The sequence below is a fragment of the Eretmochelys imbricata genome, chromosome 24 (assembly GCF_965152235.1).
Source record: "Eretmochelys imbricata isolate rEreImb1 chromosome 24, rEreImb1.hap1, whole genome shotgun sequence".
Taxonomy (NCBI): domain Eukaryota; kingdom Metazoa; phylum Chordata; order Testudines; family Cheloniidae; genus Eretmochelys; species Eretmochelys imbricata.
In genome coordinates, this window is record NC_135595.1 from 21,289,499 (window position 1) to 21,421,539 (window position 132,041).

Sequence of the window (132,041 nt, forward strand, 5' to 3'; positions counted from 1 at the left end):
ACAGTATGTGGCCCAGGTCAAGATGGGGGCTCTTAACCAAGAGAGCCTGAATTGCAGGCCTCCAGACTGGAGCGCTGGGAGAAGACCTGATCCCAGTGTGACCCCCAGGGGTTTTGGGGTGGCAAAAGGGCACAGGCCGCATAAACCTTCCCACATGCGGCATGCGAGTGCTATCGACCACCTCCGAGCTAAGGGAGGGCGTAAAACTGGAAGGGCCTGGTGTAACACCCACCAAAGAATGGGAGATGCTGGGGCATTCATGGGAACGTTGGTGGGTTTGAACTTCCCCAGGTCACTGGCTAAAGTGACCCTGCTCAGTTCGGTCTCGAAGGGGGAAGAGATGTGATGAAGCGGGATTGCTCTTAATGTTTCCTCTGAATAGTGTGGGGGGTGCCTCAGTTTCCCCTATGCAGTTCTTAAGTATCTAGGTGGTGGGATAAGGGTGTATGGTCGTTGCAGAGCCCTAGAGGGCAGGTGTGTGCAGGGGTCTGAACACAGAGAATGGCCGACACCCTGTTTCTGAGGGCCTGGGCCCTTCCCCCCTGCAAGGTGAGAGCCAAAGGACTGGAGAACAAAGGAATCAGGTGACCTCCTGGCTCTGGAAAGGGACAAAGCCCAGAGGAGGAGGAGCAGGAGAGAATTTCAGTTTGGGGCTGGCTGGGGACATGGAGTGAAGTGCAGACGTGGTTGTTTGGCTCACTGCCCCCCAAAATGGACCCAGCTGAGGGATCCTGTTCTCTGCACCTACAAGCTCTGTGTTAGACCATGTTCCTGTCGTCTAATAAACCTTCTGTGTTACTGGCTGGCTGAGAGCCACGTCTGACTGCGGAGTTGGGGTGCAGGACCCTCTGTCTTCCCCAGAAGCCCGTCTGGGCGGACTCGCTGTGGGAAGCGCACGGAGGGGCAGAGGATGCTGAATGCTCCGAGGTCAGACCCAGGAAGGTGGAAGCCGTGTGAGCTTTTTGCCCTGCAGACAGTCTGCTCACAGAAAGGAGACTTCTCCAGTGTCCTGACTGGCTTCATAGGGAGCAGTTCCAGAGCAACGCCCAGGGACTCCATGACACCTGCCCCCTTTAAGGAGGAGGGAGGCCGGGGCCAGCCATCCCTTTAAGGAGCAGCTGTTCAAGGGAGCAGCTGCCCAGCTGGGGAATGGTGCCAGGTGTCAGTTAGGAGCTACCCTGGAAAATGTGAAAACCGTGCTTTAGGCCCCGCCTAGGGGATGAGCGCAGGCAGATAGCTGGGGAGGGACCCCAGCTGCATCATACGGAGCCCCATGGAGGAGGGCTGCAGTGCCCTGAACTGTAGGGTGGGGGTGCGAGTCCAAGGATGAGGCAGGAGGTTGGTAGGAAAATCTCTCCAGCGAGGTTGGGGGCTGTTTTGGGGCTGGCTGAGCTCCCTGGAGCAGAGGGACCCAGGAGCTGGAAACCAGGGTGAAGTAGCAGCCCAAGAGGGTTGGGGCCTGACAGGCCGTGCTGGGCTGTACTGAGACAGAACAAATCCACCCCCAAGAAGGGGGGATGTTGTCCAAGTGCTTCTGGCTGTCAGCGAGTTAGCGGGACAATCAGGAGGGAACTGACTGCAGGAGCCCTGCAGGGTCACCTTGTGCCACAAGGGGGCACGCCTAGGACAGTGCTGCCACCCCCCCACGGAGATGGGGGCCTGTGTTGTGCTGATCATTGCACAGACCCCCCCTGAGTTTGGGTCCCCCCTTGTGCTGGGGGTGGCACCGGCCCCCTGAGATGGGGGTCCCCGGGGTGCTCGGTGCTGCACAGACCCCAGCCGAGATCAGGTCCCTGTCGCCCAGGGGCTGCAGACGCACAGGGAGATGAGATGGGCCCTGCCTTGAAGGGCTCACAGTCTAAAAGCCAAAGGCAGGATCGCTCTCCAGCTGGGAGCAGAGGCCCGGAGAGCAGCAGGGACTGGCCTACGGGCACCCAGGGAGTCACCAGCAGAGCTGGGAATCGAACCCAGAGGTCCAGGGTGCCAGCTTGGGGCCTGACCCATCAGGGCAGCCTTTCTGCTGAGGAGGTACAAAGCCCTGGCCCTGCCTCAGATCCAGCCCCAGGTGGGGCCTTTTCCCCAGGCGGCGCTGACTCTGATCTGGCCTCAGGGCAGGACTGTTGGCTGGTTCAGGGGTGTGGGGAAGGGACGTGGGGCTTTTCTCTATCACCACCCTTTTCCCTAACAGCGGAGCAGGAATCGGGGATTGGGCAAGTTACCCTGAGACAGCTGCTGACTCAGCGGGCACCTGATCAAGGGGCAGGTGGGGGTCTGGGATATTGGGATGTCGGTCTCCCAAGAAAGGTAACCAATTGCATTCAGTGGGATGTGCAAGGAGAAGCCACGCTTCTCAAGTCTCTGCTAGGGTGGGCATCACTCCCCTGACCCCAGGACTCCTGGGTTCTTTCCCTGGCTCTGGGAGGGGAGTGGGTATGGTGGGGGTGTTCGGGAGCCAGGACTCCTAGGCTCTATCCCCAGCTCTGGGAGGGACAGGGGGGTCTAGTGGTTAGAGTGGGAGGGGTCTGGGAGCCAGGGCTCCTGGGTTCTTTCCTTTAGCCTGATAGAGCCCCTTCCTGCTCAGGCCAGGTGTGGGGTGCTGGGGCCTTGAGGAACCAGCCCCCCCTCTATAAACCCATCACCGCTGATCATTATCCCAGCCGTCGGGGGGCTCCTGGCCCTGCCGGACTTGCGGGGTCCACAGGGGGTGCAGGCAGGACATGGCTGCACCCCAGACCCTGTGGGGGTCCGTTCTCGGCCCCTGCCGGGGGTCTGGGGTGCGGACACCCTGCTGTGCCCTGGACTGCGACTCCGCCACGGCGGGCTTGGGTCCAGGTCTGACTGCGGAGGGGGCTTTAGGGGCCGGGAGGCGCCTGACCCCCGAGGTGCCCCCGCTTGGGGATCCTCACCTGAGGGCTGGGGGGAGGGTCCGTGCCCGGGGGGGCTGAGGCGCTGAGTGCCGGGCTGGGGCAGGGGGGACTGAGCCCCGGTTGCTAAGGGCTGGGGGCGCGCGCGGGCAGGAGCCCCCCGAGTCCGCAGGCTGGGTGGGGGGAGCCGGCCCGGGGGCGGGGTGCCGGGCGGGGCGGGGCGGGGCTAGCGCTGGGGCCGGGCCGGGCCGGGCGCATGACTGGGCTGGGCTGGGCTCTGGCAGGCGGGCGCCGAGGAGACCGGGGCAGCGGTGCGGGGCAGGACGGACACAGCGGCGCCGGCCGGACAGAGGGACGCGGCCGGACACCGAGCCGGGGTCGAGCCCAGCGGGGCCCCCTGCGTCCCATGGGCGCGCCCCGCAGCCTCGTCTTCTGGTGCCTGCTGAGCGGTAAGGGAGGCATCCCCCCGATCCCTCCTGCGCCCCCCCATCCCGCGTCCCCCCTCCCCAGACCCCTTCTGCGCCCTCCGATCCCTCCAGACCCCCGATCCTCCCCTGCGCCCCATCCCCCTCCAGACCTCCCCAGTCCCCCCTGCGCCCCCCATCCTGTGTCCCCCCTCCCCATACCCCTCCAGACCCCCCGATCCCCCCATAGCCCCCCGATCCCTCCAGACCCCCGATCTCCCCTGCGCCCCATCCCCCTCCAGACCTCCCCAATCCCCCCTGCGCCCCCAGTTCCCCTGGTCCCTCCTGCGTCCCCCCTCCCGATCCCTCCTAACCCCTTGCATCCCCATCCTGCCTTCGCCCCCCTCACTCGCCCCCGATGCGCCCCCATCTCCAGGCTGTGCCATGCCCCCCCAATTCTGCCACCTCCCCCCTGTCCCGCGCCCCCCTCGGTCTTGCCCCCACCCCCGAACTCCGGCCCTTGGCATCTGCCCTCTCCCTGGCTAAACTTTCTCTGTTCCCAAGATGGCGAGGTTCAGGGAACCTGTTTCTCTGGCTGGGCGCCGGGAGGCGGGGGCGTAGCCTTCGGACTCTGCTCAACTGAAGGGGGGGGGGGTCAGTGCCTATTGTCCCCCCTCTGCCCGAAGGAATGTGGGGAATTTCAGCCCGCGGGGGGAACCTCTTTTACCCCGGCGGCTCCCCACACTGGAGCGAGCGGGTGGGGTCCTGGCCCCCCATTGTCCCGGCGTGGGGCTGTTGGGACATCCCTTGGGAGCTGTGAAAAGGGCTCGCAGCCCCGGGGCAGGACAGCGGCTGATGGCGCAGGGGGCCGGCTCTGCCTTGCGTCCGTAGCGTGGGTCCTGTGGGAACAGCTGTGTGAAGTCACCGGATCCCAGGAGAGCCTGGGGCGTTGGCGCAGGAGAAAGGTATCGCAGAAACTGTGGATCTAGGGGGAAAGTGAACTCCTACTCGGAGGTCTCTGAAACCGAGACTGGGAGCGACTCCGCTAAACTCACTCTGCTTTCAACTCCGTGTAAACACTAGGCTAACTAGGCTAGCGGAAGGCCCCTAAACCTGACGCCAGCCCCTCCCCCATGCTCCAGCTGGTGCTGGGACACCTGGGTTCTGTTGTTCTGCCCCCTGTGACACAGGCCTTGTCCATACTAGAAGGTTTCGCCTCTGTCGCTAACATGGCACCAGGATCGGCGATTCCTTGGCCCAGTCCTGCTCTGGGTGGGCCCCACGTTCTGGGTAGAGCTTGGTCCCTGTCCCGCTGAGCAATGGGACCCTGCAGTCCAGCTGGCTAGGACCCCAGAACCAGTGCCCCACCCCTCTGGAGCCTGCAGCGCGTATGGGAGTTCAGTTATACCTGGTATCACCACTTCCTGTTGTGCGAAGCAAAGTGAGCTCTGTGGGTGGCACCTTTATCCTGGTCTCACTGTCCTTGGTAGGCCTCACCCCCGTGTAACGATTCAGACTGGAAATAAGGTGAACCTGTTCATCTGGGGCGGGCAGAGAAGGAAACTAACCCTTGGCTGGAGCAATTCACAAAGAGGTATGGCAGGTTTTTAAATCAAGGTGGCAATTCTTAAATCTAGATGGGTTAAAAAATGCCTGGACTCCAATAGGAATGATTGTGGGGCAGGTCTCTGACCTGTGTCATCCAGGAGGTCAGGCCAGATGATCCCAAGGGCCCTTCTGGCCTTGGGATCTATCTTACTACTGGCTTCTAGCGGAGACCAGGTGTGCGCGTGCGTGTGTGTGTTTGCGTACACCACAGACATCTGCCAGCACAGCCGTGCCGCTCAGGGATGTGAAGGGGTCACTGTCCTGGGTGTGATTGTACGCGGGGGTTTAGTCCGGGCTGCCGCTAGCTCAGGGCAAGCTATGCTGGTGTGTGCGGCAGTCACACCCAGTTGCTGTGTCGATGCACCCCACGCCCGGGTCTTGGTTCCCAACCTGCAACATGAGGAGGTGCTCTTGCCCCTAGCTCACAGGAGTGGGGGGTCGATGTTGTGGGAAGCTCTGCTAAGACAGCAAAGGAGGCCATATAATGGCCGAGCACAGCCCTGTCCTTATTTCCTATGGGCTGCTCTGCCATTTTAGCTACAAACAAATCTTGCCTCTGAAGTCTTTTTTCCTTAGTCTAATCAGCCCCCCGGCTTTTCAAGGGAAACGGGAACTCCTGGGAAAACTTCATTTTCCTTGTGGGTTTTTGACAAAATGGATTGAAAATTTTCATGTTTTGGATTTTTCTGGGTTGACCTGGAGGGAAAACAGCAAAACAACCCACCCCAAAACCATACACCCCAGGAAACTGGAATTTTAGCTTGGTTGGAAAATGCTTTAGAACATAAGAACTGCTATAGTAGGTCAGATCAAAGGTCCATCCCATCCAGTATCCTGTCTTCAGACAGTGGCCAGTGCCAGGTGCCCCAGAGGGAATGAACAGAACAGGGAATCATCAAGTGATCCATCCCCTGTTGTCCATTCCTAGCTGCTGACAAACTGAGGCTAGGGACACCATCCTTGCCCATCCTGGCTTTGTGGAATGAAAACTCCTGACTGTTCTCCAGCACCTCCAGTTCCAGCATCTGTGCATTGGTCTGACCCCGCTTGGCTGCTCTGAGCATCCCAGCTATTCTTGTGGGACACATGCAGTGCAGCCGGTCCTGGCGTCAGTGTGACCTCTGCTCCCTCACTGCTGATGGAAATGACTTCAATCGTTGAAAGGGAGGGGAAGCCAAATTTAATGGACTCTGGGGCTGAAATGTGTGATGTCCCCATCACATGCACTGCCCCTGTGTATACAGGGGATGTTAAAATGGACCCTACACGCACGCGGCTCCTTTCTGCTGCACCTGCATGCGCTTGGCTTCAGCCCAGTGTGACTATTGCCCTGAGGCGGGTATAGCAGAGAGAGGGCCCCCAGCTGGCTGCCTGTCTCCCTGCTCTGGTGGCAGGCTGCTGGGTTGGGGGCCTGTACGGGCCCTGTCTAGGGACATGAGGCATACCCTCTGTGCGGGGCGGTTCTGCAGGAGGGTGGGGGCCTTTCGCGGTACACCCAGGTGCTCTAGATGTAAAATATCCTGCTGAGAAAGGCAGAGTGCGTGCAGTGTGCTTAGGGAACATTCTGCGGGCACAGGTCCTACTGGCAACTTGCAGTCACTGTGTGTACAGCTATGCTGTAGGGATACAGGTTGTGTCAGGAGGAGGGTGTGTAGGAATGTAGGGTGTGTATTGGGCACCGGGTGTGCCAGGGGGCACCCTGTGCTTAGGGAGTGCAGGTCTGCCTGCTTCAGGGGGGCCAAGTGCGCTCTAGCCCACAGGTTCCCAAACTGCTTTTGCTGCACTCTCCTTTGGAGTCTGGTGTCCCATGAAGGCCCCATCCCGTTGGGGAGGGAAACACGGCCCTTGTGTGGAGGGGAGAGCTGGAAAAGGAGGCCAGCCAGGTGGGATGGGGGGGTGCAAGAAAGAGTTCCCCCCACCCCTCCGCACCCACCAGGCAGCAGCTGCTCCAATGGCTCAGAGGGCTGGGCCCCACTGCCAGTCTGGGCTTTTGACCTGCTGGGCCTGGTTGCAGCACGGCACGGGTTTGGCACCATGATGGGGGCAGCTGGGCCAAACCTGAGCCACGCTGAGCCCTGTGTGCCAGCTTGTCATTGGGTGCCTCGGTCATTGAGAACCCCAGCAGCCCCACTCCCCTCCCCTGTCCACTCCCCTTGAGCCCAGCACACCCTGGCTGAGCCAGACACACAGAAAGGCAGGCTCAGGGCCCAGCCTGGAAGCATTAACCCCTTCCTCTCCTGCTGGCCACGTGGCCCTGGGAAACCCCCGGATGCTCCGATTCATCCTGCTCCATGAATCACACCCGTCCACCACCTCTGTTCTGGGTGCGTGCGTCTGTCTGTCTGTGTGCACTGGGGCAAACACTAGAGCTCATCCCAAAAGTAGCTATTTTCCTTGGGAAAGGCTTTGGGGGAGGGTTAAAGAGAATGGGGCTTTTTGAAAATCAGGGTTTTTTTAATCTATTTTCACCAAAAGTCGAGAGGAATGGTCAAACCCAGACATCGCACTGGGCAGCTTCTGGGTTTCGACAAAGTTGGGTTTGCAAAAATCCCATTTCAATGGGAGAAAACTTGCAGCTGGCCCTAGAGCTGTAGGAATGGCATGGCGACACCCCCGCCCCCAGTGCAGACTGGGTCAGAGTCCCCATCAGGCCCAGGTCCCGGTTTCCCCCAGCGCTGCACTTTTGCCTCCTCCTGCCTTGGTGATGGGGCAAACGTCTGTGGCATGTTCAGGCTGTACAGCAGCTCACCCCCATTTTGAGCTGGAGTGAATCCCGGGGTCCTGTCCACTGGTGGGATTTGAGCCTGAAGCATCCAGGAGCTTGCAAAGATCAGTGGACTTGGCTGGCCTCCCTGCGCCTCTGTGAGGTTGGGAACTGCCCCAATCCACAGATGGGGAAACAGAGGCACAGGGAGATTCAGTGACGTGTACAAGGAGCTGAGACTAGAACCCAGGCGTCCTGAGCCCCAGGTTAGCACCTCGCCCACGGGCCCAGCCTGTCCTTGGGCAGAGCCGGTGAGCCTGGCGTCATTTGTATTGTGACGGCACCTGTCCACCCCCATCATGCCGGGAGCTGCAGGGGTCCCGGGGGATGGTCCCTACCCAAAGAGCTCAGTCTGAATAGCCAGAGGGGATCGCCCTCCCCTCGCTACCGCTGGGATCGGAGGCCCAGGAAAAGGCAGCTGCTGGCTGGTGACAGAGCTGGTATTTCATGGCCCAGACTGTACCAATAGTTAGAAGCCAGACACCAAAGAGACCACTGTTGCCAGGGACGGTGCTGGAGGTTGGGGAGGCTGGGGGGCCATGACAGAGACGTTGCCTGCACTGACCCCTTTGCACTGGTGCCCTGCTACATTGGGACAAGCAGCCAATGCAAAGCCCATTGACTTTGTTTGCACTGGCCGAAGGGAGTGAGAGAGGCTGCAGGGAGCAGCTGCATCCCAGTACTGTCTGTCCCTGGGTACAACCCACTCCGTACTCCCCACTGTGCTGTGCTGTGCCCACCCCTGCCTCTGCACCCCCCTCCCACTCCCGCCTCTCTGTTCCAGCCCTAATCCCAGCTCCGCCCTGCCTTTGTCTCCAATGCGCCAACATTCCTGAGATACCCTGGCCAGGGGACGGCATGGCCACCTCCTGCATTAGTGGGGAATCGGGGCTGGGAGCCCGGACTCCTAGGTTCTCTCAATGGGTTGGTGTTTAGAGCAGGGGCTGTGTTGTAGCCCTGTTTGCTGTGTCTGGCAGTGGCAGCCATACGGGCCCTGATGTGGGGGAAGGGAGGAGGAACGGGCTTCTCAGTAATGAACTGAAGAGATGAGCTGTGAAGCGCTGTCTCTGCTCGTAGAGATCTCCTTGAACTGGGTGTCCCCCCGGGCCCTGCGGGACAGGGAGCGTAATCCTGGCAGACGTGCAACCCCCACCCTGTGCCGCAGCTGTGATGCTGCCTTCCTGGAAGTGACTCTTGGGCTGAGATGGGGGCTCATTGCAGCGGCACGGCAAGGGATGTGGCGGCATAATGTGAGGAGAGACTGCTCTGTCCTCTGCAGCTACAGTGCTGAGCCAGGACTCCCGGATTCTAACCCAAGCTCAGGGGGAGTGCGGTCTTGTGGTTAGAGCAGGGGGGCTGGGAGCCAGGACTCCTGGGTTCTGTCCCCGGCTCTGGCATTGTAAGATTAGCCAAGTGTCCTTCCTGCTTGTCCCTCGGTTTCCTGTCTGTAAAACGGAGATACCCGCCCTCCCCTTGTCGTTGGGCACCTGCCTCTCTGAAGTGCAGAGTTGCGTCTCATTGATCCTCCAGTGCTGGCCTTGGGGTGGCAGGGCTGTGACTGGCTTCCCAGGGAAGGGACTCAGGGAGCAGGGACAGGTCTGCCAGGTGGGGGATGTAGTCGTGGGGAGATTGCAGGGAGCCCCCCCTTCGGTTACTCTCTCAGGGGCTCCTGTGTCCCCCTGCTGACCTGCAGGCAGCTGTGCCTTCCCCCAGCCTATCACCTGCCCCCGCCCCGCACCCTCTGGCCTGCCTTCCAGGGGTTAGTTCTCTCCCCCACCCTGTCCGCAGTCTGGCACCAGGCAGATAGGGGAGTGGATGTCTGCTGCCAGGCCCCGTTCCACTGAAACCGCTTTGTCTGCCTGCTGTGACTACATCAAACAGCACTGCCCCGCCCTCACCATGCAGGGCAGCTTCCTGGTGGGTGACCTACTTCTCCCCTCCCCCATCATTTGCATGTGTTTAAAAAACGAGGGAGAATCTAAATTACCCCCGCCCCAGGGGCTGCTTGCTGCATCTTGTGGGTTATATTTATTAAGCCATATTGATTGGCCTGGCACACACACCCCATCGTCCCCTTCCCGGATTCCCCAGGGCTGCAGACTCTTCTCCTGCCAGTTGTGCTCCGGATTGGATGGCCTTTATGGTTCAGACCCTGGGTTCAGCTGGGTTCTCTCCCAGCTCTGGGAGGGGAGTGGGGTCCAGTTAGGGAGAGCAGATAGCGTGAAAAATTGGGACGGGGTGGTGGGTAATAGGTGCCTATATAAGACAAAGCCCAGAATATCGGGACATCTGATCACCCTAGGTCTAGTGGTTAGGGGTGGGGGAGTTGGGAGCCAGGACTCCTGGGTTCTCTCCCAGCTCTGGGAGGGGAGTGGGGACTCGTGGTTTAGAGTTGGGAGCCAAAACTCCTGGGTTCTCTCCCAGCTTTGGGCCACTGGGTGGCCATGGGCAAGTCACAGTCCTCAGGTGTATAAACAGGGGAGCTGTGAGGAGGAGCAGGGAGGTGATTTTACCTCTGTCTTGGTGAGACGGATCCTGGAATCCTGCGTCCCGTTCTGGGGGCGCCTGTGGAAAAGCTGAAGAGGGGGCAGAGACGAGCCCCAGAAACGATCTAAGGCTGGAGAAAAAGGTCTGATGGGGAGAGATGGACGCAGCGCAATCTGGTTGAGAGCTAACTTGGTTATGGGGTTTGAGCGCCATCCCGGGGAGAAATCCTGCGAGCTGCAGCCGCGGAGCTAGCAAAGGAAGGCAGAGGAGCCAGGGGCTGGCAGCTGCCGCCAGACAAATCCCAGCTGCGACAGGAGGCACCAGTCTGACATTGAGGTGGTCACTAGGGGAACAAACTCCCGAGGGCCGTGGCTCCATCTCGGACCCAGAGTGGGGGCCTTTCTGGAAGGGGCTTTTGCCAAATGCGGGTGATTGGGCTCAGTGCAGGGTCACTGGGTGAAACTTGCTGGCCTGCGATGTCCCCTCTGGGGATGGGGAATGGCCCCTCTGGCCTTAACATCTAGAAAAATGACCGTTGCTGTCTCGCATGGTTTCCTCACCTGTTGGATGTAAAGAATCTGGCTTACGCTGGTGGCTTGTATCCTGGAAAGGTTTCGAGGATCATCTGGGCATGAACTGGCAGCCATGCCATAGCTAAGGGGGAGTGAATGGGTCCCTGGGGTGTCTGGGCAGGAGAATAGCAAGCCAGAGCAGGGTGGAGGTGTTATCTCTGTGTACAAGATGGGTGAGGCCATCACTGGACACTGCGTCCGGTTCTGGTGCTGTAAACAAAGTGGGAAGGGCTCGGAGAAGAGAAGATTGATTCGGGGGCTGGGAAAGCGGCCTTTGCCCGTGCCCCTCCCTGCATTCAGCGTCTCCAGGGGAAGGTTAAGAAGTGGTCGGTCATAATCAGTGTGGGTTGCTTTGATCCGCTGCCTCTCCCTTCCCCAGACAGCAAACATGCACCAGGATCAGATGGCTCCTCAGGCCCTGATCGGAGCCTGGGCAGAGTGGCCTTGTTAAAGAGCTGGGATGAGACGTGTCACACCTGGGTTCTCTTCCCAGCGCTGCCAGACTCGCTGGATGACCTTGGGAGAGTCACTGCAGCCCTCGGTTCCCATCGGTAATGCAGGATAATGATCCTGCCTTGGTCTGTTGAGACTGGACGTTCTGGGAGTCTCTTCCCATGTCTGCAGCACCCAGTATGATGGGGACTTCTGATCTCGGTCTCGGGGGGCAGGAGTCCTGATTTCTGTTGGGGCCTCTAGCAATCAGAATCGTAGGACTGGAAGGGACCTCAAGAAGGTCCTCTAGTCCAGTCCCCTGCATTAAAGGCAGGATGAGGTATTCTCTAGATCATCCCTGAGAGGTGTCTGTCTAACCTGATCTTAAAAATCTCCAATGATGGAGATCCCACAACCGCCCTGGGCAATTTATTCCAGTGCTTAACCATTCTGACACTTAGGAATTTTTTCCTAATATCCAACCTAAACCTCCCTTGCTTCAATTTAAGCCCATTGCTTCTTGTCCTAGCCTCAGAGGTTATGAAGAATATTTTTTCTCCCTCCTCCTTGTAACAACCTCTTATGTACTTGAAAACTGTTACCGTGTCCCCTCTGAGTCGTCTCGTCTCTTCAGACTAAACAAATCCAATTTTTTCAGTCTTCCCTCATAGGTCATGTTTTCCAGACCTTTAATCATTTTTGTTGCTCTTCTCTGGACTTTCTCCAATTTGTCCAGATCTTTCCTGAAATGTGGCGCCCAGAACTGGACACAATGCTCCAGTTGAGGCCTAATCAGTAGAGCGGAAGAATTACTTCTTGTCTTGTTTACAACACTCCTGCTAAGACATCTCAGAATGATGTTTGCTTTTTATGCAACAGTTACACAATTTACTCATATTTAGCTTGTGATCCACTATGACCCCCAGATCCCTTTCTGCAATACTCCTTCCTGGGCAGTCATTTCCCATTTAGTGTGTGTGCAACTAGTTGTTCCTTCCTAAATGGAGTACTTTACATTTGTCCTTATTTAATTTTAACCTATTTACTTCAGACCATTTCTCCGGTTTGTCCATATCATTTTGAATTTTAATCCTATCCTCGAAAGCACTTGCAACCCTTCCCAGTTTGATATCGTCAGCAAATGTTATAAGTGTACTCGCTATGCCATTATCTAAATGATTGAGGAAGACATTGAACAGAACTGGACCCAGGGCCGATCCCTGAGGATAACAGGCATTAAATCTGTATTCGTTAAGGATTAGTGTGTCCTTTGTATAGCCATGGCTACGAGGGGCATGCAGACCAGGCTAAATGTGCAGACCAGTCTAAATGTTGTCTGAGCACAGTTGAGGCCGGGGAATGTGCTCAGCTCCCCCAGAGCCCTTTGGGGTGACTCCTTGCCCCCATCCCGGATCAGAAATCACTCCCTTGATATGGTTGGTGGCCAGGGAACTGGAACCTGCCTCCTGCCAGCCCATGGATGCTGCAAGTCTCGTGTTTGGTTCCCTGCATCGCAGCAGAGCTGGGAATGTGAAAGGCTCCTGTGTCTGGGCCCCTCTCGCTGCTGTTTCCTGTGCGGGCTGCTCACCCTTTGCAGTAGTGCCGAGAGGCTGTATTTGGGGGGGAGAAACGCATGATGAGACAGTCCCTGCCCCGCAGTCCTGAGGGCCTCAGTGCACGTTAGTGTCATCCCTGTGTTAACGCTCAGCTGCAAAGGGTGAATTGCCCGGTGTCGTTCCCTGGCCTGGGTTATTCATAGATTGTCCAAGCCAAAAGGGACTGTTGTGAATATCTTGTCTGACCTGCTGTGTGACGCCAGCCAAGAGGGCAAACTAGGTTAACCGTGGGCCCCCATCCATTCTTGTAGCTAGAGCTATTGGAACGGTGCTCCTCCCAAAGCTGGGATAGAACCCAGGAGTCCTGGCTTCCAACCACACCTGCTCTAACCCACTAAACCCCATTCCCCTCCCAGAGTCAGGGATAGAACCCAGGAGTCCTGGCTCCGAGCCCCTAACCATGGCCGGAGCGTCTCCTCCCCCATCTATGCATGGGGGTGTCTTGTCATCCTCTCTTCCCAATGTGTGTTTCCATCTGGCTGCTGTCCCACCCCGTGCCCCTGCCTCACACTGGAGCACCCAGCACTTCAGGGCCTTGTCTCCTCCCCCCGGCCAAGACGGGCACCTGGCACCTGAACTGCCCAGTGGGAAGGTTCCTTTTACATGTAACTTGCTTCTTACTGCTGCTGGAGCCTGTAGATCGCCCCGCCCCACCCCGTGGTGCGACGCGGAGCCAGCATTGTCCACAGAGCTGACTGAAGCAGCATGGGGGGTGGTGGGGGGCCGCTAGACCCCTCCCTGGCTCACCCGCAGTGGTGGGAATCTTATCTGGGTGCGTGAAGCTGGTGCGGGAATCGTGGTGGCTGCCAGGCTGGTCCAGCTGGAGACGCTTGTGCATTTGCAGCCCCGCTGCTGCTGTCTGGTCCTGTTGACTCAGCTGGAGGCAGGGAGAGGGAGAGTCAGACACAATCCTGGTCCCCCTTCTCTGTTTGCTGCCCCCTCCCAAAATGTTCCTGATGAGGAACAGGTGCCTCTTAGCACCACAGCTTGGGGGTGTGGTCCAGGCTGGCAATACCAGCTGCTTGTGTTTACCTTGTACCTGCTGTGCTGAGATGTGGCTGCTTCTGGGGTGGGGTGGCGCACGGGGGCTATTTTTACAGGGCTCTCTTACCTGGCTCTGAGATGCACCTCTGGGCTGTGGGGCCCATTTAACAGCAACACAACAGTGCTAGTTAGCAATGTAGATTTGAGAAGGGAAAAGAGGGGGATTTGGGTTAGAGACTGTAATTATAAAGCCAGGAAAAAGGGGATAACCAAGCCCCCTACTAAGTCCAGGTTGATCTCAGCTCAGTCGGGGTCTCTGGGAGCTTCCCCGAGCAGTGGAGGATATAATGCAGCTCTGCAATTACCCTCTGCCTCCTCCTTTTCGGTTTCAGGTTTTTGTTTTTCCCCTCATGTAAAACTGAATTTTTAATGCTCCCGCCTCACGCTCGATCTGGTTTCTTATTAAATTAGGGGCCGCTTCATTCACGCTCTTAGAATTAGACTGACTGTGGCGCACAGCTCGAGAGGGCTCTGTCGCTTCCCATTACGGGTAGGGGGTCTGCGTGCCTGGCTCGCTGGGATAATGGTCCTCGCTGCGGGACGAATCCTAAGAGAGGGCTCTGAAAGCCGGAGCGGAGAGGGGTTTGGGGATGGGTGCATTTGCCAGGCTAGTCCCTCAGCAGCTATGGCTATTTTTAAAAAGTGAAACAGTCTGTGTGTCTGTCCCATTGGTGGTCTGTCCTTTGTGTGTCTCGGCCCTGTGGCCGTCTGTCCTTTGTGTGTGTCTTTCTCTCTCGCAAAGATCCCTTAGCTGGCTGGGAACAAAAAAACCCTTTTCTTCTGCAGCAAAATCATCAGGCAAAAAATCTGCCTGGAGCCTTTTCCTCTCTCGTTTATCAAACTGATCTAAGTGGAGTGCAGGGATGGTGCAATTAGGGTTTGTTTGTTACACAGGGCTGAGGGGCCCCACTCCCCCCTCATGCCGGGTGCTGCACAGACCTCGCCCTCCCAGCCAAAATGCAGTGGAGGGGCTGGGCGTGATTGGGGGCGGGGGGCAGTCCTGTTGGGTGCTGTATAGGCTCCCACTAGCCGAGATCAAAACGAGTCCCCCCACATTGTGCCGGATGCTCTGCAGCTGCCCCCAGCCATATCAGGGGCTCCCCCATTGTGCTGGGTGCTGGCCCGCAGGCTGAGATTGCAAGGGCCCCCCCAGTCAGGCATGGTGCTGTGCAGACACAGAGCTGGGCGCAATCCTTGGCCCAAAATGTTAGCCGTCTAAGTGGCCAAAGGCAGGATCATCTCCCCACGTTACAGCTGGGGAGTTTGGTTCTGGGCGACGCAGGAACTGGCCCTGGTCACACAGGGAGCCAGCAGCAGGGCTGGGAAGTGAACCCAGGTGTCCTGAGTCACAGTTTACAACCCGGGTTTTCTTTGGAGGGGCTGAAGAGGGGAAATTGCAGCTCAAAAGGTTCTGGTTCGGCAGAGCTAGCGGAGGAGGGAGCCACAAGGGAAAGTAGTGTATCCCACAGCCAGCCTGAGACAGGGGCCCTGGGAGAAGAGTGGGGTCTAGTGGTTAGAGCCGGGGGGTGGGTGGCTGGGAGCCAGGACTCCTGGGTTCTATCTCAGCTCTGGGAGGGGAGTGAGGCCTATTGGACTGGGAGGGTGACTGGGAGCAGGACTCCTGGGTTCAGAGGGACCTAGACAAATTGGAGGATTGGGCCAAAAGAAATCTGATGAGGTTCAACAAGGACAAGTGCAGAGTCCTGCACTTAGGACGGAAGAATCCAATGCACCGCTACAGACTAGGAACCAAATGCCTCGGCAGCAGTTCTGCAGAAAAGGACCTAGGGGTTACAGTGGACGAGAAGCTGGATATGAGTCAACAGTGTGCCCTTGTTGCCAAGAAGGCCAATGGCATTTTGGGATGTATAAGTAGGGGCATTGCCAGCAGATCGAGGGACGTGATCGTTCCCCTCTATTCGACGTTGGTGAGGCCTCATCTGGAGGACTGTGTCCAGTTTTGGGCCCCACACTACAAGAAGGATGTGGAAAAATTGGAAAGAGTCCAGCGGAGGGAAACAAAAATGATTAGGGGACTGGAACACATGACTTATGAGGAGAGGCTGAGGGAACTGGGGATGTTTAGTCTGCAGAAGAGAAGAATATGGGGGGATTTGATAGCTGCTTTCAACTACCTGAAAGGGGGTTCCAAAGAGGATGGCTCTAGACTGTTCTCAGTGGTAGCAGATGACAGAACAAGGAGTAATGGTCTCAAGTTGCAGTGGGGGAGGTTTAGGTTGGATATTAGGAAAAGCTTTTTCACTAGGAGGGTGGTGAAACACTGGAATGCATTACCTAGGGAGGTGGTGGAATCTCCTTCCCTAGAAGGTTTTTAAGGTCAGGCATGACAAAGCCCTGGCTGGGATGATTTAGTCGGGAATCGGTCCTGCTTTGAGCAGGGGGTTGGACTAGATGACCTCCTGAGGTCACTTCTAACCCTGATATTCTATGATTCTATGTTCTATCCAGGCTGTAGTGTGCTGAGCCAGGCCAGCCACAGTGATTAAAGTATGACCAATTCTCTCCCCGTCCCTGTTCAGTGCGTGGAAGCCTCCCCAGCTCCAATCCCTCTGTCCTTTACTCTCTGCTGACCCAGGCATGTTGCTTTCCCTTTTCTGCATTGTCTGGGTGTATCTCTGGGTGTGTGTGCAGGAAACAGTGTCCCATGTCCTCCCAGCCAGACAGGAAGGCAGCTGTGGCAGGGACAGTAGGTTACTGTCTGTGAAGCAGAGGAGGTGGCATCTTACCCAGCAGCCTGGAAATGCGGGGAGAACTGGGCTGCATTGCTCTGAGCCGTCTGCTATCCTCATCTCTGTAGCAGGGGACATGCGGCCTTTGTGTGCGTGGGCTGGATTTGCATCCATGTCCCCCAAATCTCTGCCCAGATACCACGCTTTGTGTGCCCCCAGCCTGGATGGACACAGGCTCGCAGCTCTGCTGGAGGAGGAGAATGGGCCAGTTCTTAAGGGGGCTGGACTGGGAGCCAGGACTCCTGGGTTCTATCCCAGCTCTGGGAGTGGAGCAGTGTCTAGTGGTTAGAGCAGGGGGCTGGGAGCCAGGACTCCTATGTTCCGTTGGTAGCTTTGCTGCCAACTCACTATGTGATGGTGGTGAGTCATTTACCAGCTGTGTCTGGTGAGTAACAGGTGTTTTCTGAGATACGAAGCATTTATTAGCGACAGTGTTTGGTTCCTCCCCCTGGGGCCAACGGGGAGCTGCTGCCATTGACGGCACCAGGCCTGGGACTGGCGCAGGGCTGTAGTACAAGATATTGGCCAGTTCCTGTGGAGCTGTGGGCCAGGTTGGGGTGGTGGCCGTGATCTCTCAGATGCAGGCCCAGCTATGGGATAGGTGGGGCTGTGTGTATGAGAGTCATACTAAGGGGGAATCCCCATCTGGGAGCAGCAGCCAGGGGGTTGGCTGGCTCAGAGTGGGGTGGGGAATGGGATTCAGGGCCTTTCCCGGGGTGGGGGACTGGCTGGCTCAGGGAGTGAGGCACGGGGCTGTTCTTATCCGTGGGGTATTCTAACTCTTGCAGTGGTCTGGGATGGGGTGTGTGTGAGGGAGGTGGTGGCTGGCAGGCCCTGTACCGCTGTCTGCATTTGGAACAGGGTTCAGGACTGGTGTGAGGAGATAAGCTGCAGCTTTGGGGCAAATCCAAACCACCAGGACACCCACAGAGGTGCACGTCTTCAGCTGAAGGGAGGTGGCTGTGAGTGGTCCTGGGCCCCGGGGCACTGGTACTGCTGCAGCTGGGGGCCTTTGGGGCTAATCTTTGTCGGGGCCCTCTGACCTCAGACCCAAGGCTCTTACCTGCTTAACTGGAAGCAGGCAGCTCCCGATTTGCAGCGCGTGTCCCCCTGGCTGGGGGTTCATGAAATCGGGTCAATGTCTTGGGCACGGGAGGGTGAAGCCGAATCAATGGAAGTGGCTCAGATAGCGAAGTCCGAGCCGGACCGGCTTCAGCAGCCTGAAAATGCACTGTGCCTTCAGCCTGCATCCCTGTATGTGTAAACACGCCGTCTGTATGGATACAGCCACGCAGGTAAGGGGGGAGCAGGGATGTCCGCATGGAGATGGGGTGTGGAGATGCACACTGGGGGCGGGGCTGGGGAGATCCAGCGCTCTGCCTGACTTGTGCTGCTGTTGTCATGACTCTTGTGCTGTCTGATGTTTCCTCATAAAGACCCAGCTCCCAGGATCATGTGATTTATTTGAGACTTGCCGCTTTTGTTTGGAAAAAGTCCATTCTGGCTCTCCTGGCTGGCAGGGTGGGGTGTCAGGAGACAAGAAAACAGCTCAAAAAGCAGAAGGCAAAACCAGCCAAATCGGGGCGGGGGGAGGAAGAGTTTAAGAAACAAAAACAATGGGTCTTATGTGGCCCTGAGTCATGAAAATTTCAGATTAGTGACTGTACAGGGAGAGGTGGAAGCCTTTGTGTGAGAGAGTTGGATGGGCGTGTATCTGTGCATGCCGGTCTGGGGCTGTGGATAGAACGAGTCAGTCTGTCTGTGCTGGAATACAATGGCACATTGGACAGACAGATGGCCGGGGGAGGCTCCCAGACTCTGCATGGTTCTCCTTGGGAGAGCAGCGCTGTCTCCGGTTAGCGGGATGAACAAATCGGGTGCAAGGGGGCCTGTTAAATGGAGTGCGTTTGATCAGCACCTGTAGCAGCATTCAGCTGGCTGGGCTAGAAACCTTCCCATGTCCCACGGCTGGCAGCCTCTGCCCAATTCTCCCTCGCTCTGGATTGGGGCGCGGGAGGGTGATAGCGCTTTAAACTGCACGCTTGCTCTTTTACGAATTCATGGCAGCACGGTGGAAGAGATCTTCATTTGGTGCATCCCTGACGGGATGGGGCGTGGGGCTATTTATACAGGGACCCCTTGCCCAATGTTGGGGCTCCCAGCTCTTCCTTTGGGGAGACAATTCTCCAGCCTGATCCATCTCTCTGTTGTGATATTTTTCCATGGTATGCAGCCTAGCTTTTCCCTTTTCTGAACCGGCCCCAGTTGTCCCTTGGCCTTGTCTATATGCAGAGCTGCACCTCTTTAAGGTCTGGGTTTAAAGGGATTCAGGTAACTGGTGTAAATGGCTCTGTGGACACACTGGGTTGGCTGGAGGTGGGCTTAGGTCTAAGCATGCAGTTGGACCAGTTACAAAGCTGCCGCATTCAGTTCTATCGGAGCAATTCCCTGTGCAGCCCTTGCCCAGGCATTGTTACTTGGGCAAACGACCCAGGAACAGGCGCATTCGTACAGGGCTCTGCGTGCCCCAAACCCATAGAGTTAAACCCGTGGGCAGAGAAGAGCTGCAGAAATGATCCGAGGGCTGGAGAAAATGCCTTGGAGCGAGACTGAGCGTGCTCGGTCTGGCTAGTGTCTCACAAGGGTCACGAGGTGCAGGGGTCGGGGGGTCGAAGTGGTTTCCATCACATGCAAAGTTTACAGTTTGGTTCAGTGGCTCTTGGCACGCCCCTCTACACGCTGCTCCAACGCCCCTGAGGAGGTGACTGTCCCAGGCGCTGAAAGGCTCTCTGAACCGAGCGGAGAAGCAGAACAGGAGCCAGTGATGGGACAGTAAAGCCAGACATGGTACAACTGGAAACAAGGCACCAGTTCTGAGTGGATTGGGAGGGACTCCCATGGGAAGTGGTGGGCTCTCGCTGAGAGGCGGGTTTGTGCAGGGGGACTGCGTCGAATTCCCTGGCCTGTGCTATACAGCAGGTCAGACTGCAAGCACAAACAGTCCCTTCTGACCTGAATCGCCCTGGATCTGTGGGTACAAGGGTCCCGGGCAGGCAGGAAAAGCAGGTCCATAGGTGGAGAGACCATTAGATCATCTAGTCAGACCCCCAGAATAACACCTGCAACTTAAATGGCTCCTATCGGAATTATCCCCCCAAACCCATCTGTAACGCTCTGGGGTTCAGGCTCCCAGCCTTCCACATTTCCTTGTCAGAGGGGCATCCCTAGTGAGGAGCTGGCCATCTCTGGGCTGCAGGGGCTTGGAGCTCAGTGTGGGATACTCATGGGGGTGTGTCTCTCTTGTTCTCCCCCTACAATCACTAACCAGCTCAGTCTCTCTCTAGGCTGTGAATCAGGACATTTGGATCTGTCTTGGATCTCTCCTGGCTCTGGGAAGGACGTGGGGTCTAGTGGTTAGAGCTGGAGGGCTGGGTTCTCTTCCTGGCTCTGTGAGGGGAGTGGGTTTAGTGGTCAGAGCAGAGGGGCGGGGAACCAGGACTCCTGGGTTCTGTTCTGGCTCTGAGAGGGGAGTGGCGTTTAGTGGTCAGAACAGGGGGGCTGGGAGCCAGGAGTCCTCGTTTCTAGCTCTGGGAGGCGAGTGGGGTCCAGCGGGTCAAAGCAGGAGGGTCTGGGAGAGCAGACTCCTGGGTTCCGTCCCAACTCTGTGAGTGGCATTGGGTCTAGTGGCTGTCCCTGTCCCACTAACTGGCTCTGTCTCTTCCCCCCACAGTGGTGCTGACCCAGCGGGTGAAGGTCCGGAATGAGGTCACGGGCTATGTGGGCGACGAGGCCACGCTGCAATGCCTCTTCCCCACAACCAGCTCCGACGTCAAGGTCAGCCAGGTTACCTGGATGAAGGAGATGGGGGGCAAGAAGCAGAACGTGGCTGTCTACCTCCCGGACCACAAGCCCAACTTCCCCTTGGACAACAGCGGCAGAATCCGGTTTCTGAACGTCTCCCTGCAGGACGCCACGCTGATCATCCAGCCCCTGCGCATGGGCGACGAGGGCACCTACATCTGCGAATTCGCCACCTACCCTCATGGCAACGAGGATGGGGTCACCACACTCAGCATCCTGGGTGAGGGGGTGCCCCAGGCAGGGAACTGGTTGGGGGGGAATGTCACATGGGGCCTTCCCTTCTAGGGTGTGCCAATCCCACCCAAGGGCATGGGACTGGCTGGGGTGGGGGTTGGGGAATGAGATACAGGCCTTCCCTTCTGGGGGGGTGTGGGGCTGATGGTTTGGCCTGCAGGTCCCATCTTCTTAGGGAATGGTCTGTGGGATGCCCCTGGGATCAGATGCAGCCTGCGCCACTCCCAGGGCAGGGGAAGTGGTGAAATCGGTGCCTCGGGGTTCCTCGTTCCTGTGTCTGACATGGGCAGAACTGCCTGTGCTAATTGCTTTAATTAACGACGGGGAAAGCATAGTTAGGCACGGCTACCAGGCCGCCCTGGGAGAAGATCTCGTTGGGCAGCTGCTGGGAACGGGACTTTCAGCGACAGGATCTTGGCAAGATGAATCCGGGGAGCTGGGACTCGGGACTCCTGGGTCAGCTCCCATGGAGCTTGGCGCGACGGCGCCCCCGATCTTGGCTGGAGGAGCCTGGGGAACGCCACTGGCTAACCCTGCCCTCTGGTCCCCCCAGCCAGGCCCACCAACACGGCGGAGTCGCGGAAGGTGGTGGCGGGTAACGCCATGATCCCGGTGGCCGTCTGCACCTCAGCCAATGGCAAACCCCCTGCCCGCATCACCTGGATCGCCACCCTTCCCGGCAATTTCAATGCCTCCGAGGTGGCCAACGGAGACGGCACCGTCACTGTCACCAGCCAGTTCAACATGGTGCCCACGGCGGTGGCAGACCAGGAGCAAATCACCTGCGTCATCAGCCAGAGGACACTGACGGAGCCGGAGAACATCCCTGTCACGCTGTCCGTGCTGTGTGAGTGCGGGGCCCGGGGCTCCTGGGTCCCATCCGCGGCTCTGGGGGGGAGTGGGGCCTAGAGCAGAGGGCCTGGGAGCCAGGACTCCTGGGTTCTTTCCTGTCCCTGGTGGGGGAGTGGGGTCTAGTGGGTTAGAAGGTGGGGAGGGGCTGGGGGCCAGGACTCCTGGGTTCTCTGTCTCTGGGACAAGGATAGCTTGGGCCCCAAAGGCAGGCGGTAGGGTCTGACTGGCCCCTCTGCTTTCTCCACAGACCCCCCGCAAGTCACCATCGAGGGCTATGATGACAACTGGTATGTGAGCCGGAATGAGGCCGTGCTGAGATGTGTGGCCAAAGGGAACCCCAAACCCACCCATTACTCCTGGAGCACGTGAGTCCCTGCACAGGCCCATGGGGGAGGAGATGCTGCTGTTAGGCCCCCCCTCCCCACCCCCAAAACACACTGGCTGACTCCTAGATTGGGATCTAGTGGGTTAGAGCTGGGGGGCTGGGAGCCAGGACTCCTGGGTTGTATCCCTGGCTCTGGGAGGCAAGTGGGGCCTAGTGGGTTAGAGCAGGGGGGGCTGGGAGGCAGTGTTCCCTCTCATTTTTCCCACCCATGTGCACATGCACAAAACAAAATTCATGTGGTGGGAGTGGGGCCGAGGGGTTTGGAGTGTGGGAGGGGACTCTGTGGTTGGGCCAGGGATGAGGGTTCAGGGCTGGGGCTCCGGCTGGGAGTGCAGGCTCTGGGATGGGGCTGGGGATGAGGGGTTTGGGGTGCAGGCTGCCCTGGGGTTACGGCAGGGAGAGAGGGTCCTTGGCTCTGGGAGGGGAATGAGGTCTAGAGGGTTAAAGCTGCGGGGCTGGGAGCCAGGACTCCTGGGTTCTGTGCCCCTCATGGGAGAAGGGGTGTTCCAGGGGACAAAGGGATTACATTTACAGGAGGGGTGGCAGGTCCTGGCTCATGGTGCTGCTCCCATGGGGAGGAGGAAATGAAAACATAAACTAGCTCCCAAACCTGTTTTTCTAGGTTGTGAAGGGCCTCAGGTCCTGTTCTGCTGGTTAGCAGGGCCCCAAACTCCCCAGAGCCAGGCTAGTGAGGGGCCCCGGGCACTCTCTGTAGGCGGGCTCCTCACCTCAGGGTGGCCTGTCCCTGTGGGAGACTCGGTTGGCTGGGAGGGGGCTGTCTCATTCTGTCCCCGCTTCTGCAAGGCCCGGGAGGCTGATGGTCTGAACCAGTTCATCTTTCCCACCCGGGAGGAACAGCTGCACCCCCCCACCCCCAGACCCTGCTAGGAGCAGGGCAGCCAGCTGTTGGTCACTTGGCAGCCGGGCTGAAAGGAGAGCCCTGTGCCGGGGAGGACTGCGGCTGGGGGATGGGGGTCAGTGTGCTTTGGGCAGTGTGGCAGCCATGCTTACTTTGAGCATCGGAGGGGTTACCTGGGGGGCCCCACCCAGCCCCTGGCACAGAGCTCGGAACCGTTGTCCCAGTGGCTGCCCACCGCTGCCTAGTCTCCCTCTGCCCCCCACTCCCCATAGTGTGTCAGCAGCAAGTGTGTTGGGGGTTGTTCCTGCTTTAAATGCACACCTGAAGGAGTCAAATGGCTGGGTGGGGCCTGGGAGCCAGGAGTCCTGGGTTCTATCCCAGCTCTGGGAGGGACATGGAGTCTAGTATGTAGATCATGGGATGGGGCTGGGAGCCAGGTCAAACCCCAGGTCTGAGAAGGGCGTGAGGGGGGTATGCTGGGAGTCAGGTCCCCCTGCCCTGGTCTCTAACCAGCCTCTCCCCTCCCTTCCCCCAGCCCCAGCGGGCCGCTGCCCCCCACGGTGCAGGTACAGGGCGACCGGCTGCTGGTGCAGTCAGTGGACGTGGCGGTGAACACGACCTTCATCTGCCAGGTCACTAATAGCGTGGGGACGACACGGGTCGAGCAGATCATCCTGGTGCGAGGTGAGTGCGCGGGGGTCCTTCCCTGGTGGCTGAGAATGGGGGGTGTCCCCTCCCCCACCAGGGGGACGGGTGTGTGATCTGGGTCCAGGGTCTGTTCAAAGGGCTGGAGGAGCGCAGGGTGGGGGTGGGAGGCTCATCCAGGGCTGGGGGTGTCTGTGTGCTGGGGGGGGCTCCCAGGGGAAGGTGGCGCGATCTCATGCGGGGATATTGGAAGTTCCAGGGGGTGGGGCTCCCAGGAGTGGGGGAGGGGTATCTGTGTCATCCCCTGGGAGGCGAAGGGGCCTCTCCTGGGGCGAGAGAGGGTCCCTGCAAATGTTGGCGCCTACCCCTTCCCCCCCCAAGGCCGCTTCATCGCCTCTCCCCAAGGCATTGCTCTGGAGCCTGTGCCCTCTGAGTGAGGGACGGGGGGCAGAGGCCCTGCCTAGCTGGTGGAAGCTGGTCCGGGAATGTGTTACATCTCATTGCCTTTTCTGGAGGTGTGGTGGGCTCTCCCACACCCCTGCTGGAAGCTGCAGGCTCTTCCCCCCACTCCCCCACCTCCCCAGGGGTCCTGCAGCCCGGGAGCTGGGGTAATCTCCCGCAGCTTCAGCTTTTCCTAGTCAATCGGGGCTGGTCTGGTCTCAGGACTCCTGGGTTCTCTCCCTGGTTCTTAGGGGTAGGAGGGGGGGTCTGGTGAGTTAAGGAGGGGGCTGGGCTGGGCTGGCATCAGGACTCCCTCTGTTACTGCTCTGGTGGTGACTGGGCAGCATTGCGGGGATGGGGATGCCTGTGACTGTCATGTGCCAATAATTCTCTGCTCTCAGGATCTGCACACAGGTGCGAGGCTCCTGCAGCAGCCAGGCTTTGTAGGCCTTGCAGCATGTGTGAACATTAATATGGGGGTCAGGGTGGGGGGGGTCAGTTAACACCCAAGTGCATTGTGGGAGGGCAGGGCAAACCAGGTGCGTTGTGGGGGAGTGTGTGGGGCATATACCAATAACCAGGTGCATTGTGGGGCAGGCGATGTGCCGTTAGCCGGATGCACGGGGGGGCAGGTGGCTTGGTGTGTGCCAACTGCCGGGTGCATTGTGGAGAGGGGGACAGGGGCTTGGTGTGTGCGACTAGCCCGGTGCATTATGGGGGTGAGGCATGTGTCCACAGCCAGGTGCATTGTGCGGCAGGGGGCTTGGTGTGTGCCAACAGCCCGGTGGGGTGGGGGTGGGGCATGTGCCAACAGCCAGATGTGTTGAGGGGGATGGGCATGCGGGGCCCAGGTGCATTGGAGGGGTAGGGCAGGGGGTGAGGCATGTGCCAACAGCTGGGTGCCTTGTTGGAATGGGCGTGCAGGGGCCCAGGTGCATTGTGGGCCCAGGCGGGGTGTGAGTTTTGGGGGTACTGGGCAGAGCGGGGAAGGGAGGGGAGACCCCGTCTCGGCCCCAGGAGGACCCGGCTCTGCATGGAAGCGTGCGTCAGATGACCAAGGGGTCGCCACGACCCCGGCCCTCCCCCCACGGCTCCATCCCCTGAAGCTTGGAGAGTGACCCCCTGCCCCGTCTTTTCTCTACTCCAGAGCACCCCACGAGGCTGCAGAGCAGCGCCGGAGCCGTGGCTGGGGGCCTCGTCGGGGGCATCCTGGCCCTCGCCCTGCTGGGGGCTCTGGTATTCTTCCTGCTCCGCCGGCGCCGTGCCCGCCCCCCTGTCAAGGGTGCCTATGACCCCACCACCCGCGTCTACGGCAATGGGGCGCCCCACAACTTCACCTACCGCCCCGACTCGGAGCTGGACCGGCCCCTCAAGGCCGCACCAGGCGAGGGGGCCCCCGGAGAGCGGCCCGGCCCCTATGGCTACCCTGGCCAGCGGCACGAGGAAGAGGAGGAGGAGGAGGAGGAGCGGCTTGACGAGGTGGGGCCCATGTTGCGGCTCAGCGCCCACCCCGGGCACAGCGCTCCGAGCGGCTACGAGGACGACGACATGGAGTCGCAGCACGACGGGTCCATCATCTCCAAGACGGCTGTCTACGTGTGACTGCCCTGCCCTGCAGGGAAGCCGAGACAATGGGGGGTGAAGCCCTCGCGGGAGAGGACAAGAGACTCTGGGGAGCAGAGACGGATTAACTCAGGGGGCTGCGGAAACTCCTGGGGGTCAAGGATGCTGGACTCCTCACTCGTGATCCCGCCAGCCCCAGGCAGGAGGCGGGTCTCGGCTGCCTGGCCAGGTGGGGGGAGATGCACCCTTGTGTTGGGGGAGAGGCTCTATTGACATCCATGTGGTGGGATGGGGATGCTCTGCTCTGGGTGAACACATGGGGCTGGGGACCCCCAAGTGCTGGGAAGCGGGGCAGGATGGGGAGATGAGCCCCCCCTCCCAAAAGGAAGGTTCGTGCTGATGCCTCTTTTTTTGTACACTAGAGTAGTTCCCGAGCCAGGCGTCAGCCTCGGAGGTCGGGGGACGGGACAGGGGACGATGGGGGACGGGACGGAGGCTGTGCTGGGGTCCCCCAGCCTGGCTGAAAATGGGGGAACACAGATCCCCCTCCCTCTTTAAAAGATGGCCCACGCAGCTCCCTCGATTCAAGATGTGATTTGTCTGATTCTGCCCCACCTGGAATGAGAGCGGGAGAGTCTGTGTGACCCCATCTCAGTTTGGGGGGCTTCCCCGAGGTGCACCCTATGTCTATGACCTGCCCAGCTTTGGGGGCGGATGGCCCCGGGGCGCCCAGTATACTTCTGCCCTAGGGAGCAGTGTTTCTCCCTTGTCTCCTAGTGTCTGTGTGTGACACTCTGTTTACGCCCCCCCCCCCCCGCCCACGCACTGTTCTCAGCCCCCCCCAACCCCCCCATGCTGTGTCTTACGGGCCAGCTCCTCCGCCCCCTCAGTGTAAATATCCTGGGGCCCCGAGCTCCGTAGAGAGGTTATTTTCATAGTGTGTTGGTTGCTATGGCACCGGAACAGTCTGTCTCCATTTTGTGTGTAATAAAGTCTCCTTGGACCCCAGGCCCAGCCCCATCTCTTCTCATTGCTGGGGGGAAAGAGGGGCTGAAAAGAGTATTGCTGGGGGGAGCATGAAGGGCTGCGCAGGTGGCGGGAGGAAGAGTCTGCATTATTGGGAGGGCAGGGACATGTGCATGAAGGCAGGTGTGTTTGGGAGGGCAGCTGTGTACGGGGTCAAGGAGCGCGTGCTGGGGGGGGCATAGTGCCAAGGAGGGCGTGCTGGTGGGAGGGGGGTGCTGTGCCAAGGTGGGTCATGTGGCGCCAAGGCGGGTGTGCTTGGGGGGGTGTGTGGTGTCAAGATGGGTGTCCTGGGGGGGTAGGGCACATGATGCCGAGGTGGGTGTGCTGGGGGGGCGTGCACGGCGCTAAGGAGGACATGCTGGAGAAGGTGCATGGTGCCTGGGGGGGGCATGCTGCACCAAGGCGGGCATGCTGGCGGGGGCGCGGAGCACCAAGGATTGCATGCTTGGGGGGATGCGCAGCGCTAAGGAGGGTGTGCTGGGGGCACGTACGCCCTCCCCCCACTCACCTCCTGTATTACTGCAGGGTGTGCGTGGGAGGGAGCTGGCCGGGGGCACACTGCAAATGCATTGTTAGCAGGGTGAGGGGCGTCTATGGGGCATTGCACTGGAGGGGTATAGAAGGGGGTGTGTGCGGGGACAGTGAATCGCCAACTATCTAGAGATGGGCAGAAACGACTTCTGTGGGCAGGAAAAAACCGAAACTTTCCAACCGAAACGGCTGGTGCTTTTCGTTGTGTGGTCACAGAAATTTCCATTTTAATCATCAGAAAACTAAAAATCCCCGGGGGGGGGGCGTGGGAACATCAGACCCGCCGGCTCATGTGCAGTGTCTGGGGCGACAGAAAGCATCAGTTGGACCTGCTCCCCAAACCCAGCCTGCTCTGGGGTGGGTCCAGGTTTGAGTTGGAAAACGTCCATTTTATTAGTAGCTGCCCAGATTGGTGGCAGGCTCGGGGGGTCGCCCGGCTCTGTCGGCACCGCAGGTTCTGCCGTTTGTCTCGTGCCCCATTGCGCCTTCCTAGATTCCAGGTTGGGCGGGAGCCCATCTGACGGGGGAAGGGTCAGCCTGGAGGGCTGGGGGCCCATTGCCCCTGGCTGGGGACTGGGGAGGCCTGTGAGTGTCGCTGCAGGTGTCTGCGGTTTCGGGCCCGTGTCACCACAAGCAGCATCCGCTCAGGTGTGAAATGTGGTGTATGGTTCGTGCACAGGCCACGCTGAGAGGAGCTGGGGCCAGATGTCAGGGGTGGGGGAGCTGGGAAACCAGTAAGGGGGCCCCAGACTGACTTGCTCTCTGGGGTTCTGTATTGGGGCTCCTCCCCCCACTCCTCCCTGCGAGGGTCCCTCCCTGATTCTCTGCTGCTCCTCTCCCCAGAATTCCCCCCCCTTTCCCCTGTGCCACCCACCTCCCCCACTGCTGGGATCCCCCTAATTCTCTGCCAGTGCCGCCTGCCCAGGTTGGAGGCGCTGGGGAGACCCGGGCTCTGTGATCTGTTGTGGGACTTGTCTCCCCATGGCTTTGCAGGCCTGGGGCAGCCCCCTCCAGCCCCCATGCCCCTTGGGAGCTTGTGGTGTCAGTTCAGCAGTCCTGCGGTTGGTTTTTGGCCGACCTGGCCCTGACCCGGCAGCTCCCAGCTTTGAAGTGCTCGCAGCTGTTCCACGCTTGCTGGGACTGGGCAGTAGCTCTGGGAAGGCCTGGGACCCACCCCCGAGCCCGGCTGCCATCTCCCCAGCCCAGGGTTGGATCCACTGCCTTTTAGCTGAGGCTTGGCATCTAGGAGTTGCCAGGTGAGGGCCCATCTAGCCCAGCATCCTGTCTCCCATCCAGTGCTGTGTGTCAGAGGGGAGGTGAGAGAGCCCTGCAAGGTGGTGATTGGCCACTCCCCCCACCCCTCAGGCAGGTCTCATCCTGACCCTCCTAGAGATCGGTGTCATACCCGCACTGGGGTGCACGACTTGCCAGCAGTTGCTGGTGTTCTCTCCCTGGGTGACTCCCCATGTCCGGTAGCACTGGGTTCCAGTGGCTCACTTGCCTTGTGGGGGAGTCGCTTCCTCTCATCCGTTGGGAATCTGCTGCCTGATGATCTTGCTGAGCGTCCCCTTGGCTAAGCGAGGGGTTGGGGGGTGCCCAGACAGGGACCCCATCCCCAGCAGGAGCCTCAGTCTTGCTGAATCATGGCAGGGGGTTGGGGCACCCATTTCTTGCCCTGCTGCAGCCCCAAGTATAGCATGGGGCGGGGGTCTGAGGGCAGCTTTTGTAGGCCACTAAAGACCAATTAACTGAATCCCTCCCAACTGCCCAGCACAGGGAGGGGGGGGCCTGCTCTGGCCAAGGATACCTGGGTGAGCCCCCCCACACGTGCACGTGCCCTCCCTGGGCTGTTTAGGGACCACTGTGGAGCAGCCAGAGCTCTCAACAGCTGGAGCCAGGGCTGGCGCGGGGCAGGCAGCAGGGATGTTGGTGCTGGGGGAGATGATGCCATTGCCCCCCCCAGGCACCACAGACACGGCAGGATCTGCCGCATGGGAGACCCCTGTGCTGGGGGGCTGGATACACGGTGACCCCTCGCGTGTTGTCGTCCGCCCCCCGGAGCCTGTTCCACATGGGGTTTGACGTTGCCAAGGGCTGGGAGCTGAAGCAGCAGTTCTGGGGCTATTCCCCTTTTACACAAGTGCAGCTCCCCCATGCCCCCCCATCCTCCCCGCAGGGGACTGGCCCTGGCTTCCTTTGCAGCCGCTGAGCTGAGGATGAAGCTGCCTGAGTTAAAAATAGCATCTGCCTCTCTCCCAGCCCTGGGCTGGGCTCTAGGTTTGGGGGGATGGGCTGGTCACACCCTGGGGGGTGGGTGCAGGCTGGGTGAGGGCATGCCAGGCAGGGTGCAGGGATGGGGTGTATGCCAGGTAGGGGACTTCTGTGAGGGATGAGGTCATGCCAACAGGAGGGATGCTTGCTAGGCAGGGGGTCTCTGTGGGGCTGGTGGGGTGCACGTTAGGCAGGGAGTCTTGGGTTAGTGGGGTGCATGCTAGGCAGAGGGTCTCTGTGGGGTTGGTGGGGTGCATGGTAGGCAGGGGGTCTCTGTGGGGTTGGTGGGGTGCATGATAGGCAGGGGGTCTCTGTGGGGCTGGGGGTGCATGGTAGGCAGGGGGTCTCTGTGGGGTTGGTGGGGTGCATGGTACGCAGGGGGTCTCTGGGGTTGGGGGTTCATGGTAGGCAGCGGTTGCTGTAGGGCAGACGGGATGCCAGTTGGATGCCGGGACTGTGCTCAGCTCTGTTCCTGCGGCTCTCTGCAGCGCAAGGAGAATCCCTTGGGGTGAAGGCAGAAGTGAAAGGGCAAGTCCTCAAGCACCGGTGTGTGACGCCATCCCCCAAACTCTCCCACCCCCATCTGTGCCCGTTCCTGGAAGTCCTGTGATTTCCTCTCTGCAGCTCGCCTGAGCTGTGGGCATAGTTCTAAGTGGCTGTGTGGTGTATAAATAGCCCGTGTTTATTCCTGGCAGGGAAGTGGGGCTGCAGGGAGAAGCAGGGATTTTCCCAGGGCTCGATGGCAAGGGGTTGCTGGGAGGATGCCTGGAGGTTAGAGACACGTGTAGCCCGTCTGTGTTTGTGCAGCGCCTGGCGCGGGGGGCTCCTGCTCTGTGACCTCTCTCTAGTGTCTGTCTGAGCCTGTAGGGGTCACACTCCATGTCGTGTAACTTTTCTCCCAAAAAGCCGCAGGCTAGAACTTCCCTTCTGTAAAATGCACAAGCCGAGCCCCTCCCATCCCATCAGCCTGTGACTCCGGGAGCTGGGGGGTTATGGGACTTCCCCCCGCCTCGGCCCATCTCGCCGAGGGGCTGTGGAGTTAGCAGGGAGCTGTTGGATTCTGCAGCCGCCTGTAGCAATTGCTCAGCTGCTGAAGGATCAGCAGATGGTTCAATAATGTGTGGACCCTTTGGGATCCACCTCTAGCAAACCGCTGGGGGGCTGACCAGGAGCGAGTTCCTGTCGAGCTTCGAGGCTCTTCCCCAGTGTCTGTGAATGCTGAGTCACACGGAACAGGGTTGTTTTTCTGTTTATGCAAAGGGAGAAACACCAAGCCAAAGCCCTGCGTCCTATTTCAGTTTCATCCAAACATTTCTAGGGGAAACACCATTTCCCCCCCTCGCACCCGGGCTGTTTCCTGCCAAGAGAGGGGACGGTGGGAGGGTTTTTCACCTGTGGTGTCAGCCAGGGATCTCAATGCACTTTGCTATACTGCGCCCCCCTGCAGGGGCTGTCACCATACAGAGCGCAAGCCCCCAGCTCTCTAGCTCGGAGACTTGCCACTGCAGGGGCTTTGCCCCATGGGCCCACCCTATGGGACTTACCCTCCTAGGCACATGAAGGCTGGGGAGAGCAGGGGATGGAACTCAGGGTTCCTGAGTCCTAGGCAAGGGCCTAACCATTGGACCATCCTGCCTTCCCTTTGGGAGGGGGTCACTAGCCTGGCATCCTATCACCCTCCCTGCCCAGCGCCTGTGGTCTCTGGTAATGTGCCTCTCAGGGAAGTGTCACCTGAGCCCCCAGTCTCAGGGCCTGCAAGCTGTGGGACTCAGGTTCTCAAAGTTGGGGGTCTCAGTTGGGGGAGTTTTGGGGCCCCACAGCCCAGGAGGGGGCTGGGGGTTCACAGCTGGGGTTCTCAGCTGGGAGGGGTCTCTGGGCCCCCGAGCCTGGGAGATAGGAATGGGGGGTTCACAGCTGGGGGGTCTTGGGGCCCCAGAGCCCAGGGGGGAGCTGGGGGACCAGGGGTTCACAGTTGGGGGGTGTCTGCTGGAGTTCACAGCTGGGTGTCTCAGGGCCCCAGAACCTGAGGGGAGCTGGGGAGCTGGAGGACTAGGGGTTCACAGCTGTGGGAGTCTCAGAGCCAAGGAGGGAGATGGGGAGTGGAGGGATGTGGGGGGGTTTCACAGCTGGGGAATCTCAGGGCCCCACAGCCTGGGAAGGAGCTGGGGAGGCCAAGGGTCTGGGCTGTGGGGTCCCAGGCCCATGGCACCTTTGGGGGCAGGAGGTGAGAGGCGGATGAGAGCTGGGCACACCCGAAGGCTGAACGTGAAACTGGAGCCCATGAGGGGGACACACACTGATGCTTGGGGGGAAGAGCCAGTGCTTGTCTGCAGGCAGGACGGGGGTGGTGCGAGAAGGGGGGCCGTGGGGGGATGGGAGCTATGCGGGGACTGCAAGCTCGGGGGATGGGGGGCTGGCTGCAGGCGCAGTGGAGGAGTCGGACTTTGTTCCCACGGGCCAGGCAGCGTGATAAGATAAGGGGACTGCTGCATTCCCAGCCTGGAGATGGGAGGAGGTGATGGGGGGGCCCTGTGTGAGTGTTTCATTGCTTTGGTATTTCATCTCCTGCACACAGTGAAACTTGGCTCTGATTTCCCCCCACATCAGTGGCGGGGGAGGGGGAACCCTGAGACAGCCCCTCCCTCTGTGAGAGCTGATGGGTTTTGGATCCCATGAGTCACCTGCTGCCATCCCAGCACAGGCCCCAAAGGCTGTACTGCTGCCTTCCCCCCAGTGTCTCAGCAGACACCTGGCTGTACCCTCAGCAGTGGGGGGCTAGTGGTTACAGCCGAGGAGGGGGCTGCGAGCCAGGACCTCCTGGGTTCTATCCTGGCTCTGGGAGGGGAGAGGTGCTAAGTGCTGAGTATCTGGCCTGTGAAAAACAAGGCTCCCTTTTCAGGAGTGTTGAGGTGGGTGCCCAAAATCACCAGGCACTTTTGGAAATCTCGGCCACTATCTGTAACATGAAAAGGAGGACTTGTGGCACCTCAGAGACTAACAAATTTATTTGAGCATAAGCTTTGCGTGCATCCGATGAAGGGAGCTGTAGCTCACGAAAGCTTATGCTCAAATAATTTTGTGAGTCTCTAAGGTGCCACAAGTCCTCCTTTTCTTTTTGCGGATACAGATTAACGCGGCTGCTACTCTGAAACCTGTCTGTAACATGTGGAGAGTGTTGTTCTTACTGACGTGTGTTGCGGGAGGCTCGAGAGGCTCAAGTGTGGGGGCCTCACGTGGTGCCAGGCACTGCACAGACCCCAGCTGAGACGGGGGCTCCCGGTCTAAGTAGGGAAGACAGCCAGAGCTCGAGCTCTTATTCCCGTTTCCCAGCTGAGAACTGGCTCCAGAGAGAGGTGGGGACTGGCCCAAGGTTAGCCGGGGAGTCAGCGACAGCTGGGAACAGCACCCAGGAGTCCTGAGTCCCAGCCCTGTTGCTTACGCTCTACCTCTCCTCCCCGGGATAGGAGGAGACTCCACTGACGCAAACCAGCAGACTTACAGTTACAAGTGCATGTTAAACCCTCTGCTTTGGGCCATGGGCCAGCTCTCACCTGGTGAGAATTAGGAGGGGCTTTCCCCATGGCCAGGGACCCCCCCATAACTGCATGGTTTCCGGGGCAGCCTGTCTCGCTAAGGGAGCCTGATGCCAGGTTGCTGGATGGGGAGAGGCCAGGCCCAGACCAGCCTGTCCCTGCTGGTGCTGAGATCTCTGGCTCCATGGGGGTTTCTGCAACACGGCAACTTGAAAGCCCCCAGCCCCCACCCCCAAGCTAAAATGAAACGGCCTGGCAGCATTCCCAGTTGCTTGTGCATAATACATGGGGCTGTGTGTAATTCTGGGTTCTCCCCGGAGAGCAGGGGGAAGGGGAGTTTGCAGACTGGATGCACTGGCTGGCAGAGAAGGGACAGCGAGCTCCTCACACACCTGCAAGTACAGTGTGGCTTTCTGGGGAGGTGACACTCACATCTATAGGGCAGGACCAATGGTCCATCTCGAGAACCGGGAGGTGGGAGCTTTTCTGCACCCCCACAAGCCTTGTGCTCAGGAACAGAACCCAGGAGTCGTGGCTCCTGGCCAATGTTCCCTCTAATTTTTGACAGGCAGTGTGCGCAAAAAATTTCTTCTGTGCAAATTTTTGTGCGCGCAGTGTTTCACCATGTGCATGGGGTTCAGGATCTGTGGGTGCGCACACATGCACAGAGCTTAGAGGGAACAGTGCTCCCAGCCCCCCTCCCCCTGCTCTAACCCACTAGACCCCACTCCCTTCTCAGAGCTGGTAATGGGACCCAGGAGTTCTGCACCCCCCCGCTCCCCAGAGCCATGGGTAGAACCCTGTTTCCCAGCCTGCTCACTCTCATGCAATGAACCCTCCCCTTCCCCCCGCAGCCACACTCAGTGTAGCATGGGGGTGGAGGGAGCCAGGCTGGCTGGGGTCAGCTCCTTGGGTGGGGTCCCAGCTGGTCCAGGACCTGGTGCTGGGCCCACAAACTTGCTGCCCCCTGGATAGCTCAGCCTGGCAGCGCCACCTGGTGGGCTCCTGAGGGCTGGGCCAGAGAGAGCAGCTGGGACCCCAGGGGGTCTGGGGGGTGCCTGGCCAATCCCAATAGGGCACAAGGGGAACGGGTCAGGGGTTAGGGCTGGGGGATGGATTAGAGTGAGGGGTAAAGGTTAGATTTCAGTGGAGGGACGGGGGGCCTGGAGGGTGGGTGAGGCTGGGGCGGGGGCAGGTCTGTGATGCTGGGGCTATGGAGGGGATGCAAGATCCTGAGGAAGGTTCCTCTGTGCCCACGGGACGTCCTGGGGGGCCACAGAGAGGCCAGGGGGTGACAGCCCTTCCCCTGTGGCATTGCCCCTCATCCATTCATGCCCCCCTTCCTCTCTTTCCTAGCTCAGCCTAACATGGATGGCGCGGGCAGCACAGGGGGCATCATCGGTGGCATCATTGCTGCCATCGTGGCCGTGGCCGTGGTGGCCACTGGGGTCCTGATCTTCCGCCAGCAGCAGAAGAATCGCACAGAGCAGGACAACGATGAGTGAGCGACTCGGAGAAAAGCGCGGTGCCCGGGGCGCAGGGGTCGGGGAACAGTGCGGTGCCTGGGGCGCAGGGATCGGGGAACAGTGCGGTGCCTGGGGGTGCAGGGGTCGGGGAACAGTGTAGTGCCTGGGGGTGCAGGGGTCGGGGTTTGGAGAATAGCGCGGTGCCCAGGGGCGCAGGGATCGGGGAACAGTGCGGTGCCTGGGGGTGCAGGGGTCGGGGAACAGTGCGGTGCTTGGGGGTGCAGGGGTCGGGGTTTGGAGAATAGCACGGTGTCCAGGGGCGCAGGGATCGGGGAACAGTGCGGTGCCCAGGGGCGCAGGGGTCGGGGAACAGTGCGGTGCCTGGGGGTGCAGGGATCGGGGAACAGTGCGGTGCCTGGGGGTGCAGGGGTCAGGGTTTGGAGAAAAGCGCGGTGCCCAGGGGTGCAGGGATCGGGGAACAGTGCGGTGCCTGGGGGTGCAGGGGTCGGGGTTTGGAGAATAGCGCGGTGCCCAGGGGCGCAGGGATCGGGGAACAGTGCGGTGCCTGGGGGTGCAGGGGTCGGGGTTTGGAGAATAGCACGGTGCCCAGGGGTGCAGGGATCGGGGAACAGTGCGGTGCCTGGGGGTGCAGGGGTCGGGGTTTGGAGAATAGCGCGGTGCCCAGGGGCGCAGGGATCGGGGAACAGTGCGGTGCCTGGGGGTGCAGGGGTCGGGGAACAGTGCGGTGCCTGGGGGTGCAGGGGTCGGGGTTTGGAGAAAAGCGCGGTGCCCAGGGGCGCAGGGATCGGGGAACAGTGCGGTTCCTGGGGGTGCAGGGGTCGGGGTTTGGAGAATAGCACGGTGCCCAGGGGCGCAGGGATCGGGGAAAAATGCGGTGCCTGGGGGTGCAGGGGTCGGGGTTTGGAGAATAGCATGGTGCCCAGGGGCACAGGGATCGGGGAACAGTGCGGTGCCTGGGGGTGCAGGGGTCGGGGAACAGTGCGGTGCCTGGGGGTCCAGGGGTCAGGGAACAGTGCGGTGCCTGGGGGTGCAGGGGTCAGGGTTTGGAAAAAAGCGCGGTGCCCAGGGGCGCAGGGATCGGGGAACAGTGCGGTGCCTGGGGGTGCAGGGGTCGGGGTTTGGAGAATAGCACGGTGCCCAGGGGCGCAGGGATCGGGGAACAGTGCGGTGCCTGGGGGTGCAGGGCTCGGGGTTTGGAGAATAGCGCGGTGCCCAGGGGCGCAGGGATCGGGGAACAGTGTGGTGCCTGGGGGTACAGGGGTCGGGGTTTGGAGAAAAGTGCGGTGCCCAGGGGCGCAGAGATCGGGGAACAGTGCGGTGCCTGGGGGCACAGGGGTCAGGGTTCAAGGAACAGGGCAGTGTCTGGGGGCACAAGGGTTGGGAAACAGGGCAGTGTCTGGGGGTGCAGGGCTCGGGGTTTGGAGAATAGCACGGTGCCCAGGGGCGCAGGGATCGGGGAACAATGCGGTGCCTGGGGGTGCAGGGGTCGGGGTTTGGAGAATAGCATGGTGCCCAGGGGCGCAGGGATCGGGGAACAGTGCGGTGCCTGGGGGTGCAGGGGTCGGGGTTTGGAGAATAGCACGGTGCCCAGGGGCGCAGGGATCGGGGAACAGTGCGGTGCCTGGGGGTGCAGGGCTCGGGGTTTGGAGAATAGCGCGGTGCCCAGGGGCGCAGGGATCGGGGAACAGTGTGGTGCCTGGGGGTACAGGGGTCGGGGTTTGGAGAAAAGTGCGGTGCCCCGGGGCGCAGAGATCGGGGAACAGTGCGGTGCCTGGGGGCACAGGGGTCAGGGTTCAAGGAACAGGGCAGTGTCTGGGGGCACAAGGGTTGGGAAACAGGGCAGTGTCTGGGGGTGCAGGGGTTGGGATTCAGGGAACAGGGTGGAGCCTGGGGGTGGAGGGGTCATAGTTTGGGGAACAGGGCAGTGTCTGCGGGCACAGGATTCAGGAAACAGGGCAGTGTCTGGGGGCGCAGGGGTTGAGGTTCGTGGAACAGGGCAGTGTCTGGGAGTTCAGAGGTTGGGGTTCGGGGAACAGGGTGGAGCTTGGGGGCGCAGGGGTCGGGGTTTGTGGAACAGGGTGGAGCCAGGCAGTGTCTGGGGGCGGAGGGGTCAGGGTTCGTGGAACAGGGCAGTGCCTGGGGGCGCAGAGGTTGGGAAAAAAGGTGGTTTCTGGGGGCACAGGGGTTGAGGTTTGGGGAACAGGGCGGTGTCTGGGGGCACAGGGGTCAGGGTTTGGGAAAAAGGGTGGAGCTGGGGGCGCAGAGGTCGGGGTTCGGAGAACAGGGCGGTGCCTGGGGGCTCATGGTTCGGGGAACAGGGAAACAGGGCGGTGCGTGGGGGTGCAGGATTTGGGGAAGAGGGTGGTGTCTGGGGCGCAGGGGTCAAGGTTCAGGGAACAGGGCAGTACCAGGGGGCACAGAGGTTGGGGTTTGTGGAACAGGGCACTGTATGGGTCGTAGGCATCGGGATGTGGGGGTTCAGGGAACAGAGTATAGTCTGGGGGCACAGGGTTTGGGGAATAGGGCAATGTGGGGACCCATGGGTCAGTGTTCGGGGAACAGGGCAGGGTCTGGGGTGCAAGGGGTTGGGGTTCAGGGAACAGGGCGGTGTCTGGATGCGCATGGGTCAGCATTCGGGGAACACGGCAGTGTCTGGGGGGGAACAGGGCAGAGTCTGGGAGTTCAGGGGTCAGGTTTGGAGAACAGGGCGGTGTCTGGGCGTACAGGGGTTAGGTTTTCGGAAATGGTGGTTCCTGGGGGTCCAGGGGTAGGGGTTTGGGGAACAGGGCAGTGTCTGGGGGTAGAGGGGTTGGCATTCATGGAATAGGACAGTGTTTGGGGGTGCAGAGGTCAGGGAACAGGGCAGTACCTGGAGCGCAGGGGTCAGGGTTTGGGGGGTCAGGGAACAGGGCGGTATCTGGGAGCACAGGGGTCAGGGTTTGGGGAACAGAGCGGTGTCTGGGTGTGCAGGGGTCGGGGTTTGGGCAGGAAGATCAGGGGAGGGGGCTCGGAGAGCATCCAAGAATCAGAGCTTGGGGGATGAAATCTGGGGGTCAGAGGTATGGAGGCGGTTTGGGGGTTCTGAGGGGTGAAGGAGGAGGAAATGAGGAAGGGGAGGGGGTCAGTGTGGGGGAAGGGTGATGAGGGTCTGGAAGACGATTTGGGATTTGGGGTCAGGGACATGCTTTCTCCTCCTTGCCCCCACCCACAATAACCTCTCTGCCTTCAACTTCCCTGCCCCCTAGCCTGGATGGGCCCCCAGCATACAAGCCGCCCCCTCCCCAGAAGAAGATTGAGGACCCTGAGCTGGTAGGTGCCACATCTCTACTATCTCCAGGGGGCAGGGGGGGTGTATCTAGCGGGGAGCAAGGAGCCAGGACTCCTGGGTTCTCTCCCTGGCTCAGATGAGCAGCTCAGCACATTGCTGGCTCTGGCCGGGGCATAGAATCATAGAATATCAGGGTTGGAAGGGACCTCAGGAGGTCATCTAGTCCAACCCCCTGCTCAAAGCAGGACCAATCCCCAATTAAATCATCCCAGCCAGGGCTTTGTCAAGCCTGACCTTAAAAACTTCTAAGGAAGGAGATTCTACCATCTCCCTAGGTAACACATTCCAGTGTTTCACCACCCTCCTAGTGAAAAAGTTTTTCCTAATATCCAACCTAAACCTCCCCCACTGCAACTTGAGACCATTACTCCTTGTCCTGTCCTCTTCCACCACTGAGAATAGTCTAGAACCATCCTCTCTGGAACCCTCTTTCAGGTAGTTGAAAGCAGCTATCAAATCCCCCCTCATTCTTCTCTTCTGCAGACTAAACATCCCCAGTTCCCTCAGTCTCTCCTCACAAGTCATGTGTTCCAGTCCCCTAATCATTTTTGTTGCCCTTCGCTGGACTCTCTCCAATTTTTCCACATCCTTCTTGTAGTGTGGGGCTCAAAACTGGACACAGTCCTCCAGAAGAGGCCTCACCAATGTCGAATAGAGGGGGACGATCACGTCCCTCGATCTGCTCGCTATGCCCCTACTTATACATCCCAAAATGCCATTGGCCTTCTTGGCAACAAGGGCACGCTGCTGACTCATATCCAGCTTCTCGTCCACTGTCACCCCTAGGTCCTTTTCCGCAGAACTGCTGCTGAGCCATTCGGTCCCTAGTCTGTAGCGGTGCATGGGATTCTTCCGTCCTAAGTGCAGGACCCTGCACTTATCCTTGTTGAACCTCATCAGATTTCTTTCAGCCCAATCCTCCAATTTGTCTAGGTCCCTCTGTATCCTATCCCTGCCCTCCAGCGTATCTACCACTCCTCCCAGTTTAGTATCATTCGCAAATTTGCTGAGGGTGCAATCCACACCATCCTCCAGATCATATATGAAGATATTGAACAAAACCGGCCCCAGGACCGACCCCTGGGGCACTCCACTTGACACCAGCTGCCAACTAGACATGGAGCCATTGATCACTACCCATTGAGCCCGACAATCTAGCCAACTTTCTACCCACCTTATAGTGCATTTATCCAGCCCATACTTCTTTAACTTGCTGACATGAATACTGTGGGAGACCGTGTCAAAACTTTGCTAAAGTCAAGAAACAATACATCCACTGCTTTCCCTTCATCCACAGAACCAGTAATCTCATCATAGAAGGTGATTAGATTAGTCAGGCATGACCTTCCCTTGGTGAATCCATGCTGACTGTTCCTGATCACTTTCCTCTCATGTAAGTGCTTCAGGATTGATTCTTTGAGGACCTGCTCCATGATTTTTCCAGGGACTGAGGTGAGGCTTACTGGCCTGTAGTTCCCAGGATCCTCCTTCTTCCCTTTTTTAAAGATTGGCACTACATTAGCCTTTTTCCAGTCATCCGGGACTTCCCCCGTTCGCCACGAGTTTTCAAAGATAATGGCCAATGGCTCTGCAATCACAGCCGCCAATTCCTTTAGCACTCTCGGATGCAACTCGTCCGGCCCCATGGACTTGTGCACGTCCAGCTTTTCTAAATAGTCCCTAACCACCTCTTTCTCCACAGAGGGCTGGCCATCTACTCCCCATGTTGTGATGCCCAGCGCAGCAGTCTGGGAGCTGACCTTGTTCGTGAAGACAAAGGCAAAAAAAGCATTGAGTACATTAGCTTTTTCCACATCCTCTGTCACTAGGTTGCCTCCCTCATTCATTAAGGGGCCCACACTTTCCTTGGCTTTCTTCTTGTTGCCAACATACCTGAAGAAACTCTTCTTGTTACTCTTGACATCTCTCGCTAGCTGCAGCTCCAGGTGCGATTTGGCCCTCCTGATTTCATTCCTACATGCCCGAGCAATATTTTTATACTCTTCCCTGGTCATATGTCCAACCTTCCACTTCTTGTAAGCTTCTTTTTTATGTTTAAGATCCGCTAGGATTTCACCGTTAAGCCAAGCTGGTCGCCTGCCATATTTACTATTCTTTCGACACATCGGGATGGTTTGTCCCTGTAACCTCAACAGGGATTCCTTGAAATACAGCCAGCTCTCCTGGACTCCTTTCCCCTTCATGTTAGTCCCCCAGGGGATCCTACCCATCCGTTCCTTGAGGGAGTCGAAGTCTGCTTTCCTGAAGTCCAGGGTCCGTATCCTGCTGCTTACCTTTCTTCCCTGTGTCAGGATCCTGAACTCAACCAACTCATGGTCACTGCCTCCCAGATTCCCATCCACTTTTGCTTCCCCCATTAATTCTTCCCGGTTTGTGAGCAGCAGGTCAAGAAAAGCTCCCCCCCGCAGTTGGCTCCTCTAGCACTTGCACCAGGAAATTGTCCCCTACGCTTTCCAAAAACTTCCTGGATTGTCTATGCACCGCTGTATTGCTCTCCCAGCAGATATCAGGAAAATTAAAGTCACCCATGAGAACCAGGCCATGCGATCTAGTAGCTTCTGCGAGCTGCCAGAAGAAAGCCTCATCCACCTCATCCCCCTGGTCCGGTGGTCTATAGCAGACTCCCACCACTACATCACTCTTGTTGCTCACACTTCTAAACTTAATCCAGAGACACTCAGGTTTTTCTGCAGTTTCGTACCGGAGCTCTGAGCAGTCATACTGCTCCCTTACATACAGTGCGACTCCCCCACTTTTCTGCCCTGCCTGTCCTTCCTGAACAGTTTATATCCATCCATGACAGTACTCCAGTCATGTGAGTTATCCCACCAAGTCTCTGTGATTCCAATCACATCATAATTCCTTGACATCACCAGGACCTCCAGTTCTCCCTGCTTGTTTCCAAGGCTTTGTGCATTTGTGTACAGGCACTTGAGATAACCTGCTGATCGCCCCTCATTCTCAGTATGAGGCAGGAGCCCTCCCCTCACAGACATTCCTGCCTGTGCTTCCTCCCGGTATCCCGCTTTCCCACTTACCTCAGGGCTTTGGTCTCCTTCCCCAGTGAACCTAGTTTAAAGCCCTCCTCACTAGGTTAGCCAGCCTGCTCGCAAAGATGCTCTTCCCTCTCTTCGTAAGGTGGAGCCCGTCTCTGCCCAGCAACCCTCCTTCATGGAACACCATCTCATGGTCAAAGACAGAGGCAAAAAAAGCATTGAGTACATTAGCTTTTTTCACATCCTCTGTCACTAGGTTGTCTCCCTCATTCAGTAAGAGGCCCACATTTTCCTTGACTTTCTTCTTGTTGCCAACATACCTGAAGACACCCATCTGGTTACTCTTAACATCTCTTGCTAGCTGCAACTCTAGGTGTGATTTGGCCTTCCTGATTTCACTCCTGCAAGCCCGAGCAACATTTTTATACTCTTCCCTGGTCATTTGTCCAATCTTCCACTTCTTGTGAGCTTCTTTTTTGTGTTTAAGATCAGCAAGGATTTCACTGGTTTCAGAGTAACAGCCGTGTTAGTCTATATTCGCAAAAAGAAAAGGAGTACTTGTGGCACCTTAGAAACTAACCAATTTATTTGAGCATAAGCTTTCGTGAGCTACAGTTCACTTCATCGGATGCATACTGTGGAAAGTGTAGAAGATCTTTTATATACACACAAAGCATTGAAAAAATACCTCCTCCCACCCCACTCTCCTGCTGCTAATAGCTTATCTAAAGTGATCACTCTCCTTACAATGTGTATGATAATCAAGTTGGGCCATTTCCAGCACAAATCCAGGTTTTCTCACCCCCCCGCCCCCCCCCCCCCCACACACAAACCCACTCTCCTGCTGGTAAGAGCTTATCTAAAGTGACCACTCTCCTTACAATGTGTATGATAATCAAGTTGGGCCATTTCCAGCACAAATCCAGGTTTTCTCACCCCCCCCCCCCCCCCCCACACACACACAAACCACTCTCCTGCTGGTAAGAGCTTATCTAAAGTGACCACTCTCCTTACAATGTGTATGATAATCAAGGTGGGCCATTTCACTGTTAAGCCAAGCTGGTCGTCTGTCATATTTACTATTCTTTCTAGCACATCGGGATGGTTTGTTCCTGTAACCTCAATAAGGATTCTTTAAAATACAGCCAGCTCTCCTGGACTCCTTTCCCCTCCTGTTATTCTCCCAGGGGATCCTACCCATCAGTTCCGGAGGGAGTCAAAGTCTGCTTTTCTGAAGTCCAGGGTCCATATTCTGCTGCTCTCCTTTCTTCACTTTGTCAGGATCCTGAACTCGACCATCTCATGGTCACTGCTTCCCAGGTTCCCATCCACTTTAGTTTCCCCTACTAATTCTTCCCGGTTTGTGAGCAGCAGGTCAAGAAGAGCTCTGCCCCTAGTTGGTTCCTCCGGCACTTGCACCAGGAAATTATCCCCTACACTTTCCAAAAACTTCCTGGATTGTCTGTGCACCACTGTATTGCTCTCCCAGCAGATATCAGGGGTGATTGAAGTCTCCCATGAGAACCAGGGCCTGCGATCTAGTAACTTCCGTGAGTTGCCAGAAGAAAGCCTCGTCCACCTCATCCCCCTGGTCCGGTGGTCTATAGCAGACTCCCACCACGACATCACCCTTGTTGCTCACACTTCTAAACTTAATCCAGAGACTCTCAGGTTTTTCTGCAGTTTCATACCGGAGCTCTGAGCAGTCATACTGCTTCCTTACATACAGTGCAACTCCCCACCTTTTCTGCCCTGCCTGTCCTTCCTGAACAGTTTATATCCATCCATGACAGTACTCCAGTCATGTGAGTTATCCCACCAAGTCCCTGTTATTCCAATCACATCATAATTCCTTGACTGTGCCAGGACTTCCAGTTCTCCCTGCTTGTTTCCCAGGCTTCTTGCATTTGTGTAAAGGCACTTGAGATAACTCGCTGATCGTCCCTCTTTCTCAGTATGAGGCAGGAGCCCTGCCCTCTCGCGTGCTCCTGCTCGTGCTTCCTCCCGGTATCCCACTTCCCCACTTACCTCAGGGCTTTCGTCTCCTTCCCCCGGTGAACCTAGTTTAAAGCCCTCCTCACTAGGTTAGCCAGCCTGCTTGCAAAGATCCTCTTCCCTTTCATGTGCTGGTTCGTTCCAGGTCTCTAATCCCCCCGAGGTTGAGGTTGAGAATATCCCACTGAAAGCTGCCTACTTCGAGCCCAGCATTGCAGTGGATCCCACAGAGCCGGTAATTACTGGGGGGGAGGGCGGGGATGCAAGGGGGCAGGGTCTTGGGCAGGGGGATCAGGTGCCCAATCCTCTCAACTAGGATTATCCCTGATAAGAACATCCAGGACGGATCAGAAACTCCTCTGGGAACCTCTGCCCCAGGTCTAACCAAAACACCCCTCTCCCCTTTGAGAGCTGAGGACATAACCCAGGAGTCCTGGCTCCCAGCCCCCACTGCTCTAACCCACCAGACCCCACTCCCTCCCAGCGCTGGGGATAGAACTCAGGAGTCCTGACTCCTAGACACCCCCCACCGCTGCTCTGACCACAAGACTCCACTCTCCTCCAAGAGTCAGGGATAGAATCCCAGAGTCCTAGCTCCCAGGCTCTCTACTTTAACCCACTAGACCCCACTCCTGTCCCACAGCTAGGCATAGAACCCAGGAGTCCTGGCTCCCAGCCCTCACTGCTCTAACCCACTAGTCCATCTGTCTTTCTGTGAGCACAGAGGATCCCCTAGGGGTCGGTGACCTTGCTGCCACCCCATCTGTCCATCCATCTCCTTGCAGGACCTACCACGGTACCACGAGCTGCCTACATTGGAGGACAAGGAGCCAGCAACGATGGGGCCCAGCCTGGAGGACGAATACCTGGACCAGATCAACCCAATCTATGACGCCCTGTCCTTCGCCTCAGGGGAGGGTGTCCCCGAGCAGGGCTTCATTATGTCCCGGGCCTTATACGTCTGACAGCTTGGCACAGATGGACTCGTGTCTCCCTGGATAGACAGACAGCTGCCTTCCCCACTCCCTGCAGCTCCCCCGGCCCTGTACATGAGACCCCAACCGAGGTGCTCCCTGGGGTTTTGGGGAGTTCTCTGGCCTGTTATATGGGACATCAGGCTAGATGATCCCAATGGGCCCTTCTGGCCTTGAAATCTATTAGTCCCCACCCCCACCACTCCCTGGGATCCCCCAGCTCAGACAGACACATGGCTCCCTTCCCCACCCCCACAGCTCCCTGGGATCCCCAGTCTCGGACAGACACATGACTCTCCGGACTCTCCACCCCCCACTGCTCCCTGAGCCCTGTATGTCTGAGATTACCCCCCACCCAGACGGACACAGGGGGCCCCCCTTGACTTTCTAGGCAGACACCTGGCTCTGCCCACGGCTCCCTGGACTGACACTGGTGCCTGGCTCACAACCCCAACTGGGCTCCTGTCCTGTCTGCTCCCAGTGGGGTCAGTGAGGCTGCAGCCCTCAGCAGGTCTGGGGGGGTCTGGCTTGAGGGGGGGGAGCAGGGTGTTGGGGCCTGGAGGCCTCAGTGCTAGAAGTCTGGATTTGCCAAAGGTCAGAACTCATCCTCCCCCTCTCCATGCCAGGGGAACAGTCTCTCCTTGCCTTCTGTCGGAGTCATGACGGGGCGGGAGGCAGCATCTTCCCCTGGCCCGGCAGGAGGGTGACTTTAGTTACTGTAGGAGCAGCTCCCTGCTGCTGCGCTAGTGGGTGGGGTTGTGTGAGTGGGGATGGGTGAGAGGCTGGGGGAATAGGGAGTGCTCCCTTTCTTGCTGTGGGGCTGGTTCCTTGTCCACACACCGGTGGGTCAGCCCATTCACTACTACAAGGAGCTGCCCTATTGCAAGGAGCAAGTGTGGGAGGGTGCAACCCCAGCCTGGATTCTCTACTTGCATTTCATCATCTGCTCAGACAGGATCCCTGCCTCAGCGACTCCCCAGCCCAGCTGGGTCAGGGGCCCTGCCATCAATCCCTCCTCCCTCCTGCTTCTGGGCCCTGCCCTGGTCCCCGCTGTACAACCACCTTCCATGGGGTATCTGAGAATGTGAAGGGTTTTTTTGTGTTACTAACTTGATTGGTCTCTAAATAAATCCACCGCTGCTGCTGCTTCTTTCTCCCTCCCCACCGGTGTCAAATTAAAGATGGGGGGTTAGCAACTTCTCTTTGTGCCTTTGCAGACATCCTGAGTGAACAGGGTGATTAGTGCCTTCGGAACCACTACTGAGCGACTGGGTCTGGGACTTTAGCTGCTGCCCTGGTGCCTTTGGACCTGCCACTGAGCGACTGGGTCTGGGTCTGGGGCTTTAGCTGCTGCCCTGGTGCCTTTGGACCCGCTCCTGAGCGACTGGGTCTGGGGCTTTAGCTGCTGGCCCTGGTGCCTTCGGAACCACTACTGAGCGTCTGGGTCTGGGTCAGGGGCTTTAGCTGCTGCCCTGGTGCCTTCGGAACCACTACTGAGTGACTGGGTCTGGGTCTGGGTCAGGGGCTTTAGCTGCTGCCCTGGTGCCTTCGGAACCACTACTGAGTGACTGGGTCTGGGTCTGGGTCTGGGGCTTTAGCTGCTGCCCTGGTGCCTTCGGAACCACTACTGAGTGACTGGGTCTGGGTCTGGGTCAGGGGCTTTAGCTGCTGCCCTGGTGCCTTCGGAACCACTACTGAGTGACTGGGTCTGGGTTGGGGATTTGTTTTTGTATTTTCTGTTTCTTAAAATAAATGTTTCTAAACCAGAGCTGGTGGCATGTCTCCCTCTGGGGATGGGAACAGCTGCAAGAGCTGCTGCCTTGGGAGTGGGGGAGGGCAGTGGGGAGGGCCTTGAAACTGCCATCCGTGGCGGGGGAGGGTGGGGGGGCTGGGGCAGCTGGGGGGGCGGGGGCAAGGCTCAGGCCAGCACCCCCCTGGAGCACCCGCCAGGAATATCCTGTGCCGGGGCTGGGCGCTGCCACGCACTGGGGGGGGGCTGGGCACTGACATTTTTGGGGGGGGCAAGAAACTGACATCCGGGGGGTCTGAGCGCTGCCATGCGCTGGGGGTGGGGCTGGGCACTGACATTTTCGGGAGGGGGGGCAAGAAACTGACATCCGGGGGGGTCTGGCGCTGCCATGCGCTAGGGGGTGGGGCTGGGCACTGACATTTTTGGGGGGGGCAAGAAACTGACGTCGGGGGGGGGGGACTGGGCGCTGCCATGCGCTGGGGGTGGGGCTGGGCACTGACATTTTTGGGGGGGGCCAAGAAACTGACATCCGCTGAGGGGGAGCCTGGACACCGCCAGCCTCTGGTGCGGTCACTGGGATCCAGGCCCCGGCAGGTTCCCTCGCTCCCGCCCCGCATACCTGGGGGGGCGGGGCTAGAAACCCCACCCTCGGGGGGCGGGGTTGGTATCTGGCTCCGCCTCCAAAATGGCGACGCCACAGCACGCGCGCTCCCGCAGACTCTATGGCTGCCGCGGTGCATGCCGGGACCATGCCACAGCTCTGACCTTGCGGCCGCACCGTGCAACCAAACTTGCTGCCCTCGGGCCCCGCCCCTGGGAGGGCGGCCAATCAGGAGCAGCTCCTGGCCTGGCCTCGCCTTCGGCCAACGGAAGGCGGCATGGGAAAGGGGCGAGGCACGGTGACACAGTGACCAATAGATGTGGTATTGCGGAGAGGGGCGGGTCATACTCAGTCTGTCCAATAGCGATGGCTCATAGGGGCGGGGTCCGTGGAGACTCTACCCAATGACGATCCGCCATACGCCGGAACAGGCGGGACATGGAAGGGCAACAGCCCATGAGGTCTGTCAGTGGGGTAGATTCCAGGAACCCCGGAAGTAGGCGGAGCTTTCTCTACCCTTAGCCAATGGATATACGCGATAGAGGCGGAAGGGGCGGAGTCGAGGTCGGCGCTGGCCAATGGCGGCGTGGAGGGGGCGGAGCTGAGACTGCGGTGCAGGCGGGTTCGGGTGTCTCCCGGCTCCGGCTGCCGCTGCTGCTGCCGCCGCCGCTCGTGAGTCTGGGGCCAGGCGGGACTGGCGGGTATCGGGACAGGCGGGCGCTGGAGGGGCGGTGGCGCGATAGGTGGCACCCGGGAAGGTACCGGAGGGGGATCGGGGCGGGGGGGGTCGGTGGGGGTGTGTGTGGGGGGATCGGGGCGGGGGGGTCGGTGGGGGTGTGTGTGGGGGGATCGGGGCGGGGGTGTCGGTGGGGGTGTGGAGGGGATCGGGGCGGGGCGGGGGGGTCGGTGGGGGTGTGTGTGGGGGATCGGGGCCGGGGGGCGGGGTGTGGGGGGGGGGATCGGGGCGGGGGGGTCGGTGGGGGTGTGTGTGGGGATCGGGGCGGGGGGGCCGGGGTGTGTGTGTGGGGGGGATCGGGGCGGGGGTGTGTGTGTGTGGGGGGATCGGGGCGGGGGGGGTCGGTGGGGGTGTGTGGGGGGGATCGGGGGTGTGTGTGGGGGGGGATCGGGGCGCTCGATGGGGGTGTGGGGGGGGGTCGGGCGGGGGGCTCGATGGGGGTGTGGGGGGGGGTCGGGCGGGGGGCTCGATGGGTGTTTGTGTGGGGGGGCGGTATCAGGGGCATGGGGACGGGTGGGATTGAGGGGTGCTGGGCTGGTGGGGTCACTGTTGAGGCAGGTGGACCCTGGCAGTGGCAGGTGTCTGGGGGGGCAGGTAGCTCTTGGAGTACACGAGGGGGTATCAGAAGGGATGGGTTGTTAGTGGGGTAGATACACCCATCCAGGGAATTGGGTGTTGTAATAGTCAGACCCCACTGGGGGTAGGGTGCATTAAGTGAGCTGTGGGGAGCAGTGTCAAGAGGGGCATTGTGGCAGATGTACTTGGAGCTTGGCGGTATTGCAGGCAGGTGGATCCTGTTGTGGGGGGGGTTACTGAGGTTGTCAGACTCAGGAGGGAGTATTGGAGGGTGGGGGTCACTGGAGGACGGGGGGACAGATGGACCTGGGGATATTTGGGGTCTGTTGGAGACCAGTATCAGGGCAGCCTGTGGGAGGTATCAGTGTGGGGTGCATATCCTGGATAGATGGGGTGGTATGGATTGTGGGATATTCAAGGCATGGGGGGTATATTGGAAGGTATCTGGAGCTGCCCACCCCTTCTCAACACTGCTATCTGTTCTGCTCTCCACAGCCCCCCACCATGGGTAACGTCCTGGCTGCCAGCTCCCCCACACCCTCCCCCACCATGCCGAGTCCTGGCTCTGGGCTGGTGTCAGTGCCGCCTGGCTTCACCATGCCCCCGTCGGTGGGCTGGGCCCCCCTGCGCAGGAGCGGCTGGAGGAGAAGGGGGATCGGCTGCCCAATCCTGGCACCTTTGAGGAATGTCACCGCAAGTGCAAAGGTGAAAGCCTAGCACCCACTGTCCATACACCCCCCCACACCCACCTCAGTCCTGGCACCTTCAAAGAATGTCACCCCAGTGCAGAGGTTGGGAGCACAGCATGGGGGAACCTCAGTACACAGCCAGGTGAACAGGTCCCTGGGGGAGCGGGGTACCAGGCTGGACAGCCCAGGGGTCTGATTGGGGGAATGGAGTTACCAACAGGCTGGAGGGGCCCATGGGGTGAACGCATGCTGGGCTGGATGGGCTCAGTGCTGACTGTTGCTGTCTCTTCCCAGAATTGTTCCCTATCCAGATTGAGGTGTGAAACTGACAGTAAATAAAGGTCTTAGCAACCATTTCCAGGTAAGGGCTATGCCCTCTGGTGAGGCAGGGTTCAGGGTGGAGTGGGGTGAGGCTGTAGCCCAGGGGAATGTGGGGGCTGAGCAGGCTGGGCAGAGACATGCCTGCTGGGGGGTGGGGGGGCGTGTGTGCAGATTGAGGGCAGCTGGCTTCAGCAGTGTTACTGAGCATTTTCTACAAGCCAAGCAGTAAATGTGGTGGGGGCACGTGACCCTGAACCTCCTGATCCCATGTGTTGCGTATGGGCTGGGTGAGGCTGTGGGTTGGTGCTTTCTGTCTGAAATACTTATCTGACGCCCATCACCACTGTATCTGACTCTCTGCAGTCTAATGCATTAATCCCTATGCTTCCTGGGACGCAGGCAAGGTGACTGTCCACATGTGAGATGGGAGCCAAGGCCCAGAGAGATGCAGTCACTTTAGGGACCGGGACCTGGACCTGGGTCTCCCATGCCAGTGCCCCTGGGCTGCCCTTCCCCTCTTGCTGCAGGCATAGAACCATGTGGCTAGAAGGGACTGCAAGGGTCGTCTCATGTAGGGGTTCTCAACTTTTCTGTTTTCTGAGGCCCCCCCAACAGGCTATAAAAATTCCATGGCCCGTCTATGCCACAACTGGTTTTCTGCATATAAAAGTCAGGGCCAGTGTTGGGGGTAACAAGCAGTGCAGTTGTCCTGGGTCCCAAGCCACAGGGGGCCCCGTGCAGCCAAATTGCTCAGGCTTTGGCTTCAGCCCTGGGCCTCAACAAGTCTAATGCCGGCTCTGCTTGGGGGACACCCTGAAACCTGCTCGCGGCTCCCCAGTGGGCCCCAGACCCCTGGTTGAGAACACTAGTCTAGTGCAACCCCTGCCAAGATGCAGGATTTGGTGGGCCCTGCTTACTCTGCTTGCTCTCCCCAGGTGAATCACAGTGTTGCCCTCAGCACTGTTGGCGACTCCAATTACCACTTCGGGGTCACCTACGTGGGCACCAAACAGCTCAGCCCCACAGAGGTGAGTGCGGGGGGATGGACTTAGCCAGCTGGCAGCCAGCGCTGAGGAGTCACCTCTGATGGTGGGAGAGGGGCAGTGTGTGTTTGCGGGGAGAGTTGTTAATCTGGACATTGGGGTTGGAGCTGTCAATTCAGAAAGTGGGGAAGTTTGCGATGAGGCAGGCTTCTCTGGGTGGGGGTGTGGCAGAGGGATGCTGTTGCCCTGATATGGGGGAGGGGATGTTACTCGGCTGGATTTCAACCCTCATGCCCCTTTCAGGCCTTCCCGGTGCTGGTGGGCGACATGGACAACAGCGGCAGCCTCAACGCCCAGATCATCCACCAGCTCTCGACCCGGCTGCGCTCTAAGGTGGCCTTCCAGGTATGCCGTGCACTGCGGGTTCTTTTCTCAGCTCTCCCCTTCACGTGTGTTTGTGTGTGTGTGTGTCAGAGCATCTGTGTGTTCCCCCACCCCACCCTGTGGGTCCTTATCTCAGCCTGCTCCTTCGTGGGGTGCGCGTGTGTCAGAGCATCAATGTATTCTTTTCTCCCACCCCCTTCCCCCGCAGGTCTTTCTCTTAGTCCTCTCCTTTGCAGGGGGCAGGGTGGTGGGGGTGTCAGCATCTGTGTATGTTGCCCGCAAGTCCTTCTCTCAACCCATCCCTTTGCGGGGGGGATCAGAGCTTCTGTGTATACCCCTTTCAGAGTCCCTGCTGGGGAGGGGAGTGCAGTGTTCCTGCTCCTTCACAGTTTAAGGTAGTGGTGTTACCTGGTAAAAGGTAGCAGGGATGCCGGAGCGGATTTAGAGTTAGTGGGGCCTTGTGCACAGCTTCATTTTCAGGGGCCCCACCTTGGGACCCAGCCAAGAAAAAGAACATTCTCTCTTATCTCTCCCCCCCTCCCATTTTTCATTCTTTTTTTATTCATCCTTTTCCTATATTATAACTAACATGAAGTAAATGAAACTAGTGAGGTATCTTGGTTGGGGTTGGGGTGCAGGAGGGATCATGGGGATTGGGCTCTGGGAGGGAGTTTGGGTGCTGAGTGCAGGCTTTGGGCAGGGGGTTGGGATGCGGAAGGGGTCAGGGGGGCGGTGTGGCTCCCAAACCGACTAGCACTCCCCTCTGGCAGCGGCTTCTAGGCAGGGGGGTCAGGGGGTCTCTGTGCACCACTGCCCGCAGGTGCCGCCCCCGCAGCTCCCATTGGCCATAGTTCCTAGTCAATGGGAGCTGCGGAGTCAGCGCTTGGGGCAGGGGCAATGCGCAGAGACGCCCACACACACAGACCCCAGGACCACAGGGATATGCCGGCCGCTTCCAGGAGCGGCGCGGCGTGGAGGGAGGGAGGCAGGCAGCGCTGTGCTGCTGCTGGCAAGTCTCTGCGCCCCTTGGGGGGAGGAGGGCAGTGGGTCTCTGTGCGCTGCCTGGGGCGGGGGCAGGGCGCAGAGCCACCTCCCCCTGCCAGGGACACGCAGAGATGTGCCAGATGCTTCTGGGAGCGGCATGGGGCCACCGGCCACAGAATGCAGGCAGCCTGCCTGAGCCCTGCTGCGCTGCCAGCCAGGACTCAGGGGCAGGTTGTCAGATGAGATTTTCCTGCATTTTGGGGGCCCCAAGCCACCGCACTGTTTGTTTCATGGTAAATCTGCCTCTGGGGGATGTTTGCCTCCTGGAGGTCGCCCCAGTCTTGCCATGTCCCCACACTCTCATTCCAGACGCAGCAGTCCAAGTTCGTGAACTGGCAGGTGGATGGAGAGTATCGGGGGGAGGATTTCACGGCGGCTGTGACGCTGGGAAACCCCGACATCCTGGTGGGCTCAGGTGAAAGCCCCATTCCCACCTCTGAAGCTCCTGCCCTGAAAATTCCACCCTGTCTCTGAAGTCCCCCACCAGCTTGACCCTAGCCTCCCCTTCTCCATTCCCAGCCCCTGCCACCTCCACTTCCGCAACCTGGCCCCTGCCTGCCATCACCACTAGTCTGAACCCTGCTCCTCGTAACCCCCTGGGCCCAGCCCCAGCTGACCAGTCTCTTTTCACAGGGATCCTGGTAGCCCATTACCTGCAGAGCATCACACCCTGCCTGGCGCTGGGCGGCGAGCTGGTCTATCACCGCCGGCCAGGAGAGGAGGGCACAGTCATGTCTCTGGCTGGGAAATATACAGGTACTCGGGGGACTGGGGCAGGACACAGACAGCAGCCAGGACTTCTGGGTTATATGCCTAGCTGCAGCAGGGGAGTGGGGTTTAATGGGTTAGAGCAGGGGAGCTAGGAGTTGAGACTCCTGGGTTCTCTTCCCTAGCTTAGGGCTTTGGTGAGGGCCCTACTCGGACACTCACCCACTCTTCCTTCTCCTGACAGCACCTAACTGGATTGGGACCTTGACGGTGGGGCAAGCCGGGGCCCATGCAACCTACTACCATAAAGCCAATGACCAGGTATGTGGCGCTCAGAGGCCTACATTCCCTTCAGGCTCCCCCTCTGACATGAGGGCAGGGGCTTTGGCTCCCAGACTGGGAGCAAGGTGTAGGGGCAGGTGAAGTGAGTGGCGACCTATGTATAGGAGGTGTGCTGGGGTGCACAGCTGAGAGCCTGGAGAGGCAAAGGAGTGGGCGGTGTCCTGCCCCAGGAACAGATATGCTGGTCCCAATTGCCTGCAAACCTGGAGGCTGCCATCCCATTGGGGAAGGCTGGGGGCTGGGTTTGGGTGGTGGGGACTGGGATTACGTTGTGAGTGGGTGGTCGGGGATAGCGTTCGGGGAGGGTGGGATCACATTGGCAGGGGTGGAAGCCGGGGGGCTGGGGTCCTACCGGGCGATTGGCAGCTCTGCTCACCAGACTGACCCCGCTCCCCTCAGCTGCAGGTGGGCGTGGAGTTTGAGGCCAGCACACGCATGCAGGACACTAGCGTCTCCTTTGGCTACCAGCTTGACTTGCCCAAGGCCAACCTGCTCTTCAAAGGTACAGCAGCCCCAGGCCGCCCTTCCCCTCTGTGCCCCGCGCCCCAGCCCCTCCCAGTGCCACTAACCCTGCTGTCTGCTGCAGGCTCTGTGGACAGTAATTGGATCGTGGGCGCGGCGTTGGAGAAGAAGCTGCTGCCGCTGCCCCTGACGCTGGCCATGGGGGCCTTCCTGAATCACCGCAAGAACAAGTTCCAGTGTGGCTTCGGCCTCACCATTGGCTAGAGCCCTCTCCCCCCTCTTCCACCAGCCCTCCCCCACCCACAATTCCAGTGTCCCCCGCCCAGACTGCCATGCGGTTTGAGCTGCCCGGGACCCTTTGCCCCGCCCATCCACGCTGGTGCTGCCCAGTTAAGCCCTGGAGTGCAGGGCTCCAGCCCCTTCACTGCCCCGAGCAGGCTGCTCCCCAGAGGGCCACTGCAGGTGCCATGGGGTAGGTCCTGACAGAGCCCAGGGGTCTGATCCCCAGAGCGAGCCCCTTAGCATGGCGGCTCTCGCACTGTCACATTTGGGTTCCAGTCACCTCGTCTGCCCCTCAGGACAGGTCACTGGGGGCTGCTCAGCCCCAGACACAAGGTTCGACACTCTGTCCCCAGGGGCTGCTGGAAAATGGAGAGCTGGCTGGTGCAGGGTCAGTGGCTGCTGGGCCCCTCAGGAGGTGTCTGGCCTGCCCCCTGCCTCTCCTGGCCGCTATATCCTAGCAGCCCCTGAGGGGGGGTGGAGGTGTGACCCTCCCTGCTTCCGGGAGGGGACCTAGTGTCCCCTCTATTCCCATGGCTTGGATTTGGGGCTGGGGGCTGTCCTGGGGTAGCAGGTAGGGAGCATGAGTGGAAACCCAGTGACAGGATAACCCCCCACCAAGGGTGTAAAATGCCCTCTTCAGCCTGATGCCCTGTGCTGACATTCTTCCTCACCAGGGGGCACTGTGACATCAGGAACTGTCCTACTTCTGGCACAGTGGGAGAAGGACTGGCTCCGTCCTAGGGGTGGGGTCGCTTGGCCTGATGCACTGAGGGGGGATCGGGGCTTGGTGGATCCCCTCAGGAATGGATTGTCCCAGCTGGTGGGGGTGCACTGACCCTGCAACTGTCTGCCAGGAGGGGCTGGATCCCTCACCAAACCCCCCACATCTCTGTGCAGCTGTGGGGAGATTCTCTCTCTCTCTCTCTCTCTTTCTGCACCAATTACACCCCCTCCCTTCGTGCCCTTGGATCGCTGGGGTACCAGTGGCTTTGCAGCCTCATACCTCACACCCGAGAGAGCTGTGGGGCAGACTCTACCCCTAGGGTGATGGGGCCACAACCTCTCTGGCTGCTGCACCCTAGCTCCCCTGTTCAGGCCTCCCCGGCCCTTCCCCTCCCAGCCTACACTGATCCAAAGAGCCACAAGGGACCTATTGAGCGCTCTCTGCACCCACTACGGATTGGGGGTCTGTCTGTGCGCACACACACAGCCCCGCCCCAGCAGGAGGAGCAGCAGTTTGGGGGGCCCTGCCTGCATCCCATCCCCACCCAGCAGCACTGTGAGGAAGACCAGCGCTTTGAGGGAGGGGTCCTGTCAGCCCCCGAGCAGCACCTGGAGGAGCAGTGGATGGGGGGGGAGAATCCCCAGCAGCCCCCCCCCCCCCCAGCAGCACCAGGAGGAGCAGCGGTTGGGGGGTCCCCCCAGCAGCACTAGGAGGAGCAGCGGATTGGGGGATCCCCAGCAACCCCCTCCCCTCCCAGCAGCACCTGGAGGAGCAACGGTTTGGGGGGTCCCAGCAGCCCCTGGAGGAGCGGTGGATTGGGGGTTCCTCCGCCCCGCCGTTAGAGACTCTGTGTGTAAATCATGTTTATAAGTTATGGGAACTGAAGGATCTTTTACAGAGACCCTCAAAACACCTCCCCTCCCCCCATGATGTTGGAAATGTCCTGTCTGAATAAACCCCCCAGCACTGGGCACCGTCCTCGGCTGCTTCTGTCTCACGAAGGGGGCGGTGAAGCACCGCTGGAGACCTCTCCCTCCCGTGGGGGTGGGGTTACTGAGTATGAGCCCCCGAAACGCCTTGAGAAATGGGTCTGAGGGGGAGCAGAGAGTGGATCTGTCAATGAGTAGAGCTGAGGGGGAGGTGGGGGTGGGACAGGGGGTGATAAAGAGAGCCTGGGTTGGGGGGAGCCTAGTCAGGGAGTGTGAAGGGGGAGGGTGGGGGAGGAGGGGAGATTGAGATCTGAGGGGGTGGTAGTTGGAGAGGAAGCTCAAGGGGTGGGGACCAGCTCCAGTGTCCTTTTTGGAGGCCCGAAGGCTGGCATTTCTGGCCCCAGTGCCCCACGGCAGGGATCCTTGTGGAAACCTGTCTGGGAGCACACATACCCTGGCATCAATGGGACTGATACTGGCCACCATGTCCAATTCTGGTGCTCATGCTGTCCATAGGGTGGGGCTGAAGCAGTGAGGGGTTGGAGAAGAGCCCCCCCCCCCCCCCCCCCGAACAAGCTGAGAGCTAGGCCAGCGGCCCCCAGCGAGGGGCTGTGGAGAAGGCTGGGCTAGAATTGAGGCGAGGCCAGGGGTTTGGCCAGCAGAGGGCTGTCCAGGCTCGCTGGCAGGGCGAGGGCCTGGAGCTGGGAGAGAAAGGCTAGAGCAATTCACCCTTGCACAGATTCACCGGGGTTGGGGGATTCTCCTGAATCCAGATGGGAGCAGCATGTGAGTGTGAGCCCCGTGGGGTTGGCCAGGTGCTGGCGTTGCTGGGCGGGAAGCACCCTGCCTGGATTATGCAGGGGTTCTCGTGCTGGCAGGTCAATGCGCCTGTTTGGACTGGCTGTGTGGCAATAGGGCTGGTGCACAGGAATGGGACCGTGCACCCCAGTGGTGGGGCTGGGAGGTGTTCTTGGCAGGGCGAGCTATTCACCTGTTGCTAGTGAGCAAAAAGCACTGACCCTTGGCTCCGTTGGGGCAGGTAAGAGCCATCCTCCAGCAAGGGTCACGTGCTGCCATTTGGGATTGAGCCCTGGGTTTGTATCAGTCATGTCTGTTCCGAGGCCAGGCTGCTCGATAGCACGGGGCTTTCTCACCATCTCCTGGGGCTAGCACAGTTCTGCATTGACCAGACATTGTCCCTGAGAGGGGAAGGGAAGGAGCCTGATGGGTTGGATGGGTGGTGTAGACAATCAGATAGTGCTAGGAATGGAGGGGTGCAGAGGATAAGGTGGAGTCTGGTGATGGGGGATTGAACCACATGGAGACCAGGGCCCCTGCAGCCTTGGGTCCCTGCACAATGGGCTCAGGAGCAGGATTTTATTACAAGGAATTTTTTAAAATTTATTTAATCAAACCCCTTTTCCTGGCATGAGGTGTTCAGACTCCCCCACCCAGCTGTTGGAGCGAATGATAGGGGTGCTGCAGTCGTCCTACCACAGGAATGGTACCACCTTAGCGCAGGGATTAGGGACAGGTTGCTGCAGGCAGCAGAGATTCACCCTCTTCTCCCTCCAGAATTGTGCAAGGAGTGATGCTCCTGGAGCCGTGTAGAGACGCCATCAGAATGGTGAGGAAGGCTGTGCTGCTGCCTTGAACTTCCAGGACCCCGGTTTCCAGGCCCCCTCTCCCAAGTCCTGGCACGTCCTGCCAGTAGCTCTCGGCAGCCGGGTAAGTGGCAGCACAAGGGCAGGGATTTGGTGTACAGTCATTCCCAAGACCTGCCCTGGTGCTCCGATTGCATCTACCCCTACTGGCTTCCAACTCCCCTTCCTGTCACAAGGTGAGACTGTGGCCTGTCCCCACCCCAGAATTGGGAGCAGAGGGGCATGGAGGCGGAGGCATGGTGTGTGAGCGGATGGCCCTGACCAATGTCAGGCCTGATTGGTGGTCACCCCAAGAGCCCTTCCACACACTCTCCTGCAAATGCCAGTGTCTGACCACTCACCAGCTTTGGAAGGGCCCCTGCTGTCAGGGAGCAGTCAGGCTCGGGGTACAGAGCAGCCTGGGAGCTACACAGCCTGCCGGGCCCTGCAGCGACGACAAGTCGCTCAAGGCAGGACTTCCGCAGCAGGACTAGGTTGAATGGGCGTTATGACTTTTTACTGGGCTGTCCCACAGGGCCTGAGGTCTGGCCAGACTTTTCAAAGGGCTCTCTCAGCACGTTGGGTGCTGCACACCTAAAATCCGGCCTTTTGCATAGCAAAATGTGGGAATTCCCAGCTGTCGCGGCCAGAAAGGACTGGCTAACCCAGGCTGCAGAACTCCCACCCTGTAGGTTTCAGAGTAGCAGCCGTGTTAGTCTGTATCCGCAAAAAGAAAAGGAGTACTTGTGGCACCTTAGAGACTAACAAATTTGAGCATGACCTTTCGTGAGCTTCAGCTCACTTCATCAGATGCATGCCATGGAAAATACAGTGGAGAGATTTATATACACAGAGAACATGAAACAATGGGTGTTACCATACACGCTGTAACAAAAGAAAAGGAGTACTTGTGGCACCTTAGAGACTAACTAAGGTGCCACAAGTACTCCTTTTCTTTTTGCAAATACAGACTAACATGGCTGTTACTCTGAAAGCTATAACAAAAGTGATCCGGTAAGGTGAGCTAGTACCAGCAGGAGAGCTGGGGGGTGTGTGTGTGGGGGGGAACCTTTTGTAGTGATAATCAAGATGGGCCATTTCCAGCCATTGACAAGAACATGTGAGGAATGGGGTGGGGCGGAATAAACATGGGGAAATACTTTTACTTTGTGTAATGACCCATCCACTCCTGTCTTTATTCAAGCCTAAGTTAATTTTATCCAGTTTGCAAATTAATTCCAATTCAGCAGTCTCTCCATGGAGTCTGGTTTTGAAGTTTTGTTGTTGAAGAATTGCCACTTCTAGGTCTGTAATCGAGTGACCAAAGAGATTGAAGTGTTCTCCAAATGGTTTTTGAATGTTATAATTCTTGACCTCTGATTTGTGTCCATTTATTCTTTTACGTAGAGACTGTCCGGTTTGACCAGTGTACATCGCAGAGGGGCATTGCTGGCACATATCATATTGGTAGATGTGCAGGTGAACGACCCTCTGATAGTGTGGCTGATGTGATTAGGCCCTACCATCATAGGTTAGGCCCTACCATCATAAGGCCTAATCACATCAGCCACACTATCAGAGGGTCGTTCACCTGCACATCTACCAATATGATATGTGCCAGCAATGCCCCTCTGCGATGTACACTGGTCAAACTGGACAGTCTCTACGTAAAAGAATAAATGGACACAAATCAGACGTCAAGAATTATAACATTCAAAAACCAGTTGGAGAACACTTCAATCTCTTTGGTCACTCGATTACAGACCTAGAAGTGGCAATTCTTCAACAACAAAACTTCAAAACCAGACTCCAACGAGAGACTGCTGAATTGGAATTAATTTTATCCAGTTTGCAAATTAACTTAGGCTTGAATAAAGACAGGAGTGGATGGGTCATTACACAAAGTAAAAGTATTTCCCCATGTTTATTCCGCCCCACCCCGTTCCTCACAGGTTCTTGTCAACTGCTGGAAATGGCCCACCTTGGTTCCCCCCACACCCGCCCCCGCAAGCTCTCCTACTGGTAATAGCTCACCTTACTTGATCGCTCTTGTTACAGTGTGAATGGTAACACCCATTGTTTAATGTTCTCTGTGTATATAAATATCCCCACTGTATTTTCCACTGAATGCGTCCGATGAAGTGAGCTGAAGCTCACAAAAGCTTATGTTCAAATAAATTTGTTAGTCTCTAAGGTGCCACAAGTACTCCTTTTCTTCTCATCCTGCAGCTGCTCTGGCAGCCAGCTCAGTGACTGGCACCCCCTCACCATTTTAAAGACTCCAAGTACTGGAAAAGCGAAGCCAGGACCCAGCTAGCCTGGCCACAAGAGCCGCCAGTGCCGGAGAAGGGTGAGAGCCCTGCAAGCGCTATGTGGGATACTCAGCCCCCAGTGCAGGTGTCATCCTGACCCCACTAGAAATTGGCTTGACCCTGGAATCAGGCAGATCTATATTCCTGTCGAAATGAAGGCACTAGCCTAACCCTGGCCAGCCCATCCATCTGGGGAGCATGCCAAGCTTTTGGCCTCAATCACATCCTCTGGCAATGAGTTCCACAGTGAAACTATGAGAAGACACTTTTCCATTCCCCCCCCCCCCCGCCGCCGCCCCCTCTGGTCCATCTGTCCTAAGAGCAGCCAGACCGGGTCAGAGCAAAGGTCCATCTAGCCCAGTGTCCTGTCTGCCGACAGTGGCCAGTGCCAGGTGCCCCAGAGGGAGTGAACAGAACCAGGAATCGCCAAGTGATCATCCTACTGCCCATTTCCAGCTCCTGGCAAACAGAGGCTGGGGATACCATCCCTGCCCATCCTCGCTAATAGCCATTGATGGACCTGTCCTCCATGAGCTTATCTAGTTCTTTTTTGAACCCTGTTTGCTTAAACTACAGCCAAGGGGCCTGGCCCTCAGCCCAAGCCCCTCACAGCGGCAGGCAAAGCCACAGCTGGCCCTGGTACCACGCTAGGCTGAGCTGCCTTGGTACAAAGTGCAGCTGGGCTGTCTGGCACAGACAGGAAGGCCAAGGAGGCAGCAGGTGGGAGTACCTCTGGGAGGGGTGCAGAAACATGCTGACAGGAGAGCAGTCACCCCACGTGTCGGCCAGGAACCACATCCCGTCGCCGGTTGTGTAACCAGCCAGCCTCGCTCCTCTTGGCGGAGCCGGGAAAGGGAAGTGAGAGGGGCACAGGACAGCTGTGCAGCCCGCCCCCTCCCCATGTCTGTCTCTCTCCTTGTACTGCTGGCTTGGCTCAGCTCCCCAGAGCCAGTCGCATCACAGGTCGGCATTGCTCCTCCCTGCTGCTGCTAGCACTTTGACCCACTGAGCTGAGAGAATATAGCCCAGCCGTGACTCCCCGTGACCTGAGTGGGAGGTGCGGGGAGGTTACTGGCGGGTAAAGCCCTGTATCCCTGCTCCAGGCTGGGGTGGAACGTGCTGAGCCCTTATTGTGAGTGGCTGGGCCCCGGCCCCACTGGGGTCACTGAGTGAGACTCAGCGCTGGGTCAGACAGTTTGTGATAAGCTAGGGCCAGTGCTGCGGCAGGAGAGGGGTGGCCAGGGCTGATGGGGGCAAGGAGGAGACACTTGTACCAGGGCCCTGAGCTTGGGGGACTCCAACCTGTCTGCAATTGAGTGAAATGGGTGGGGCCTCAGCCCACACGCTGTGCATGGCCAGACTGTGACACAGGCCAGGAAGAGGGGGAACGGGATCAAGCCATTCCTGCTCCTTCGTGCCTCGATGCTGCCATAGAGTCATAGCCTTGGCACTGCGCTGGCCCCTCCTGTGAACTGGCTGAGCTGGGCCCCGTGGACTCTGGCCAGGCCAGGCTCTTTCAGTGCCACATTGGAGGGTGATGTGGATGGGCCCAGAGGGAACCAAAGGACACTTTGTGATAAGGTTCCCCCGGTGGGGTGAGGGTGGAGTGAGGAAGGAGAGGGAAGGGGAGCGGTGGTGAGCTGGCTGGGGTGGGAGGGGGATATCAGGGCATGACAAGCCAATGGGAAAGGCTAGGAGTCTGCCCCCAATGTGTGACGATTCTTCTCCCCCCCTCCACCCCCATGCAACCCTGAGACCAGCTGATGGAATGTAGTGGTTACTGGCGGTTGGGAGCCAGGACTCCTGGGTTCTCAGCCTGGCTCTGGGCTGGGAGTGGGGACCAGTGGGTTTAAGTATGATGGTACTTTAAGATCTGTCATTCCCATTCTCTCTGGATGGACATTTGACCTCAGTAGAGCTGGGCCAGTTTACACCAGCAGAGAATCTGGCCCAGGATGAATTGGCTGGGGGCAGCTGCTCTACTCCCACAGCCAGGCTAGGCTCAGTCTGGGAGCAGGACGGAGCTCCAAGGATGTCGCCCTGGATTACAAACCTAGCAAAGATATGCCCCACGCCTTAACACTCTCCTCTGACTGACTGCCCCTGCAGCCCTGTGCCAGGAGGGATGGTGTCACTGGGGCTGGCCAGGCCTTGAGAGGAGATAAGAGGGAATTCTCTGTGGTTATTGCCTGTCCCTGGGTTATAAATACCAGGAGCAGTGCGGCAGGAGGGCCTACTGGAGAAGACAGAGACCTATCAGCCGGCAGAGCAAGGTAAGGCCAGCCACAGCTTGGAGAGGGGCTAAGCAGCTTGTCTGCTTGGTGCAGGTCTCATGGAGTCGCTGCTGGACTCAGGCAGGATATAAATGCTGTTGGTTTGTGCAGAGAATGGCTCCTGGTGGTGGGGTGGGTCCCTCCAACCTCAAGCTGGGGCTCAGGCTGGCCGGGCAGAGCCACCCTGTTCTTCAGCACGGGCAATACAAGGGGCTGCAGATCCCAAACTGCTCAGCCCTGGCATGCTATGGGCCCTTCTGAAACGCCGGACGCTTATTTTGGTGCCTAATCGGGGGCTGTGTTTCTGGGCATCCTGGCGTCTGAGTGCCCAGTTCACCACGCACTGTTGTTTGCATTAGGGCAGAATGCTGCCATCCCAGGTCACATCATTTTGCCCTTTGCACAGGTATAAACGGTTTTGATTTTAACATATCCCCCATATGTCAAAACACAGTAGTGCCCAAGGCAAGCCCCAGCGAAGAGAGAGCTGCTTTCACCCCCAGGCAGGGGGGTTGGTTCCCTCTGGGTCCTTGTAACCCCAGATTTACAAGGAGCTGCTGGGTGGGAGAAGGCCCCTGGAAAGATTTTAAAGCAACACTTTTGAAAAACCCCCCCTCCCCCCGCCAGTGTCTAAACCCAGCTACGATCAATTAACCCCCCAATGATTCTAATCAAGGCTGCACAGCTTTCGGTTCAATTATGAACTGCCCACCAGCCCCCTGGGACTGACTGTTCCCCCTCCTGCCAGAGCCTGGGGTCTGCAGCCAGGGGTTCCTCGCAATTGTCTCCAGCACTGGACTAGGATGGCAGAAAAAGCTCGTGACCTGGTGACACGGGGGACAGTGCGAGGATTAATGCATGACAAGAGGTGCTGGTGGCAGGGCCTAAGAACCCCCATCCCAGTCTGCTCCCGCTCTGCTCTAAGCCTCTTTCCTCCATCGCACCAGGGTGTCAGGGAAGCTCCCAGCATGAAGCTTTTCACCCTCATCCTGACGCTGGCTATCCTGGCAGGTGAGTGCATCTTGGTGCAGGCCTGCCCCTGCCCCACTGGGGAAGCCCCATGAGGGATCCTCTGCCTGGGACCGTACACTTAGTTGCACAGCGGCCTTGAGCCCACAGACACACCTAGAACACACATGCACGCAGGTAGAGAATTGGCAGCGTTACAAGGGGGAGCTGAGACTTGTGGTAAATACGCTGGGCTGGGGCTCAGGACTTCTTGGTTCAGTTCCCTGCTCTGCTGCAGATTCCCTGGGTAGCCCTGGAGATGCCCCTGAATCTCTCTGGACCTCAGCTCCCATCTGTAAAATACGGAGACTAATCCTGCCTTTCTCTATTAGGGCAGCTCTTCAGGGCAGGGGCCGTCTCTCACTGTGTGTGTGTTCAGCATCCGGCACAGTGGGAAGCCCGAGGCTTGGTTGGGGTCGGGGCAGCATCCGGCACAGTGGGAAACACCAGGCTTGGTTGGGGTCTGGGCAGTGCCTGGCACAGTGGGGGCTCCTTATTTCCAATTTAGGAACCTGAAAATTTCCTAAAGTGACTCTCATAAAGCCACACAGGGAGTCGATTGCAGAGCCTGGCATTGGCCCCAGGAATCCTGAGCCCCAGGCCAGAGTTGTAACACCAGCCCCTCCTTCCAGAGAAAGGGCGGGGTCTGCGGCCCCTAGTGACAGGGTCTTGCTGGGGATTTCTGTCACCCCACAGGCAGCCAGGCCTCTCTCCTCAGCGATGAGCCCACACCAAGGCTGGAGCAGGTCCGCAAAGGCTTCTGGGAGTATGTGGCCAAAGCCACCAGTTCCACCGAGAAAACCATGGAACTGATCCGTAAATCTGAGCTGGGTCAGGAGATCAAGTGAGAAACTGGCACTGATTGTGGGGCAGGGGCCCTACCTTGAGGGCTGGGAGCCTCCCATCCTCCCCATGGACCCAGAGCGGATGGGGGAGGTTAGTTGCCCCTTGACTGCAGCCCCCACACCTTGGCTTCTGGGCTCAGCGAACCCCTGGCCCTCACCGGGATCGAGCCTGGCTAGGAGACCCCCAGGGCACTGGGTATTCAGCTGCTCTGCTCTCTGAGTCAGAACTGAGCCCATGTCCAGGATGACAGGGCCCCGTATCCCATGTCCCCACCCGGCAACTCCTCTGAGCCAGCCAGGCCCCCCTGCCTGGGGCCGGATCGGACCCAGAGCCCCATAGAGGGGAAGGGCCCCGTGTCTCATTCCCCACCCCTCTGAGCCAGCCAGGCCCCCCCGCCTGGGGCCGGATTGGACCCGGAGCCCCCTAGCAGCAGAGGCCCCACATCCCCCATTCCCTTCTCATCTGCTCACCCGTCCCCACAGCAGCTGCATCAGCCACAGCCTGGCGGCTGCCAACACCTATGGCACAGAGCTGCAGAAGCAGCTGCCCCTTGTGGCCCAGGAGCTGGCTGCCAAGCCGAGCAAGGGCACAGAGCAGCTGGTGCAGAAGATTGCAGGGGAGCTGCAGCGGAAGGGGCAGTGGAGCGTGGAGGACTTGCGGGCTGGGCCGGCACCCTACGCTGAGGGGCTGCTGGAGCAGGCAGAGCAGCGTGCTGAGACCCTGCACCACAGCGTGGCGGCTGGCACCCAGGAGCTGAGCGAGCGGCTGCAGCAGAGCATGGAGAAGCTGCGAAGCCAGCTGGGTCCCTTCGTCCAGGAGCTGAGCGAGCGGCTGCAGCAGCCCATGCAGGAGTTCCAGCAGGGGCTGGAGCCCTACCTGCAGAAGCTGTAGGGGAGCCTGAGCCATGGCGTGCAGCACGTCCGTCGCAACCTGCACCCCTACGCCGAGGACCTGCAGGGGCGGCTGGGCTCCCTCTGGGCCTCCTTCCTGCAGCACTTGCAGTGAGGGGCCTGCGCTGGTGGGGAGAGGGGAACCCAGAGCCGGGCGGGCGGGCGGGCAGGCCGGGGGTGAGACATCGACCCCATCCATCCATGGAGCCCATGGGACTGGGGGATGGGAGCACAGACTCCATCCATGCACGGAGCCTTCAGGGGTCACAGGTGCTTGAGCGGGGACAGCCTCTTCTCTAAGGGCCTCTGACATGCCCAGGTTCCCCATCCCATCACCCCTAGTCACTCCCTGTGTCTGCAACAACCTCCCAGGGGCTCAATAAACCACCTGCTGATTAATCACCCTGTGCACTGCTGCTGCCTCCCTGGGGGAGGGGAGCAGCTGTTATAACCCCGCTCGCTGCCCCGTGGGGCTGGGGTCGTGCAGCCCCAGTCAGTGAGGGAGAACAGGCTCTTAGCCAAGCCATGCGTGGGGTGCAAGCCAGGGGGATGATCATGGGCATGTGATGGGGACATAGGGCCGTCTCCTGGGCGAGGGGCCTTTCCCCTTCGAAACTCTCCCCACTTCGAAACTCTCCCCTTAAACCTTTCCCCTAGGGCTTGCTCTATCCCTGCGCTGCTGTGACCTCCTGATAAACAGCTCTGGCCAGTGTTACCCACAAACTTTCCTCACCATGCTGTCTGCAGCGCAGGCCCACTGGGGCTGTCACTGCCTGTGTGTGGGGCGCCCCCCGTAAGAAACCCCGCCACTGTTCTGCAGCACAGACCCCTGGCACTGCACTGGGGCCATCTCTGCCTGTACGGGGGAGGAAGTGTCTCCTACTGCATTCAGGGGAGCACTCCATACTGAGCCCCCTCCCACATACAGCCCACTCTGCAACACAGACCCCCTGGCACTGCACTGGGGCTAGGGTTGCCAACTGTCTAATCACAGAAACTCAAACACCCTTGCCCTGCCCTGCCCTGGATCTGGGCTGGGGTCAAGGGGTTCGGCGTGTGGAAGGGCCGCTGGGCTGAGCCTGTGGCAGGGGGTAAGGCTGCAGGAGGGGTTGCGGGGTGCAAGCTCTGGGAGGGAGCTTTGGTGCTGGAGGGGGCTCAGGGCTGGGGGAGAGGGTTGTGGGTGCGGGGTGCAGGCTCTGAGAGGGGACTCAGGGCTGGGGCAGGGAATTGGGGTGCAGGAGGGAGGCTGGCTGGCTGTTGGGCACATCAGACACCACAAGGTTTACCAGGGAGCAGCGGGTGCCGAGGGCTGTCTGGACCTTTATTTAAGGCACCACGGTGACTAGGTGCTGTTGGTTGTCCTGCTCCCGCACGGGTGTGCACAGCATCCTTTTGCTGCCACAGGCAAGTGTCGGGCTACTTTGTCGTGACATTTTTTTCTTCAACTTCGCAAATCCAAGGTTAGTGGGGCAAGGGGCGAGGTTTCCCTGCGAACAGTGACTGCTCTTCTGAGGCATCTTTCGGGGCGGGGGGCCTCATTGCTGCCAGTGGCATAGGTGGGCTGGGGAGTGGGGCACAGACCTTTGTCCTCTGGGGGCACCAGCTCTGATCCAGCCCAAGGGCAGGGAACGGGACATGGGGCCTCTTCCCTCAAGGTGACGCTGGCGCCGAGCTGTTGGGAGCATGGGGGAATTGGCTGACGCGGGGGGAGGGAATATGGCACCTTTCACATCCTGAGAGTGTCACGGAGTGTGGGGGAGTCAGGGCCCTGCACCCCGCTCTTCCTGCGATTCACTGGGACTCTCAGCCAGCCAGTAAAACGGAAGGTTTATTGGACGACAGGAACACAGTCCCAAACAGCTTGTTGGTACAACCAGGACCCCTCAGACAGGTCCTTCTGGGGGGCAGGGAGCTTAGACCCCAGCCTTGGGGCTCCCTCCGTTTCCCCAGCCAGCTTCCAACTCAAAACCCCCTCCAGCCGACTCCCCCAGCCTCCCCCCGGCTCCTCCTCCAGCCTTTGTCCAGCTTCCCGGGCAGAAGGTGTCACCTCGCCCCAACCCCCCTCCTGGCTCAGGTGACACCCTCTGCTATCCCATCCCCCATGCAGACAGTCCCAGTAAAACTCCCCTGCGACATCCCCAGGTCAATCCGTCCCACTCCCTGCTCCATCACAGAGCGCCCCTGCCAAGCCTGCCCAAGGGCAGGGGATGGAGGCTGGGGAAGGGGCGTCACAGGACATGGCTCCTCTGTGGGACACTGCGTGGATGCTCGGGGTTGTGCCTTCACTACCCCCTTCAGTTTAAGTGCCCTCCTCCAGTTCTCCCACTATCCTCGCGACAGCCCAGACAGAGTACCAAGCGCCCTTCTTGGCCCTCTCCCCAGGACCTGAGGGAGCAGAGGGCTCCCTCCCTTGAGGCCTCTGTCGTGTCACTGGGTTGACTAGCGCTGATCCTGCCGCCCTCTTGGCCCAGTCATCCTGAGCGTCTAATTCCCTCCACCAGCCTTCTCAAGGGGGGCTAGTTAACCCTGGAGTGAGCGGAGCAAGGACTCACCTGTTCTCACGCATCCTGTCACAGGGGCTACGAGGCCTTATTTTCCCTCTGAATGCCAACATCTCACTGGGGGCGGGGGGCACTTTAAAAGGGGAGGCGGTAGGGATGTTACTGAACGTGAGGGAGCATGGGACTTGTTGCTACAGCTCTGTGCAGAACATGACATGATGGCCCTGGAACACTTCTTACAGTAGGGGTGCTGAAAGCCAGTGGGCTCCCCCCTTACCTCTGGCCGTGTCCCCTCTCCCCAGAGCTGGGGCCAGGACCAGGCTGTGGCTCCAGGAGGGGCAGGGGGCTGAAGCTGGGACCACAGCTGGGACTGGGAGCAGAGCCCTGGGTGTGCGGCCAGTGGCTGGGACCCCATGCAAAACCTGGGGGTGCTGCAGCATGCCCTGCATCCCTAGTTCCCATGCCCATGGGCCAGGGTGGTGCAGTGTAGGGGAAGATAGGGAGCGAGAGCAGTTTAGAATGTAAGCTGGGGGATGCACTGGGGTGGGGCAGTTTAATGGGGGCATGGGGTGGGGCATGTTTAAGGGAGAATGGTTTAGGGGGGTATTGGGGGGAGGTTGAGCAGTTTGTGGGGAGTGGGTAATTGGGGCCATGACCCTCTACAGGCCTGGTGACCTCCTGTCCTGTTGCGGGATTGACACCCCAAGCCCCCTTCCCCAGAGATGCAGCAGGACCACAAATCACTGCATGATCAAGCAGCTGGTTTATTGAGTGATGGACAGCTATATGGGGCAGGGAGCCTGCTGTGGGGTTCCTTACAGCCTTGGGTTCCAGGTATGGACAGGGCCTATGATGCTGCACCTCCACCGGTCTCCTCACTGAAACATTGCATGAAGGCGTCCCAGTGGGAGTTCAGCCAGCCATGCAAGTCCTCAGCATAGGGGCTGAGCTTCTGGTGCAGGTCGCTGGCGTAGGCTGCCAGGCCATGCTGGAACTCCTGCAGCCCCAGCTCCTGGACATAGGAGCCCAGCTTCTCCTGTAGCTCCACCCTAGACGGGATGAAGCTGTACGCCTGGCGACCAAGCAGGGTCTTGCTGTACTGCTCCGCCATCTCCAGCAGCCCCTCAGTGTAGGACACCAGGACAGCATGCAGCTGCTTCTTGTAGGGCTGCATCTTCCTCTCCAGTTCCCGCAGCTCTGCCACGCTTACCTCCACCAGCGCGTCTACATGCCTGCTCAGGTTCCTCAGCTGCTCCTGGGCCTTGGGGGGCACCTTACGTTCTAGGTCATCAAAGAAGTTCTCAATTTTCCTGGCGAGCCTCCACTGCCTGCAAAGAAAGGGAAGCAGCTTAGAGTGACTCACCCTCTGGGCTGCTGGCTCTGTCTGACCCCAAGGCAGAAGGATTGGCTGGAGTGGGGAGGGAAGGGGGGTGTCAGGGAGGGGAATGTGGCCCCAGGGCAGGAGGACTAGCTGGTTCATGGGGGTTGGGAATGTGATATGGGGCCTCCACCCCCCAGTGTTGCTGGCTTTGATCCAGCCCCAGCCCCCAGGTCAAGGGCACTGGTTGTCCCAGGGGCATCGGGCCCTGCCATGCCAAACATGGATGCAATTCTGACTGGGAGAACAAGCATCCGCAGCTGAATCCCCAGCATCCCTAGGGTTGGCCAGGCCAATCCCTGCTGAGCTGGTGGGGCTTGCTAGGCCCAGAAGCAGAGGTGTGGGTCCTGCAGTCAGGGATGTGACTCTAACCCCTCTGCTCTGGGTCCCTGGCATGGATGGGGGTGCTCCCAAACCCTGCCTCCAAGTCAGGGCAGGTGCCTCACTCGATCTCCTGGCCCAGCTCAGATTTCTGGATCAGCTCCACGATCGTTGTGATAAGTTGCTCCAGGTAGTGTGGGATGGCATCTGCGACCTGGTCCAACTTTGGCCTGGGTTTCTCGCTGAGGGGAGAGGCCTGGAAGCCTGGGAAAGGAAAGGGATCCCCAGTGAGACAGTGTCACTGAAGGCCCCAGGGCTGCCCTGGCCTGGAGAGACCCACTGAGCTACCTCTCCCTGGAAGGAGGGGCATGTGGTAACTGCACTGGGATGTGGCTCAGGACTCCTAGGTTCCAACCAGCTCTGGGAGGGATATGGGGTCTAGGGGTTACTGCAGAGGGGCTGGGAGCCCGGACTCCTGGCTTCTATCCCACTTTGCCACAGGCTTCTGATAAGGCATTGGGACACTGGGATTGGCAGACTGGATCAGCCCCATGGTTTGTCAAGGCAAATATCTAGAAGCTGGCACTCAGTGGCTCAGGGGAATGTGCAAGAACCCTGCAGTAGCAGATGTGGGTATTTTTCCTCATCACCCCAATAGTTAGCACTGGGGCAGCTGGGTTTATGCGCCTCCTAAGTCTCTAACTATGGTCATTCTGGATACTCCCATTATCCACAGAAATGCATCTGTGAATCCTGCTTATTGGAGATGAGTTCCCTGAGCACCCTTCACCCTGCTGAGCACCGAGAGAATAACAGGCTTCTAAGGCAGAGGTTCTCAAACTGTGGTCCGTGGAGCACCAGTGGTCCGCAAGCTCCACTAATTAGGTGCCTGGACCCTGGAGAAGATGCACATGTAAGGTGAGGGGGTGGCCTTGGGGGGAAGAGGGGGTAGGTGGGAGGGGGCAGTGGGGTGAGAAGAGGAGTTGGGAGGAATTTGGGATGTGCAGGGCTGCGGCGACCAGAGAAAGAGGCGACTTTCCCCAGCTCCAGGGCTGCAGCTGCCAGGGAGAGACAGCCCTCCTTCCCAGCCTCAGCTGTGTGGCTGCTGTGGAGGAGGAGAGACCCCCTCCTTCCGAGACCCAGCTTGGGGTCAGCCGCAGCTAGGGAGAGAGGGAGAGACCCCCCCTGCTTCCAGCCCCAACTTGGGGGCTGCCACGGAAGGGCAGAGAGGGCACATCCATCGCATTAGAAAGGTAAGACTACTGATATTAAATCATAGAATCATAGAACCATAGAATATCAGGGTTGGAAGGGACCCCTGAAGGTCATCTAGTCCAACCCCCTGCTCGAAGCAGGACCAATTCCCAGTTAAATCATCCCAGCCAGGGCTTTGTCAAGCCTGACCTTAAAAACTTCCAAGGAAGGAGATTCCACCACCTCCCTAGGCAACGCATTCCAGTGTTTCACCACCCTCTTAGTGAAAAAGTTTTTCCTAATATCCAATCTAAACCTCCCCCACTGCAACTTGAGGCCATTACTCCTCGTTCTGTCATCTGCTACCATTGAGAACAGTCTAGAGCCATCCTCTTTGGAACCCCCTTTCAGGTAGTTGAAAGCAGCTATCAAATCCCCCCTCATTCTTCTCTTCTGCAGGCTAAACAATCCCAGCTCCCTCAGCCTCTCCTCATAAGTCATGTGTTCTAGACCCCTAATCATTTTTGTTGCCCTTCGCTGGACTCTCTCCAATTTATCCACATCCTTCTTGTAGTGTGGGGCCCAAAACTGGACACAGTACTCCAGATGAGGCCTCACCAATGTCGAATAGAGGGGGACGATCACGTCCCTCGATCTGCTCGCTATGCCCCTACGTATACATCCCAAAATGCCATTGGCCTTCTTGGCAACAAGGGCACACTGCTGACTCATATCCAGCTTCTCGTCCACTGTCACCCCTAGGTCCTTTTCCGCAGAACTGCTGCCTAGCCATTCGGTCCCTAGTCTGTAGCGGTGCATTGGATTCTTCCATCCTAAGTGCAGGACCCTGCACTTATCCTTATTGAACCTCATCAGATTTCTTTTGGCCCAATCCTCCAATTTGTCTAGGTCCTTCTGTATCCTATCCCTCCCCTCCAGCGTATCTACCACTCCTCCCAGTTTAGTATCGTCCGCAAATTTGCTGAGAGTGCAATCCACACCATCCTCCAGATCATTTATGAAGATATTGAACAAAACCGGCCCCAGGACCGACCCCTGGGGCACTCCACTTGACACCGGCTGCCAACTAGACATGGAGCCATTGATCACTACCCGTTGAGCCCGACAATCTAGCCAGCTTTCTACCCACCCTATAGTGCATTCATCCAGCCCATCCAACTTAAAATATGAGTTGCGTGCTTTTATTTGTAAAACAAAAAAACATTAATTATTAAGCGTTTTTTTAATATAGTGCTTTTATCCAAAGCACTTTACAATAGTTAGCTAATGGTTCAAACAACATTTGGAAAGATCATTAAGTGGTCCACTGAGATCCTCAGCAAATTTCAAGTGGTCCGTGAAAAAAAGACCTTGAGAAGCACTGTTCTAAGGGGTAGCCAACAAGATTTGCCAAGAGGAAATCATGCCCAGACAGTTCCTTCTTTTTCAGGGTTACTGGGCTAGTGGCCAGAGAGGAAGCTGTAGATGTGATTATAGCTTGATTTTTTGGGTAGGGTTTTTGATACAGTCCCATGTGACATTCTCAGAAGCAAACCAGGGAAGTGTGGTCTATATCAGTGGTTCTCAAACTTTTGTACTGGTGACCCCTTTCACACAGCAAGCCTCTGAGTGTGACCCCCCCTTATAAATGAAAAACACTTTTAAATATATTTAACACCATTATAAATGCTGGAGGCAAAGCGGGGTGTGGGGTGGTGGCTGACAGCTCGCGACCCCACCCTGTCATAACCTTGCGACCCCCTGAGGCCTCCCGACCCCCAGTTTGAGACCCCCTGGTCTTAAGGAAATTACTATAAGTGCAAAAGTGGCTGAAACAATCACCCTCAAAGGGTGGTTATCAGTGGTGCACTTGTCAAACTGGAGGGGGGATATCTAATGGGGTCCCATAGGGTTCTGTCCTGCATTCAGTACTCGCTAATATTGTCATTAATGACTTGGAGAATGGAGTGGTTAATCTGCTTAAACACTTGCAGATGACACCAAGCTGGGAGGGGTTGCAAGCACTTCGGAGGACAGGATTAGAATTCAAAACGACCTTGTTGATTTCTGGCCAATTCTCCAATTTATCAAGATTAAATTCAATAAAGGCAAGTGCAAAGTACTTAATTTAGGAAGGAAAAGTGAAACGAACAACAACAAAATGGGGAATAACTGGCTAGGTGGTAGTACGGCTGAAAAGGCTCTGGGGGTTAAAGTGGGTCACAAATTGAATATGAGCCAACAGTGCAATGCAGCTGCAAAAAAGATTTATATCATTCTGGGGTGTATTAGTAGGAGTGTGCTATGTAAGACACCGGAGTTAACTGTTCCACTCTACTTAGCACTGGCGAGCTCTAGGTTTACTTGGAGTTGCCTCAGCACAGGGGGCTGTACTAGATGAACTCCTGAGGTGCCTTCCCAGGTTCATTTGTCTGATTCATTCAGGCTGACAGAAAGAGCAACTAAATACCCCTTTTTGTAGTGAGAACTAATACCAAAGAAGCCACTGCCCACGGCACTCACCAGCAGGGCAAGGCCTGAGCAGAATGGCTGTATGGGCCAAGGGGTTTCCCTAGTGACTGATTGCAAATGCAGGGGATGGAGCACTGGTTGGCAGCAGCTGTGTATGTCTGTGTATCAAAGGCACAAAGCCATCAGACAGGGAGAGACGTTTTTGTTAGCATTGGCCTGGGAGGGAGCAGAGCTAGGGCTCCTTGGAGCACACAGCTGGTGGAGAGGCAAGCTTGGATTTCTGGAAAAGGAAACCGCCGGCTCTTGTATGTTCCTGCTGTGTTCAGGGAAAAGGAATTCTGTGCCCATTCTCTGTAAATCAACAGGCTTATACCAAAAATGAGACCTGACTCTTACCATCGATTTGGGGCCTTGCCAAGAGATATTGGCTGCCCGTTGGAGAGGGGAACAATACGTTTATCACATCCCCTTTTATCTGTCTCCTTTTTAGACAACAGGCCCAGTGTTTTCATCCTCTCCACCCAGGGCTTTTTCCCAGACCCTGGCTCTCTCTCGTTGCCTGTCCTTGAGCTCCCACTGATTCTCCAATATCCTTTTTACACCAGTGCAAAGTGTTTACACTGGGGGGTGGAGGGTGGGGCGATTTCTCCGCTGCCCTCCCAGTGTTCCAGTCAGCCAGCATTCACACCCGTGAGGCACACCACAGTTCTGATCTGGATGTGTCTTACACTGGATGAAAACTCTTTTACACACTAAAGGGTTAGACAAGTGCCAGAAACATCCCATGTAGATAACTCCTGAGACTCCCCAGCAGGAGCTCTGCCTGGTTGAATGAGTCAGGACCCAGGGAACAGAGCGCACAGCTGAATGCTTAGCAAAGCAGGGTGTTCCCAGAGCTGGGAAAGGCTCAGTCCGTTACACTGTTTCTAATTCATGTTTCCTGCTCTCCCCCCCCCCCCCCACAATCCAAGCTGCATTCCCTCCCCTTTCCCCTGCTCCTGTGACTGGGTCTCTATCAGATACTTTAGTGGTTTCCACTTGAAAAGTCAAAGCTGATTCCTGTGGGAGAGGGTGCCCAAAAGACCTGGCTTCCAGGCAGAGGGATTCCCCACACACACTGTCAGCCAGCGCCCAATGGGACAGGTGTGAGGCTGCACCGAGACACACTCACACTCACCTAGCACAGCCAGGGACAGGACAGCAATGAGAAGCTTCATGCTCAGAGTTTCCTGGCGAACCTGGCAGGATGGAGGAAAGAGATAAGTTAGACCCAAGGGGGAGTGGATGGGGTAACAGCCTTGTCACCCATGCCTCCTCCTGTCACTCATTAACCTCAGCACCTGGGCATGAGCTTTGTCTACAGTCCAGTGCTGGGGGGTCTGGCTTTGGGCTCCCAGCCCCCGAAATAAAACTGCCCGGGTTGGTGCTGCCCGGAAAGCCCTGGCCTGAGACTGTTTCTTTCCATCCCCGTAGTTGCAGCCTTCTCTCTGGCCTGACAAATGCAGTCTGGCCCCCACTCGTATCCATTCAGAATGCTGCCTGCTGCAACGATCATGTTCTTTTGGCCAAAACAATGGGCTATGTCTCCTCTCTTTGCTGGCTTCTCTTCTCTCTGGTAGTGTTACACCTCTGACCCAAACAGCTAATTCAAGTTTGGGGCCCTAGCGATGTCCCAGCTGGGAGTACAAATTCATGACGGAGTCCCGTATTGTCTTGAGTGCAGCCTTGTTTATTCACAGGGTGTCCAAAGTCCTGTTTCTGCAAACTAGCACTAGCAGGAGGAATGACAACCCCAAAGGATACTCAGCGCTTGTCTGCCCTTCAAGCCCTGCAGCTGCGCCGCTGAAGCACGAAGTGAAGACACTATGTCTGTCGGTGGCAGCCCTTCTCTCACCTGTGTAGGTACTCCACCTCCCCGAGAGGCCGTAGCTGTGTCCACAGGAGAAGCCCTCCCATCGACTGGAGTTCGGGCAGTATAACTGCATCGTTCAGGTTTTCCACACCCCTGAGTGTCGTAATTAGACTAACATAAATTCAGCATGTGGACCAGGGCTCGGCAAACGGCCCTTCCCCCATCCAGTTTCAAACTCTCTAGGGAGTTTTAGGTGTGGGGGCTTGTAATTAATGTATCCTGACAGTTATATTAACGGAAGCTGTATTCACACCCAGTCTCAGAGGTCTGTGACTGTGCAGTCCCCAGTTCCTCTCAGCATAACAATACCAAGCATAGGTTTCAGAGTAGCAGCCGTGTTAGTCTGTATTCGCAAAAAGAAAAGGAGTACTTGTGGCACCTTAGAGACTAACCAATTTATTTGAGCATAAGCTTTCGTGAGGAACTTTCACCAAGGAACTAGCTGTAGCTCACGAAAGCTTATGCTCAAATAAATTGGTTAGTCTCTAAGGTGCCACAAGTACTCCTTTTCTTTTTGCGAATACAGACTAACACGGCTGCTACTCTGAAACAGGAGGTATGTTGCAACAAGAAGAAGGTCAAGAAAAGTGTGGGCCCCTTACTGAATGGGGGAGGCAACCTAGTGACAGAGGATGTGGAAAAAGCTAATGTACTCAATGCTTTTTTGCCTCTGTCTTCACGAACAAGGTCAGCTCCCAGACTACTGCACTGGGCAGGACAGCATGTGGAGGAGGTGACCAGCCCTCTGTGGAGAAAGAAGTGGTTCAGGACTATTTAGAAAAGCTGGACGAGCACAAGTCCATGGGGCTGGATGCGCTGCATCGGGGGGTGCTAAAGGAGTTGGCGGGTGTGATTGCAGAGCCATTGGCCATTATCTTTGAAAACTCATGGCAATCGGGGGAAGTCCCGAATGACTGGAAAAAGGCTAATGTGGTGCCCATCTTTAAAAAAGGGAAGAAGGAGGATCCTGGGAACTACAGGCCAGTCAGCCTCACCTCAGTCCCTGGAAAAATCATGGAGCAGGTTCTCAAGGAATCAATTCTGAAGCACTTAGAGGAGCGGAAAGTGATCAGGAACAGTCAGCATGGATTCACCAAGGGCAAGTCATGCCTGACTAACTTAATTGCCTTCTATGATGAGATAACTGGCTCAGTGGATGAGGGGAAAGCAGTGGACATGTTATTCCTTGACTTTAGCAAAGCTTTTGATACTGTCTCAGTATTCGTGTCAGCAAGTTAAAGAAGTATGGGCTGGATGAATGGACTATAAGGTGGATAGAAAGCTGGCTAGATTGTCGGGCTCAGTGGGTAGTGATCAATGGCTCCATGTCTAGTTGGCAGCCGGTATCAAGCGGAGTGCCCCAAGGGTCGGTCCTCGGGCCGGTTTTGTTCCATGTCTTCATTAATGATCTGGAGGATGGCGTGGACTGCACCCTCAGCAAGTTTGCAGATGATACTAAACTGGGAGGAGAGGTAGATACGCTGGAGGGTAGGGATAGGGTACAGAGGGACCTAGACAAATTTGAGGACTGGGCCAAAAGGAATCTGATTAGGTTCAACAAGGACAAGTGCAGAGTCCTGCACTTAGGACGGAAGAATCCCATGCACTGCTACAGGCTAGGGATTGAGCGGCTAGGCAGCAGTTCTGCAGAAAAGGACCTAGGGGTTACAGTGGACGAGAAGCTGGATATGTTTCAACAGTGTGCCCTTGTTGCCAAGAAGGCTAACAGCATTTTGGGCTGTATAAGTAGGAGCACTGCCAGCAGATCGAGGGGCATTATCATTCCCCTCTATTTGGCATTGGTGAGGCCTCATCTGGAGTACTGTGTCCAGTTTTGGGCCCCACACTACAAGAAGGATGTGGAAAAATTGAAAAGAGTCCAGCGGAGGGCAACAAAAATGATTAGGGGGCTGGAGCACATGATTTATGAGGAGAGGCTGAGGGAACTGGGATTATTTAGTCTGCGGAAGAGAAGAAGGAGGGGGGATTTGATAGCTGCTTTCAACTACCTGAAAGGGGGTTCCAAAGAGGATGGATCTAGACTGTTCTCAGTGGTAGCAGATGACAGAACGAGGAGTAATGATCTCAAGTTGCAGTGGGGGAGGTTTAGGTTGGATATTAGGAAAAACTTTTTCACTAGGAGGGTGGTGAAGCACTGGAATGCGTTACCTAGGGAGGTGGTGGCATTTCCTTTCTTAGCGGTTTTTAAGGTCAGGCTTGACAAAGCCCTGGCTGGGATGATTTAGTTGGGGATTGGTCCTGCTTTGAGCAGGGGGTTGGAATAGATGACCTCTTGAGGTCCCTTCCAACCCTGCTATTCTATGATTCTATGATTCTAAGGTGACCGTCGCTGGCTCTCTGTTGCCCCTCTTGCAGCCCCTTTCCACTGGCTCAGGGACTATCCTGTTCTGTGTCTGTACTGTAGTGCCTGACACATGGCTGGGGCTCCTGCACAACCAGTAACACAGAAATATAAAGATAATAACATGAGGCAAACACTAATGCAATGCACATGCTGCTGGCGGCCTCCCTGCAGGCCCCTCTCCCTCCCAGCTCTGATCAGGTCTCATGATCGCTCTCTCACTATGAATCATCCTTGCTGACTTGTTTACTGGGACTGCGGATCTCCGCTACGGGTTCTCCCAAACTGCCTCCAGCTTGGAACCCAGGGCAGAAACCAGTGGCTGCTGCCAGAGCTGGGCTCAGGCCCCACAAGTGTCTGGACTTCGGAATGGGGAACCTCAGAAAACTTGATGTAGAGGCAGTAGGTTGGGCACCAGCCTTGGAGCCAGAAGACCTATTACCCAGCTTTGCCACTGACCTGCTAGTCCTTTCCCCTTCCTGGGCCTGTTTCGCCTCCCTCTGTTGGGATTTTAAACTCGTTTAGGCAGGGCCCAGGGACCCTCGGTGTCCCTACACTGCAGCTGGGAGAGTGCTTCCCAGCATGGGTAGCCAGACACCTGCTCACTATGCTCAAGTTAACTCACTTGCAGCAGACGCAGCGGCTCAGGCTAGCCACCCATATAATGTACCCAGGGGATCAGGAGGCTGGTTCTTGGGTAGCTAGCCCAAGCCACTGTCTGTGCCACAGTGCCCACAAGGCTATTTTTGGTGCACTAGCTCCAGCAGAGCTAGTGTCTGTCTGTCTGCTTGTACTGGGAAGCCTCCTCCATCCCAGCTGCAGTGTAGATGTCCCCTGTGTGTCTTTGCAGAACCTGGCACAAGATGCCGGGAGTCAGAGCTCCTAACTCTGGGAGGGGCATGGGGGGCTAGTGGGTTAGAATGAGGGCTGGTGACTGGCAGTCAGGACTCCTGGGTTCTGTCCCTGGCTCTGGGAGGAGCATGGGGTCTAGTGCGTTACAGTAGGGATAGGGATGGGAGCCAGGATTCCTGGGTTCTGCCTCTGGTTCTGGGCAGGAAGCAGGGGAGACTTGGGAATCTGGCTGCTGTGTGACTGAGCGAGTCATATCACCTGTCTGCCACTCAACAGACCCACCCTTTTAAAATGGGGGTGGTGATGCCAACTGCCCGCCCCTTCCAGATCTGTGGGTGAAACATGCTACAAAACACATTCTCTGGTTATTTATTGTCTTCTCTCCTCTCCACTTGGGCACAGGGAACCCATGATGCCAGGGAAGGGGGACTGTTGACACTAGCAGAGGATTTGCAGTCAGGTGGGGAATCCTAAGTGGGATGGGGAATGTGGGAAGGAGATGAAGCTGCAGCTGGATCGAGGAATGCAGTTTAACAAGGAGGACTGGAAAGGGGTCAGGAGTTCAAGTGAAAGAGCTGCAGGGGCAGAAACGGGCTGGAAATCCTGGCTCCACACCACAGAGGAATGCGCAGAGGTTGGAGCCCAGTGATCTATGATCAGAAGCAGAGTCCTCTGCTGACACAACAGCGCTGAGGCTCCGTGCAGAGGTCAACTGGCAGCAGATAAGGCCTAGGCCACAGGGCGGTACTGACAGCAAACTGTAGCCTCAGGGACCTTCCCTCCCCACTTTGCAGCTGGAGACATTTACTGGCCTGTAGTTTTCCTTCCCAGCAAACTGGGAGGGTGCCAAGTTGGGGCATCCGGCGACGGAGCCTGATTCCAGACCGCCTGATACAGCACGTAATAATCCCTCATGGAAAGGAAGAGGCATGTTCAACTGTGTTATTCCAGGCTCTGCACAAACCTCTAATCCAGAAACCAACAGCGTTTAATACAGAGTCAGCCTTTGTTATGCAAATAAGTTTCTAATGTATAATTACAGCCGCAGGGCAGGTCCCAGCCAGGTGGGTCTGGAAACCAATTTTCTGTTTATCTGTTTGGAAAAACAAACCCTGAAGTCATTTTGCCAATGTCACCACGTACCGTGACAGCATCACCCTGAACCTGGCTCGCAGTGCTACGCAGGGTTACCTTGGGTCAGCGTTTGGATGGGAGACACGCTCAGGGAGCGGGTCGCTCTTCCCGGGCAGTCAGTGTTGGTTCGGACGCTCCAGCGTGGCACCACGGGCCACTGTGCTGTCAGAGCCGGGTGGCGGCTCGGGAGGGGGTGCTCGCCCGTCTCAGTCAGTGCTGACCCCAGTATGGCAGGAGGGGGTTGGGGGAAGGGCACTCTCTGTCACAGTTCAGGGCAACTGCAATTGGATGTCCTGGCCGTTGCCATTCTGGATGGAGACCCACCTCACTTGCCCTCTGAGATGGAGATTCCCAGGCTGCACACCTCCCTGCCTTCACTCCCATTTCCCAGCACGCCTGCTTGCTTTCCCTTCAGAGCCCAATAGCACAGGGATCCCTGCAGACCACGGTGCCACCCAGCTCTTTGTAAGCAGCCAACGTTCGTCTTAAGGTAAAAGCATAACAGAAAAAAACAAAGAACCTACATACATGCTAATGAGCTGACCAGGACCCCACCCTACGAGGGACTCTGGCAGGAGCAGTGCGTGTGGTGACCAACCCAGAAAGCACCCAGTCTTCTGGGGCCTCAGGCGACCCAGTTTGTCCAACTCTTCCCAAAGGACTGGAGCCCCCACCTGGAGCAGCGTCCTCTCTCTTTGCTGGAGCAGGAAGATGCACGGGGGGGTGGGGGGGGAGCAGATCTCCCAAACAGCAGCAGCATCACAGACTCTGGCTTTTCTTGAGATTTCATAAATCGCCCCCCCCCACAGCCAGCATGAGGTCTCAGTGCCCCCCCACAGCCAGCATGAGGTCTCAGCACGCCCCCCCCCCACACCTGGTATAAGGTCTCGGCACCTCCCCCCCATACAGGGCACAAGGTCTCTGCACCCCCCAGCACGAGGTCTCAGCACCCCTCCCTCCCCACAGCCTCAGCCCCAGATCTCAGCACCCCCCTCCCCCCCCAAGAAAAAGTCTCAAGTCCCCCTGCCCCAGCCTGTGACACTTGACACTTTGTATTCTCCTTCGAAAACAGGACAAAAATGCAGAGGGGGCTAGTGCCCCCGGTGTCTGTCCCTGAGAGTGGGGGGCCCTCTCTCCTTTCCCTTCTGTCCACCGCCCTGTGCAGCGTACGATCGCCGGGGGAGACAGGGTCCTAGACCAGTGGGGTGGGGCAGACTGCGCAGGGCAAGGGGAAGAGATTGTGTCTGTCTCCCTCTCCTCCCCGGCAAGCAGAGGGTTAACACTTTCTCCAAAGGGGAAGCTGTCCGGCCCCATGCGGGGGTGGGGGGGTGGGGGGAAGTAACCTTCGCCCCCTCCAGCTGCATTGGCGAGTTTGCGCTGGCTCTGTCCTCCCCCCGCCCCGTGGGTATTTAAGGCCGAGTGGGGCTGGTGGCACTTTACAGCCCAGGACTAGAAGCCCAGCAGAGGTGAGGGCAGGGGGCAATGGAGATACACCCTAAGAAGTAATGGGGTGCTGCAGGCCAGAGGAGAGGGTGTGGGGCAGTAGTAGAGGTGGGAGGGGCTGGGGGTTGCAGCCTCAAAGAGGCTGGAAACGTACAGGCTTCGGGGCAGGCAGGATGCAGCCCAGAGGAGTGGGAGGATGGATGGGCAGCAGCCCAGAGGGGATGGCTGAGGGGCAGGATTAGGGGTAGAGTGGATGCAGCCCAGAGGGGCAAGGGCTTTCCTTAGGACAGGGGTGGTTGGACCTGGCTTCCTACATGCTGTGCGCCCTAGCTTGTATCCCCTGTGGGGGAACCCATGGGGGGTGTTATGTCCCACCCTCCCTGCGCTCATTCACCCCAGCCCCTTCCTTCTCTCTCTGCAGGCAAAGCTGCAGCCATGAAGTTTTGGATTGTGCTGCTGGGGGCAACCCTGCTGGCAGGTAAATGGCTCGTTCAGTTCATCTCCCCCATCAGGGCAGGGTTGGAAACTTCCCTTCTGGTGTTGATCAGGAGTAACCTCATTGGAGTCATGGGGACTGGTTCCCTTTTCACGCACCATGGTGTAAATCAGCAATGTGACCCAAAAAAAGAAAAGGAGGACTTGTGGCACCTTAGAGACTAACCAATTGATTTGAGCATAAGCTTCCGTGAGCTACAGCTCACTTCATCGGATGTGACGCAGTGGGTAGGGGTCCTGCCTGGGGACTCCTGGGTTCTATCCCTAGCTCTGGGAGGGGAGTGAGGTCTCGTGGGTTAGTGCTGGAAGCCAGGAGTCCTGGGTTCTATCCCTAGCTCTGCTACTGACTTGCCCATGACCCTGGATGAGTCACTTAGGCTTTGCCTTCACTGTCAAAAGCAGGTGTTTTTTCCAATGGGAGAACCAACCCATGTTAGCTATTACTACCAACTGTTACCACCACGCAGTAAAGGCCAAGCTAAGACTGTAATTTTACCATGAAGTCAATCAGCAGCAGGGTGCAGCGCTGACCTGCCTAGCTACCTTCCGGCAAACGGTCCAGGTGCCTTGTCTCCAACAGGATCGTACAGCAGGCTGGTGATCCCTCATTTGTGTTAGCAAAAAGAAAAGGAGTACTTGTGGCACCTTAGAGACTAACCAATTTATTTGAGCATAAGCTCACGAAAGCTTATGCTCAAATAAATTGGTTAGTCTCTAAGGTGCCACAAGTACTCCTTTTCTTTTTGCGAATAGAGACTAGCACGGCTGTTACTCTGAAACCTCTCATTTGTGTTAGTTATTGCACTGCAAAAACACCACCTTTTGCTGTGAAGACAACCTCACACAACTTGTCTGGTCTCTTTCGACTGGTAAACCCTTTTGGGGAGGGACTGTCTCCTACTGTGTGTTTTGTACAATGCCTGGCACAACGAGGCCCCTGATCTCGGTGGGGGTCTATGCAGAGCCTGGCACGACGAGGCCCCCGATCTCGGTGGGGGTCTGTGCAGCGCCAGGCATGACGGGGCCCCCGATCTTGGTGGGGGTCTGTGCAGCGCCAGGCATGACGGGGCCCCCGATCTTGGTGGGGGTTTGTGCAGCGCCAGGCATGACGGGGCCCCCGATCTTGGTGGGGGTCTGTGCAGCGCCAGGCATGACGGGGCCCTGATCTCAATCAATCTGTGCAGGGCCGGCCAGGGATATGACACTGGGCTAGATGGGCACCGGGTCTGACTCCCTGTGTGGCTCCAGGGCCGCAATGGCCTGGGTTACACAGGAGGTCAGACTCGACTCTTTACCTGCAAACTCTGCCCCTCCAGGCTGCCAGGCCAACCCGCTTGTCCAGGATGAGCCCAAGACTAAGTGGGAAGAGGCTGTGAAGGTCTTCTGGAACTACCTTTCCAAGGTGGGACACGCCGCAGACAATGTGACCGCCCAGATCAAGAGCTCCCAGCTCAGCAAGGAACTGGAGTGAGTGACCCTGCGGCTCAGTGTCAGTGGGTGAAGATGGGTGGGGCAAGGACACAAAGCTGCGGGGGCCTGTGTCCCCCTGGAAAGGGCGAGATCTCTGCTGGGAAAAATGCCAGGCTTTGGCGAAGTGCTGGGTGCCAGGCTGTGCTGAGAAGCACCGTGTTTGGCTGGTGCACACCACGCCTGTGGGTGTTGCTGCCGCTTTGCGGTAATGGTGGGTTGGGAGCATTCCTAGAGGAGCATATGGGGGGATGCCCAGCCAAGGGCCACAACCTGGGGCACAGAGGGGGTGATGTGGGATCCTTGGGGAGCCCTCAGTGCCCTGTTGAAGAGTGGGGTTTGGATGGGTGTCACCACAGCCCTGCATGGGCGCATCACAGATATCGTGGCTGGGGGAGAGGGGTGGTGCAAGCCAAGACGCCCCAGCTCTGACTCCCTGGTCCCTCCCCAGCGGGCTGATCACCGACACCATGGCTGAAGTGGGGGTGTACACAGAAGAGCTGCGGGCCCGGTTTGGCCCCTACGCCCAGGAGGCCCAGCAGCGCCTGGGCAGCGAGGTAGCGGCGCTGACAGGGAAGCTGCGGGCCGACATGGAGGAGGCCAAGGGCCGAGTGGTGCAGTACGCGGGCGACGTGCGCTTGATGTTCGACCAAAACCTGGAGGAGGTGCGGGCCCGAGTTGGCATGTACCTGCGCAAGCTGCGCAAGCGTCTGGGCAAAGATGCTGAGGAGCTGCGCCGCAAGATGGCCGCCTATGCCAGCGAGGTGCAGGCCCGCACCGACCAGCGGGTGGACGCCGTGCGCCAGGGCCTGCAGCCCCTAATCGACAGCATCCGTGACAAGGGACAGCAGCGTCTGGGAGCCCTGAGCCAGGCCATGGGTGAGCAGAGCCAGAAGGTGCGCGATAGCCTGGGCACCCGGGCCCAGGAGCTGCAGGGGCACCTGCAGGAGAAGGCTGAGGAGGTGCGGGGCTCCCTAGACCAGGCTGCTGAGCAGGTCCGCCAGTGGTTTGCACCCTTCCTGCAGGATGTCAGTGCCCAGTTACAGGCCCTGGTGGAGAAGCTGCAAGGGAAACTCCAGCTGTAACAGCCCCTGCTCACCCCACGCTGTGGCCCCCCAACAGCCCAGAGCCCTGGCAATCCAGGGGCCTCCATTCCCAGGTCCCCCACAGTACAGCCCTGCCCACTGATACCAAGCTAGCTGCGGAGGTGTGTGGCTCCTGGAGCAAACAGGCATGAGTCACTTCACCTGCTAAGCCTGCTCCAGACCTCCTGCAGGGGCCCAGTTCTTCATTGCCCCTGTGCATGAACCCCAGTGCATAGACATTGCCACTCCGACCCTGCATTCACACTTGGGACTGGTGGAAATGAAGCCACGAGACTCAGGACAACCATGAATCTGGCCTTGAGCTGCGTTTGTGCAGGTCCTGGAGACCTGAGAGGGGATAACCTCTGCCCATCCCATTCTCCCCTCTCTAACCACAGCTGAATCTGATGCCCCATCCCATCCCCACTGTTAGATCTCCTGTGTTCACCAGTGCTTTCACCTGTAACTAAATAAATTCTTGCTTTGGGCACAAGATACTCGGGGCCTTTTCTTCTTTATGACCTAAATTTATGAGACACACACATTCAGATCCCCAGCTGCAGTAAATCAGCCGTAGCTCCAGGGGGGCCAGATCCTGGCCAACTGGCACTGCTCCGTGGGCCACAGGTGCAAGAAGTCCTCCCACCGCTATCCCATATTGCACTGCTCCATTCAGAATCGACCGATCTGGGCCCCTTGCTGCCGTCTACTGTCCAGGCTGGCATATGGATGTGAGCACGGCAGCAGGAGTGTAAAGAGGTTATTTTACCTCTGTATTTGGCACAGGTCTGATCGCTGCTGGAATACTGTGTGCAGTTCTGGGGCCCACAATGCAAGGAGGATACTGATAAACTGGGGACGGTTCAGAGAAGAGCCATGAGAATGATTAAAGAATTAGCAAACCTGTCTTGTAGTGATAGACTCAGAAAGCTCAAGCTATTTAGCATAACAAACAGAAGGTTAAGGGGTGACTTGATCTCCGCCTGTACGTACTATTTCATAACGGGCTCCTCAGGTATCACACACTCCAGTGGCTGGAAGCTGAAGCTCGATAACTTCAGTCAGGAAATAAGGTCCAAATTTTTTACTGCTGACAGTAATAAACCACTGGAACAATTTACCGAGGGTCGTGGTGGATTCTCCATCACTGGCAATTTTTAAACAAAGATGTTTTTCTAATAGCTCTTCTCCGGGAATCATTGTGGGACAGGTCAGTGGCCTGTGTTATGGAAGGGGTCAGACTAGATGAACAGAATGGTCCCACCTGGCCTTAGAATCTATCAATCCGCTGCAAACATGGTATTAGTTCAACTAATCTGAGGCGTTCAGCAGATACTGGTGCTGCAGCAGGGCAGGGCCAAACCCCCAGCCTACCTGCCAACACTCACTGCTGCTTTCCCCTGAATCCCCCCTCCCAGCAGTGTTCGGTATCCCAACAGATGCTCCCAACCCCCCATTCACAGACACGGCCCTTAGCTTGGGGCCATCTGAGTTCTGACTTGCCCCAGATGCTTATCTTCCAGCACCTTCAGTGGGAAATGCTGCTAACCAGCCCCACCCTGATCCCTCCCTAAACACTCACAACCAAGTCTGTTGGGTAAAGTCTCTCACCATTGGCTCCGGGGGAGTTACATCAGCATGAAATTTGGTCCATTGTGTTTCAAAGGACTTCCCCAGCTCTGCTCCTGCCCCACTGGAGAACACATTCCCCCCGCCTACCTCCACCGCAGCAGGTCTGCTCCATGGATGGTTTCTCTGGGGTGTGGGGTGGAAGTCAAAAAGGTTCCTTCTCCCTTTACTGTAATAGCAAACAAACCAGCTGTTTTTGTGATGCCAGAGACCCAGGGAACGAGCACACGTAGGTTATAAACATCCCCCACTGTGCCCTGGAGCACAGCTGCCTGTGGGCCTCTCAGCCCAAGCTGTGACTGTTCAACACACATTTATATTGGCTTCATCACAACCACAACTTTTCTAAGCACTGGGGAAACTTCCTCTGGCAAACCAAAGTTCCGCTCCTGCCCCAGCATTTCAGCCCACACTTTTTAGGAGAGCAGCAGCCTTTATTAGCCTTGTTATTCCAGCTAAGCTCATGTCATTTGGGCATGCAAATGTGAGCCGGTGGGGTGCCGAGTGCCTTTGACAATCTGGCCCTAATTCAGGAATTCCATTCTGCCTCCAGTTTCAGCTGGGTTTAAGTTCACATTGTCTCCCGAAGGGCTGGTGTTCTGTACTGTTAAACAGCCCCACACCCCTCCCCACAGGCAGCTCAGGACAACGGGACCCTGTATAAACAGCCCCCCCGTGCCCTGCCCCACCCCACAGGCAGCTGCAACTCCGCTCAGGACAAGAAGACCCTGTATAAACAGCCCCCCATGCCCCACCCAAGAGGCAGCTGCATTTTAGTACCAGAAGAGGGAACCCTGGATAAACAGCCCCCATGCCCTAGGCTTCATCTCAGTGCTGGGGGAGGGGGTCCCTGTGTAAACAGACCCTCTCATTTCTGGGCTCCACATACAAGTTGGGGGTGAAATGTCTCTGCTGATTCTGGCGTGACCGCCCAAGCCCCATTGCAGGTTGTGCCAGGCAGCTGTGGCTCCATGCAGACAGCAGCCTGATGCCTTTCCTGCCCCCACATGCCCTCCCTCAGGCATAATTTGCCATTGCCCTCTGCACCATCCACAGTGACTCACACCACTGGCTATTGCTGCTGGTCTCACCTGCTGGTGCTTTGCACTCACTGTGCCCTGGCAGAGAAGACTGGACAGAAGTGACATCTTCAGAACAGGTTTCAGAGGGGTAGCTGTGTTAGTCTGTACCAGTAAAACCACAAGGACTCCTCGTTGTTTGTACCTTCAGAACAGGGGCTAGCTAGGCAGCATAGGCCTCAGTTTACATTAGTGAAAAGTGGATGCACTTCCTTTTTCTGGTGTGAGCAACCACACAGTGGGGCAGGGAGCTGGGCACAGGCTTTTATCTTCCCCTGTTCTCAGCAGCTGCAAAGCCACCTCACAAACAGCTGATATTTTGCTAAGGCAGAGGCATCACCAGGGTCCACTGTCACACACACACGCTTCCAAGTGCTGAGTGTCGGAGCAAGTTTTGACTCTTGGGAAGATATGCCGTGTGGCTGTTAGTTTGGGACTATGCAAATTCTGCATAGAGGCAGCTTTGGGAGCCAGGGAGCTGTGCAAGGCAGAGTGGCGCCATGGGAACTGGTGGTGATTCCTGGGAGAAGGGCTTTCCCTACGTATTGTTTGCCCACCACTGTTCCAGGACTAGCTGTAGGTGGGTAAACAAAGCCGGTTCAACTTAAACTGTATCCAGGTTCCATGTCACAGCTTTCTGTCCACTAATAATCTGACATGCAGGGCCTGGGACACCTGCTGCCACTGTCTGGAAGAGATGCACTGTACTGGGTTCAGTGCAGGGGGAACTGGGTGAAAGAATGTGGCCTGTTTTAGACTGGATAGAATGGTCCCATCTGGGCTTACGCTCAGGCTCTGTGAGTGTAATGGTGACAGACCGCGGTTGTTGGCAGGCAGGATCGAACCTGGGACCTCAGTGCATGAGTCTCTACAGCAGGAACTAGCAGTCTCATTTTCTCTCTCTAAGTGGTCTCAGTGCCGCTAGATGGGGGACAACGCCACACCCAGGAGGTGTGTAGGTTACATGAGCACCCAACCCCTGCTGTAGCCCAGGGCTGTGGGTTTGGCGCTCAGGCACATCTGGGGCATTTCTAGGCCAAGCCTTTGGAACGTGCTGGGGCCACCTGACTTTGTTTTGCAGCCAGCGCTGGGGTTTGGCTTGTGAATGAGTCAGCCGCGGCCTGAGCTTTCACAATCCGAAACCTCAAGCTGAAAAAAGAAAACGCCAGGGAGGGGAAGATGGAATTGGGTTTCTCAGCAAAAACAAAGCATTTCTCAATGCAGGCTGCTTATAAGAGAAGAAGGAGCTGGCGATACAGACCCTGCCAGGAGCGGTTCCTAGCGGGCAGAGCTCAAGCAGCCTGGAGAAGAGCGTGTGCGACTGCGGGGGGATGAACTGAGCTTCAGAGCAGTGAAGGCAGATAACCCCCAGCTCTGGCAGGGCTCCTCCCAGCCAGGCCCCACAGGGACCCCTTTGTGCTGCCTCCAGCCTGGGGAGCCCAACTGGGGCTGGGCCTACCCCAGTGGAGTTGGGCGGAGTCAGTGATGGAGCTGGCATCTCCTGGGGTGGGGAACTGGCCAGTGGGAGAAGGACTCGGGCTCTGCATGGGCTGCATTTCCTTTTCCTGGCAACAGGAATTTCCCCTGGTGCGGAGGGGCTGAACACTGCAAATGCCTGAGGGGGAGGAAGGGGAAGGGGGAGGGAGAGGCAGCTGCAGAGGAGACAAAAAAGAAGTTCCTTTGGGAAAGGTGTTGGGAAACAAGTCCTAACAGTGGGTGCTGAGGGGGGGAGAGATGGAGGAGGGGGCGAGGTGGGGGGTTGATCCTAGGGTTGCCAGTTTTGTTTGGAGTCTGGATTCCAGGGAGAAACTGTTGAATTGGAATTCATTTGCAAATTGGATACAATTAACTTAGGCTTGAATAGAGACTGGGAATGGCTAAGTCATTATGCAAGGTTTCAGAGTAACAGCCGTGTTAGTCTGTATTCGCAAAAAGAAAAGGAGTACTTGTGGCACCTTAGAGACTAACCAATTTATTTTAGCATGAGCTTTCGTGAGCGAGCTGTAGCTCACGAAAGCTCATGCTAAAATAAATTGGTTAGTCTCTAAGGTGCCACAAGTACTCCTTTTCATTATGCAAGGTAACCTATTTCCCCTTGTTTTTTCCTACCCCCCCCCCAGACGTTCTTGTTAAACTCTGGATTTGTGCTGGAAATGGCCCACCTTGATTATCATACACATTGTAAGGAGAGGTTTCAGAGTAACAGCCGTGTTAGTCTGTATTCGGAAAAAGAAAAGGAGACTAACCAATTTATTTGAGCACGAGCTTTCGTGAGCTACGAAAGCTCATGCTCAAATAAATTGGTTAGTTTCTAAGGTGCCACAAGTACTCCTTTTCTTTTATTGTAAGGAGAGTGATCACTTTAGATAAGTTTACCAGCAGGACAGTGGGGTGGGAGGAGGTATTGTTTCATATTCTCTGTGTATATATAAAGTCTGCTGCAGTTTCCACGGTATGCATCTGATGAAGTGAGCTGTAGCTCACGAAAGCTCATGCTCAAATAAATTGGTTAGTCTCTAAGGTGCCACAAGTACTCCTTTTCTTTTTGCGAATACAGACTAACACGGCTGTTACTCTGAAACCTTTAGATAAGCTATTACCAGCAGGAGAGTGGGGTGGGGGGAGGTATTTTTTCATGCTTTGTGTGTATAAAAAGATCTTCTACACTTTCCACAGTATGCATCCAATGAAGTGAGCTGTAGCTCACGAAAGCTTATGCTCAAATAAATTGGTTAGTCTCTAAGGTGACCCAAGTACTCCTAATCTTTAATTAAAGATTAAGCTTTAATTCCTATAACCTCCACGACAATTCCTGGAGGGTTGGCAACACTATGGGAGTCCACTCCCAGGGAGGAGGGCTAGGGCTCTGTGGGCTGGGGGAGGGTGGGAAATCCCCTCCTGGGGGAAGGGCTGGGAGCCCCAGATCTGGGGGGGGCTGTGAGCGCAGGGAATCACTTGCCCGTGGGAAGTGTCAGGAGACCCATCACTCCGGCTATGCTGGGCCCGCTGACAATGGAGTTTTCCAGCAGCCTCTCCAGCCAAACCACCTCCACTCCTAAACCAGGTTGCCCAGGGCAGACGCAGGCCAAACCAGCAGGAGCCTGGCTCAGTTCACAGGGCTCCTGGCAGCGGCAGGCACTGAACGCTCTTAGTGCAACTCTGGCCAAATGGGTCTAGGCCTGTCCCCAAAGGCTCCGGGAAACCTCCAAGTCCACAGGCCTTGGCTCAGAGACAGCATCTGCAGGTGGGGCCGGCTGGGTCAGTCACTGCCTGGCCCTCTGCCCCTGGGGGTGGTAGGGTGACCACACAGCAAATGTGAAAAATCAGGACGGGGGTGGGGGGGTAATAGGAGCCTATATAAGAAAAAGACCCAAAAATTGGGACTGTCCCTATAAAATCGGGACATCTCGTCACCCTAGGGGGTGGGTGGGTAGACTAGAGGGGATGTCCCTGTAGGTGGGCATCAACCCTTGATGATAATAACAGCCCCCCCCAGGGCATGCATGGACTGTAGGGGATGAGCCCCCCTAACCTCCGGGGAGGAACAGACTGTAGGGGACCATCCCAGCCCCTGCCCCCTGAAGCCCCTTTCCCTCCCTCCCACTGCACTTTTTCTTTTATCCTGGCCTGACTGACTTTCTTTAACCTCCCCGCTGTGCCTGTCTGTCTGTGTCCATCTCTCTCTGCAGAAGTGGCATCAGTTTCACTGAAGCTGTGGTTTTCCGTAGGTTTGTTTAAGGTGGTAAAAATATGGATGAAGCTGAACTGAAATGACTCCTGAGCTTGCAGCATTTGGTGTGTTTTCTTACATCTCCAGCTCCTGGAGTCCTTGATGTATGGGAGATTCTTGGCTTTAATTTAAACAAATCCAGTACATTTCTGGCCCCCTGGCTTTGGAGAAAAGTACTAGTACAGGCTCAGATACCAGAGGGCAAAGCAGGAGGCAGTGCTGGGGGCAGAGGGGATATAGCTCTGAAGGCACAGCAGCGAGAGCAGGGGCTGCTGACTGGGCACCCAGTTCCAGCAGCAGCAGAGAAGTTAGCCCGAGGTAGCCTGTGTCCCCACCCACCAGGGCATGCTGTCCAGGGCAGGAGGGTCTGGGGCTTCCCACAGAAGCCTGGACTGACCCGCTCTGGCCCAGGTTCCTGGGACCCTCCCCCTGCGGTCACTGCTCCCCAAGACTCTGCTGGCTCCGAATACAGGTCCCTCTGCCTGGGCAGCTTTTACTGGTTGCAAGCAGCCAGCACTCTGGCCTCTGAGCTGGTCAGGGGGCGGGGCCACGGAGAGGGATGGGGCCTCGTGGCAAGGAGAGGTACAGCTCCCCAATTTTGTCTGGCCCATCTCAGCCCCCCCACCCCCACTAGGAAGAGGCTGGTGCTTCCCATGGGGCAAAGGCACAATATTATCATTATTTTTATTACCACAAAGCTCAGGCACCCTAGTACTCCACTGGGTCAGGTGCTGCACAGCCAGAGCAAAGAGCTGGTCCCTGCCCCACGGAGCTTACAGTCCAAGTATCAGAGGAGAGACACCACCAGGGCAGCGGGGGGGGGGGGGGGGGGCAAGTACAAGACAACACAGAGACAATAACGGAGCAGAGCCCAACAGGTATTGGGGTTTACAGCTTCATGACTTTTCAGCTGAGCTCCTGTTTCTTCGGGGTCCAGCGAATGCGATTAGCCTATGTGGGGCTGGCGATCCCCAAGGGCACTAGTGTAAGCCCCCCCAGCTAAATAAATGCTTCTGGAGGATACTAACAGGGAATCCCAGCTGACACACTGGGTGTGACCCCCCCACCCTGCTGCACCTGGGGGGAGGGGGTAGCTTGGTCTGTGCCCCAAACTAGGCACTGGAGGGACACACTGGCCCTTCCCCGCCCCATGCTGATTGTCTGTTTGCTCCACCCCCACCCCCTTTTCCCATCTTCACTCCGCCCCTGCCCCTCACCGCCCCTGCCTTTTCCCCCTCACCCCCCCTTTTCTTCTCATTTAGCTGATCTCCTCCTACTAAACCCAGCCAAGACTAGACACCATGAACATGCCATTTGTGGCCAGTACTTTGGTCACGGGCTGGGGCTGTCTGGCAGGCCCTGTCCCCCACGCTGTTTGTGCAGCGCTCAGCACAACGGGGCCCTGGTCTCGGGGGTCCTTAGGCATGGCCATGAGCTCCTTGATTTGTAATAACAGCTCTTCCCCCACCCCTGGTTGCTCCCCAGCTGGGTTTTCATTTCCCCATGGCACAGACTAATAATTAAGAGGCCTTGGAAGAGCAGGGAGGGAGGGGTCAGGTTTCCCCCCCACCAGGCAGAGGGGGCGGATGACGGAGGCAGGATGGTTTATAGGGAGCTGGAGCTCGGGAAGCTGCATCCCAGCTCCGGAGATTGCTTAATTCCAGCTGCAGTGAGTGGGGCTAGGGTGGCGTGTGGAGGCAGTGGGACTGGAGGGGTGCACAAAGAGGGGAATGGGGGCTCGTTCGCCAAGATGGGGGACCTGGTGGGGAGGGCAGGGAGCTCAGTGGAGTGAGGACGGGTAGAGGGGTCTGGGGGATGCATTTGAGCGGACTGCAGGCTTGGGGCTGTAACTCCCTGAGTGGAAGAACCCACTTCCCTCTGGCATTAACTTGACCTCCCCAGAGGATATGGGGCAAATAGGGACCTGTGGGGTATGTGTGGGGCGGGGAATGTGGGGGGAGAGACAGAGATTCTTGTGGGGAACAGGGCACTGTGCAGAGAGAACCAAGGGGGGAGGAGAGGAGGTTTGTGGGATGTGTGGGGTTCATGGAGGTGTTTGTGGGGGGCATGATAATGTGGGAGTAGAGGGAGGCAGTTGGGGTCCATGTGCGATTTGGGGGGGTGTCTATCCGGGGGAGATGGGACCAATTCAGGTTCAGGGGAGGCAGTGGGGTCCATGTGGGGTTAGGGGGGTGTCAGTGGGGGGAGGCACTGCAGGATCAGGGAAGGAAGTGGGGTCTGGGGGGGGGAGGCAGTGGGGTCATGTGGGGTTGAGGCAGGTCTGTGTGTGGGGGCACTGCAGGATCAGGGGAGGAGTGGGGTCTGTGTGGGGGGAGGTAGTGAGGTCCGTGTGGGGTGCGGGGGTGTCTGTGCAGGGGGGGACCATTGGTACTGGAACAATTTTTATACTGGGGATGCTGAGAGCCATTGAACCAAACTGTAAACATGGGCTATAATGGAAACTACTTCAAGCCAGAGGGTGCAGCAGCAGCCCTGGTTCTAGCAGCTAGTGGGGGACCACGGTAGGATTAGGGGAGGCAGTGGAGTCCATGTGGGGATGGGGGGGTGTTCGTGGGGGGGCACTGCAGGGTCAGGGGAGGAGTGGGGTCTGTGTGGGGCGAGGCAGAGGGGTCCATGTGGGGCTGCAGGGGTGTCTGTGCAGGGGGGCACTGCAGGATCAGGGGAGGAAGTGGGGTCCATGTGGGGTTGGGTGGGTGTCTCGGCGAGGGCCGTGTAATCCGCAGCCAGAGGCACTGGCTAGGTCCCTTCCCCAGGGTAGGTCAGTGCATTTGGGACCAGTCTCGAGGTCACATCCTCCCCTCCTCTGCGCAGGGACACACCAAGTCCAGTGACCATGCGGCCTGCAGTGTCCATTTCTCTGATCCTCGTGGCTCTGACGGTCCTGGCAGGTAAGAGCCCCGATTCCTTAGGGAAACAGAGCTGGGTCAATGGGGGTCTCAGAGCCTGGGGGAGGAGATTGTGCGTGTGAGAGGGGAGGGAGAGAGCCTGGGGAAGGGTGTGGGCCAGGGTGAGAGAGGAGCAGGGAGCATGTCAGACCAGTCTATCCTGTCTCTGCCTCGCCCATGGTGGGCAGCACTGATCTTTGCTGCATGTTCATGCAGCGCCCGCCCCCATGGGACCAACAGCTGCCCTAGCAACACCTCAGTAGAGATTATAAATAACTCTGTGGCTCAGGGATGCCGGGGATCTTGTCAGCAACAGTGGGGCTCATTGAAACTAGGGCCATGCGTTTTGCACCTGCAGTGTGCCACGTGTGTGCGCACGTGCATGCAACGTGCCAGGGTGTGCGTGGAGGTGTGTGTGCATGCATGTGTGCAATGTGCCGTGTGTGTGTAAAACCACAAATAGGAGCAGCTCCACATCTGATCTGAGCTGCCAGAACCAAACAGTAGCCCTGAGACTTCTGAAAAAAGCTAAAATCTCCACAGGCTGCTACTCAGCAACCCAGCTCCAACCACCCCAGCGTCTGTGTGGAGTCTGGGGTGGGCAGGGCTGAGGGAGCGCGATGGGTGGTCTGGCATTTAAAGGGGATCAAGGGTCATTAACCTCAAGCAACCAAAGTCTCCCAGGGGCTCCAGAGCCAGGTACCAGAAGCAGAAAAGCTAACTGTGAAAAGGGCTGAGAATTCACCCCGTGACAAGCGTGTTTCAGAGACTATGGGGAAACACCCCCAAGGCACAGAATGACGAGATCAGAGCCGCACCGTGCTGGGCACTGGACTGACACAAAGAGCTGACCATGTACGTGCACACACACAAACACCCCTCCTCCTCCAGCACATTGCATGAGCACGCTCACAAACACACACCCTGGCACACTGCACGGGTGTGGTGAGTCGAGTTTAGGCTGCAGGCATTCTCCGTCTCCCTTTCAGACTCCGCTCAGGCTCAACCGACAGAGCTAACCCTGTCCGAAAAGTTTGAGAACTTCCAGAACAGGCTGCAGGCCTTTGCTGACAGCATTGCAGATAGAACCAAAGCTGCCTTCCAAGAACTGCATCACAGCGAGCTGAGCGAAAAGACCCGGTGAGTCACAGGGGCCTCGGTGTGGCGGCAGGGCTCCTGCAGAAACCAGTGACACTGCGACTGTCACCTGGAGCTAAGCAGAGGTGGGGCCTGTTCCAGGCTTGGCTGGGAGGCTGCAGGAAGAGTTTGTACTGGGGGGAGGGGAAGGTGCTGCAGGAGATGCTCTTCCCCACACAATCAGCTCCAGCCAATTGTGCAGTGCCATGACCCCCCTGCTCTGGTCTCACAGGACAGTTGACATTGTAAATGATGTTGACATTTAAATTAGCACTGCTGAGCATCAGAGTTAACTCCTCAGTGAGAGCCCCTGCAGGCTTTCTGCGGACTCAGGCAGATGTCACTGCGCTGGTCACGCTTGGGAGAGATCCCCCCTCTCGGAGCTCAGGCAGGGACTGGCGCTCACTCTGTGTGCGCTGCACCTGGCAAAGGAGCACCAGACCTCAGCCAGGGCCGGTGCGGTGCTGGCAGGATGGAAGCTTGACCTTGGTCAGGGTCTGTGCAGTGCTTGGTGGCACTATGGGGCCTCTGAGCTAGGTCACTACTGAAATATGAATAATGTATCATGTGAAGCAATCCCACGATTGGGAAGTGTGGTGAAATCCAGCTGGCTGAGAGGCGCAGCAGATAAACTAGTACGATTTAGTTCACAGTTGGGACTGAGCTGGCCTCATTATCCTCACAGCTCCCAGGAGAGGCAGCTACACTAGAAAGGAAACACCCATTCCTTAGTCATGTGTCAAAATCACTGTAATTAACTGTAATTAACTATAACGACCAGGTGGCTGCTGAGATTTGCCAGCATCTACCAGGCTCTGTCCCCAGAAGGATGCTGGCTCTGTTAGCTGCTCCTAGACGGTAGTGTCAAAAATCAGGGCAGCTTTGCACTGTTCACAAGGGCAAAGCCCAGGGATTCTCAGCCATCCCCTTTACAAACCTCTCAGTCATTCCCATAGTAGCATCTGTGGAAGTGGGGGGTGAGGAAATGCAGGATCCTAACACACTGGCTGATGTTGCCTCTGCCTCCCCTTGTCTCACAGGAACTGGTTCTCTGAGCAATTCCAGAAGATGAAGGAGAAGTTCAATGAGAAGTTTTCCAGGGACAGATCTGACTGAGAAGAGATTTTTTCTGCAGAGCTCACAGGCAATTCCTGGGGTACTGGTCCCCTTGAAGAGATCATGCTGGGAGGGGAACCCAGGGTTGGCACCTACGTTCCTGTTTTTTATTGCTTTTTTTGTAGCCATGAATAAATGCTCATTGCCTTAGTGCTGGATTTGTATCCAGGGGTTGCTTGGTCGTTCCTGCACAGAACATGCTCATTAGGGAGAGGCCTCAAAATTCTCTCAGTCTCACTTTGCTTTTTCCGTCCTGTTATTCTCAGTGCCCCCTCCCGCTTGTCCCATGGATCACCTGAAATCATTCTGTGGTACCTGGTGTTCATGCAGTTCACATGGCCTCTCATGTGAGCTCCCCTGCTCCTTACCTGTCCCTTATCCAAACTGAGCAGGTTTTGCCTTTCAGTCTCTGCTAACCAAGCCCAGTGATTTCTGTGCCATTGCTCTGAATTCCCTCCAGTTTGTCACCTCTCTGGGCCTGAGACCAGGATTCTAACTGCAGGACACAGCAGAGGGTTTGGGACCTTTCCTGCACCTCCCTGTCACTGTTACAACCTTGTATCTCATGTGCTGTGTATATAGTTCTGCACATATATAGCATGGATCCATATACATGTGTGGCCACCGTTCTCCAGCTCTGGTAGCCACATTTTGTAAAGGATGCAGAAAAACTGTAGAGGGTGCAAAAAATAGCTGCAAAAATTATCCAAATACACAAAACTGTTCCTTGAAAAAAAGCCTCACAGGGAGCAACTGAAGGGGGCCAATCTGTTTCACTGATTAAAAAGACTAGCAAGGGGTGACTTGATCGAGGTATAAAAGCACATTCACAGAGGCTGAGAAAATAGCAGGTATTAAAGATCTCTTTTATCCAGCAGAGAAAGACAGAAAAAGACCCAGCAGCTGGAAGTTAAAGGCAGACACATTTAAATTAGAAACCAGGTGCAAATTTGAACAGTGAAGGTAGTTAACCTTTGGCACAAACTCCCAAGGGAAGTGGTGGATTCTCCATCCCTTGCTGGTGCCTTGCTGGAAGATGCTTTAGTCCAATGCGAGTTATTGGGCTCAGCACAGGGGTAACTGGGGGCAGCTTTCTCCTCACTGTATTTTCCAGTGAATGCTGTAATGATGAAGTGAGCTGTAGCTCACGAAAGCTTATGCTCAAATAAATTGGTTAGTCTCTAAGGTGCCACAAGTCCTCCTTTTCTTTTTTGTGGCCTGTGTTATGCAGGAAGTCAGACTAGATGATCTGATGGTCCCTTTGGGCTCAGTATTTATTAATCAAGCCAGAGGGTTATTTTTCTAAAGACAGACATTTAGGCGAAAATGGTGAGGGTTGGGGTGTACACAGTAACTCTTCATTTAACGTTGTCCTGGTTAACCTTGTTTGGTTGATGAGCAATTAGGGAACATGCTCTTTTAAAGTTGCGCAACGCTCCCTTATAACATTGTTTGGCAGCGGCCTGCTCTGTCCACTGCTTGCAGGAAGAGCAGCCCCTTGGAGCGAGCTGGTGGGGGCTTGGAACCAGGGTGGGCCGGCAGTCCCCCTGTCAGCTCCCCGCTCCCCCAAGTTCCCTATGCAGCAGCCGCCCAGCAGGCTTGCAATTGCCGGCAGTTCAGGTGTGCTGCTCCTGCCCTCTGCCTTGGAGCTGCTTCTGGGAGCCTCCTGCTTGCTGTGCGGGGGGAGGGAGAGAAGAGGGGTGCTAATGTCAGGGTGTCCCCCTCCCCCTGCTCCTGCCCCCACTCCTGTACCTCATCTCCACAGAGCAGGGGCGGGGACACGACAAGGCTCAGACTGGAGGGCGCTTTGCGGGCAGCAGCAGCTGTCTCAACTTGCTGATCTACTTAAAAAGGCAGCGTACTTAGAGTGGGGTCAGTGTACTCCCCCCCCCCCTCACATACACACACACACACACACACTGTGTGTCCATCCCCCCCCCCCCACTGTCTCTCTCTGCCATTTGTGTCTCCTCCCCCCCATTCGGGCTGCCTTGTAGCAGGCTACACTAACAACATGTTAACCCTTGAGGGCTCAGCCAAGTGCTAGTTCATCATTTAGCAGCAAGGCATTCCCCCTGGGAAATAGCCCACCCTCTGGCTCCTCCACCTCAACCAAGCTTCACAATCATCATTGCTGTGTGTGATGCATCCGATGAAGTGAGCTGTAGCTCACGAAAGCTCATGCTCAAATAAATTGGTTAGTCTCTAAGGTGCCACAAGTACTCCTTTTCTTATTGCTGTGTACAGTATTAAATTGTTTGTTTAAAATGTATACTGTATATATATATATATATTTCACCCCTTCTGCCTTGCCAGACTTAGCGCTCCCTCCTCTGGCAGGGACAGGGCCTGAGGTAAATCAGCACCACTCTGGAGCGTGTCTATCTTCCCTCTTCGGGGTTTGTTTCTCAGAGCCTTCCCGGTAGGCCCTGGGGCAGGCCTGAGGAGTGCTCCTCTACCAAACAAAGGGGAAAAGTCTATAATGCACTGAAACAAAAGGGCAATACCTTTCCCTGGCTCCCTAACTGGGGCAGGTGTTCTCCTGTCACTTGCCCCGGGGTATCAGTCCTTCCCCTAAACAGGCACTGGGTTTTGGGTGTCTCCCCTATGGGGAAGGGCACAGTCTCTCACACTGGAGAAGCTTATCTCCCTGCTGCCTCCAGCCTTGTGCAGTTTGTCTCCCTCCCTCCGGAAAGAGGTTTTAACAGGTTTCAGGCCGCCCTTAATTGGACTCAGGTGTCCCTAATTGACCTGAAGTAACCCCTTCCCAGCTTGTAGGAAAAAGGGCCTTTAGCATTCTAGGGCCAACATACCGGTTTTCTTTAAAATGTTTTCCCTGGACCCTAACCCCCCATATTTACATGAATTCTTATGGGGAAATTGGATTCGCTTAACATTGTTTCGCTTAAAGTAGCATTTTTCAGGAGCAGAACTACAACATTAAGCGAGGAGTTACTGTATGTGAATCTCACCATAAAATCTTTAACCCAATAAATACTGACACAAAAGGCAGAGCCTGGACACTAGGGGGCTCTCTAAACTCACCAACAAAGGCAGAACAAGATCTAATGGCCGAGAGTCAAGGTGAGAAAATTTCAAACTGGAAACAAAGCAGGGATTTGTAACAGCGTGAGGGAATAGCCACTGGAACAACCTCTCTGGGGTGTCACTTTAAATCAAGACGGGGGTGGGAAAGAGGTCTTTCTTAGCCCCAATCTGCACTACAAACTTGTGAGCACATCACATGGCTAGACTGGCCTAAGCCTCGCTGTGGACTCTATCGACAGGAGGGGTTCTCCTGTCCTGGGAGGTGGGGTACCTGCGTCGCCAGGAGACGCTCGCCCGCTGGTGTAGGTAGGACAGAAGCGGCTAGGAGCGACAGCAGTGCAGGTGTGCAGCTGCAGCACTGTAAGTGTAGACAAGCCCTTAGATCCAGCACCAACGTCTCGTCTCCATTGCCCTGCTGCATGCACTGACTGCGGGGAAGCGAGTTTGGGTTTGCACTTTGCAGCAGCCTCAGTTCACCCCCAAGCTGGGCTGCCAACACTCCCTCATTTCAAGAGTCAGCCCTTATTTCTTCATCTCTGTCCAACAAGATCGGGAGTTGCTGGGTGCTGCAAAAAGCAGCAAGAAACACCCCCGGCGAATGGAGGCGAGCCGTACTTAGTATTACTATTTATAATAACAATGATGATAACAATATCAGGAGGAGTGCGGGGAGGGGGGCTAAGAAAACAGTCCCTGATTTTGGCAATACAGTGTTGGCACCCCTAACCACAAGTCACTGGGGATGGCCTGGGTTAAGCAGGTCTGCGGAGATGATCACAGGGCTCCTTTGGGAGAGTCAGCTCCTCAGCTGCTGAAAATCATTTTGTGACCCATTTCAGAGTAACAGCCGTGTTAGTCTGTATTCGCAAAAAGAAAAGGAGGACTTGTGGCACCTTAGAGACTAACCAATTTTGGTTAGTCTCTAAGGTGCCACAAGTACTCCTTTTCTTTTTGTGACCCATGTGATTGTGTTTTAAACTGATCCAGAAAAGCTGGTTGATAAATTACCAGGAGCAAATATTGCAAAAGCTCTGAGCAAAGTGACCTTGGGAGCAGGAGTTTAGCTCCCAGCAACCTTATTCTTTGGGATACTTAAATAAACAGCCCTTTGGACCCCCAGATGTCAGCAGCCTGTCAGAGAGCAGCTGACCTCAGTGTCTCTGCTTGGAGTGCCGTTCCACACACAGGTTCTGCACTAGTAGCTTTAATTTGGGGTTTTTAATGAGATAGTTACACCAGTACAACCCCGCATGTGGGTGCAGTTATATCGCTATAATGGTGCCTTGTCCTGGTTTGGCTTATTCCCGTTCCATAAGGGAGCAGCCATACAGGCTCCTTTATGCTGCTAGACCTGCCTCCACGGCAGGGCTGTGTGTTGTACCACTTTCAATACACAGGCAGAGTTAAAGTGGTGTGTGTGTGCAGAGAAAGGCTCAGAGCAGCTGATAGATTGTCCCCTCTTTGGGACTGGGCTGTCATCCTGGTCTGGGTGTGTAGGGCATCCTGGCCTGTGACTGCCACTCCTTCGCACACGGGCAACGCAAATAACAGGAATTGGGCTGTACTGAGCACGCTGTGTTGAATTGCCCCTTTGGCTACAGAAGGGAGCTGTGGGAAGGGGGTGGTGGGAGTGTGAACCCTGACAGTGTTTGTGCGAGAAGGCACTTTTGTATGCAGCACAGGGATTGTTGATGGGTGAGAGCCCCTTGCATATGGGAAGCTCTAGGATGGGATGGCGGGAGGAACAGCTGTGCAGGGGGAGAGAGAGACCAATAATACCTTGCTGTTCTGTGGCACTTTTCACCAGTAAATCTCACTGTGCTTTACAAAGGGGATCAGTATCATTATCACCCTTCCTGTTTGCTGGACTCCTGGCTTCAGTGGAGTAGTGTCCATTGAGACGATGGCCCTGGGGCTCTTTGGAGGAGAGGCATAAGAGGAAGGCACTGGAGGCATACATGACAGGGACACAGAAGGGAGACTAGCTGCTTATCACCCTCTTTCTTAACACAAACTCTGGCTCTGCACATGGCTGGCAGCAGCTGGGAAGCAGTAAAAGGGGCAGTTACCAGGAGCACCCACTGTTCTTAACAAGGGCAGATCAATGGGGGATTCCCTGTAATTCTCAATGGGGAGGGGGAAACAAAGCCTCTTCCTGGGCAGATATCTGATAATATGGTGCAAGGCAGCCAGAGAGAGAGAGGTAGCTAGCGAGATAGGTAGGTAGATAGGTAGATGGGAGGTGGAGGTGTGTGTGGATGCATCATTCCCTTTAAGCTGTACCTTTCCATGCCCCCACCCTTCCAGTGGCATTGGTGCCTTCTCTGATCCATGCCCCCCGCACTGTCTGTTGACACTGATCTGTCCCCCAGAGTCTTTGTGTTGCACGATTATTAGTATTCCAGGTTTAGAAGCTGGGGAAGAGTCTGAAGGTTCCAGGACACCCCCTCTTCTCTACAGCTTTGCCTCTGGCATGATGGGCCTCCGCGGCCCCGCCTGGGCTCTCCTGTTGCTCTGTGTCGCCCAGGCTCTGGCTATGAGTTTCGGGGAATGTTACTGCCATTCCGGTAGCACTACCCGCACTAGCTTTCGTCCAGCTGGCCCAGCTAAACTTGCACCGAAGAAGCAGCTGTGTGAGCTAGAAACCCCGGGCTGCAGCCTACACCCGGCAGCTCACGCTGAAGCCCTCACTGCAGCGTGACGACCATTGTAGCTGATGCTAGCTAGGCTAGCGCTCCCATGGGTAGGTCTACCTGACTCAAGGAAAAGCCCAGAGCCTTGATGGGCAAAGGTGTCCTTTAAAAATAGTGCGCATGCTCAGCATCTTTGAAGCCTTTCTGGCTGGAGTGTAATTTCACAGGGACCCTGAGAAACAGGAAGCTGGAATGACTCCCCTAGGGTCATGCAACGTTGCTATAGCCATGTTGGTCGAGAATATTAGAGACACCGGGTGGGTGAGGTAGAGGCTTTTATTGGACCAACTTCTGTTGCTGAAAGGGAGAAGCTTTTGAGCTTGCACAGATCACTTACCTCACCTTCCCTGTCTCTCTCAAGGTCACACAGTGAGCCAGGACACCCCCTGCCCACTCTAACCCACTAGACCCCCCTCCCCTCCCAAAGCTGGGGATAGAACCCAGGAGTCTTGACTGCCAGCCCATGCTGTGAGGAGGGATGCGTTACTAAGGCCTTGTACACACGGGCACTTTACAGCGCTGCAACTTTCTCACTCAGGGGAGTGAAAAAACACCCCCCTGAGCGCTGCAAGTTTCGGCGCTGTAAAGTGCCCGTGTAGACAGTGCCCCAGCGCTGGGAGCTGGGCGTGCTGGAGGTGGTTTTTTTCTATCCCAGCGCTCTGCCACGACTACACAAGCCACGTTAAAGTGCTGCCACGGCAGCACTTTAATGTTGCCAGTGAAGACGTGCCGTAAGTCACCAAGAGCACGCTGGCTGTTTAGCCCATCTGTCCACACAGGCGGCATCTGCACGTCCATAATGTCCATGCCAGGGAAATCCCCTAATGGGATGAGGCTTGGGGGAAGAGGTGTAGAAACCAAATAGCCTCAGCATCACTCAGAAGGATGGGATGAGGCCACCCCACCCAGGGCAGAGGCCAAGCACATGGGGCTGAAGTGGGACATAAGGGTTTCCTAGACCATATGGGAGTTAATTGTGGCCTAGGCTGCCCCCTTGAACCAGGGCGAATTTCACAATGGAAGGCCTGGCTGGGTCATCCTTCAGCTGCAGTCTCTGGGGCTGGAATCTGCTCTGTTTGAGCCAGGCTGGCTTTGTGGGGCTCTGGACAACACTGAGCCCCAGGCTCAGAGCACCCTCCAGGAGAGTGTAGAAAACACTGTGCTTCCACTGAAGGGCCTGGGAGGTATCTCTGATGTTTCACTGAGGGGGCCAAGAGTAGGGTCTTGGGGGGAGGCAAGGTGCAGGGGAAAGGCAGGCTGAGCCGGTGGGGAAGTAGGGTGATGGATCTGGGGGGAGTAAGGGAGGGGCAGATCCCACAGGCTGCCTGCTGAGTGGTGGGGGGTTTCCGTGGGGCTGAATTTCCCCACTCACTGAGTCAGTATAATTCTGACTCAGTCCCACTCCTAGGGACATAGGGTGGTGGGGGGGTTGTGTGGCATTGGTCAATCAGTTGCTCTCAGGTCAAAGGGCCAGGCCTGGCTGTGTTTGCTTGGAGTTTGACCTGGGATGGTGAGGTTGTGTCATTGGTGGATCCGCTTTTGGGAAAGGGGGGTTAAGAGTTTTCACAAACACTCTATAAATGAGCTGGCCAGAACCTTGGAGCCAGAGTGAGCAGCAGCCTCTAGTCACCCGTGAGTACCTCTCCTGTGGGGTCACACAGCCTGCCTGCCTCTCAGCCTGGACTGTAATGCTCTGGCTCCAAGAGTGCCTGGGGGCTGGAGCAACCTCACACGGGCTGCCCTCTCTGGATTGATATCTCCCCCTGTATCTCTGCATCCTGACCTGGAAAAGCCACGGCTGGGAGCCTAGGGCCCGACAGGGGATTTTCCTAGGAGCACGAAGCCCCAAGGGGTTTGCTTGACTTCCCTGGCCTGCGAGCCCAAGGTTCTGTTTCTCCTTTACCAGCTGTACATGTTTTATTTGGTTTGTAGGTTTCTGTGCCTTGCTCGAGTCTCAGGAAGGAGCCACGCTCTCTACAACAGGTATGGTCCCTAGTCATCCCAAGACCTGGATCCCTCTGCCAGCCCAATGGAATTGGAAGCTAGATACATTCAGGCCAGTAACCATACAGTGAGAGGGACTGGGGACAGATGTGGGGATCCCCCTCCCTTGATGTCTGTGAACAGAGCACAGACATCTCATCGCTCTGGCTTACCCAGGGCCAGGAGGATACACGAGTCACTGGGAGGGCTTCTGGCCGGGGTTATGCAGGAGGCCAGACTCCCTGCTGATTTCAAATCAATGAATGTCTGAATCTGCAGCCCATGCCCTGTGTTGTGTTTTACATGTGTGGAAAGTGTGTGTGCAAAGTTCCCATCCCAATTTAGCAGGGTTCCCATCCACTTTGTAGGTGCAAATGGCAGGACTGGGCGCAGGGCAGCACAGGGAATCAGCTCCCAGGAAGATGCTGGCACCTTGGTCTCTCCTGGTCACTGCCTTGAATACACAACAGTTTAGTCTCCTGAGGACTGAGATGCTTTGGTTTAACTAAAGTCTCTGGACTCAATAGACGAGTGTCTGGATTAAACTGAATGGAGCGTGCTATACAGGAGTTCAGACTGGATGATCTATTGGTCTCTTTTGGCCTTAAACTCTATGAGACAGGGAAATACTGGGTGCGCAATCAGCCTGTGGAACTCCCTGCCACAAGAGGGCACTGAGGACAAGAGCTCAGCAGGATTGTGACAGGGATGGGACGTTCCTATGGAGAACATGAATATCCAGAGCTGTGATAAGGATTTAAAAAATGGGAGGTTTGGCACTGCCCTGCTATGGGGCATGAGCCACCCCCTCTCTCACAGAGTCAGGTGGGGATGCCCACCTGGCGTGTGTTGCTGATAGAGGTAGGAGGCTGGGCTGGATCGATGTGACTCAGGTGGGGAATCCCAACAGTGTTCCAGGAACTATGCTGTAGGGAACAATCCTGAGCCAGTTTTGTGGGCCTGGGGTGTGGGCTGGGTGGGAGCTTGCCATTCTTGATGTCCACTGGTGTGAGCTCAGCCCCGGTGCAATAAGTGAGGGTGGGAGGAAGGGACTAGGCTCAGCAATGTCCACTCTGACTTTCTGCGCACACACCCAGTGCAGAGGGAGAAAGTGGCATTAACCTGAGGGTTTTATTTTCCAGCAAATATGGGGCAGATGGGTCTGAAAATTGCAGTGGCCTTCATCCTGCTGCTGTTTCTCTGCACCGGTAAGAGATGCTGGCGTGTGGTAGATTCCCTGAAGCCGGAGATGCAGGTTAAACTCCTCCTGATGATGTCGAGAGAGATGATGTCTCCTTGAGTTTCCCTACTCCAGAGCACGTTACTCTTCCTTCTCCCCATTTCCTGTCTAGGGGTTGTATCCAGGCCCAGGGGAAACCTGAGGACGCAGCCCAATATTTGCCAAAGTGGCTGCTGATTTTAGGGCCTGATTTTCAGAGCTGCTGAGCTCCTGGCGCTCCCCCAGCTTTCCCTGGAGTTATGGGCTGCTCAGCCCTAGACTTCCTCTTCATGGTTTTCTTCAAAAAATTTTCCCAAAACGTTTTTTTCGCTAGAACAGAAATTTCTAAGGAAATGTCCACTTTCAATGACATTTCTTGGATTTTTGCCCAAAACTGAACATTTTTTGGTCCCTAACAACTGGAAGCCAAAAACCAATAACAACAAAGTTACAGTTAAAAAATGAGAAACTGGAGAATGAACGTAAAGAAAAAATTTGAATCAAATTTTTTCATGCAAACAAACGCCAGTTCTCTGCTAGCCGCAGAATGAGTTGCCCTAAAGCACTGGTCTGCTCTCATCCTGGGAGTCTGTCAGAGCAGCATCTCTCAGCCTTTCCTCAGCAGTGATCCCTTATTCAAAATAAAAGTGATCCCCTACGGGTACAAAAGTGGGAGTAAAAAATGATAACAGTGTTAAGCTTGTAGAATACTATGGCTCATTTGATCTTACACATCTAGACAGTTTTGGCAAGCATAAAGTTATTCTGGAAATGCTATTTTCTTTGCTTTAGAATTGTGATACAATTGTTCCGCTCTACAACACAATTTAGAATTATAATACAATTTTCAATGTCCCACAACCCCCCTCATTTGCCTGCCAAGACCCTTCTGGGGCTTGCAACCCACCCGCTGATAAACATTGTGTTAGATTCTGTGGTGCATCTGAGCAATGGCTGCCTCTCCTCGCTTGTGTTTAGCATGTCACTCACACACCAGAAGTGGAGGCTTTCATCTGTCCGGCCGGAACTAGGCTGATTTCCCTTCTGCATTAAACACAAACCCCCATCCAGCCAGTGTTTGCTGTTGCGTGTTGGTGCATGAACAGCATCTTGTGAGGTGCAAGAATGGTACTGGGATATTTGTGACAGGTGCTTTGCACATCAAGGGATCACGAAGATTCAGCTTTTCCAGTTTGTCTCCTGTATCAGAGGGGTAGCCGTGTTAGTCTGTATCCACAAAAACAACGAGGAGTCCAGTGGCACCTTAAAGACTAACAGATTTGTTTGGGCATAAGCTTTCGTGGGTAAAAAAACCCCACTTCTTCAGAGGCATGGAGTGAAAATTACAGATACAGGCATAAATATACTGACACATGAAGAGAAGGAGAACCAGTGCTGACAAGGCCAATTCAATCAAGGTGGATGTGGTCCACTCCCAATAATTGATGAGGAGGTGTCAATACCAAGAGAGGGAAAATTGCTTTTGTAGTGAGCCAGCCACACTCAGTCCCTATTCAAACCCAAATTAATGGTGTTAAGTTTGTAAATGAATTGTAGCTTGGTAGTTTCTCTTTGCAGTCTGTTTTTGAAGTTTTTTTGTTGAAGGATGGCTACTTTTAAACCTGTTATTGAATGTCCAGGAAGATAGAAGTGTTCTCCTACTGGCTTTTGTATGTTTCTATTCCTGATGTCTGATTTGTGTCCATTTATTCTTTTATGTAGAGACTGTCCAGTTTGGCCAATGTTTGTCTCCTGTCTTTCCAATACCAGTGTAAAAACAGCTACCTTCCTGGGCATGGCCCCTCCTCCCCTAGAGAGACCTGAGCCCCATTTTCTGTCTCTGCAGAGGCTGCCAGTTATCGGCTGCAGAAGCGAGAGGCTCAGGACTCATTCTCCCAGATCCAGGAGGTTGCCAAGAGTTACTGGGAACAGCTGAATTCAGTGGTCCAGGGCTGGCTGGACAGTGTCAAATCTTGGTAAGGGGAAGGCAGAGTGCAAGTGTAACCCACACCCCTCCTGGGTGTGGTGTTCTGTCCCATATAGTGGCACCAAGACCACTTAGAGAGAGAGATAAAATGAGTCTGCTCTACAGCCTTAGCTAAGAGCCAGTTGTCTTTTAGATCATGTGGTAGATAGAGACTCATGCACTAAACTCCATAGGTCCCAGTTCGATCCCGCCCGCTGACAACAAGGTTCTGTCAGTGTTACACAAACAGAGATTAAATCTGGAGGAAGCCACCAGCAGGCCAGTGTTTCCAGGCAGCATTACTGGGAACAGACACCCCCCCAGGGGGAGTGGTTTGGGAGGTGGTGGTCTCTGGCTCCCCACAGACAGAGGGTTTGCTCTGTCGGTGCCACAAAGCCCTGGAGAGTCCCATGTGGTTACAATCCTGGGCGCACACAGAGGCAAAGAGCATGCACTAGTTGTGACCTAACAGCCCCTCCCCATTCCTGAGGGCTGATTCTCAATCACTTCTTTCCTGTGACTGGGCCAGGCTCTCTGGCAGGCAGGTTAAAGCTGCCATTGTGGTTCCTGAAGTTTGAAACTCTGCCGGGTCCAGCTCAGGCCCTGGTGTGGCTGCTTTAATATATGCAGATGATACAAAACTACTCAAGATAGTTAAGTCCCAAACAGACTGCGAAGAGCCACAAAATGATCTCACAAAACTGGGTGATTGGGCAACAAAATGGCAGATGAAATTCAATGTTGATCTGTGCAAAGTAATGCACATTGGAAAACATCATCCCAACTATACATATAAAATGATGGGGTCTAAATTAGCTATTACCACGCGAGAAAGAGATCTTAGAGTTACTGTGGATAGTTCTCTGAAAACATCCACCCAATGTGCAGCGGCAGTCAAAAAGCTAACAGAATGTTGGGAATCATTAAGAAAGGGATAGATAATAAGACAGAAAATATATTGCCTTTGTATAAATCCATGGTACACCCACATCTTGAATACTGCGTGCAGATGTGGTCGCCCCGTCTCAAAAAAAATATATTGGAATTGGAAAATGTTCAGAAAAGGATAACAAAAATGATTAAGGGCATGGAATGGCTGCCATAAGAGGAGAGATTAATAAGACTGGGACTTTTCAGCTTGGAAAAGATGACTAAGGGTGGAATATGATAGAGGTCTATAAACTCATGACTGGTGTGGAGAAAGTAAATAAGGAATTGTTATTTACTCCTTCTCATAACACAAGAACTAGGGGTCACCAAATGAAATTAATAGGCAGCAGGTTTAAAACAAACAAAAGGAAGTATTTTTTTACACAACGCGCAGTCAGCCTGTGGAACTCCCTGCCAGAGAAGGTTGTGAAGGCCAAGACTATAACAAGGTTAAAAAAAGAACTAGACAAGTTCATGGAGGATAGATCCATCAATGGCTATTAGCCAGGATGGGCAGGGATGGTATCCCTAACCGCTGTTTGCTAGAAGCTGTAAATGGGTAACAGGGGATGGATCACTTGATGATTACCTGTTCTGTTCATTCCCTCTGGGGCACCTGGCATTGGCCACTATCAGAAGACAGGATACTGGGCTAGATGGACCTTTGCTCTGACCCAGTGTGGCTGTTCTTATGCTCTACTTCTCATGGCTCTCTCGGCCCTGGGAAGCAGAGATGGATGCTGTGGCTCCAACATGGCATTCTATCCTATTTGGGAAGGTCCTCTGAGCAGGGGGCATTAACAGGCAGTTGTCTCCACCTATCTGAAGCCCCTCTATGCTGCCCGAATGGCATGAAAGGGCCCTAGGGTGCATAGGAAGCAGGGCCCATGTGTCAGCAATTTTCAGGGCTCCATGGCTGGATTTGGTGCTGGTTTTACTCTAACCATGGACTGTATTTAATAACAATGCTGACAGTGCAGACCATCCTGCAGGGACCAGGGTCCAGCCCTCTCACGTGGCGTCTCCTCCTCCTCTTCACTTTCCTTCCCAGGGACATCTATGAAAAAACCACATCGGCTGCAGGGACCTACACAGAAATCCTGAAGGACCAGGTTTACCATTGGTGGCACGGGGAGCAGTAACATAGGCTGCTGTCCACCCCATCCCCATCCCCTCCCCGCTACCATTCCTACAGTGACAAGCCGGCAAGGATAGCGAGCGGGTTCCTCTGTATTCATATTTGTTTATGTGCTGACACTTTTCTGCTTACCGAGTCAATAAAGCAAATTCCCTTTTGCCTTGCTCCATTCACTGCTGTGTGTGTGGATCTGTGAGCGACACAGAACTTGGTGTATATGGGGCTCACTCAGAGTCTCAATTATAACTGCACCTCCCATCCCATTATCCCTGTCTTCAGATATTGGGAGGAAACTGAGGCACAGCGAGGGTACCTGAGAAGGAGTAAAGTGCAGAGGAGGAACAGAACTCACAAATCCTGACTCCCCCACTCATTGTCCACCAAGTTGAGAATAGGACCCAGGCTCCCAGCCCCCTTCACTCTAATCGTTAGAACCCACTCCACCCAAGCATCAGGCATAGAACCCAGGCTTCCTACCTCCCAGCCCCCTCCTGTTCCGACTCACTGGACCCCACTCCCTCCAAGAGCTGGGAGTGGAAAAGGCCATACTGCAAACTTGTTCTAGCTCTAAGTTTCCTCCCTGTTTGAAGCTAGCTGCCACTGAGGGATTTGGGGTGGACCCATCTGTTACATTAAAGGGTTGGGTGATCAGTGCTAAAACTGCAAAGGCACAAAAAGAAAAGGAGTACTTGTGGCACCTTAGAGACTAACCAATTTATCTGAGCATGAGCTTTCGTGAGCTACAGCTCACTTCATCGGATGCATACTGTGGAAACTGCAGCAGACTTTATATACACACAGGTTTCAGAGTAACAGCCGTGTTAGTCTGTATTCGCAAAAAGAAAAGGAGTACTTGTGGCACCTTAGAGACTAACCAATTTATTTGAGCATGAGCTTTCGTGAGCTACAGCTCACTTCATCGGATGCATACCGTGGATATGCATCTGATGAAGTGAGCTGTAGCTCACGAAAGCTCATGCTCAAATAAATTGGTTAGTCTCTAAGGTGCCACAAGTACTCCTTTTCTATATACACACAGAGATCATAAAACAATACCTTCTCCCACCCCACTGTCCTGCTGGTAATAGCTTATCTAAAGTGATCATCAAGTTGGGCCATTTCCAGCAAAAATCCAGGTTTTCTCACCCTCCACCCCCCCCCACACAAACTCACTCTCCTGCTGGTAATAGCCCATCCAAAGTGACAACTCTCTACACAATGTGCATGATAATCAAGGTGGGCCATTTCCTGCACAAATCCAGGTTCTCTCACCCCCTCACCCCCCTCCAAAAAACACACACACAAACTCACTCTCCTGCCAAAGTGACCACTCTCCCTACAATGTGCATGATAATCAAGGTGGGCCATTTCCAGCACAAATCCAGGTTTTCTCACCCCCCTACCCCCATACACACACAAACTCACTCTCCTGCTGGCAATAGCTCATCCAAACTGACCACTCTCCAAGTTTAAATCCAAGTTTAACCAGAACGTCGGGGGCGGGTAGGAAAAAACAAGGGGAAATAGGTTACCTTGCATAATGACTTAGCCACTCCCAGTCTCTATTTAAGCCTAAATTAATAGTATCCAATTTGCAAATGAATTCCAATTCAGCAGTTTCTCGCTGGAGTCTGGATTTGAAGTTTTTTTTGTTTTAAGATAGCGACCTTCATGTCTGTGATTGCGTGACCAGAAAGATTGAAGTGTTCTCCGACTGGTTTATGAATGTTATAATTCTTGACATCTGATTTGTGTCCATTTATTCTTTTACGTAGAGACTGTCCAGTTTGACCAATGTAAATGGCAGAGGGGCATTGCTGGCACATGATGGCATATATCACATTGGTGGATGTGCAGGTGAACGAGCCTCTGATAGTGTGGCTGATGTTATTAGGCCCTGTGATGGTGTCCCCTGAATATATATGTGGGCACAGTTGGCAACGGGCTTTGTTGCAAGGATAAGTTCCTGGGTTAGTGGTTCTGTTGTGTGGTATGTGGTTGTTGGTGAGTATTTGCTTCAGGTTGCGGGGCTGTCTGTAGGCAAGGACTGGCCTGTCTCCCAAGATTTGTGAGAGTGTTGGGTCATCCTTTAGGATAGTTTGTAGATCCTTAATAATGCGTTGGAGGGGTTTTAGTTGGGGGCTGAAGGTGACGGCTAGTGGCGTTCTGTTATTTTCTTTGTTAGGCCTGTCCTGTAGTAGGTAAGTTCTGGGAAGTCTTCTGGCTCTATCAATCTGTTTCTTCACTTCCGCAAGTGGGTATTGTAGTTGTAAGAAAGCTTGACAGAGATCTTGTAGGTGTTTGTCTCTGTCTGAGGGGTTGGAGCAAATGCGGTTGTATCGCAGAGCTTGGCTGTAGACGATGGATCGTGTGGTGTGGTCAGGGTGAAAGCTGGAGGCATGTAGGTAGGAATAGCGGTCAGTAGGTTTCCGGTATAGGGTGGTGTTTATGTGACCATTGTTTATTAGCACTGTAGTGTCCAGGAAGTGGATCTCTTGTGTGGACTGGACCAGGCTGAGGTTGATGGTGGGATGGAAGTTGTTGAAATCATGGTGGAATTCCTCAAGGGCTTCTTTTCCATGGGTCCAGATGATGAAGATGTCATCAATATAGCGCAAGTAGAGTAGGGGCTTTAGGGGATGAGAGCTGAGGAAGCGTTGTTCTAAGTCAGCCATAAAAATGTTGGCATACTGTGGGGCCATGCGGGTACCCATAGCAGTGCCGCTGATCTGAAGGTATACATTGTCCCCAAATGTAAAATAGTTATGGGTAAGGACAAAGTCACAAAGTTCAGCCACCAGGTTAGCCGTGACATTATCGGGGATAGTGTTCTTGACGGCTTGTAGTCCATCTTTGTGTGGAATGTTGGTGTAGAGGGCTTCTACATCCATAGTGGCCAGGATGGTGTTTTCAGGAAGATCACCGATGGATTGTAGTTTCCTCAGGAAGTCAGTGGTGTCTCGAAGGTAGCTGGGAGTGCTGGTAGCGTAGGGCCTGAGGAGGGAGTCTACATAGCCAGACAATCCTGCTGTCAGGGTGCCAATGCCTGAGATGATGGGGCGCCCAGGATTTCCAGGTTTATGGATCTTGGGTAGTAGATAGAATATCCCAGGTCGGGGTTCCAGGGGTGTGTCTGTGCGGATTTGATCTTGTGCTTTTTCAGGAAGTTTCTTGAGCAAATGCTGTAGTTGCTTTTGGTAACTCTCAGTGGGATCATAGGGTAATGGCTTGTAGAAACTTGTGTTGGAGAGCTGCCGAGCAGCCTCTTGTTCATATTCCGACCTATTCATGATGACAACAGCACCTCCTTTGTCAGCCTTTTTGATTATGATGTCAGAGTTGTTTCTGAGGCTGTGGATGGCATTGCGTTCCGCATGGCTGAGGTTATGGGGCAAGTGATGCTGCTTTTCCACAATTTCAGCCCGTGCACGTCGGCGGAAGCACTCTATGTAGAAGTCCAGTCTGCTGTCTCGACCTTCAGGAGGAGTCCACCTAGAATCCTTCTTTCTGTAGTGTTGGTAGGAAGGCCTCTGTGGATTAGTATGTTGTTCAGAGGTATTTTGGAAATATTCCTTGAGTCGGAGACGTCGAAAATAGGATTCTAGGTCACCACAGAACTGTATCATGTTCGTGGGGGTGGAGGGGCAGAAGGAGAGGCCCCGGGATAGGACAGCTGCTAGACAAGCCATTTACAACGCACACTTTGCTTCTCTACAAAAGAAAAAGGACACTAAACTTTCTAAACTACTACATGCTACAAGGGGCCACAGCAATGGTTCCCTCAACCCACCTAGCAATATTGTTAACCTATCCAACTATACTCTCAGCCCAGCAGAAGCAGCTGTCCTATCCCGGGGCCTCTCCTTCTGCCCCTCCACCCCCACGAACATGGGGTGGGGGTGGGGTGAGAAAGCCTGGATTTGTGCTGGACATGGCCCACCTTGATTACCATGCACATTGTAGGGAGAGTGGTCACTTTGGATGAGCTATTACCAGCAGGAGAGTGAGTTTGTGTGTGTATGGGGGTAGGGGGGTGAGAAAGCCTGGATTTGTGCTGGAAATGGCCCACCTTGATTATCATGCACATTGTAGGGAGAGTGGTCACTGTGGATGAGCTATTACCAGCAGGAGAGTGAGTTTGTGTGTGTGTGTTTTTGGAGGGGGGTGAGGGGGTGAGAGAACTTGGATTTGTGCAGGAAATGGCCCACCTTGATTATCATGCACATTGTGTAGAGAGTTGTCACTTTGGATGGGCTATTACCAGCAGGAGAGTGAGTTTGTGTGTGGTGGGGTGGAGGGTGAGAAAACCTGGATTTGTGCTGGAAATGGCCCAACTTGATGATCACTTTAGATAAACTATTACCAGCAGGACAGTGGGGTGGGAGGAGGTATTGTTTTATGATCTCTGTGTGTATATAAAGTCTGCTGCAGTTTCCACGGTATGCATCCGATGAAGTGAGCTGTAGCTCACGAAAGCTCATGCTCAAATAAATTGGTTAGTCTCTAAGGTGCTGTTGGGGACACTGGGGCATGGCCACTAGGTAACTCGAGGGGATGGAAGACCACGAGTGTCGATGAAGCCCCCTCGCACTAGGCTCAGGTGTCCTTGGCCCCCCGTCCTGCCTGGAGGCACTCGCAGCAGCTCTGCATACTAGGCCCAAGTGTCCTTGGCCCCCCTGTCTGGAGGCACACACAGCAGTTATGCTGAGAATCTGCAACAGTATGTTGCAGAGTCAGACTGCCTGAAACTAAGCAAGGCCAAACAGGGGAGATATGGAAGAACAATGCTGAATAAAGCAGCTTTATGTATAGTTTAACAAATGATAAAGAAAATCAGGGAACTAGCTGGAAACTGGATTGGCTGGCTATATGGATACTTGGGGCAGCTTGCTATTGGATAAGTATGCTGGGAAAAAGGATGTATAAAAGCCTGTGTAACTTCCTGCTCTGTTGTGCAGGATTTAAGATTTTATTCTCCCTGTACCTTTTTGCAGCTGCAAATAAACTTTTCTGCTTCTCCACCCCGTTGTGATTATTGGGTGCAGCACACCGGGTAACGAACCACTCAAGCTGTTGTTCAGCCTCTCGGCACTGGGTGCCGGCAACAGCTTTTGGCGTCCCTGGGTGGGCGACGAGGCTGCAATTTAGCCTTGCCCGGACCCCTCCTGGAGGTCGAGGATTGCGGCGAGAACCGACGCCCAGCGCACACCGGTGAGTTCATCGGGGGCCTCGGAGGAGACGCGATTTGATCGACCTCAGAGGGCACAACGGTGCAACGCACTCATATAGTGGAGAAGCTGTTGTGGACGGCGGTGAAGAACCGGTCCCTTAGACATGGGGGAGGAGCAGCTGCAGGCCACGGTGAAGAACCGGTCCCTTGGATAAGGTAGGAGCCTTTTAAAATCCGGATTATATGCTCTGTTGGAACCTGGGGACGCCCAGAGTTACCCGGTAGGTATGGGACAGGGACAGAGCTCAGAGGTTAGGGCACGGTGTACGCCCCTAGAGTGCATTCTAGCAAACTGGAAGGTATTTGGTGCGGATCCAATGACTAAAAGCCAATTAAAACAATTCTGTACAGTTGACTGGCCTCAATATCAACTAGAGGACCAGGAGTGGTGGCAACCAGGAGGGTCAATTAATTACAACACGATCCTCCAATTAGTTTTGTTTTGTCAGTGAATGGGTAAATGGAATAAATATTTGTATGCACAAGCGTTTATGGCTTTAAAAAATAGAAAAGAGCTGTAATTCTGCAAAGTTGTAATTTGACTCCGACTGGTTCGCTAGCAGCTAATGTTAGTCCCCAGACCCCCACCCCCACTGTAATGGCAAAGCCGGTGTCCCCTTCGGCCCCTACACCCACACCTTGTAAGTCCCCAATGGTTGGCCTATACCCCTTAATCACCGAAACTAAAGTCGCCCAGTCTGGATCAGACAGGCGTCCTGCCACAACTATGCAGGTTTATACTCATGTGCCCTTTAATCCTGTGGATTTGGCTGCTTTCAAAGCACAGGCAGAAGAGTTTTCCACCAACCCAAGCAGGTTTATTTCAGTCTTTGAGGAGTGCCTCAGTAGTCACAAACCGATTGAGACGACTGTAATATCCTCTTGAGAACCCTGTTGTCTGAGGTGGAGAGGGATCAGGTTACAGCTAAGGCAAGGGGAGCCTCAGCGTTCAAGCGAAAAAAAAAAAAGAAAGGAAGCTATCTGTCAAGTTCCTCTCCAAGTAATTGTAAGCGGCTCAGGGCATTTCTGGGTATGGCAGGCTTTTGCAGGATATGGATCCCAGAGTTTGGACTGTGGGCTAAACCCCTGTATGACTGTGTAAAAGGAGCGGATCATGACCCCTTCTATTGGACCCCAGAGGCTGATAGGGCATTTAAAATCCTGAAAAGAAAATTGATGGAAGCCCCAGCTCTGGACCTGCCGGATCTCTCTAAGCCGTTTCAGTTGTATGTACATGAATGAAGGGGGGTGGCCCTAGGAGTGCTTACACAGCTGTTAGGAGCATGGAGACGTCCTGTGGCTTATTTTTCTAAGCAATTGGATCAGGTTGCAAAGGGTTGGCCGGCATGTTTACGGGTGGTCGCAGCTACTGCCCTATTGCTTAAGGAAGCCGAGAAGCTAACATTGGGAGGGGTTATGCAAATCTATACTCCCCACATGGTCCGAGCCTTATTGGATGCAAAGGGAGGGCTTTGGCTCACCCAGGCTCGAATTGCTCGGTACCAGGCTAAGCTGTTAGAGAACTCTGAAGTCACTTTACAGCCTTGCCCCTCCCTTAACCCAGCCACTCTCTTGCCAGAAACAGAGGAACAGAAACATGACTGTTTAGAGATCATAGATGTCCAGTACTCCAGCCGTCTGGATTTAAAGGATGTACCCCTCCCAAATGCAGATTATGAGTGGTACACTGATGGTAGCAGTACTGTAATAAATGGGCAAAGGAGGGCGGGTTATGCTGTTGTGAAAGGAGGGATGGCTCCATTCCCCGGAAGGGAAGGTCCTCTTACCAAAGGGCCTGATCCGGCCAGCGCTGCAGAAACTACATCAAACCACTCATGCTGGCAGGGAAGCACTTATCCAACTAATGGGAAAATACTTTATCACTTCCTGACTCCGACCCCTGGCTGCCCAGGTACAAGCGGACTGCTTAGTCTGCCAAAAGAATAACCCCTGACCGGGACATCCTGTGCCACCAGCTGCCCTAGAACCCACTCCGGGCCCTGGACAAGTGTGGCAAATAGACTTTACTGAGTTTCCCCGGACCCAAGGGTTCAAATATCTCCTTGTCATAGTGGATCGGTTCAGCGGATGGCCAGAAGCCTTCCCATGCCGTAACTGCACTGCCAAAACAGTGGCCCTCAAGTTTGTTAAGGAGATTGTTCCTCGCTTTGGACTCCCCCTGTGGATGGAATCTGACAATGGGACACACTTCACGTCAAAAATCATTCAAAGCATCTCACATGCCTTACAGATCCCCTGGAAACTCCATACGCCCTGGAGACCGCAAGCCAGTGGTGTAGTGAAGTGTACCAATCAGACCCTTAAACGGCATCTCTCAAAAGTATGCCAAGAAGCCTCACTGCGATGGCCTGATGCTTTGCCCCTCATCCTACTCCGTATCCGCGTTCTCCCAAAGGGTAGATTAGGGCTCAGTCCCTTTGAAATTATGTTTGGAAGGGCATGGCCTATGAATGGCACCCCGGTTCTGTCAGGGGAATGGGAGTTGGGTAATGTTTTTTTGTCACAGTATATGTGTTCCCTGTCTGCTGTTCTCTTGTCTCTTCACAGGTATACCAAGGATTCCCAGCCTCTCCCGTTGGACTCTCCCGTTCACTCCTTACAGCCCGGTGACTCTGTGCTTGTTCGCACCTGGAAAGACGAGCCTCTCCAGGAAAAGTGGAAAGGACCCTATACCGTCCTGCTGATCTCCCATACAGCGGCAAAGATCAAGGGACACAAGAACTGGATCCATCACTCTCGTCTAAAGGCAGTACCTGCCCCCTCGTCAGCAGAACAGTGGACCGTCCAACCTGCTGACTCCTCATCTAGTGACGATCTCGGGCTAAAGCTACTGTTTAAAAGACACAAATAGCGGGCACCTTAATGCTAAAATGGGCCCACCCAGGTATTGAAGACCTTGGGTTGGAAAGACTCTGGTCATAATTAATTGGGTAACATTGTTATTCTTTGTATTGGTATTTCCAAACTGTGCATATCGGGAGCATAACTCCTTTGTTTTGCTTGCGCACCATGTTGCTAATTTAACAAACCAGACTGATTGCTGGGTGTGTGCTCCAACTCCACTATCCCCCAAAACGGGAATGCCCCTTGACATGCTGCCCTTGACCCTAGCAGAATTAGCCACCACCAAAGAGCAGGAAAGAACGGACTCACCGTTCTGGAACAAGACCTCTTTACAGCAAGCCACCTATCAGGACCAGGAGTATTCAGTTGCAGTACTCACTGAGGGAGTGCTATGTTTTACCCGAAACCAATATGATCCCTATGGGCATCCTGTGAAAAAGAGCTCCTGTGTTATTACACAGTGGGCTGATGGGTATTGGATAAAAACCAACAGGGGAGGCCAACAGTGTGGGTGTAATGGTTTCTCCCCTTTTAGGGAAACTCTTACAAATACTCTTACCACAAAAAAAAGGTTTGAAAATATAACTTGCCGTCCAGTTAATATCTCCAATGTAGCAAGCCAATGGTGGGTTTGTAGTGGTCCCTATGGCAAGTGTAATTTAAACGGCACAATTAAAAATGCCCCCACTTGTACCCAATCAAAAAAATAAAATGCCCCCTTAGGGGCATATAAATTGTTTAAAAAAGCAGCCAAAGCAGCCTTAAATATCCCAAAAATCCCCTTAAGAAACAGTCCTTACTGGGCCCTACAGGGTCACTATTTTGTATGTGGCCAAAAGGCTTACAAGGTGCTGCCAGCCAACTGAACAGATAGCTGTTATATAGCTCATGGAGTTCCTCATCTTTCCATAACTGCCACACTGCCCAAAGAAAAGATTAGAAATGCCCGAGACACCTCTATTGAGTCACGAAGAAAAACCCTGCGGCGACTGACTAAGGCATTGGAGGGCAATATGAAGAATCCCCTCATAACCGAGAAGCTTGTAGGGTGCTCTGTACTGGGAATAGCGCCACTGTTTACCGGGCCAGCCATGGCATGCATAGGCCGCTATACTATAAGGCTACAGATGGTACTTAAGAAGGTGGCCTTAGAGTTAGAGGACTCGGTTAGTAATTTAGGGTCAGCAGTAAAAACATTAAATAAAAAGGTACAGCAGCTCAGGACCTTTTCCCTCCAAAACAGGCTGGCTTTGGACTATCTCTTGGCATCCCAAGGAGGGGTTTGTGCCCTCATCGGGCCCCGATGTTGTGTATATGTAAATGATAGCAGTTATGAGATCTATGAAAGGTGGTACAGGCTGAGGCCCATGCCCGAGCCGGAGCACAGGTTGCCTATACTGCCCCAGAGAACGATTGGTTGCAAACCTTGTTTTCAGGCTGGGGTTTGTCGTCTTGGCTTGGTGGTTTATTTAGCCTGCTATTGAAACTTCTCTTTCCTGTATTGCTTGTATTACTGGTATTATGCTGTGCAGTATCATGTGTTAGGGCCCTTCTGCAAAAGTTAATAAGTCATTCTCTTCAGGGTTATCACAAAGTACTTATGCAAAGTCATATTGTAAAGAAATAAGTAGCCCAAGTGAGAAAACTCAGAGCCAAGGCTGTTGAGTGTTCTCAAAGGGGGGAGTTGTTGGGGACACTGGGGCATGGCCACTAGGTAACTCGAGGGGATGGAAGACCACGAGTGTCAATGAAGCCCCCTCGCACTAGGCCCAGGTGTCCTTGGCCCCCCCTCCCGCCTGGAGGCACTCGCAGCAGCTCTGCGTACTAGACCCAAGTGTCCTTGGCCCCCCCTGCCTGGAGGCACACACAGCAGTTATGCTAAAAATCTGCAACAGTATGTTGCATAGTCAGACTGCCTGAAACTAAGCAAGGCCAAACAGGGGAGATATGGAGGAACAATGCTGAATAAAGCAGCTTTATGTATAGTTTAACAAATGATAAAGAAAATCAGGGAACTAGCTGGAAACTGGATTGGCTGGCTATATGGATACTTGGGGCAGCTTGCTATTGGATAAGTATGCTGGGAAAAAGGATGTATAAAAGCCTGTGTAACTTCCTGCTCTGTTGTGCAGGATTTAAGATTTTATTCTCGCTGTACCTTTTTGCAGATGCAAATAAACTTTTCTGCTTCTCCACCCCGTTGTGATTATTGGGTGTAGCACACCGGGTAACGAACCACTCAAGCTGTTGTTCAGCCTCTCGGCACTGGGTGCCGGCAACAGTGCCACAAGCACTCCTTTTCTTTTTGCGAATACAGACTAACACGGCTGTTACTCTGAAACCTGCAAAGGCACATTGAGCTATACACACAAACACAAAGCCTTGCACACCCAGAGCCATACATCCCCACATACATGCCCATAAAAACTCAAACACTCACTCCCACCTGCATACACACCCATGCATCTCAATATTCACACAGAGTGATACATACACATAAACACCCAGACCCTGATGATTCTGGGTGACTCACAAAGTGATAAATAGGAAAATTATTTAGGTCACTAAAGAGGAAATGTAGGCTGAATTCTGGGGATAAGGGAGAGATTTAGGGCAAAATGGTTTGTTAGAGGCAAAGCATTAAGATTAGCACAGTGAAGGTAACTTGGAAGATTTATGGTGAGATGCAAATAGAACAACTGGGGGGGGCTAACTGGGGTAAAACATAGGGGACTAGAAATATAACATAGGGTAATGCACCCTACATCTTCTCCAGTCACTCATTCCTCTCTGTGAATCACAAGTATATCTGGAGGGAAGCATTAGGGTGTAACACAGGTGACTGGGTAGGGGGAGATTTAAGGTGCAACATGTGGAGACCAGAGGGGAAGATTTAGGGTGTAACACATGGTAGGGAGATTTAGGTTGTAAGACACCAGGATAATTACAGGTCAGAGACTTCAGGTGTGAGGAAAGGAAGAGCGGGAGGGAGACAGGGAATTCTGGGGACTTTCCACCCAGTGAGCAAGAATCCAGCAGGTGTGACCCAGCCCCAACCCAGCCTTTATTTTGGGCACCTCTCCACCCAGCCGTGGCCCCAGGCCATCATTTATGCAGGTTTAAGTTTCCTGCACAAGCAGAACAGCCAGAGCGGCACTGATGCTTAGAAGAGCAAGATGCAGCGCAGGAGAGGTGCCAATGCACCGTACTGCCATGCCTCCCTCTCTGTCCAAGCCCTCTGTCCCTGGGGGAGAAGGACTGTGTTCTCAGCCTCTCTCCTGTGCTGGATGATGGGGCAAGGTTCACATGTAAACAGCTCTGCACTTTTGCCTAGTGAGCCTCTGTGCCAGTGTGTTTAGATGTACACACAATGCACATGTGGCTATCTGCAAGGTATGTGTGTGGGTGAGTCCATATCTGTGACACATGCAAGAATAGAGTGGGGAGAGGGGTGTGTAGGCATGAACTGCCTCATTCCTCTACATGTTGCTTAAATGGCAGGCTGATGAAGTCGCTTAGCAGAGGCAGCATCCTCTCTGCTGGCCGTTTCTACATGGGCCTGAAGTTATGCAGGGATTCACATGGGACGTGATGGACGCCTGTGCTCTGAACACTTACTGTTTAAATTACTTTTAAGGATTCACTGCACTTTGCCCAGCACTGCCATCCTGGGAGTTGCCTTGCTCCTACTTATAAGCCATGACCTGGTGTATCCAGGGGTTTGTAATTGTAAACTTTGTTGTACACTGTTGGGTGCCTGCTGGCACTGGCCACTGGGTCTGTGGGCCCCCTGCAGTTTCTGGAGGTATGTAACTGGAACAAACATGGAACTGTGAAGTGATGCAATGACTTCTGTGACTCAAACTAGGATGCCTCCTGGGGCATACTCAGGAATTTCTGTTTCAAATTGGGACAAAAAGTCTAAATCTAAATTTTTCATGGAAATATTCCAGTTTGGAAACATGAAAAGACCCTGTTGAGAGTAAAGGGTAAAATGTTTCATTTCAATAGAGTTGAAAGGGTTTGTTTAGCTAACGTTAAAAGTCAAAACAAAATGAAGCTGTTGACCCATCCGGGAGAACATTCACTCCCTGGCATGATCCCTCTCTCACTCACCCCTTGACTGTGCCATACAGATTGCACTTGTACTGCACCCAGCACAAAGGGCTTCAACCTAGGTGGGGTCTGTAGGTGCTTCTGCATTACAAAATAATAACAACAGTGCACTGTGAATTAAAGCATCTGACTAGGACTCACTGCACGAGCGCAGTGCACTCTGCATTGAATGGCAATTTACAAGCCTCGTTCCATAGTGATGCAGAAGGAAACACACTTTGCTCTGTAAGTCACAAAAGATGGTGTCATAAATGTAAAGGGAAGGGTAAACCCCTTTAAAATCCCTCCTGGCCAGAGGAAAAATCCTCTCATCTGTAAAGGGTTAAGAAGCTAAAGGTAACCTCGCTGGCACTTAACCAAAATGACCAATGAGCAGACAAGATACTTTCAAAAGCTGGGAGGAGGGAGAGAAAGAAAGGGTCTGTGTCTGTCTGTATGCTGGTTTTGCTAGGGACAGAACAGGAATGGAGTCTTAGAAATTTTAGTAAGTAATCTAGCTAGGTATGTGTTAGATTATGATTTCTTGAAATGGCTGAGAAAACAACTGTGCTGAATAGAATGACTATTCCTATCTGTGTGTCTTTTTTGTAACTTAAGGTTTTGCCTAGAGGGATTCTCTGTGTTTTGAATCTAATTACCCTGTAAGGTATCTACCATCCTGATTTTACAGAGGTGATTCCTTTACTTCTATTAAAAGTCTTCTTGTAAGAAAACTGAATGCTTTTTCATTGTTCTAAGATCCAAGGGTTTGGATCTGTGGTCACCCATGCAAATTGGTGAGGATTTGTATCAAACCTTCCCCAGGAAGTGGGGTGCAAGGGTTGGGAGGATTTTGGGGGGAAGGACGTGTCCAAACTACGTTTCCCAGTAAACCCAGTTAAAGTTTGGTGGTGGCAGTGGTAATTCCAAGGGCAAAGGGTAAAATTAATTTGTACCTTGGGGAAGTTTTAACCTAAGCTGGTAAAAGTAAGCTTAGGAGGTTTTCATACAGGTCCCCACATCTGGAATGCGTTACCTAGGGAGGTGGTAGAATCTCCTTCCTTAGAAGTTTTTAAGGTCAGGCTTGACAAAGCCCTGGCTGGGATGATTTAATTGGGGATTGGTCCTGCTTTGAGCAGGGGGTTGGACTAGATGACCTCCTGAGGTCCCTTCCAACCCTGATATTCTATGATCTGTACCCTAGAGTTCAGAGTGGGGAAGGAACCTTGACAGATGGTGAATTCTCTACATACTGGGTTGGTTTGTGCCCATGTCCCTTTAGTGTTTATTTTTCCCATGTAGGAGGAGGGTGGTTCAGGTCAGCCCTTTGGAGATACATTTAACAATGCTTAATATGCTAACAGATGAAAGAGAAGGTCACCCATTAATCCCGATAATACCACCACTACCAGGGTCACTCACTGGAAAATCAAACACTGATTAGAGCTTGTTCTGCCTACTGGTGTTAGTTACTTTCCCTTGTCAGAGCAAAGAAAATGATGACACGTCCAATGCGCTCGCAGAGCCGGGGGAACCAGGGTTGAGGTTCAGTCCTGGGGTCTGAGGAGAGTGAACAATGACCACTGGCCATTCAAGACTGTGGGCTCGCTAGAAATGCAGATCATACTTGGACATGAACAACCCCACGGTTATAGCAACAGAGGGGCAGAGGGGGGGTTGTATCTGCAGTTGCCGGCTCAGCACAAGGAAAGTCACAACAGTGCAGCAGGCAGCTCAACGCTGATGTACCTTTCAGGCCTGTCTAGCTAGGTCCTTCTATGGCCGCAATCATCTTTCAGGGTTTTTCTACCCTACAGGTTAGATCGGTATAACTTAGATCACTCCAGGATGTGAATAAGCTACCCCCTGAGCAACATAAGTTACACTGACCTAAGCGCCGGTGCAGATAACTACCGCCTCTTGTGGAGGTGGTTTTATTATGCTGACGGGAGAACTCTCTCCCATCGGTGCAGCTGCACCACTGTGGTGCTTCTCATGTAGACTAGCATTCAGTCTCACCCACAGGGGGAAGCAGGTAACACTGTCCCTCTTACAGATGGGGACCAAAAAGGAAAAAGGGAAGAAGGAAGATCCTGGGAACTACAGGCCAGTCAGCCTCACCTCAGTCCCTGGAAAAATCATGGAGCAGGTCCTCAAGGAATCAATTCTGAAGCACTTAGAGGAGAGGAAAGTGATGAGGAACAGTCAGCATGGATTCACCAAGGGCAAGTCATGCCTGACTAATCTAATTGCCTTCTGTGACGAGATAACTGGCTCTGTGGATGAGGGGAAAGCGGTGGACGTGTTGTTCCTTGACTTTAGCAAAGCTTTTGACACCGTCTCCCACAGTATTCTTGCCAGCAAGTTAAAGAAGTACGGGCTGGATGAATGGACTAGAAGGTGGATAGAAAGCTGGCTAGATTGTCGGGCTCAACGGGGAGTGATCAATGGCTCCATGTCTAGTTGGCAGCCGGTATCAAGTGGAGTGCCCCAAGGGTCGGTCCTCGGGCCGGTTTTGTTCAATATCTTCATTAATGATCTAGAGGATGGTGTGGATTGCACCCTCAGCAAGTTTGCAGATGACACTAAACTGGGAGGAGAGGTAGATACACTGGAGGGTAGGGATAGGATACAGGGGGACCTAGGCAAATTAGAGGATTGGGCCAAAAGAAATCTGATGAGGTTCAACAAGGACAAGTGCAGAGTCCTGCACTTAGGACAGAAGAATCCCATGCACCGCTCCAGACTAGGGACCGAATGGCTTGGCAGCAGTTCTGCAGAAAAGGACCTAGGGGTTACGGTGGACGAGAAGCTGGATATGAGTCAACAGTGTGCCCTTGTTGCCAAGAAGGCCAATGGCATTTTGGGATGTATAAGTAGGGGTATTGCTAGCAGATCGAGGGACGTGATCGTCCCCTCTATTTGACATTGGTGAGGCCTCATCTGGAGTACTTGTGTCCAGTTTTGGGCCCCACACTACAAGAAGGATGTGGATAAATTGGAGAGAGTCCAGCGAAGGGCAACAAAAATGGTTAGGGGTCTGCAACACATGACTTATGAGGAGAGGCTGAGGGAACTGGGATTGTTTAGTCTGCAGAAGAGAAGAATAAGGGGGGATTTGATAGCTGCTTTCAACTACCTGAAAGGTGGTTCCAGAGAGGATGGTTCCAGACTATTCTCAGTGGTAGAAGAGGACAGGACAAGGAGTAATGGTCTCAAGTTGCAGTGGGGGAGGTTTAGGTTGGATATTAGGAAAAACTTTTTCACTAGGAGGGTGGTGAAACACTGGAATGCGTTACTTCGGGAGGTGGTAGAATCTCCTTCCTTAGAAGTTTTTAAGGTCAGGCTTGACAAAGCCCTGGCTGGGATGATTTAATTGGGGATTGGTCCTGCTTTGAGCAGGGGGTTGGACTAGATGACCTCCTGAGGTCCCTTCCAACCCTGATATTCTATGATTCTATGATTCTATGATTCATTGAGTCTGTGGCAGAACCAGGATCAAACTCTGGAGTGGGGCTGGGCAGAAAACTGATTCCCACCCAGCTCAGGAGAAGTTTCCACATTCATATTTTCTCTCCGATCTCAAATTGGGATGAAAAGTCAAAATCTTAAACATTTTTGTGAACCAAAAATCAGAAATAATTTTTGGTTCAGGTCAAAGATTTTGTTTTAGTAAATTCAGAACATTGTGTTTCAATTTACCTTATTTTCATTTCTCTTTTTTAGTGCAAATGTACCAACACTTTAAAACAAAAAGTTAGTTTGACTCAAAATGCTGAAACTTACTGGATCTACAGTTCTGAAATTGTTTTAACCAAAAATGTTTCAAGTTGAGTGTGACATTGCACTCTTTATGCTTTATAAAAATATGTTTATAAGTGTGAATATGATGTAACTGGAATATACTTTATGCAAAGGTCTCTTGTAAGGCATCATTACAAAGCTTATCATCTACTGAGTGTGTTCATCCCATTTGTTTCCATGTATTATTTCTATGTCTGGAGTTAGGAGAATAAGAGAGAAACTGATATATTACTGGTTTCAGAGTAACAGCCGTGTTAGTCTGTATTCGCAAAAAGAAAAGGAGTACTTGTGGCACCTTAGAGACTAACCAATTTATACTTGGAGAGTGGTCAGTTTGGATGAGCTATTACCAGCAGGAGAGTGAGTTTGTGTGCGTATGGGGGTGGGTTTTTGGAGGGGGGTGAGGGAGTGAGAGAACCTGGATTTGTGCAGGAAATGGCCTAACTTGATTATCATGCACATTGTGTAAAGAGTTGTCACTTTGGATGGGCTATCACCAGCAGGAGAGTGAATTTGTGTGGGGGGGTGGAGGGTGAGAAAACCTGGATTTGTGCTGGAAATGGCCTAACCTGATGATTACTTTAGATAAGCTATTACCAGCAGGACAGTGGGGTGGGAGGAGGTATTGTTTCATATTCTCTGTGTATATATAAAGTCTGCTGCAGTTTCCACGGTATGCATCTGATGAAGTGAGCTGTAGCTCACGAAAGCTCATGCTCAAATAAATTGGTTAGTCTCTAAGGTGCCACAAGTCCTCCTTTTCTTTTTGCGAATACAGACTAACACGGCTGTTACTCTGTACCAGGAGAAAGGATTGGGCTCAGACTAGGAAGGAGTCTAGTTTGTGAAAGAAGCTTATTGGAACATCTCTGAGGATGAGATTTACCTGTATTCATTTTCTTAACGTATTAGGCTTAGACTTGTGGGTTTTGTTTTATTTTGCTTGGTAACTTACTTTGTTCTGTCTGTTATTACTTGAAACCACTTAAATCCTACTTTTTATACTTAATAAAATCACTTTTGTTTATTAATTAACCCAGAGTAAGTGATTAATACCTGGGGGAGCAAACAGCTGTGCATCTCTCTCTATCAGTGTCATAGAGGACAGACAATGTATGAGTTTACCCTGTATAAGTTTTATACAGAGTAAAACAGATTTATTTGGGGTTTGGATCCCATTGCGACCTGGGTGTCTGGGTGCTGGAGACAGGAGCACTTGCTGAGCTGTTTTCAGTTGAGCCTGCAGCTTTGCAGGCTTGGTTCAGACCCTGGGTCTATGTTGCAGCAGGCTACTAAGTCTGGCTCAACAAGGCAGGGTTCTGGAGTCCCAAGCTGGCAGGGAAGATGGGCTCAGAGGTAGTTTCAGCACATCAGGTGACAGTCCCAAGGGAGTCTCTGTGACTGAACCCGTCACAGTGAGTATTCCATCAAACCCGACACTGTTTCACAAAAAGTTACTGTTTTGATCAATCAACATTTTCCAACAACAACAAAAGTTGAATTGGAAAATTTCTGACCAGCTTTACCCAGGAGCCCTGAGTCCCAGTCCAGCACATTAATAAAAAAGCCCTGCATTTCCTCAGCATTCATTCCCATGGAAGCCCACTATTTGGAGGCCTTATGTGGGCTGCCGAGCCTTCGGCTGGTGGATTTGACATGCCCAATGCCTATTTATCACTTCCAGCCCATGCTGAAGGTTGAGTTGCACTGGGCAAATTTCACCCAAATGGCATAGGAAGCAGGTTGTGCCCTGAACTATTTTTAGCCCCTGTTCCCTCCTCTGCAGTAAACCCCTCCCCAAGGGAATGCAGCAGGTGGAGCAGACAGTTATTTACCTGGGGAGACAGATGTGGTTTTGTTTCTAAATTCAGTCCCTAATCACTGACAGCTGTTGGATCATGTGAACAGTTCAGCTTGTATAAACCCACCCGCTCCTTGTGTCCAACTCAGCCTGGCACCATGGAGATCTTCTTGTTCGCTCTTCTGCTGAGTGCCACAGGTAACTGCTCTCCCCACTGGCCTCTCCTTTCTCCCTGTTCTAACCCCCCCAGGCTAATTTCCATCATCCCGTTTGCCTTTCAGCTGCCTCACAGCTGGAGGATGATGATAAGATAATAAATGGATATGAATGCTCGCCCCACTCCCAGCCCTGGCAGGTCTATATCACGTATGGCTCAAACTACCGCTGGTGCGGGGGGTCTCTCATCAATGAGTGGTGGATCATCTCGGCAGCTCATTGCTACAAAACGTGAGTCGAGCAGTTCAGGAGAATTCATCCCTGTCCTAGCACAAGGCACAGGCCCCTGTAGGGATGAAGCGAATCTCGGTGGGACCCAGGCCTTGTGGGTGTTACATGGGGGCCTAGGTTGTATTTCCCAAGCAACTGAACCATGGGAAACACTGTAATGCAGTTGCAAAAAAGGCTAATATAATTCTAGGGTGTATTAGCAGGAGAGTTGCATATCAGACAAAGGAGGTCATGGGCCACTTGACTTGGACCTGGGGAGGCCTCAGCTAATGTAATAGGTCCAAAGCTGGGTGCCACACTTTAGGAAAGATGTGGACAAGCTGGAGAGAGTCCAGAGGACAGCAACAAAAATGATCAAAGATTTAGAAAACCTGACTTCTGAGGACAGGGTAAAACAACTGGGCATGTTTAGGTTTGAGAAAAGAAGTCTAAGGGAGGAGCCTGATAACAGTCTTCAAATATGAAAAGGGGTGTTATAAAGAAGCCAGTGATGAGTTGTTTTCCCTGTCCACTGAAGGTAGGACAAGAAGCAATGGGTGTAATCAGCAGCAAGGCAGACTTATCTTAGATATTATGAAAACCTTCTAACTCTCGGAGTAGTTAGGCATTGAAACAGGCTCCAAGGGATGGTGTGGAGTCCCCATCACTGGAAGGTTTCAGAACAGGAGGAACAAACATGTGTCAGGGCTGGTCTAGGGTTACTTGGTCTTGCCTTGGTGCGGGGGGCTAGGTGTGATGACTTCTCGAGGTCTCTCCCAGCCCTGCATTTCTATACTCTGTGGCTGTTCCCTGCAGGCCCAGGACCCTGGTGGCTCATCTCGGGGAGCATGACACCAGTGCAGACGAGGGCACTGAGCAGCATATCCAGGTGGCCAAAGCCTTCCCATTCCCCAAGTACAACCGATACACCAAGAATAATGACATCATGCTGGTGAAGCTAGCCCAACCGGCCCGGTTCAGTGCCTACGTGCAGCCCATCCCCATCTCCAGCAGCTGCCCTGTGCCAGGGACGCAGTGCCTAGTCTCTGGCTGGGGGAATCTCCTCACGTCTGGGGGTAAGATACAGTGGAGACAACTTCAGCTCAGGGAGCATCTGCAAAGGGGAGGGGGCCATCAGCAATAATCCTGACTTACACCGTCTCCAATGGGGTTACTCCTGATTTACACCGGCATGGGTGATGGGGGAATCAGGCCCCATCTGAAGGGTGCTTCTCTGCCTTTGAATAGTCTGTGCCATTAGATCCCCATTTATCCCCATTCTCTCTCCTCCCCAGTTCAGTACCCGGATGCCCTACAGTGTCTGAATGTGCCCATCCTCTCTGACTCTGCCTGTCGTGCCGCCTACCCCGGTCGCATCACCACAAGCATGTTCTGTGCTGGCTACCTAGAGGGGGGCAAAGACTCTTGCCAGGTATGGAGGGAGCGGCTGGTTAGGTTTGGGGTGTGTGAGGAGGTTGCCTTTCATTCAGCTACCCTGGGGTTCAAAGCGAATGCTGTTTCCTCAGTACATGGCAAGAAATCACTATGCTTGGGATTTGCACGTACAAGGATGATGACCTCTAGGCATGTGTCCTGGGGAAGTCAGGATTGGGTGATCATGATGTCATTGGCGTCATTATGGGGTGCACTTGCACGTTGCCGGGATATTTCCTCTCAGTGCAGCCAGGTGTCTGTGTGTGTGGGCGCACGTGAGTCATAGGGTGTTCATGTGTGCAGAGGAATATGCAGTATGTGCGTTTGTGCAGATAGGTGTGTAAGTCAAGGAGTTTGTACACATTACTGTTTACAGAAGGCGGTGTGTGTTGGTGTGTCTGGTGCTAGGATACATATATGTATTAGTAGTGCCTGCAGAAGGGGCTGTTAGTGCACGCACAGGAATGTGTATGTGCATGAATATGCATAGGAGGTTATGTCCGTTCCAAAGAGGACACCTTACCCCAGCTTGCAGCTCTGCAGAGAGAGGTCACTATCACTTGCTAGACAATAATCCACACCAATAGCAATATCTGACCTACAGTTTCTAGGCAAAGCCCTGAAATTCTGCTCCAGCCCAGGACCTAGGCACCAAAGAACTCCGACTAACTAACCCCCTAATGTACACAGCCCCTGGGCTGTGCACTGGCCCCTGTGCCTCAGGCAAGTTGATTCAGTCTCCTAAGCTGCTTTGACTCTGTAGGTTCCTGTGATGTGGTCTGGCATTTCCCACCCTAGCACTTCGCTGGTGCTGGGATGTCCCAGCGAGGGCACGTATGAGGGAGAAGGATGGGGGGCCTGGGATGGGCAGGTCTTTCCACTGTTATTGACATCACCTGGACCTGGGCTGACAGCCACATCCAGCCCTAGGCGGTGACTCCTACTCGCTTGGGCACAGTTCTCTTGCTAGATTCTAATGCCATGAAGAGACCTGCACAACTCTTTGTTCCCTGCAGGGAGACTCCGGTGGGCCAGTGGTCTGTAATGGAAAGCTGACGGGGGTGGTGTCCTGGGGCGACGGGTGTGCCCAGAAGAACTACCCTGGTGTCTATACCACAGTGTGTAACTACGTGTCCTGGATTGAGGAGGTCATTGCCAACAACTGACATGTTCAGACCTCCCCTGTCCCGCTTTGCCTGCTGCCTGGATAAAAGTGATTGAAACCTTCTCAGTAAAATAGGGGGCCTGCCGTGATACCAAGAAACCCAGTAAGGAAGACACAAGATGCTTAGGAGAGACGCATCAAATGCGGGTCTGAAATCCCAACTCATCAATAAAACTCAGTTCCTACATCCTGCTGAATACTTGGCATTTTTAGCCCAGATCAGCGCTTGAATCCCATACTGATATAGTTATAATTAGATGAATATTATGACAGCAAGCTCAGGAGGCCGCTGCTGGGCTTGGTGCTGCACAGACACACAGCGAGTGACACACCCAGCCCAAAAGAGCTTCCAGATGAAACTGACAAAGCCAGGTCCCCATTCTATAGCTGGGGAATTGAGCTGCAGAGAGATTCAGTGACTTGCCCAAGGGCACCCAGGAAGTCTGAGCTACGAATTGGCTGCAGATAGCTGTAGTGCCAGCAGATGCCCCTGCTGCATTGTATGGGGTGAGGGGCTGGGACTCATGGGGAACAGCCTAGGAGGCTGGCAATCTATAGCATGTCCCTAGTGTGGAAGTCACTGAGAATCTCATCCACTTCAGTAAGATTTTTGCCTGGGTTTTGACAGGACTCCTGGGTTCTGTCCCGTTTCCTCGAGGAGTCACCAGCTCTTCTTTGCAGGGCAAGTGTTGTAAAAGCATTTGACAAATATCAGTCACCACAGATGGCAACCGGGTGTGATGGGTTGGATCACAGAAACCCCCTTGGAGGCTGCCAATTGACGTGCCGAGACTACTTCTGCTCCTGCTTTCCTGCCCTGTCAGCTTAGGACTTCAGTGTGCTGCCTGGTTTGAGCCAGACCCGCTAGCCTGCTGCAAACCCGACCCAGGTCTGAACCACGTCTCCTAACAGCTGCAGCCTTAACTGAAAGCAGCTCACAGAAGTGTGCCTGTCTTTAACACTCAGATGCCCAACTCCCAATGGGGTCCAAACCCTAAATAAATCCATTTTACCCTGTATAAATCTTATACACCCTCTATAAAACTGACAGAGAGAGATGCACAGCTGTATGCCCCCTTAATTAACTCTGGGTTAATTAATAAGTAAAAAGTGATTTTATTAACTACAGAAAGTAGGATTTAAGTGGTTCCAAGTAGTAACAGACAGAACAAAGTGAATTACCAAGCAAAATAAAATAAAACACACAAGTCGAAGTCTAGTACAGTAATAAAACTGAATACAGATAAAATCTCACCCGTAGAGATGTGTCAATAAGTTTCTTTCACAGACTGGACACCTTCCTAGTCTGGGCACAATCCTTTCCCCTGGTACAGCCCTTGTTCCAGCCCAGGTGGGAGCTAGGGGATTCCTCATGATGGTTCCCCTTTGGTCTGTTCCACCCACTTATATATCTTTTGCACAAGGCGGAAATCCTTTGTCCCTCTGGGTTCCCATGCCTCCTTCTCAATGGAAAAGCACCAGGTTAACGATGGATTCCAATTCAGGTGTCATGGTCACATGTCACTGTAAGACCCCAAGCCTTCATCCCTCCCAGTCTGACTCACAGGAAGGACTGCCTGCAAACAGAGCCATCCACAGTCAATTGTCCTGGCTGCTGGGAGCCATCAAGATTCCAAACCACCATGAATGGCCCACATTTTGCGTAATTACAATAGGCCCTCAGAGTTATATTTCATATTTCTAGTTTCAGATACAAGAGTGATCCATTTATACAAATACGATGACCACACTCAGTAGATTATAAGCTTTGTAATGATATCTTGCAAGAGACCTTTTGCATGAAGCATATTTTAGTTACATTATAGTCACATTCATCAGCATATTTTCATAAAATCATATAGAGTGCAACGTCACACTGGGGACAGGTGCATTCAAGAGGGGAGGTATGTGGAGGAGTGGAGACCCCCGGTGGAGGTGTGAAGTCCCATGCCACAGAACCGCAGCAGCTGTGAAAGGTGGCCTTCCCCCAGCTACAGCTCCTGGCTGAGTGCTCCATGAGTATTCACATGCAGACTGTGAGCTCTCAGGGCAGGGACTACCTTGTTATCATACAGCAGGGGCTGGCACAGCAGGGCCTTGTCCCCAGGCTAGGTCTTCTTGGCCCTAGTGCAAAGCACCTGAAAATAAATGGCTCTGCAGCTATGCAAGGTGTCCTATGAACACATGGGCATCGCGGTTCCCAGTCTGAATTTGCCCCATGTCCACATGGAGTATGGCCCAACAAGTCTAGGGGAGCCAGAGTGGCTGCACAGGTGCATCTGAACCTGAGCACGTTAGTTATGCTGGGGGGCGATGCCCACAGCATCAGTCCATAGATCCTCCCCCCTATGGGAATTTCACCTTCTTCCTCTGCAACAAGACAGAAACCTCCCCCTCTCCCCGCTCACATCTCATCCACATCCTGCTCCAATCACACACCAGGCTCTCTGCCTCTTAGCCTGTCTCCACTGCAGCTTCCCCGCAATCCTCTGCCCCCCTCCATCCCCTGGGGGGGTCAAAGACAGTAGCTGGGCTGTGGAGCAGGCTGAGGGCCAGGAAGATTGGCTGGCATCAGAGAGGCTGGGCAGGTTGGGTTTATTCCATGGAGAAGCTCTCAGCAGATGGTTACCTTGGTGCAGTCCCCCCTCTGGCACCTCCTCGGTAACCCTGAGAAACCAGCCAGCTGCCACATGCCCTCATCCTGAGGGGTTACTTCCCTCTGGACTCTCATGCACTGACCTCAGAGTCAGACTCAGTGCTCACTACATTTGGGGGAGGGGACAGGTTCACAACCAGCCTGAGAATCCCAGCAGGGCTGGGTTCTTCCCACTGCTGGGTAAGAGGGAGACTGTTACCAGATTTGCCTGTTACTTTGGGGTATGCTTATTTACTAGGGTTACTCTTCTGGGGTGGGGGGTGTTCTGTAATTCTATTAATGTACTGCTTGTGTCACCTGTGTTTGCGTATGGAGCTCTACTCCCTTCTACAAGTCCCCCCCAAAGGAGCTATTCTGCAGGACCTAGGGCTGGGTTCCTACACACACACGGACACCCCAAGTCTGAGTGCAATAGGTCAATCAGCACTTTCAAGCTGACCCCTTATATGTCCCTGGACTCAATGGGCTGGGTTGAGCAGCACTTCCAAGCTGCCACCCTCATATGTCACAGGTTCAGTACGTCCCTATCCCAACTTTCACGTTACAATAGTACTGGTAGTAACCCACTTGATGAGCAAACCCCACAGTATTTTTGGGCTCTACAGGGATCTTTAGCTTAGATAAGAGAAGCATTGCAGCAGAGTAAATGGGGAAGCTAAAAAACACAAAAGAGTAAAGTTCAGAGAGAGAGAGAGAGAGAGAGACGCAACCAGCTTAACAATAAAAGTTATTTACTGAATAATAGTGATAACTAAAGAAGGAGAGCCTAAACAAACAGAACAGTTACATTATTAAAGGTTACAAAAGTCATATATAGAAAACTATACCTGATCAAACAAGTCAGGGTTAGAAAGTTATACCTGAGGTAGAAAAGAAAACACCGCTGTGGTGCTTCTCATGTAGACTAGCATTCAGTCTCACCCACAGGGGGAAGCAGGTAACACTGTCCCTCTTACAGATGGGGACCAAAAAGGAAAAAGGGAAGAAGGAGGATCCTGGGAACTACAGGCCAGTCAGCCTCACCTCAGTCCCTGGAAAAATGACGGAGCAGGTCCTCAAGGAATCAATTCTGAAGCACTTAGAGGAGAGGAAAGTGATGAGGAACAGTCAGCATGGATTCACCAAGGGCAAGTCATGCCTGACTAATCTAATTGCCTTCTGTGACGAGATAACTGGCTCTGTGGATGAGGGGAAAGTGGTGGACGTGTTGTTCCTTGACTTTAGCAAAGCTTTTGACACCGTCTCCCACAGTATTCTTGCCAGCAAGATAAAGAAGTACGGGCTGGATGAATGGACTAGAAGGTGGATAGAAAGCTGGCTAGATTGTCGGGCTCAACGAGGAGTGATCAATGGCTCCATGTCTAGTTGGCAGCCGGTATCAAGTGGAGTGCCCCAAGGGTCGGTCCTCGGGCCGGTTTTGTTCAATATCTTCATTAATGATCTGGAGGATGGTGTGGATTGCACCCTCAGCAAGTTTGCAGAAGACACTAAACTGGGAGGAGAGGTAGATACACTGGAGGGTAGGGATAGGATACAGAGGACCCTAGACAAATTAGAGGATTGGGCCAAAAGAAATCTGATGAGGTTCAACAAGGACAAGTGCAGAGTCCTGCACTTAGGACAGAAGAATCCCATGCACCGCTCCAGACTAGGGACCGAATGGCTCGGCAGCAGTTCTGCAGAAAAGGACCTAGGGGTTACAGTGGACAAGAAGCTGGATATGAGTCAACAGTGTGCCCTTGTTGCCAAGAAGGCCAATGGCATTTTGGGATGTATAAGTAGGGGTATTGCTAGCAGATCGAGGGACGTGATCGTTCCCCTCTATTTGACATTGGTGAGGCCTCATCTGGAGTACTGTGTCCAGTTTTGGGCCCCACACTACAAGAAGGATGTGGATAAATTGGAGAGAGTCCAGCGAAGGGCAACAAAAATGGTTAGGGGTCTGCAACACATGACTTATGAGGAGAGGCTGAGGGAACTGGGACTGTTTAGTCTGCAGAAGAGAAGAATAAGGGGGGATTTGATAGCTGCTTTCAACTACCTGAAAGGTGGTTCCAGAGAGGATGGTTCCAGACTATTCTCAGTGGTAGAAGAGGACAGGACAAGGAGTAATGGTCTCAAGTTGCAGTGGGGGAGGTTTAGGTTGGATATTAGGAAAAACTTTTTCACTAGGAGGGTGGTGAAACACTGGAATGCGTTACCTCGGGAGGTGGTAGAATCTCCTTCCTTAGAAGTTTTTAAGGTCAGGCTTGACAAAGCCCTGGCTGGGATGATTTAATTGGGGATTGGTCCTGCTTTGAGCAGGGGGTTGGACTAGATGACCTCCTGA

General features: G+C 55.0%; 8 protein-coding genes across 14 annotated transcripts; 7 read left to right on the forward strand and 1 right to left on the reverse strand.

The window, feature by feature from the left end:
• The first annotated feature begins 3,104 nt into the window (after positions 1-3,104).
• NECTIN2 (nectin cell adhesion molecule 2) lies at positions 3,105-45,311 on the forward strand. 4 transcript variants are annotated; one of them, XM_077841731.1, is made up of 9 exons: positions 3,105-3,313; positions 20,272-20,622; positions 21,190-21,483; positions 21,736-21,853; positions 23,268-23,416; positions 34,099-34,243; positions 37,475-37,538; positions 42,715-42,804; positions 43,355-45,311. In XM_077841731.1, the coding sequence occupies exons 1-9, from the start codon at positions 3,121-3,123 to the stop codon at positions 43,532-43,534; spliced, it is 1,584 nt and encodes a 527-aa protein (XP_077697857.1). In that variant the 5' UTR covers positions 3,105-3,120; the 3' UTR covers positions 43,535-45,311. The 4 variants fall into 4 exon arrangements, with proteins under 4 accessions (XP_077697857.1, XP_077697860.1, XP_077697858.1 ...); XM_077841735.1 differs by lacking the exon at positions 3,105-3,313 and adding an exon at positions 17,315-17,836; XM_077841734.1 differs by lacking the exon at positions 42,715-42,804.
• Positions 45,312-46,537: 1,226 nt separating this feature from the next.
• TOMM40 (translocase of outer mitochondrial membrane 40) lies at positions 46,538-52,540 on the forward strand. Its single transcript, XM_077841389.1, is given in 12 exon segments — positions 46,538-46,652; positions 47,702-47,827; positions 47,830-47,911; positions 48,190-48,207; positions 48,210-48,256; positions 49,152-49,244; positions 49,503-49,604; positions 50,937-51,042; positions 51,261-51,383; positions 51,580-51,656; positions 52,077-52,179; positions 52,264-52,540. Coding segments are annotated over 11 exon segments (1,008 nt in total). The 5' UTR covers positions 46,538-46,652; positions 47,702-47,710; the 3' UTR covers positions 52,404-52,540.
• Positions 52,541-55,668: 3,128 nt separating this feature from the next.
• LOC144279761 (apolipoprotein A-IV-like) lies at positions 55,669-63,426 on the forward strand. 2 transcript variants are annotated; one of them, XM_077841390.1, is made up of 5 exons: positions 55,669-55,802; positions 57,947-58,067; positions 61,250-61,313; positions 62,007-62,154; positions 62,639-63,426. In XM_077841390.1, the coding sequence occupies exons 3-5, from the start codon at positions 61,271-61,273 to the stop codon at positions 63,045-63,047; spliced, it is 600 nt and encodes a 199-aa protein (XP_077697516.1). In that variant the 5' UTR covers positions 55,669-55,802; positions 57,947-58,067; positions 61,250-61,270; the 3' UTR covers positions 63,048-63,426. The 2 variants fall into 2 exon arrangements, with proteins under 2 accessions (XP_077697516.1, XP_077697517.1); XM_077841391.1 differs by lacking the exon at positions 57,947-58,067 and having other exon boundaries at positions 55,678-55,802.
• Positions 63,427-66,291: 2,865 nt separating this feature from the next.
• On the reverse strand, positions 66,292-72,903 carry LOC144279536 (uncharacterized). Its single transcript, XM_077841085.1, has 4 exons — positions 72,807-72,903; positions 72,090-72,150; positions 67,372-67,510; positions 66,292-66,875 (listed from the first exon to the last, which is right to left on the reverse strand). The coding sequence occupies exons 2-4, from the start codon at positions 72,127-72,129 to the stop codon at positions 66,395-66,397; spliced, it is 660 nt and encodes a 219-aa protein (XP_077697211.1). The 5' UTR covers positions 72,130-72,150; positions 72,807-72,903; the 3' UTR covers positions 66,292-66,394.
• APOE (apolipoprotein E) lies at positions 72,693-82,157 on the forward strand. Of its 3 annotated transcripts, none has more exons than XM_077841084.1 (4): positions 72,693-72,810; positions 79,037-79,093; positions 80,427-80,577; positions 81,029-82,157. In XM_077841084.1, the coding sequence occupies exons 2-4, from the start codon at positions 79,051-79,053 to the stop codon at positions 81,660-81,662; spliced, it is 828 nt and encodes a 275-aa protein (XP_077697210.1). In that variant the 5' UTR covers positions 72,693-72,810; positions 79,037-79,050; the 3' UTR covers positions 81,663-82,157. The 3 variants fall into 3 exon arrangements, with proteins under 3 accessions (XP_077697210.1, XP_077697209.1, XP_077697208.1); XM_077841083.1 differs by lacking the exon at positions 72,693-72,810 and adding an exon at positions 78,617-78,638; XM_077841082.1 differs by lacking the exons at positions 72,693-72,810; positions 79,037-79,093 and having other exon boundaries at positions 80,324-80,577.
• Positions 82,158-90,949: 8,792 nt separating this feature from the next.
• Positions 90,950-93,259, forward strand: APOC1 (apolipoprotein C1). The gene is made up of 3 exons (XM_077841018.1): positions 90,950-91,009; positions 91,996-92,146; positions 93,184-93,259. Exons 1-3 carry the CDS (start codon positions 90,955-90,957, stop codon positions 93,257-93,259), a joined length of 282 nt encoding a protein of 93 aa, XP_077697144.1. The 5' UTR covers positions 90,950-90,954.
• Positions 93,260-96,327: 3,068 nt separating this feature from the next.
• On the forward strand, positions 96,328-106,240 carry APOC2 (apolipoprotein C2). Its single transcript, XM_077841210.1, has 5 exons — positions 96,328-96,343; positions 100,933-100,983; positions 102,126-102,191; positions 104,049-104,178; positions 106,150-106,240. The coding sequence occupies exons 1-5, from the start codon at positions 96,328-96,330 to the stop codon at positions 106,238-106,240; spliced, it is 354 nt and encodes a 117-aa protein (XP_077697336.1).
• Positions 106,241-125,403: 19,163 nt separating this feature from the next.
• Positions 125,404-127,057, forward strand: LOC144279452 (trypsin-like). Its single transcript, XM_077840964.1, has 3 exons — positions 125,404-125,533; positions 125,753-125,889; positions 126,908-127,057. The coding sequence occupies exons 1-3, from the start codon at positions 125,404-125,406 to the stop codon at positions 127,055-127,057; spliced, it is 417 nt and encodes a 138-aa protein (XP_077697090.1).
• The last annotated feature ends 4,984 nt before the right edge of the window (positions 127,058-132,041 follow it).

Coding starts and splice junctions, on each gene's coding strand:
- NECTIN2 (XM_077841731.1), top strand. CDS start 3,121: ATGACTGGGCTGGGCTGGGCTCTGGCAGGCGGGCGCCGAGGAGACCGG. Junction 21,484..21,735: donor TGTCACGCTGTCCGTGCTGT/GTGAGTGCGGGG, acceptor CTTTCTCCACAG/ACCCCCCGCAAGTCACCATC. Junction 23,417..34,098: donor GCAGATCATCCTGGTGCGAG/GTGAGTGCGCGG, acceptor TCTCTTTCCTAG/CTCAGCCTAACATGGATGGC.
- LOC144279761 (XM_077841390.1), top strand. CDS start 61,271: ATGAAGCTTTTCACCCTCATCCTGACGCTGGCTATCCTGGCAG. Junction 61,314..62,006: donor GACGCTGGCTATCCTGGCAG/GTGAGTGCATCT, acceptor GTCACCCCACAG/GCAGCCAGGCCTCTCTCCTC. Junction 62,155..62,638: donor GAGCTGGGTCAGGAGATCAA/GTGAGAAACTGG, acceptor CCGTCCCCACAG/CAGCTGCATCAGCCACAGCC.
- LOC144279452 (XM_077840964.1), top strand. CDS start 125,404: ATGCTGGTGAAGCTAGCCCAACCGGCCCGGTTCAGTGCCTACGTGCAG. Junction 125,534..125,752: donor GAATCTCCTCACGTCTGGGG/GTAAGATACAGT, acceptor TCTCCTCCCCAG/TTCAGTACCCGGATGCCCTA. Junction 125,890..126,907: donor GGGGCAAAGACTCTTGCCAG/GTATGGAGGGAG, acceptor TGTTCCCTGCAG/GGAGACTCCGGTGGGCCAGT.
- APOE (XM_077841082.1), top strand. CDS start 80,324: ATGGGCACCGGGTCTGACTCCCTGTGTGGCTCCAGGGCCGCAATGGCC. Junction 80,578..81,028: donor CAGCTCAGCAAGGAACTGGA/GTGAGTGACCCT, acceptor GTCCCTCCCCAG/CGGGCTGATCACCGACACCA.
- APOC2 (XM_077841210.1), top strand. Junction 100,984..102,125: donor AGCCACGCTCTCTACAACAG/GTATGGTCCCTA, acceptor TTTATTTTCCAG/CAAATATGGGGCAGATGGGT. Junction 104,179..106,149: donor CTGGACAGTGTCAAATCTTG/GTAAGGGGAAGG, acceptor TTTCCTTCCCAG/GGACATCTATGAAAAAACCA.
- LOC144279536 (XM_077841085.1), bottom strand. CDS start 72,129: ATGAAGCTTCTCATTGCTGTCCTGTCCCTGGCTGTGCTAG. Junction 67,511..72,089: donor CCTGTCCCTGGCTGTGCTAG/GTGAGTGTGAGT, acceptor TTCCTTTCCCAG/GCTTCCAGGCCTCTCCCCTC. Junction 66,876..67,371: donor GAGCTGGGCCAGGAGATCGA/GTGAGGCACCTG, acceptor CTTTCTTTGCAG/GCAGTGGAGGCTCGCCAGGA.
- APOC1 (XM_077841018.1), top strand. CDS start 90,955: ATGCGGCCTGCAGTGTCCATTTCTCTGATCCTCGTGGCTCTGACGGTC. Junction 91,010..91,995: donor GGCTCTGACGGTCCTGGCAG/GTAAGAGCCCCG, acceptor TCTCCCTTTCAG/ACTCCGCTCAGGCTCAACCG. Junction 92,147..93,183: donor GAGCTGAGCGAAAAGACCCG/GTGAGTCACAGG, acceptor CTTGTCTCACAG/GAACTGGTTCTCTGAGCAAT.